Source organism: Pristiophorus japonicus, chromosome 5 (genome assembly GCF_044704955.1).
Source record: "Pristiophorus japonicus isolate sPriJap1 chromosome 5, sPriJap1.hap1, whole genome shotgun sequence".
Lineage (NCBI taxonomy): Eukaryota > Metazoa > Chordata > Chondrichthyes > Pristiophoridae > Pristiophorus > Pristiophorus japonicus.
The window spans coordinates 25038705-25160962 of NC_091981.1; the positions used below are offsets into that span (position 1 = coordinate 25038705).

General features: G+C 46.1%; 3 protein-coding genes and 2 long non-coding RNA genes across 8 annotated transcripts; 3 read left to right on the top strand and 2 right to left on the bottom strand.

The window, feature by feature from the left end:
* Positions 1 to 10189: 10189 nt before the first annotated feature.
* LOC139264265 (interferon-induced protein with tetratricopeptide repeats 5-like) lies at positions 10190 to 31152 on the top strand. 3 transcript variants are annotated; one of them, XM_070880444.1, is made up of 4 exons: positions 10190 to 10324; positions 20397 to 20573; positions 24309 to 24433; positions 28981 to 31152. In XM_070880444.1, exons 3-4 carry the CDS (start codon positions 24429 to 24431, stop codon positions 30431 to 30433), a joined length of 1458 nt encoding a protein of 485 aa, XP_070736545.1. In that variant the 5' UTR covers positions 10190 to 10324; positions 20397 to 20573; positions 24309 to 24428; the 3' UTR covers positions 30434 to 31152. The 3 variants fall into 3 exon arrangements, with proteins under 3 accessions (XP_070736545.1, XP_070736546.1, XP_070736547.1); XM_070880445.1 differs by lacking the exon at positions 10190 to 10324 and adding an exon at positions 10661 to 10725; XM_070880446.1 differs by lacking the exon at positions 10190 to 10324 and having other exon boundaries at positions 20534 to 20573; positions 24297 to 24433.
* Positions 31153 to 41796: 10644 nt separating this feature from the next.
* LOC139264266 (interferon-induced protein with tetratricopeptide repeats 5-like) lies at positions 41797 to 48706 on the top strand. The gene is made up of 2 exons (XM_070880447.1): positions 41797 to 41989; positions 46535 to 48706. The coding sequence occupies exons 1-2, from the start codon at positions 41985 to 41987 to the stop codon at positions 47985 to 47987; spliced, it is 1458 nt and encodes a 485-aa protein (XP_070736548.1). The 5' UTR covers positions 41797 to 41984; the 3' UTR covers positions 47988 to 48706.
* Positions 46319 to 64434, bottom strand: LOC139264267 (uncharacterized). The gene is made up of 3 exons (XR_011593304.1): positions 63998 to 64434; positions 50166 to 50370; positions 46319 to 47204 (listed from the first exon to the last, which is right to left on the bottom strand). It is a non-coding gene; the product is annotated as an uncharacterized lncRNA (long non-coding RNA).
* Positions 64435 to 76528: 12094 nt separating this feature from the next.
* LOC139264268 (interferon-induced protein with tetratricopeptide repeats 5-like) lies at positions 76529 to 97434 on the top strand. 2 transcript variants are annotated; one of them, XM_070880450.1, is made up of 4 exons: positions 76529 to 76660; positions 86747 to 86923; positions 90580 to 90716; positions 95263 to 97434. In XM_070880450.1, exons 3-4 carry the CDS (start codon positions 90712 to 90714, stop codon positions 96713 to 96715), a joined length of 1458 nt encoding a protein of 485 aa, XP_070736551.1. In that variant the 5' UTR covers positions 76529 to 76660; positions 86747 to 86923; positions 90580 to 90711; the 3' UTR covers positions 96716 to 97434. The 2 variants fall into 2 exon arrangements, with proteins under 2 accessions (XP_070736551.1, XP_070736550.1); XM_070880449.1 differs by having other exon boundaries at positions 90592 to 90716.
* LOC139264269 (uncharacterized) lies at positions 95047 to 111044 on the bottom strand. Its single transcript, XR_011593305.1, has 3 exons — positions 110080 to 111044; positions 98882 to 99086; positions 95047 to 95932 (listed from the first exon to the last, which is right to left on the bottom strand). It is a non-coding gene; the product is annotated as an uncharacterized lncRNA (long non-coding RNA).
* Between the last annotated feature and the right edge of the window lie 11214 nt (positions 111045 to 122258).

Genomic DNA, 122258 nt, shown 5'->3' on the forward strand with positions numbered 1-122258 from the left:
CATATTAGCTGATATCGTTAAATCTCCTTAGGTACTGTCCCCCACCCCTTCAAATCTGCTGTCATCACACCTCTCCTCGAAAAAATCATCCCCAACTCCTCTGTCCTTGCAAACCATAGACCCATCTCCAAACTCCTTTGCTCTCCAAAATCCTTGATTGTGCCACCACCTCCCAAATCCATGCTGATCTTTCCCGATCTCAGCCCTCCCAATTCCCTACTTCAATCCAACAGCTCACCTCCACCTTCCTTCACTATCACAGGCTTGACTGCATCTTAGATAAGCCTACAGCTTCTCTCTGTGCCTTGCTTGTTGTAAAGTCCTGTCCCCTCAGTACAGATTCACACGAGTCATGTAGTTAAGCCAAGGTTTATTTCACAGCTCTGGAATGCTGCACTTGCCTGAGACCTGTCCTTATATACCTGTCTCTTGCAAGTGCACCCCTGGTGGTAAGGTATGCTGGTGGTTACAGGTCTTATCTTATTACAGTCATGTATAGCATGTTAGGATACAGTTATATATAATAATGTAAGATACATGACATCACCCTCCCCCAAGGTCTTATTGTCTTTATAGGTTCAGTCTTTCAGGTGGTCGACGCTCTCGCGTGGAGCGTCTGAGGTGTGGTTCAGTTGTTTGCCTTGGTGTCTGTTTTTCTTTGGGTGTGGTTGCTGGTATCTTGCCTGGGCTGTCTGTTTCAATTGGTGTGATTGTTGTTGACTCGCCTGGGCTGTCTGTTGGGATTGCCCTTTCCTCAGGTTGTTCCCTCTGTCTGTCCACCAGGTGTGGTGTGAGTTCCACATTGTAGTCTGCCTCTGGTTCTACAGTGTTGTTGGTAAATCTGCTTTTGACTTGGTCAACATGCCTCCGGCAGTTTTGGCCATTGTCCATTTGTACTACCAGTAGCCTGCTTCCTTCCTTGCCCGTTACTGTCCCTGCAAGCCATTTGGGACCCCTGCCATAGTTTAGTACAAACACTTTGTCCCCTATCTCATTCCATCTCCTCCTCGAATTTCTGTCATGGTACTCAGTCAGCTTACGGCGCTTTGCCTCAACGATTTTGTGCATGTCTGGGTGGATTAATGAGAGCCTTGTTTTTAAAGTCCTTTTCATCAACAGTTGCGTGGGGGGAATCCCAGTCAATGAGTGCGGACGAGATCTGTATGCCAGCAGCAGTCGCGACAGGCGACCCTGCAGTGTGGGACCTTGGATTTTAATCATGCCTTGTTTAATGATTTGCACTGCTCTCTACGCCTGGCCGTTGGAGGCCGGCTTGAACGGTGCCATCTTGACGTGATTTATGCCGTGATCAATTATAAAATCTTGGAATTCTGCGCTGGTGAAGCACGGACCATTGTCACTGACCAATATGTCAGGGATTCTCTGCGTTGCAAACATGGTTGCGAGGCTCTCCACAGTGGTGGAGATTGTGCTCGAGTTTAAAATGGTGCATTCATCCATTTTGAAAATGCATCTACAACTACGGGGAACATTTTGCCCATGAATGGGCCTGCATAGACTATGTGCACCCACGACCATGGTTTGGTAGGCCAAGAGCTCAGGGGAGCCTTCCTGGGGCATTGCTGAGTTAGGCACAAATGGTGCACCATCGGACGCAGAGCTCCAAGTCCGCGTCAATACCAGGTCACCAGACGTGGGATCTGGCTATGGCCTTCATGAGAACGATCCCCGGGTGCTCGCGGTGGAGCTCCCGGACAAATGCCTCTCTGCCTCCCAGAGGCATGACTACTCGGCTGCCCCACATCAGGCAGTCCGCTTGTAGTAATAGCTCATGCATGCGCCTGTGAAAAGGTTTGAATTCCTCGGGGCAGGCATCGCTAGCCTCTGCCCAGTCACCGGTCAGGACACATCTTTTTACTAATGATAACGTGGGGTCGCTGGCCGTCCAGGCTCTGATTTGGCGAGCCGTCATGGGCAAACCTGTGGACTCAAAGGCATTGATTGCCATGACTATCTCACAGGCCTGTTCGTCAGACCCTTCCGTGGTCGCCAGGGGTAGCCAGCTGAGCGCATCGGCACATTTGTCTGTGCCTCGTCTGTGCCTTATGGTATAGTCGTAGGACGCCAGCATGAGTGCCCACCGTTGAATTCGCGCCGAGGCGTTGGCGTTTATTGCCTTGCTCTCGGATAGGAGGGACGTGAGGGGCTTATGGTCGGTTTCTAACGCGAACTTGGCCCTGAAAAGGTATTGGTGCATCTTTTTGACACCGTACACGCACGCAAGCGCCTCCTTCTCTACCATTCCATACCCGCACTCCGCCCACGAAGTGACCTGGAGGCATAAGCTATAGGTTATAATTTGCCCGCACTATTGACATGTTGTAAAACGCACCCGACCCCATACGCTGACACATCGCATGTGAGACCTAGCTTTTTACCTGGATCAAAGAAAGTCAAAACACTGTTGGAACACAGAAGGTTGCATGCCTTATTGAAGGCGCGTTCCTGGGCGTCCCCCCAAAACCAATCGCACCCCTTCCTGAGTAGCACATGGAGAGGCTCCAGCAGTGTGCTTAAGTTCTGCATAAAGTTCCCAAAGTAATTGAGTAGCTCGAAAAAGGCGCGCATTTCTGAGACATTCCGGGGCCTGGGTGCCAGGCGAATTGCTTCTGTTTTGGACTCTGTTGGGCGGATTCCATCAGCGGCAATCCTTCTGCCCAAAAATTCAACCTCGGGTGCGAGAAACAGGCACTTGGATTTCTTAACTCGTAGGCCTACCCAATCCAACCGCTTTAGTACTTCCTCCAAAGTACGGAGATGGGAGTCGGTGTCCCTGCCCGTGATAAGTATGTCATCTTGAAATACAACCGTCCCCGGGATGGACTTGAGCAGACTCTCCATGTTGCGCTGGAATATGGCAGCTGCCGACCTGATGCTGAATGGGCATCGATTGTACATGAAAAGGCCTCGATGTGTGTTGATGGTGGTGAGTAGCTTGGATTCCTCGGTCAATTCTTGCGTCATATACGCAGATGTGAGGTCTAATTTTGAGAAAAGTTTACCTCCAGCCAATGTGGCAAATAAGTCCTCCGCTCTGGGCAGCGGGTACTGGTCCTGTAGGGAGACTCTGTTTATGGTAGATTTGTAGTCCCCACAGATTGGTACGGATCCATCAGGCTTCATGACTGGGACGATGGGACTTGCCCAGTCGCTAAATTCCACAGGTGATATAATGCCTTCCCGCAGAAGCCTGTCTAGTTCGTGTTCAATCTTTTCCCTCATCACATAGGGTACAGCTCTGGCCTTGTGATGGACCGGTCTAGCATCCTGTGTGATGTAGATTTTGACTGTGGCCCCTTTGAAAGTGCCCATACCTGGCTGAAAGAGATGTTCAAATCACTTCATAACTGTTGAGCAGGAGGTCCGTTCCTCTAACGACATGGCATGGACATCATCCCATTTCCAGTTTAGTTTTGCCAGCCAGCTTCTCCCCAGCAGTGCTGGGGGGTCTCCGGGGACAATCCACAGGGGAAGTCGGTTCACTGTCCCTTTGTGTTTGACGGAGAGCATGGCGCTGCCGAGGACTGATACGATTTCTTTGGTATAGGTCCTTAGCTTGGTGTCGACCCTTGTGAGTTTTGGTATGTCTCTTTTATGCGGCCACAATTGTTCAAATTGTTGAGCGCCCATGAGAGATTGACTCGATCCCGTATCCAGCTCCATGTTGACAGGTATCCCGTTGAATAGGACCCTCATCATTATAGGAGGTGTCCTGTTGTAGGAGCAGCGGCCATTGATCGTGTTGACCCGCTGTACATCGGTGTCCCGGGTACTGTCCCCACCGTCTTCTGGTCCGCTTTCCGACCCATCCGATTCGTATACCAGCCGAGCTGTCGTTTTTTTGCACATGCGGGCCAAATGCCCTGTATATTCACAGTTCCTGCAAACAGCCTGCTGAAATTGACATCCCCTTGACAAGTGCCCACCCCCACACCTCCAGCACAGACCGCTTCCATTGTTTCCAAAGAATGAGCTGCGTCTGGCTGATCTCTCTTGAGCTTCTCTCAGTTTGTAGTTGATTGCTCGCATTGTGGGTTGATGAAGTGTGAACGGCCGTCCCTGTGGCCCTTGATGGCTTCTGGCACCATTGCCTGCTGTCGAGGGCCTGCTCTCCCACTTTTGTCTGTGTGTGGGGGTAATAGCTTGTTTCATGCTGTGAACTCCTTTTTCCGATATTTCGTTAGTTGTCGTACCTGCATTGTAAATCAACCTCGTTTCTTCTTCCCCTGCCAAGAATGTCTGTGCAACCAGTGCTGCTGCCTCTAAGGTCAGGTTCTTGGTCTCTATGAGCTTTCGGAATATGCCTGCGTGGCCTATTCCTTCAATGAAAAAGTCTCTCAGCATTTCTCTCCTCAGTTTCATCGGAGAACTCACATAAACTAGCCAACCTCTGAAGTTCCGCCACAAAGTCGGGTATGCTCTGGCCCACACAGCATCTGTAGTTGTAGAACCTGTGTCTGGCCATGTGTAAGCTGCTCGCTGGCTGACCTTTGAAGCATGGCATTGGTCACCTGAGTGATGCATCTGTGGACGGCTGACTGCGAGATGCTGCAAATGTCTGCTGCAGATCCCTGGAAGGAGCATGAGGTGAAGAAGTTGAGGCCCATGGTGAATTTGACAGTCACTGGTAAGGCATGTCCACTAGGTTCTCTGGGCAACAGGTCTTGTTCCAGCAAACTACAAATATCTGCGTTGAACTGACGTAATAGCCTGAGCCTCAGGTCGGTGAGGAGAGACTGCTGGTGTAGTTGCTGCAGCTGCTGGTGTGGCTGGTGTTGCTGGTGCTGAGACTCACCGTGGTCCAATTCTGAGGATGAAGGTGAGACAGCATAGTGGCACCCATGCTGATCTAATAGATGCCAGGTAACGTGGAGATCAGAAGCACAATCCTCCAGTGTACTGAGAGTGACTAGCAATGTGGTGAGAGTAGCTTCCTAGGTTGCAGAAATGACCTGTGAACTCCTGAAAGTGAAATCTCTGAACAAAATGGTGTCAGCCAGAGCCTTCCGCTTAGGCAAGGTGTGAGTATTTATGTGTTTTTTCCAGCTGTCACTTAATGGACTCGCACAATGGCCACCGAGCTCCCGCCTCCCCTGCACAGACGATGTCCCGAGGGGTATGAGTAGCTTATCAGCGGGTATAGCTTCTTGTGGGGTATTTTTCTGCAATGACAATTACAATAGAACTTAAATGCTGAGTTTTACAGAGTGCAATTTTTTAGCCAATCCAATTTTGCCAGTTCTCTGTCCGAAAACAAAGCAGCAAAGGTGGGGTGAAGGGTTGGAAATAAAGGATTAAAAACATATTTATTTTTGTGTTTAGATGACCTGCTCTGTTTGAAATGTTGACCAAGATCCTTGCTTTTGAGTTTTAAGTTTCAAAAGAACTTTTATTGGAATAAAAAATAGAAAATACTGGATCATTAAATGCAAAAGAATGGTGATTAAAGGTATGTTAGATGAACGCATTTTACTTGTTAAATCTTCTGTAACCCCACCCCCCAAAAGAAATTCAAATAAAAATATCGATTAAATGAATACAAAATGTGGTTCAGTGATTTATTGTTTTGGAATCTGTAAAGATAGATTGATCGCTTTCTGATTTAAAAGATTGAAATCTTTTTTCCTTATTTTGTATAAAGCTCTATTTGCAATGTAGACCAAAATCCCTGCTTTTGGGTTTTCAATTCCAAAAGAATTTTGCTTTTAAAAAAAAAATAGAAAATCCTGGCAATAAATAATGGTCTAGATTTACCAATTTTAGGCATAGGTATGGTGCTACAGATTTAAAAACTCTGGGCAGTTAATTAATCAGCACCTAAACACATATTATGGGCTAGAATTTCCATAAAATCCACCACCGCCGGATTGCCGTCCAAAAAAACGCTACGATTATTAAATTAATGCTGATGAAAAATTGCACAAAAGAGGAAAAATTTCTGCCTGGCGGGAAAAATGGGACTTACATGCAGATTCTGGGTGGAAAACACAATCCTGGGCAAATTGGGCGTTTCTTTATCAAATTGGTCATTACTTACTCAAATATAGTCCGAGGCTGCGGTTTGGGCCTAGGGAGGGGGGAAAACACAAAAAATATTTTTTCCAAAAAAACAAAAATCAGAAAACATTCCCAGGACCCTTTTCCACTTAATCGCTGTAAAATGAATTTTAAAACAATTTAAAAAACACTTTAACTTAACTTTTTTTGCCGGGTTTCATACCAACTGCCCTGGCTGGTTTCTCGTGGGCATTTTTTTCCTACTCACCTACGGGTCACCGCTGAGACCAAACGTGAATGGTGGGGTTTTTTTCGGCGGTGCACGCTAGCGGTCCGCTCCCCAACAGTATTTCGAGACCGCCGGCGGAACTCTTTGTGGAAATTCTCGCCGGGTGGTTTCTCGGCGAAAACGAGCATTACCACCGAAAATCCCGGTGGAAATGGTGTGGAAATTCTAGCCCAAAGACAGGTTAATTTCATCAGAATATAAAATCTAACATGGGAACAGGAGTAGGCGATTCTGCCCCTCGAGCCTCTTCCACCATTCAGTTAAATCTGTATCTGAATTCCATCTAACCACCTTGGTTCCGTAACCCTTAATACCCTTGCCTAACAAAAATCTATCAATCTCACTTGTGAAGTTTTCAATTGACCGAGTCTCAACAGCTTTGTGGGGGAAGAGAGTTCCAGGTTTCGAGTACCCTTTGAGTGAAGAAGTGCTTTCTGACTTCACCCCTGAACAGCCTCGCTCTAATTTTAAGGCAATGCCCCCTTGTGGACTCTCCCACCAGAGGAAATAGTTTCTCTCTATCTACCCTATCAAATCCTTTAATCATTTTAAACACTTCAATTAGATCACCTTAAACCTTCTATATTCAAGGGAATACGTCTAGTCCATACAGCCTGTCCTCATAATTTAACCATTTAACCGCGATATAATTCAGTAAACGTGTGCGTAACCCCCTCCAAGCCAAGATATCCTTCTTGAAGTGCAGTGCCCAGAACTGAATGCAGTGTCCAGATGGGGTCTAACCAGAGCTGTAACATAATTCCCACCCCTTTATAAGTTAAAGGCTAACATTTCATGTCTTTTTAATTATTTTGTACCTGTCCAATATCTTCTAGTGATAGGAACATAAGAAATAGGAGCAGGAGTAAGCCATTTGGCCCCTCGAGCCTGCTCCACCATTCAATAAGATCATGGCTAATCTGATCTTGGCCTCAACTCCACTTCCCTACCTGCTTCCCATAATTCTTGACTCCCTTAACATTCAAAAATCTGTCTATCTCCACCTTAAATGAATACAATGATCCAGCATCCACCACTCTCTGGGGTAGAAAATTCCAAAGTTCACCACGCTCTGAGAGAAGAAATCCCTCCTCAATTCCGTTTTAAATGGGCAAACCCTTATTCTGTAAATATTCCCCTAAGTTCTAGATTGGCCCACGAGGGGAAACATCCTCTCTGCATCTACCCTGTCAAGGCACCTCAGAATCTTATACGTTTCAATAATTCACCCCCTTAGTCTTTTAGCAGGTACTGAAAAAGATGATTTTGATTTTCCCTTCCAATACAATTGAAGAATCAGCTTGAGCAAGAGAACAGCAATTCATGATTCACAATAATGAGCCCATTCGCATGAGGGGAAATCACCGCAATATTTGCCAAAATCTTCAGCTACACAAGTGTTGGAATGCTGGGTGCACCTGCAGCTTTGACTATAACCAAGCCAGGCCCTACTGCACACTCAGTGTAACTATCTGTCACAGGTCTATATTCAAGGGGGTTACAGTTTTGGGGGCTGTGTCATTATTCTCTGTAACAAAGCCAGGCCCTACTGCAGGGGTTCTGAACGTGGCGGGACAAATCGGATTCGGAACTCAAGAGCAAAAGCACCCAACTGCAGTGGCCCAGAAATGCTGACAGATGAACTGAATATCAATCACCAAGGCAAGGTGACTGGTGCACCTGCGGATGGCAGCTTTGGTGCTTGTGATTTGAGCAGGTCCGCCTCGCTAGGTCTCTGGGTCCGCCACCCGGCTTACCGGTGACCGACCAGGCAGTTTCCGTTATCTCTGGGCACACCTTCGCCCAGGCGAGCACAGATGACGCACCCGAGTGACAGTGGGTGGGTGGGTGACGGGCCTGCAGATTTATCAGTCTGAAAGCAATCTCGTGCTTTACTGCTGTCCCTGCGTCCTGGCAAAGGTGTAGCCTCACAGGCTGGGTACTGCCCTCCCAATCTCAGCAAGCCCTCTCACTCGGCTCAGCACTGAAATCGCCATTTCACCCTCTTCCCTTGCTCGCTCGGGGCCAGTACGGCCAAACAGAACGAACACCTGGGGGCAACAGACCCCTTCAGTGACAATATTGAAATTATACTGCCACCCTCTGTCCCATCAAAGCTATTAGACCTGTCATTGACAAGTTTCCCATGAAGTAATTAAAATAAAAATAATAAATATATATGTTTAATTGTAAAATTAATTTTTATACAGAAAAAATACTTATGTTGTCTTATAGGGAGTGGGTGGAATTTTTATAGCACATGGGAGCCTCAGAAGCAGAGGATGTACCGAGCAAGGTGGATAAGGGGGAACCAGTGGATGTGGTGTATTTGGATTTCCAGAAGGCATTTGATAAGGTGCCACATAAAAGGTTACTGCACAAGATAAACGTTCACGAGGTTGGGGGTAATATATTAACATGGATAGAGGATTGGCTAACTAACAGAAATCAGAGAGTTGGGATAAATGGGTCATTTCCTGGTAGGCAAACAGTAACTAGTGGGGTGCTGCAGGGATCGGTGCTGGGTCCTCAATTATTCACAATCTATATTAATGACTTGGATGAAAGGACCGAGTGTAATGTAGCCAAGTTTGCGAATAATACAAAGATGGGTGGGAAAGCAAATTGTGAGGAGGACACAAAAAATCTGCAAAGGGACATAGACAGGCTAAGTGAGTGGGCAAAAATTTGGCAGATGGAGTATAATGTGGGAAAATGTGAGGTTATCCACTTTGGCAGAAAAAATAAAAAAGGAAATTATAATTTAAATGGAGAAAAATTGCAAAGTGCTGCAATTCAGAGGGACCTGGGAGTCCTTGTGCATGAAACACAAAAAGTTAGTATTCAGGTACAGCAAGTAATCGGGAAGGCAAATGGAATGTTGGCCTTTATTGCAAGGGGGATAGATTATAAAAGCAGAGAAGTCCTGCTACAACTGTACAGGGTATTGGTGAGGTCACACCTAGAACCCTCCATATTTAAGGAAGGATATACTTGCTTTGGAGGCTGTTCAGAGAAGGTTCACTAAGTTGATTCCAGTGATGAGGGGGTTCACTTATGAAGATAGGTTGAGTAGGTCAGCCTATACACATTGGAGTTCAGAAGAATGAGAGGTGATCTTATCGAAACAGATAACATAAAGTGGGGGCTCGACAAGGTGGATGCAGGGAGGATATTTCCACTCGTAGAGGAAACTAAAACTAGAGGATAGTCTCAAAATAAGGGGCTGCACATTTAAAACTGAAATGAGGAGGAATTTGTTCTCTCAAATGGTTGTAAATCTATGGAATTCTCTGCTCCAGAGAGCTGTGGAGGCTGGGTCATTGAATAAATTCAAGGCGGTGATCGACAGGTTTTTGAGCGATAAGGGAATAAAGAGTTATGGAGAGTGGGCGGGGAAGTGGTGCTGAGTCCATGATCTGATCAGCCACGATCTTATTAAATGGCAGAAGCGGCTCGAGGGGCCAAATGGCCTATTCCTGCTCTTATTTCTTATGTTTATATTTCTTATGTAATCCTTCTCTTCAGTTGCAAACCCTGGTCATTCGTTACTTTCTTGATGGTCTTATTATACTAAAATCCTTCTGAACATCTATGTTTTGTATTCATTTTTCTTGAAGTTTTAAATAATGGAGGACCAGAGCAAGGCAAATTACTTTTGTTCTCGTGGTCTACTCCTACCCTCCTACACACTGAGTGTAACCACCTGTCACAGGCTGGATTCAGGGGGTTACAGGTTTGGGGCTGTGCCAGCTTTTGGTAGTTTTCTAATTTTGCATGTACACTTCTCACAAGCTCTGCAAGTTTTAATTCCGCATCAACTTTAAAAAAAGAGGAAACGCCTTGTGTTCCCAGTAAGAGGACCGCCTCCGCTCTGAGGGATAACAGAGCAGTCCTGTCAATCCGGGGGTGGAGGGGCGGCTGCTCAGGATTAAAAGGCGCCACACAGGTGACGCACAGAGCAAAGTGAAGACAGTGAGAGGAAGTGTTGGATGCTGAACGACAGCAGCGCATAAGGTAAGTGTCTTTATATCTCTGCCAGGGGTTTTAGTGACACTACATTTCCGTGTCAGCGCTGCAAACCTTCGCTAACTTCATGATCAATTCCCTTTTAGTGCAGCGGATAAACACCGTCCACTCCCCCCATGTGCAATCTGTCCTTTCTCTCTTGTACTGTACTGTGAACAAGCGCTACCGGGGAGAGTGAAATACACATGGTTCCGCTTTCGGAGTTGTGATCGGGCTGTTCATTTCCGCTATGGGATAGACCAATATGTCAGAGATACCTGGACAGTAACTAAAGTCAATCCTGTGGCTGGGGGAAAACTACAGAATGATCCACTCTGGGTGGAACTCTCAAGCGTTGTATCCGAGCCAACACGAGGGTATAATACAGAAACCCAGACGAACGTAAAAAGGTCAGATTGCTCGATTAAGAAATAGGGAAGATATGCAAGAACAGGAAGGTTAATTTAATGGAAGACGTCAATCAACCAAATAGAAATACCTGAGTTCTTTCCATTCAGAGTTGGTAAATGTGCGAGCCTTGAATTGGTATTCGCACAGGATCCAGACCAGTTATAGCACACCTGGGGGCCATCACCTATAGTGGGTAAAGTTTGACATGAACTAGGAGTGAGATATATCCAAGACCAGCAGCTTGGTGTATAACTTTACGAAGGATCAATTCAATGAAATAAGGGGAAAATTACTGCCTATGGAATGGTGGAGAATGTTCAACAACATTTCAGTGGAGGACAACTGGAATACCTTTAAAGGTGTAATGCTGAAAGTGCAGGATCAAGACACACTGATCCTAAAGCTCAGGCTGAACAAACCTGTCCCAACATTGATTAACAAACAAACAGTAAGAGGACAGTCAGGGAAGAGGTATAAAACATGTAAGCAGAACCATAACGGAGGATTGTCAATATTGTGTGATTACTTCCTGCAAGTATTCCCATGGAAGGGTCTGAGAAACATGCGCACTCCAGAGTGAAGCAAAGTAACACTAACGACTCTTTGATATGAATGAGATGAAGTCCTAGACAAGCTGAAAAGGCTCCCAATGAATAACTCACTGGGGTCTATGGTATATCCCCAAAGTGCTGAAAGAGCCTGAGGAGGAGATATGAGGCACTGGCCACCATTATAAGTGATTTGCTGGACACTGGGGAGACACCAGTAGATTGAAAGCAGGTCAGTGTGGTGCCCATGTTCAGAAAAGGGGATAAAACGGACACAGGCAACTACAATCTTTATTCAGTGTAAAATACTGGAATCAAATCAGCAGGAATCAATATCTGGAGCATCTGTCTCACATTATCCGAGAGAACAGTAGGCTCCGGATTCAGAAGGGGACGATCCCACCTCAAAAAACCTATTTGTCCTCTTTGAGGATGAACCATCTCAATTGCACTTTGTAAAGTATTATGCTATGCTGTACTTAGACTTCCAAAAGGCACCTCATAAAGTCCCTCATGTAAAGTTTGTAAATCAAACTCAATGCTGTGGGAATTCATTATAAATCCTAGAAATGGATAATAAACAGGTTGATGAGTCGAAACAGCTGGAATATAATTCAAAAGCAGAGAAGTCATGTTAAATGTATATAGAACCTGGGTTAAACCAAACTTGATGTGTTTTGCACAGTTCTCGTATCCACATATATTTTTTTAAGTATAGAAAAACAGTGGAGACGGTGGGAAAAAGATTTACAAGAATGATACCAGAACTGAGTGTGCACAACTATCTGGAAAGACTGGGGCTCCTTTGTCTAGAAAATAGGAAACTGAGGGGTGACCTGACAGAAGTCTTTCAAATTATGAAGCAGTTTTATATGGTAAATGTACTGAAGATGTTTCCACTTGCGGGGAGTATAAAACTAACAGACATAATTATAAAATAGTCACTAATAAGGAATTCAGGCGTAACTTGTTTATTCAGAGTGTGGTGAGAATGTGGAACATGCTACCACAGGGAGTGGTTGAGGTGAATAGCATTCAAGGGGAAGCTTGATAATTAAATGTAAGATAAATAAGAACATAAGAATTAGGAACAGGAGTAGGCCATCGAGCCCCTCGAGCCTGCTCCGCCATTCAAAAAGATCATGGCTGATCTGGCCGTGGACTCAGCTCCACTTACCCGCCCGCTCCCCATAACCTTTAATTCCCTTATTAGTTAAAAATCTATCTATCTGTGACTTGAATACATTCAATGAGCTATCCTCAACTGCTTCCTTGGGCAGAGAATTCCACAGATTCACAACCCTCTGGGAGAAGAAATTCCTTCTCAACTCGGTTTTAAATTGGCTCCCCCGTATTTTGAGGCTGTGCCCCCTAGTTCTAGTCTCCCCGACCAGTGGAAACAACCTCTCTGCCTCTATCTTGTCTATCCCTTTCATTATTTTAAATGTTTCTATAAGATCACCCCTCATCCTTCTGAACTCCAACGAGTAAAGACCCAGTCTACTCAATCTATCATCATAAGGTAACCCCCTCATCTCCGGAATCAACCTAGTGAATCGTCTCTGTACCCCCTCCAAAGCCAGTATATCCTTCCTTAAGTAAGGCGACCAAAACTGCACGCAGTACTCCAGATGCGGCCTCACCAATACCCTATACAGTTGCAGAAGGACCTCCCTGCTTTTGTATTCCATCCCTCTCGCAATGAAGGCCAACATTCCATTCGCCTTCCTGATTACCTGCTGCACCTGCAAACTAACTTTTTGGGATTCACGCACAAGGACCCCCAGGTCCCTCTGCACCGCAGCATGTTGTAATTTCTGCCCATTCAAATAGTATTCCCTTTTTTTGTTTTTTTTCCCAAGGTGGATGACCTCACACTTTCCGACATTGTATTCCATCTGCCAAACCTTAGCCCATTCGCTTAACCTATCTAAATCTCTTTGCAGCCTCTCTGTGTCCTCTACACAACCCGCTTTCCCACTAATCTTTGTGTCATCTGCAAATTTTGTTACACTACACTCTGTCCCCTCTTCCAGGTCATCTATGTATATTGTAAACAATTGTGGTCCCAGCACCGATCCCTGTGGCACACCACTAACCACCGATTTCCAACCCGAAAAGGACCCATTTATCCCGACTCTCTGCTTTCTGTTCGCCAGCCAATTCTCTATCCATGCTAATACATTTCCACTGACCCCGCGTACCTTTATCTTCTGCAGTAACCTTTTGTGTGGCACCTTATCGAATGCCTTTTGAAAATCTAAATACACCACATCCATCGGTACACCTCTATCCACCATGCTCGTTATATCCTCAAAGAATTCCAGTAAATTAGTTAAACATGATTTCCCCTTCATGAATCCATGCTGCGTCTGCTTGATTGCACTATTCCTATCTAGATGTCCCACTATTTCTTCCTTAATGATAGTTTCAAGCATTTTCCCCACTACAGATGTTAAACTAACCGGCCTATAGTTACCTGCCTTTTGTCTGCCCCCTTTTTTAAACAGATGCGTTACATTAGCTGCTTTCCAATCCGCTGGTACCTCCCCAGAGTCCAGAGAATTTTGGTAGATTATAACGAATGCATCTGCTATAACTGCCGCCATCTCTTTTCATACCCTGGGCTGCATTTCATCAGGACCAGGGGACTTGTCTACCTTGAGTCCCATTAGCCTGTCCAGCACTACCCCCCCTAGTGATAGTGATTGTCTCCAGGTCCTCCCTTCCCACATTCCTGTGACCAGCAATTTCTGGCATGGTTTCTGTGTCTTCCACTGTGAAGACCGAAGCAAAATAATTGTTTAGGGTCTCAGCCATTTCCACATTTCCCATTATTAAATCCCCCTTCTCATCTTCTAAGGGACCAACATTTACTTTAGTCACTCTTTTCCGTTTTATATATCTGTAAAAGCTTTTACTATCCGTTTTTATGTTTTGCGCAAGTTTACCTTCGTAATCTATCTTTCCTTTCTTTATTGCTTTCTTAGTCATTCTTTGTTGTCGTTTAAAGTTTTCCCAATCTTCTATTTTCCCACTAACCTTGGCCACCTTATACGCATTGGTTTTTAATTTGATGCTCTCCTTAATTTCCCTGGTTATCCACGGCTGGTTATCCCTTCTCTTACCACCCTTCTTTTTCATTGGAATATATTTTTGTTGAGCACTATGAAAGAGCTCCTTAAAAGTCCTCCACTGTTCCTCAATTGTGCCACCGTTTAGTCTGTGTTTCCAGTCTACTTTAGCCAACTCTGCCCTCATCCCACTGTAGTCCCCTTTGTTTAAGCATAGTATGCTCGTTTGAGACACTACTTCCTCGCCCTCAATCTGTGTTACTAATTCAACCACACTGTGATCACTCATTCCGAGAGGATCTTTTACTAGGAGATCGTTTATTATTCCTGTCTCATTAAACAGGACCAGATCTAAGATAGCTTGCTCCCTTGTAGGTTCTGTAACATACTGTTCTAAGAAACAATCCCGTATGCATTCTATGAATTCCTCCTCCAGGCTACCCCGTGCGATTTGATTTGACCAATCGATATGTAGGTTAAAATCCCCCATGATTACTGCCGTTTCTTTTTCACATGCCTCCATTATTTCCTTGATTATTGCCCGCCCCACCGTGAAGTTATTATTTGGGGGCCTATAAACCAAGCCCACCAGTGACTTTTCCCCCTTACTATCTCTAATCTCCACCCACAATGATTCAACATTGTGTTCATTGGAGCCAATATCGTCTCTCACAACTGCCCTGATATCATCCTTTATTAACAGAGCTACCCCACCTCCTTTCCCTTCTTGTCTATCTTTCCGAATCGTCAGATACCCCTGTCCCAGTCTTGGCCACCCTGCAACCACGTTTCTGTAACGGCCACCAAATCATACCCATTTGTAATGATTTGTGCCGTCAACTCATTTACTTTATTTCGAATGCTGCGTGCGTTTAGGTAGAGTGTTTTAATACTAGTTTTTAATCCATGATTTTTAGTTTTGACCCCTCCTGCAGCCCCTTTACATTCAGTGGCCCTTTTTGTTTTTTGCCTTGGGTTTCTCTGCCCTCCACTTTTACTCATCTCCTTTCTGTCTTTTGCTTTTGTCTCCTTTTTGTTTCCCTCTGTCTCCCTGCATTGGTTCCCATCCCCCTGCCACATTAGTTTAACTCCTCCCCAACAGCACTAGCATATATAAACAAATAGAAGGATATATTGACGGGGTGAGATGAAGTAGGGTAGGATGAGACTCATGTGGAGCATAGACCAGTTGGTCTGAATGTCCTGTTTCTGTGCTGTAAAATTCTATGCAACACTGGTACCTCATGAATGGCACTGAAATAGCTAAGACTGATCTAAAAAGAGACCTAGATATCTTGGTAGACTCAATACTAAACATATATAAGTAATCAACAGAGCTACTAGAATGTAGAACTACATCACCAAAACAGTTGAATATAAATCAGAGGAAGTCAATGATCAAACCATAACTGCTCTGGTTAGATCACATTTCAAGTATTATGTTCAATTCTGGTCACCAAGATACAATTGAGAGCTTCTAGTGCTGGAGGCAGCAGAGAGAAGATCAATGAGACTGATCCTTGGTTGCTGTGGTCTGAGATATGAAAAAAGACCAGTCTGGAAAGGAGGAGTCTGAGAGGTAATATTACAGAGTCAAAAGAAATAGTAAATGTTGTGGAAAAGGTAAATGTGGGAGTAAAACAAGGAGACAAAGGTTCCAACTCGTAAAAGATAACTTTAGGACTGATATCAGGACGTTCTTTTTAACATAGTGAGCAACACTTGGTTTAGATTTCCAGATGGAGTCGTACAGGTGAAAACCCAGGTTGCATTTAAGAAAGAATTCTATAATGAAATGGGAGGATTGTAGAGCACCTGTGGATGGATGAACTAATGTGGGTCAAATGGTCTTCTCCTCTGGAATTATCTTGTGATCTGTCAATACATCTATCCCTATAATAGTTTGTGCACAAGGACAAATATTTGAAAGTAGTGATGGAAAGCTCATTTAAACTATCAGTGTATGTTGAGGAATATATATTTGCCTTTGTAGTTTGTTCTATGAACGCAAGGCAAAATGGCTGCTGCAAGCATTATGGGTAGGATAAAATGCAGGATAAAATGATGCAACATGGGTGAAGACAGTTAGTCTAAGAAAGTGATGCACACTTCTGCACGTAGCCTTTAGAACCCCGAGGGCTAGATTTTACACTTTTGTGCAGATCGACCAAAAATGAGTGTTATTTCTGGCATGGGTCGTAAAAATGGGTTTTCAGGTCGCCGCTTGTCGCCCATTTTCAAAGCCCTTAGTCTCCATTTTAAAAATTGGACGTTATCGCGAGCGATCTGAAATGGGCGTTAGCGTTAAATTTCTCTGACCTTCTGCTGTAAAGTGTCACCGTCCTTAGCAACGGCATGGCAACGCTCATTTCCCGTGATTCAGGAGGTCAGGGGTCATCCTTATATACGCAGAAGAGGAGACAGAGAGAGAGAGGGAGCAGAGAGGGACTGAAACCGTGAGTGGGTGTGGTGTGTGCTTGTTTAGCTGTTGTGGGAGCCACAAGGGAGATTCACCAGCAGCAAAAAGCCAACTAAGTACCAAGAACATAGCTGGCACTGAGTTTTTGTCCAACAAATAACACATAACATGGAAGGGATGGAGGAGGCCCTGGAGCTGTTAACCAGGAACACTGGTGGCAGAGGGCTCCCAGTGATCCCAGAGCGCGGCACTGCACCCCAAGATGCTGCACCCCCATTGCCATGAGAGCCAGGAGCAACATCTTGCTTCTAGCTAGGAGCACATTCCCACCTTGGGACCATCCTCTCATGTATCTGTCGAAGCAGCGGTTCGGCCGTCACCCCCCTCGCCCCAATGAAGCAGCATCTGAGGAGCTCCTCGGCCAGGCAGCTTGGAGGCAGGAGGGGAAGGGATAGAGGTGGGGAGAGAAGCAGCAGGGGCGGGGTGGGGGGGAAGGAAAGTGAGGTGCATGGCCGCAGGTGTTGTCTGGGGCATATTTTTAGGTTGCTGCTGCTATTTTGGGGGGAGGATCGGTGCAAGGGGCGAGGGGACTACCTTGTTGGTTTGCATTTGTGTTCTATATTGTGGGAAATGGGGACCATTGTAATGATGTAAATGTGACAAATTTGTTGTGGGCTGGGGCGGGGGTGGGGTGGGCTGGTTTTTACAGATATACTTATCATTTCAGACAAATGGTCAGAGTAAATGTTTTTTATTTAACATAACCTTGTTGCGCATTGGCTCAGCTAGCTGCACTGTAGACACACTGGTGATTCCTTAATATGAAAGGGTATAATTACACTTAACTTCAATCAACTTAAACTTTAACTGTCACCAAGGTAATGCACACCATGGATGTATGACCTGCACACCCAGCAGTGTTTCAGCTTTGTAAATACCACCAACGTTATTTCAAGCAAAGCGCTCATTTATGAGCTCCTGACATCAGAGTCTTGCAGCTATGATGCCACCATCTCCCTTATGAGCTGGCATATCTCACTGATAACCACTTTGTGGAAGCGCAGTCTCCTAAGGCAGGTAGTGTTGCACAAGTTGAGGTAAGACTGCTTCACCCTGTACTTGCGGGGGGTGTAACGTCTGATCCTCCTCATCAGTCTGTCACGTCTTGCATTGGCCACATGATGCTGCCGAGTGTACCTTCTGCCATCTCGCGTCTGCAGCATGTGAGTCGTCATCAAGAGAGAGTGAGAAATGGCAGGCACCATTCCAACAGCTATGTGTTTTCCACCGATTGTTCACAAAGAATAATGCCCCTACTAAGACATCTAGTAAATTCCAATCATCCACAGTATGAAAAGATGTTTGTTCAGATGTTCACAACACCTCCAAACACCTCCAGAGTACATCTGAACTCCCCCAAGGTTGAAGCAGAGCAGCCTTTTAAATGATGCGACCTGCGATTTAGAACATGGCGTCCATACCGCTGTGAGTAGTTCCGGTTAGTTCAACTTTTGACCAGCATTTTTTTCGGTGAGCGATATTATCGGTGAAATGTGTACGAGATGCAGACAGTAGGGATGGGTGATATACTGGGCGTTAGTTTTGGCAAATGTGGTCTTTATGACAAAAAACAGTGGGCGGTCAGTATTATTAAATCTCGGTGTTAATTACGTGCCGAAAGTAATGCTGGGTGATATTCTGTGCGTTGGGATCGCCCATTCTGATGATTGCGCCCCGTATTATTTTTTTCAGCGGTACGCACATGCGGAAAATAACACTCGGCGATAAGTGACCGAGAAATGGGAATCAGTTTCCATTTTGTGGCTAAGTGGGCGATATATGGGTATTGCACCTCATTCCAGCGTTAAAATTGATGTTAAGTGGGCGGTATGCATGCAAAAATAATGGAAATTCTAGCCCCTAGCCTCAAGATGACATATCTGGAGCACACCAGACAAACGCCTGTTTTACTTAGTTTCCCCTTAACCGCCGAGAAAACCGATGAGAATAATGGTGCAAGACCCATTTTCTCGCCGGGTGATTAGTTTCAATTAGTTTTAACTTAAAAGTGAAAATTTTCACCAGCATTACTTACCAAACATTAGTGTTTTTTCTGGCCGGGCAGTCGGGTGTTGAGGGGCTCTCTAGGAAAGTCTAGCCCTTAAACATTTTAAATGGCTTAATTTACCAGCTGTGCAAGACAGTATTTCAGATTAAATGAGGATAGAGACATGGATAATGGAAGGTGGCTGACTGTCAAGATGTTTTTAGACAATGAAACAGAATCTGTTAAGGATGAGGCCTGTATGGTTGTGTAAGTTCAGCAATCTGTTCGATGACCTAGAGTCATAAGCTACCTGCAGAAGTTAAACCCAACAAACTCGGTGTCACAAATTCAGCCATGATCTAATCAAATAATTAATCAGGCTTGAGGGGCTGAATGGCTCCTAGGGCTTCTGTTCCAGGGGCTGCACTAATCTTCCTGACTGGATGAGCTTTGTCAATTGCTATCTCGGCTATATCGATCCATATGTGTGAGTGTTGCAGCGTGGAAGAGCAATGAGTAGCAAAAGGCTGCCAATTATTATTAATAACTTTTATTTATATAGAGCCTTTAACATAGTAAAACATCGAAAGGTGCTTCACAGCAGTGTTACAAGACAAAACAGATACATTTGACACCGAGCCACAATAAAATATGGCAGATGACCAAAAGATTGGTTAAAGAGGCAGGTTTTAAGAAGCGTCTTAAAGGAGGAAAGAGAAGTTGAAGGAAGGAATTCCGGAGCTTAGGGCCTTAGCAGCTGAAGGCACGGCTGCCAATGGAGGAGCAATTAAAATCGGGCTGCTCAATAGGGCAGAATTGGAGGAGCGCAGATATATTGGAGGGCAGTAAGGCTGAAGAAATTTAGAAATAGGGAGGGGTGAGGTCATGGGGGGATTTGAAAAGAAGGATGAGAATTTTAAAATCAAGGTGTTGCTTAACTGGGAGCCAATGTGATGGGTGAACAGAACTTGGTGTGAGTTAAGACGTGAGCAGCAGAGTTTTGGAGACTCCAAGTTTACGAAGGGTAGAACGAGGGAGGCCGGCCAGGAGTGTGTTCGAATAGTCAAGTGTAGAAGTAACAAAGGAATGAATGAAGGTTTCAGCAGCAGGTGGGCTTAGGCAGAGGGGCAGTCAGGCGGTGTTACAGAGATGGAAATAGACAGTTTTCGTGATGCAATATATATCAGACAACTTTCTCCAGGGAGCTGTGCTGAGGCCTTACCATTTCCCTTTGTTTTATAATTTTTCCAAATATTGTACATATCTTGGTTTTGCTAGAGATGCCTTGAGACCGAAGTCTTTGTTTCACTGATGTTCATCAATCAACCGAGGTTGTTTCAGCACGTTGGTTAATGAGAAACAATAATATTTGAATCTTAGACATGTAGAGATTAAATAACTTGAGACCAATTCTACAGAGAAGATTGTAAATGTTTCACTGCAGACCAACACTCAGTTTGCGATTCTTCATAAGCCAATTTTTCTGTTCAGTTGCAAACCCTGGTAATTCATTAACTTTCTTGAGAACCTTATTGTACCAAAATCATTTTGGATATTTGTTTTATATTCATTTTTCCTGCAGTTTTAACCAATGGAGGACCTGAGCAAAGCAAATTGCCATTTCACCCTTGACCTATTCAGAAAGCTGGTTGAAAAAAATCAAGCTGGCAACATCTTTTTTTCTCCATTCAGCATCTCCAGTGCGTTGGCCATGGTTTATCTTGGAGCAAAAAATAATACTGCATCTCAAATGGCAAAGGTATGTATAAAATTACTCTGAGTAAAAGATGTAGCTGAATTTTTTTTAACTGTCTTGTGTGTGCATTTTGTTTGATAATATCAGTTTGCCAGAAGCATGGACTTATGGGCTCGACCTTCCACTTCAGATCGCTGGGCTAGTGCCCATATATCGCCCAAAATGGCAGGCTATCGCCCATTTTGATTAAAAAGTGGAAAGTTGGGCCAGAACAGCGCCGGAAAATTGCTGGCCCAACTTTCCTGTCACATCGTTGAGGTGATCGCCCGCATCGCCCAGCGCAACTTTCAGCACATCGCCCACACATCGCCCGGCTTATCGCTCACTGAAAATATCACTGGAGAAAAGCTGCTATTAACTGGCCTTCCTCACAGAACTCAACACTACGGACGCCATTTTGAACATTGGAGGAAGTGAGGAGGCAGCTTACACAAGGGGCTTATCATTTGTGAGTTATTTAAGGGTCGTTTACTGATAGATCCACTCACATTTATATTTATATTTATATGTATATTTATAATTTATATTTTATATTTTCTTTAGTATAAAGGGCATTTATAACAACAGTGATAGTGATAATAGTGATAATGATGGAGCCTGTAGCTTCTCTACCATTATTTGGTAGATTATAACGAATGCATCTGCTATAACTTCCGCCATCTCTTTTCATACCCTGGGATGCATTTCATCAGGACCAGGGGACTTGTCTACCTTGAGTCCCATTAGACTGTCCAACACTACAGCCATACACACTTACAGTGCCTCTGAGCTCCCTCTCACTCTGTCTCCTCTTCTGCACATGTCATCATGACCCTTGACCTCCTGAATCGCGGGAATCGTGCGTTGCCATGCTGTTGTTAAGGGCGGCCACACTTTACGGCAGTAGGTCAAAAAACTTTAACGCTACTGCCCATTTGATATCGCTCGCGGTAGTGCCCATTTTCAAAACTGTAAACTAGGTGTTTTGAGAAAGGGCGATGAGCCGTTGATCTGAAAACCCTTTTTTAACGCCCACGCCGGAAATAATGCCCATTTTTGGGCGATAAGCACAAAAGTGGAGGTTCTAGCCCATAAACTCATTGATAGTTTATATGCATCTAATAGTAATAGGTATCATGTCTCAATATCCTACGTGTAACTAGCAGTAATACTTTAACTCACTGATACTCACCCTGAAACCATCGCCAGAACCCCCCTGCACTGCACCAGGTGAGGTCAGTCTCTCCAGTTGATGCCACTTATAACAGGCCCGATCTCTCTCTCTATCTCCTTGGAATCTGGTTTGGACTCCGGTTCTGTGTGAAGGTGACAATTCTGAACTGCGAACCTCAGTCTGAGCTGATCTGTACTTGGTCTTCACATGTCAAACCCGGTCGGCACAGACCAACCGGAACCAAACCGAGAGATTGCGCAAAGGGCAGTGAGCTGAGTGTTTGGGGCACTTCTCACAGGTCACATTGTCCTAAACTCAGCTCAGTACCAACATTTCTAAACCGCTCCATGTGCTCGGTCTCAATAAATGAGGGATGGGAACCTATGCAGGGAGACAGAGGGAAGTAGAATAGGGGCAGAAGCAAAAGATAGAAAGAAGAAAAGTAAAAGTGAAGTGCAGAGAAACCCAAGGCAAAAATCAAAAAGGGCCACATTACAGCAAAATTCTAAAGGGGCAAAGTGTGTTAAAAAGACAAGTCTGAAGGCTCTGTGCCTCAATGCGAGGAGTTTTCGTAATAAAATGGATGAATTAACTGCTCAGGCAGCAATTAATGAATATGATATAATTGGCATCATGGAGACATGGCTCCAGGGTAACCAAGGCTGGGAACTCAACATCCAGGGGTATTCAACATTCAAGAAGGATAGACAGAAAGGAAAAGTAAGTGGGGTAGCGTTGCTGATTAAAGAGCAAATTAACACAATAGAAAGGAAGGACATTAGCTTGGATGATGTGGAATCTGTATGGGTGGAGCTGCTGAATACCAAAGGGCAGAAAACGCTAGTGGGAGTTGTGTACAGACCACCAAACAGTAGTAGTGTGGTTGGGGACAGCATCAAACAAGAAATTAGACATGCGTGCAATAAAGGTACAGCAGTTTACATGGGTGACTTTAATCTACATATAGATTGGGCTAATCTAACTGTTGCAATACGGTGGAGGAGGATTTCCTGGAGTGTATGAGGGATGGTTTTCAAGACCAATATGTCGAGGAGCCAACTAGAGGGCTGGCCATCCTAGACTGGGTGATGTGTAATGAGAAAGGACCAATTAGCAATCTTGTTGTGGGGTGCCGCAGGGCTCAGTGCTGGAACCCCAGCTCTTTACAATACACATCAATGATTTAGATGAAGGAATTGAGTGTAATATCTCTAAGTTTGCAGATGACACTAAGCTGGGTGGTGGTATGAGCTGTGAGGAGGATGCTAAGAGTCTGCAGGCTGACTTGGACAGGTTAGGTGAGTGGGCAAATGCATGGCAGATGCAGTATAATGTGGATAAATGTGAGGTTATCCACTTTGGGGGAAAAACACGAAGGCAGAATTTTATCTGAATGGCGGCAGATTAGGAAAAGTGGAGGTGCAACGAGACCTGGGTTTCATGGTACATCAGCCATTGAAAGTTGGCATGCAGGTACAGCAGGCGGTGAAGAAGGCAAATGGTATGTTGGCCGTCATAGCTAGGGGATTTGAGTATAGGAGCAGGGAGGTCTTACTGCAGCTATACAGGGCCTTGGTGAGGCCTCACCTGGACTCCCTTTCTTTCTGAGCCCCCATTCCCCCTCTCCCCTCTCCCCTCTCCCCCATTCCCCAGTCTCCCTCTCCCCCATTCCCCAGTTTCCCTCTCCCCCATTTCCCAGTCTCTCTCCCCCCGAGCCCCCATTCCCCACTCTCCCTCTCCCCAAACCCCCATTCCCCAGTCTCCCTCTCCTCCATTCCCAGTCTCCCTCTCCCTGAGCCCCCATTCCCCAGTTTCCCTCTCCCCCATTCCTAGTCTCCCTCTCTCCAAACCCCCATTCCCCACTCTCCCTCTCCCCGAGCCCCCATTCCCCACTCTCCCTCTCCCCAAGCCCCCATTCCCCACTCTCCCTCTCCCCGAGCCCCCATTCCTCAGTCTCCGTCTCCCCGAGCCCCCATTCCACAGTCTCCCTCTCCCCCATTCCCAGTCTCCCACTCTCTCACTCCCCCATTCCTCAGTCTCCGTCTCCCCGAGCCCCCATTCCCCAGTCTCCCTCTCCCCCATTCCTCAGTCTCCGTCTCCCCCCTAGCCCCCATTCCCCACTCTCCCTCTCCTCGAGCCCCCATTCTCCACTCTCACTCTCCCCGAGTCCCTATTCCCCACTCTCCCTCTCCCTCTCCCCGAGCCTCCATTCCTCAGTCTCCGTCTCCCCGAGCCCCCATTCCTCAGTCTCCGTCTGCCCGAGCCCCCATTCCCCACTCTCCCTCTCCCTGAGCCCCCATTTCCCACTCTCCCTCTCCCCGAGCCCCCATTCCTCAGTCTCCCTCTCCCGGAGCCCCCATTCACCAGTCTCCCTCCCCATGAGCCCCCATTCCTCAGTCTCCCTCTCCCCAAACCTCCACGTGGTCGCTGCTCTCGGCTGCGGTGATCAAGTGACATCACCGAGCCAGAGGTTCCACTGAGCAACAGCCGGTGAGGTCACGGAGCGGGGGAGGGGAAGGGAGGAACTAACCACTGGATGGCTAATCTCAGACTTGGTCAGTTTCACTTTCCAGTTTCACTTTCAGGAACCAATTCCTCAAAATCAGGTGATCCCAGTGGCTATAAAAATATTCAGGAAGACAAACATTGCACAGTGTTTCGGCTGATCTGCTGACTGAAGTACAAGTGAAATCCAGATCACCATCATGAGGTCAGTAATCACTTTGCTTTACACAACATTATTAGATGTACTGACATTTTAAGGAAATAACAGTGACATTGACCACGATATTAACGCAGAGACGGGATCAGAGTGCGGGTGAGGGAGGGGCGATGGCGGGCGACCAAAGCACAACATCGTGGAACGTGTGCAAATATCCTATTCAATGGGGATTCCTCTTTATCATTTTACTTCCGGCTTTCGTGTCCCTAATGCACGTGAGCGGGCGTGACACTGACCTGCATGATGCGATTTCACCTCGACCACTGACAGGGCCAGTTCACAGAGGCAGTGGAGGAGGAGGTTTGCAGTTAGCTACATTGGGCTGGAAGGAGTGCAGGCAGAGTTATGGAAGGAAGGAGGACAAAGACTGCACCCAGGTTTAATCAGGCGTCCCTGGATGTCATTGGAATCCTCATCTGATGAGGTGTGCTGAGCGGCTTGTTCCTCTTCACCTTTAGTTCTCGCTGCTGTGCTGTGTTGTGCAGAATGCAGCTCACCACGATTATGCTGGAGACCCTCATTGGTGAGCACTGAAGGGCGCCTCCAGACCTGTCCAGATACCTGAAGCGCAACTTGAGCATAGCAATGGCTTGCTCAATAACACATCAGGTTGACAAATGGCTCCTGATGTAACGCTCCTCAGAGGTATCATCAGGCAGGTTTGAGGGGGATATCCTTTGTCACCTCGCCCTTAAGGCTGGTTCCAGGTCTGAACATGTTGAGGATTCTGGGCTGCCGCAGCATGATAGCACCTCCCAGGGAATCTGGCGCAGACCTGCATGAACCTTTTTTTGTGGTTACATACCTGCTAAACATTGATGTAATGGAATCCCTTGCGGTTGACAAATACTCCTGGTTAATCTGTGGGGTGCTCGGATTGCCACGTGTGTGCAGTCGATGCCAGCCTGCCCCTGTGGGAAGCCAGCCAAAGATGTGAATCCGAGTGCCCGCTGATTCTGGCTATTGTCATCACAGGGGAAGTTTATATGCCTCCAGCACTGACAAACAACCCATCAATCACCTGCCTGATGCATTTACTTGCAGCCGACTGCGAGATCCCATGCATGTTGGGTTAGGGCTACGTTTCACGTATTTGACTGTTTGACTTCTCCGTGACCCTCTCCCAGGTGTGAGGGGTTAATATCAAAGCCATTGATTTCAAACCCACTGAAATGAGTGGAGCTGGACCTATCTGTTTATAGCTGAAACATGTTTACAGCAAGGCAGCTGCCTCAGGGCAAACTCCTTCCTAAACCTGCCTCCCTGTGACTGCTGCAATGAAAATAGAACATTTCTCACAGCAGGAGACTGGTGACGGTGGAATTACTCTCTCTCTGTCTCTCTCCACTCCCTGTATTCCCTCCCTCTCTGTGAGAGCTGGGACTGGTGCATGCAATAGGTTCCAGAGGGTGGCAGTGTAGGGTTATTAGTTGCATGCATTGCTACTGTACAAATAGATTGTGCATTTTATAAAAGACACAATCAGCAATCTCGAAGTGTGTTGCTAATGGTTACTCAAAGGATGTGCTGTTTTATAACAATAAACATGTATCATTGTCAGTGTGCCGCTGGTTTATGAAAACAGAATCAGTCAACTTTCATGTGAGTGCTCGGGGGAAGGGTTTGGGATCTGTCCCTGGGTCTGTGAGCACTCGGGGAAAGGGTTTGGGATCTGTCGCTGAATCTGAGAGCACTCGGGAAGGGTTTGGGATCTGTCCCTGGGTCTATGAGCACTCAGGGGAAGGGTTTGGACCTGCCCCAAGTTAATGTTGTCTGCTCTCTGCAGTAACAGAAAATGTGTCCAAGCAATGTCCAGAACTTTAAGTTTTTGCTGTCGATATTTTCGCTGAATCTTACACTAAGTTATGTGGCACAGTAAATAATACAGATGGGATTAGACAGTTGCAAAGGCACATTGATAAATGAAATGATTACGAAAAACTAGCAGATGGAGTTCAGTGTGGGGAAATGTGTGCTCATCCACTTTGGAGCCAAGAAATATCGGAATATTTTCCAAATGTGACAAGCCTGGAACTGCGGAGGAGCAAAGAGATTTAGGGGACCATGTACAGAAATCATTAAATCTAGTGAACAGGTACAGTAAATAATGAAAGGGGTGAATGGATTGTTTGCCTTGATCTCAATGGGGCTGGAATACAAAGGGTAGGCGTTATATTAATGTTGTATAAAGCTCTGGTTAAACTACATCTGGAGTAATGCATTGAGTTCTGGGCACCTCACCTCAGAAAGGATATATTGCTCCTGCGGCGGGTGCAGTGCAGATTCATTAGAATTTTACCAGGGCTAAAATGGTTATATCATGAGGACAGCTCACATAGACTCGGCTTGTATTCCCCCAGATATAGAAGATTAAGGGGTGACCTAATTAAGGTGTTTAAGATGATTGAAGCATTTGATTGGGTAGGTAGAGTAAAACAATTTCCTCTGATGGGGGAGACCAGAACAAGGGGGCATCAGCTTGAAGTTAGAACTCAGCCAGTCAGGGGTGATGTCAGACAACACTTCTTCACACAAAGGGTAGTGGAAATCTGGAACTCTCTCCCCCAATAAGTTGTTGCGGTTAGGCCAATTAAATATGTCAAAACTGTGATGATAGAATTTTGTTAGGGCAAGGGTATTAAGAGTTACAGAACCAGGGTGGGTAGATGGAGTTGTGATACAGATCAGCCATGATAAAGTGAATGGTGGAACATGTTCCTATGTTCCGACCTATGTTCATATTAAGGGATAATCGTGGATTTCTGCTGACACTCATGAGCCAATTGTTCATTTTATGTTGCCTCCAGGACCCTTACGGGATTTCTAGAGGTTTCCCCCAAACTGAGCGAAACCAGGCAGTCAGGCTGCAGGGAGGTGTTCTGTGCCCACGTGCACTGACCTGCACATCTGTTCTGCTATTGTGACTTTACCAGCATTGCTACATTGATTATATATGAGCTATAAATGTAAGTTAGATACACATAGCGGATGCATTGACAGTCATTTTCCAACATTCCACAGATTCTGGATCAGTTCCTATGGAGTGGAGGGTAGCCAATGTAACCCCACTTTTTAAAAAAGGAGGGAGAGAGAAAACAGGGAATTATAGACTGGTCAGCCTGACCTCAGTAGTGGGTAAAATGATGGAATCAATTATTAAGGATGTCATAGCAGCGCATTTGGAAAGAGGTGACATGATAGGTCCAAGTCAGCATGGATTTGTGAAAGGGAAATCATGCTTGACAAATCTTCTGGAATTTTTTGAGGTTGTTTCCAGTAGAGTGGACAAAGGAGAACCACTTGATGTGGTGTATTTGGACTTCCAGAAGGCTTTCGACAAGGTTCCACACAAGAGATTAATGTGCAAAGTTAAAGCACATGGGATTGGGGGTAGTGTGGACGTGGATTGAGAACTGGTTGTCAGACAGGAAGCAAAGAGTAGGAGTAAATGGGTACTTTTCAGAATGGCAGGCAGTGACTAATGGGGTACCGCAAGGTTCTGTGCTGGTGCCCCAGCTGTTTACATTGTACATTAATGATTTAGACGAGGGGATTAAATGTAGTATCTCCAAATTTGTGGATGACACTAAGTTGGATGGCAGTGTGAGCGCGAGGCGAATGCTATGAGGCTGCAGAGTGACTTGGATAGGTTAGGTGAGTGGGCAAATGCATGGCAGATGAAGTATAATGTGGATAAATGTGAGGTTGTCCACTTTGGTGGTAAAAACAGAGAGACAGACTATTATTTGAATGGTGACAGATTAGGAAAAGGGGAGGTGCAATGAGACCTGGGTGTCATGGTACATCAGTCATTGAAGGTTGGCATGCAGGTACATCAGGCGGTTAAGAAAGCAAATGGCATGTTGGCCTTCATAGCGAGGGGATTTGAGTACAGGGGCAGAGAGGTGTTACTACAGTTGTACAGGGCCTTGGTGAGGCCAGACCTGGAGTGTTGTGTACAGTTTTGGTCTCCTAACTTGAGGAAGGACATTCTTGCTATTGAGGGAGTGCAGCGAAGGTTCACCAGACTGATTCCCGGGAAGGCGGGACTGACATATCAAGAAAGACTGCATCAACTGGGCTTGTATTCACTGGAGTTCAGAAAAATGAGAGGGGATCTCATAGAAACGTTTAAAATTCTGACGGATTTCGACAGGTTAGATGCAGGAAGAATGTTCCCAATGTTGGGGAAGTCCAGAACAGGGGTCACAGTCTAAGGATAAGCGGTAAGCCATTTAGGACCGAGATGAGGAGAAACTTCTTCACCCAGAGAGTGGTGAACCTGTGGAATTCTCTACCACAGAAAGTTGTTGAGGCCAATTCACTAAATATATTCAAAAAGGAGTTAGATGTAGTCCTTACTACTAGGGGGATCAAGGGGTATGGCAAGAAAGCAGGGATGGGGTACTGAAGTTGCATGTTTAGCCATGAACTCATTGAATGGCAGTGCAGGCTCGAAGGGCCGAATGGCCTACTCCTGCACCTAATTTCTATGTTTCTATAAGATGGGCTTTGATTATTTTGTTCTCTTACAGCAACACACTGAACGATTGTTTGAAAGCGAAACTCGGCGAGCTTCAATGTCAATTCACGTGGGCCCCACAGAAAGACAGTATTGACTTGGAGGACATGAAGTATAGATTACACAATTTAATACAGGCTGGTGTGAAATATCAGGCCATGTCTTACAACCACCTCGCTTTTGTAAACTGTCTGCAAGGCAACTGTGAAGAGGCAATTCAAAACTTAAATGAAGCTGAAAAAATTCTGAGGGAAAATCATGAACATGAATTTAAAAGAAGAAGCATCATCACCTATGGAAACTATGCCTGGGTATATTATCACATGGGCCAACTGACAGAGGCCCAGTCCTACCTCGACAAGCTGGAGAGGATCTGTAAACAATTGACTGATGGCTCTCGGTATACAGCGCTGATACCTGAAGTATACGGGGAGAAGGGTTGGTCACTGTTGAGTTCTGCTGCTCAATACTATGAAGAGGCAAAGGAATGTTTTGAGAAAGCTCTGGAGGAAGATCCTGATGATACTGAATGGAATGTTGGCTATGCGACTGTTCTGTTTCGTCTGGAAGGAGGTCCTGGTATCTCAGAGAATGGTGAACCCAGTCAATCAGTGAAGCAGTTGCGACGTGTGCTGGAACTTGATCCAGATGACTCTGTCGCCATGGTGCTGTTGGCTCTAAAACTGCAAGAGTCCAAACAAAAGGAGAAAGCACTGCAATTAGTTGAACAAGCATTGCAGAAGTCCCCTGATCTTCCATATGTAACTCGTTATGCAGCAAGATTTCTGAGAAAAGAAGGAGATGTGGAAAAAGCTATGGAGCTGTTGAAGAAAGCATTAAAAATTATCCCACACTCTTCCTTCTTACACCACCAAGCAGGTCTGTGTTACAGAAACAAAGTATATCAGTTGATCAAACATCCAGGCAGCAAAGACCCTCGCAATCCTGCTTTTCAACAGAAAGCTGAATTGATCAATCAATGCAAGTACCATTTTGAAAAGGCATTTGAGCAGAAGCCATCATTTATTTTTGCACGATTAGATTTTGCAAAAATCTGTTCATTAAATGGGGAATATCTCAAAGCAGAGAAGATCTACAGCGATTTCCTGCAATTAGAAGATAATCATCCTGATAAGCAGTCCGTATATTTGCAGATTGGGTTATTTGAACTGCACCAGAAAAGATCGGAATCAAATGCCATCAACTATTTTCTGGAAGGACTTAAATTTCAACGTGACACAAAAGCTTGGCAATTGTGTCATGAAAACTTGAGAAAGATTGCAACAAAACAAATTGACAGGAATCCCAGAAACAGCAAGGCCTTTGGTGTTCTTGGGTTACTGCACCAGCAGGATGGGAAGAAGTGCAAAGCTATTGAATGCTTTGAAAAGGCCTTGGAGTTTGATTGTGGCAATGAAGAATATCTAAGTGCTCTTTGTAAATTACGCCTTTCTATCAGTCAATGATGACTAACCCAGCTAAAACTAAACACATTGGGTGGAGTTTCTGCTTTGGCGCAATTGGGAACTTAGTTGTAAATTACGCTACATAGGTTACAGTTCAAGTTTCCGCTAGAATGCATTTGCATACTCACAGACATAAAATCTGTAATGAACCAGCCTTTCACCTGCGGGAAACCTGATTTTAAATGACTGAAAATGACTTAAAGGTAGATATACTGAACCATTTATTAGTTTCATTGTTGTACACTAGTCAGTTTGTAAGTAAATTAAATATAATAATTTGTAAAACTTTTAAATCATGCCTACTAGTGCCCAGGGGCCTAAGAAAATGAGCTCAATTTGAAAACCCTCCTCAAACGGGCGCAATTGGCAGAAACTCGCCATCCTCGTTATTTCGATCTGTGGGCGGGACCAGTTTTGTAGATTTTTAAACCAGCGTTAAAGATCACGGAATACTTGATTTACGCTTGATGTAAATCTTGCTCGAGTTCCCGTGATCTTTTGTGCTGGTTCGGCAGATTTCACCTGGATTGTACTGATAAAACGAGGGCAAATTAGCAGAGGCTCTATCCCAGTGTTTGAAAGATGCTGTGATGCTCTCTCATCTATGAACAAGTTTGGCAGGATACTCATCCAACTTATATTATTTAATATACACTGTTAATACTTTCAGTCGAAGCGGCCTTTTGTTTGTAAATGCATCGATATTTGTGAGTACAGTCCCCACCGATTTCTCTGCTTTACACAGGATGGCCGGTATCACGCGTGAAGAAGGATTATTTTCTCTCTCTCCCTGTAACGAGCCGCCCGCAGCTCCCTGATTTCTAGCCCCTTCAATGGAAGCAGTTAATTTCCATCGGGTGACTTATGGCTAAAGGATATAATAATAGATTTAAATGGCTAAAATTAATAAAGCTTAATAGTTGCAGATATAGATTTTCCAACCAGAATTATTAATTTGCTGTAATATCAGAGACTGTGTTAAAATAACCAATAAAAAGAAACTGTACCTAAAATGATATTTGTGTTATTGATCTGTGCTAATGCTGACAGTAAGTGTCACTCATAGTCCATACTTTGTGATGGTGAACTGTACCAGCTCTGTAAGGAACATTCAGACCAGCCTTTAACACAGCTGTTGATTGTGGAGTGAAACATGGCCCTTGCACTGCTAGCTGTAGCCATAGTGCTATTAGAGAAAGGTTAGGAAGGAATGGTTGGGAAGGTCCAGAGGAATGGGACAATGGGAGAACCTAACATTGGGAGAGGCTGCAGACGCCTCACATCATATTTAGACTTATTGGTAAAGCAGCCCCTGAAGGGTTCAGCCCTTCTGTGAAGGTATTGTTTCAGCTCTGTGCAATGTTGGAAACTAATTTTTTAAGACATTGGAGATGTTACACAGACAGCTGAGGGACTAAATTGGAGAGCCCTGAAGACATAAGAACAAAAGAAATAGGAGCAGGAGTAGACCATTTGGCCCTTCGAGCCTGCTCCGCCATTCAACAAAATCATGGCTGATCTACTACCTCAACTCCACCTTCCCGCACTATCCCCATATCCCTTAATTTGCTTTGTTCCCAAAAATTTAGCTACATCTATCTTGAATATAATTAAAGATTGAGGGCTAGACTTTCCGTTATTTTTGCATGCATACCACCCACTTAACGTCCATTTTAATGCTGAAATGAGGTATAATGCCCACAATATCGGCGAGCGTGACTTTCAGCACCTTGCACACATATTGGCCAAAATCTCGCTCGCTGAAAAAATTGCTGTGAAAAAATTGAACTGACATGAAGTAATCACAGCGGTAAGGACCCCATTTTGTAAATCACAGGTCGCTCCATTTAAAAGGCTGCTTCAACTTCTGGGGAGTTTGGATGTACTCTGGAGTTCTTTTAATTTATATGAACATCTAAACAAACATCTTATCATACTGTGGATGATTGGAATCTACTTTAGGTGTCTTATTGCTTGTGAACAATCGGTATTATACTGATAGTTACTGGAATGGGGTCAGCCATTTCTCAGCTTGTCTTGATGACACCGCAGATGCTGCAGGCTAGAAATGGCAGAAGGTATATTCGATAGCATTATATGCCCAATGTAAGACTGATGAGGAAGACAAGATCATACACTCACCACACTTACAGGGAGAAGAGGTCTTACCTCAACTTATCCGAGAACACCTGCCTTCGGAGACTGCGCTTCCACAAAGAGGTTATCAGTGAAATATGTCTGCTCATCAGGGGAGATCTGCAGCCTTCCAGCACCATCAGGACCGCACTGTCCTTCAAGGTCAAGGTGACCGTGGTACTGTCGTTCTACGCGTCGGGTTCCTTTCAGGCCTCCGCTGTCGACATTTGCGCTGTATCTTAGCAAGCCACACATTGCTGCATTAGACAGGTCACTGAAATGCTGTAGGCATGCAGGATGGACATTATCAGCTTCCCTATGACCACGGAGGCTCAGACTGAGAGGGCTCTAGGATTCTACCGAATTACTAAATTCCCCAAGGTGTAGGGAGCAATAGACTGTACACACATCGCCATGCGGGCACCTTTTCAGGATATAGAGGTTTTTCAGAACCAAAAAGGATTTCACTCCCTGAAGGCGCAATTCGTTGTCGACCACAACCAGATAATTATGGCAGTGAATGCCAAATTTCCAGGCAGCATCCATGATGCTCACATCCTGAATGAGAGCGCTGTATCTGACATGTTTACCAGTCAGCCACAAGGTCAATGCTGCATGCTTGGTGACAAAGGATATGGCCTCGCCACCTGGCTGTTGATCCCCCTGCATGACACCCACACAGAAGCCGAGAAGCGGTACAATTAGAGCCACAGAGCCACATGCAATATTGTCGAGAAAACCATTGGTGTGCTCAAGCAGCGCTTTAGATGCCTGGACCACTCAGGAGGTGAGCTACAATACCACCCTGAGCAGGCAGCTCAATTCATGATCGTGTGCTCCATGCTGCACAACTTGGCTATCAGGAGGGGACAAGAATTGCCAAAAGGGACTGACGGTCCACCTCAGGAGAGGAGGTGGACGCTGACCTCGGGCCAGACAATCAGGCTGACGATGCAACTGTGCTCACGCCCCCCTCCAGAGCGCAGGAAAGGGCCTATGGTGGCTAAAATAGCTGCAAGATTCTTACGTCAGCAGCTTATAAATGAGTGCTTTGCCTGACAGAATGTTGCAATTATTTACAAAGCTGACACACTACTGTGTGTGCAGCTCAGACATCAATGGTGGACATCACCTAGGTGCCAGTTAAAGTTTAAGTTGATTCAAGTTAAATTTAATTATACCCTTTCATGTTAAGGAATCACCAGTGTGTAACAGTGCAGCTATCTGAGACAATGCGCAACAAGGTTATGTTGAATAAAAAACATTTAATCTGACCATTTGTGTGAAATCATAAGTATAACTGTCAAAACTACACTCCACCCCCACCTCATCCCACAACACATTTATAACATTGACATCAATAAAATGGTCAACATTTCCAGCAACACAGAACACAAATGCATGCCCTTGTTTTTAATTGGATACCGTCCTTTATTTAATTAGTTAGTCATGGATGGCTATCTTTTCTTTTACACCCTTTTCTCCTCACTGGAATATATTTTTCTTAATAGTTGTGAAATATCTCCTTAAATGTAATCCATTGTTGATCAACCGTTCTACACTTTAATCTATTTTCCCAGTCCACTTTAGCCAACTCTGCCCTCATAACTTCATCGTCTCCGATATTTAAGCTTAGTACGCTGGTTTGAGATCCAACTTTCTCACTCTCCATCAGAATTTGAAATTCAACCATGCTATGATCACTCATTCCAAGTGGTTCCTTTACTAGGAGATTGTTTATTAATCTTGTCTCATTACACAGGACCAGATCCAAGAGAGCCTGCCCATTGGCTGGTTCCATTACATACTGGTCAAGGAACCCTTATGCACTCTATGAAAGATGAGGTGCTGTTCCTCAAACTTGCATTGAGCTTCACTGGAACAGTGTAGGAGACCGAGCACGGAGAGGTCAGAGTGGGAATGGAGTGGGGAATTAAAGTGACAGGCGCTTAGTAGCTCAGGGTCACCCTTGCGGACTGAACGGAGGTGTTCCGCAAAGTGTTCACCCAATCGACGCTTGGTCTCCCCACTGTAGAGCAGACCACATTGTGAGCAGCAAATACAGTATACTACATTGAAAGAAGTATAAGTAAATCGCTGTTTCATCTGGAAGGAATATTTGGGACCCTGGATAGTGGGAAGGGAAGAGGTAAAAGGTCAGGCGTTGCATCTCCTCTGCTTGCACGGAAAGGTACCGTGGGAAGGGGAGGGGGTGCTGCGGTTGACTGCAGAATGGACCAGAGTGCCGCGGGCGGAGCGGTCACTTCGGAATGCTGAGACGGGAGTGGAGGGGAAGATGTGATTGGTGGTGGGATCACACTGGAGGTGGCAGAAATGCCAGAGGATGATCTGTTGAACATGAAGGCTGGTGAGGTGAAAGATGAGGACAAGGGAACCCTGTCATGGTTCTGAGAGGGAGGGGAATGGGTGAGATCAGAGGTGTGCGAAATGGAACAGACACGGTCGAGGGCCATGTTAACCACGGTGGGGGGGAAAATCCTCTGTTGAGGAAAAAGGAAGACATGTCAGAGGCACTAGTGTGAAAGGTGGCGTCATCAGAGCAGATACGATGGAGACGGAGAAACTGGGAGAATGAAATGGAGTCCTTACAGGATGCAGGGTGGGAGGAAGTGTGGTCCAGGTAGTTTAACATTAGTATAGGCAAGATGCGTGAAAGAATCATAAGTGATGCAATATATCAATACTTGGATAGAGAGGGACATATTAGGAACACCCAACATGGCTTCATAAAAAAGAGGTCATGTCTCACAAATCTAATTGTAATTTTTGAAAAAGTTACGAAGTTGGTGGAGGAGGGAAGCCCAGTAGACATTGTCTACTTAGCTTTTGACAAGGTACCGCATAAGAGGCTTCTCTATAAGTTCGGAGCCTCTGGTATTAGTGGAAATATATTGAGTTGAATTCAGAACTGACTGGCAGGACGCAGGCAAATAATAGTTATAGATGGATTTGGATTTGTTTGGAGGCCGGTCACCAATGGTGTCCCGCAAGGATTGGTGTTGGGACCGTTGCTTTTTACTATTTTTATGAATGATCTGGATTCAGCGGTTGGCGACACAATTTACATACTTGCAGATGATACCAAGATCTGTGTGACTGCTAGAACTGTAGAAGAGGCTCGTCTGATTCAGGCAGATCTTAATGTGTTGGAAGATTGGGCTCAAGACTGGAAAATGTTGCCTTAGATAAGTGCAGTGTTATGCATGTGGGCAGGGCAAATGCTCAACATTCATACACTCTCCAGGGAAAGATATTAAAGATGGTGGAGATGAAAGAGATTTGGGCATTCTCGTGCATACATCCTTAAAGGTACACGAGCAATGCCGTGCAGTGATAACTGGAGCAAATAGGATGTTGGGGTGTATCCATATGACGATTGAGTGTAAGACGAGGCGTACTGTTTTGTCTTTGTACAAGACCTTCATCAGGTTGCGCTTGGAATACTGTGTCCAGTTTTGGTCCTCAATTGGTGGGTGATATTGATAAGGCACTGGAAAGGTGCAGAAGAGGGCCATTGGACTAATTCCAAGTCTAATGCATCTTAGTTATTAAGATAGGCTAAAAGAGTTGGGACTCTATATCTTGGAGCAGCATAGATTTAGAGGGGGTATGATTGAGGTTAATAAGATAATGAAGGGAATAGAGAGTGTTCCAGTGGACAGTTTATTTCCATTAAATAGGTTAGGCAGGACCAGGGGGCACAAATTTAAGTTGTATAAGGCTAGATCTAGGTTAGATGTCAGGAGATGGTTCTTTTCCCAGAGAATAGTAGATCTCTGGAACAAGCTGCCGTTTCACGTGGTGCATGCAGACTCACTGAATTCCTTCAAGTGAAAGCTGGATTTGTTTCTGGCTGCGGCGGAGTTGAACTCTTACAGAAGATAGATACTGCAGGGAATTTAATGGCCAGAGTGATCTCCTGGACTAGTTTTGATTGCCTAGATGAGTCAGAGAGGAAATTCCCAGATTTTGTTTCCCAAATTGACCTGGGTTTTTAATGTTTTTTTGCCTCTCCCAGGAGATCACATGGTTTTGGGTGAGGTGGAATGTATATGTTGGCTTGATGGACCAGTCCGTCATTGTTCGTATGTTCATATCTTCATATTCTAACCCTCCAGAATTGTCTTGGAGTCTCCATATATTGATGATTAATCTCCAACACACTCCTGTGAGCAACTGAGGAGAACATTCACGGGGACATGAAATAAATTGAGTGTTCTTAAAATTTTCTTTGAATCCTTTTGTTTATTAGTAATATAAGTATTGGAGGTGGGGAAAAAGGCTGTTTGACTAACAGTTAAGAATCATCCAATCAGGTACTGAAGAGTCTGTTTGCTTTCCAATTGGTGCGGGGAGGCGGGGCGACGCGATGATGTGCGTATCTGGTGATCAATTGCGGGAGCTCGGGGGTGGGGCTATTGGAGGTGAGAGTTCATGTGACAAAACCTCCAGGAATACACCCAAACAGAGTTGGCAACACTACTTCAACCATCCCAGCAGTTTTTTTCATAATATCTTTGTTGTATCATTATGTCTTCCTGAGCTGGGTTTTCCTCCAGGAAGGGTTCATGTCAGAGGTGGGTCAAGCGGGACTTCTACTGAACACTCTGACCCACGTGAATGGACCCATTTTCCCAGGTTAGAGCTCATTAGACCTGCAGGGCAGGCTCCCAGCGGGATCTCCGTTACACTTCAAGGAGCCACCGCTGATAGCCAGGGAATGGTGGCATCGCACAGCAACACCAGAAAGAGGAAGATCCACCATTAACTGGGACAGAAACACTCCAAAGATTAGCAGCACAATTTTACTTACCGCTTGTGAATCAGCTGGCGTTTGTATAAACTTAGTGACTGTGGACAGAAGAGAGGGAGAGGTGCCCACTGTTGGGCACTGTTGCCCACTGTCCATAAGGGCGTTCTGCTACTTCCCTTGTTGGCCACGGTTGAGCCACCTTCCCCATTTTATTTTTACGCCAAACAGGGATGTACAATTGTTGAAGTTCTTGCATATCGTGGCTGTCGGCCAGTTGTTGTATCTCTTGTGTTTTCTCCATCCACCACCTGTTCTTTAGCTCTGGGGTTTTTTGTTGGACCTCTGCCTTGAGCCCTCTATAACGCTGCTTTGCTGCCCCCGAGTTGGGTTGTTGCTTGAGGCTCAGAAATGCTCTGCGCTTGCGATCTATTAGTCCTTGGATCTCCTGATCATTTTCATCAAACCAGTTCTGGTGTTCTCTGGTTAAGTGACCAATTATCTCTTCACAGGCACTGGTTATAGAGGCCTGGAGGGTACACCAAGCGCTGTGGGCATTCAGCATCTCAGGGTCTTCAAGGCACGCCAGATTACTTGTGAGGCGCTGGCTGTATAGGGCACTTTTAGCTGGGTCTTTAAGTGCCCCGGCATTAACATTTTTGCGGCACTGCTTCTGCTGCCCTTCTGCTTTGGGGCTATGTTAATGTCGATGATGGATTGGATCAGACGGTGGTCCGTCCAGCAGTCGTCAGCTGCTGTCATGGTGATCCCTGGCTCAGACGATGACATAGTCGAGCAGGTGCCCGGGTTTGGAGCAAGGGTGTTGCCACGATGCCTTGTATTTATCCCTCTAGCAGAACAGGCTGTTGGTGATGAGGAGTTCATGTTGCAGACATTTTTTCAGGAGTAGGGTACCGCTGGAGTTGGCTTTCCCTAACCCCTCTCTGCCAATCGCACCTCCCCAGAAGGCTGCGTCTGCTGACTCTGGCATTAAAGTCACCTAGGAGAATCAATTTGTCGCCCATGGGGACGCGGGACATGGATGTCTTGAGCTTGGAATAAAAACCCTCTTTAACCTCATCCGTGTTTGGGCGTATGCACTGTGGCACATTGGTTCCGGGATAGGGTAAGACTAAGAGTCATGAGGCGTTCGTTAACCTCGCAGGGGGAGTCTTTGAGGCGGTCAACCAGCTCATTTTTGATGGCGAAGCTGACTCCATGAAGGCGGCGTTCTTCCTCTGGTTTTCCTTTCCAGAAAAAGGTGTAACCTCCACCATGTTCCTTGAGCTGGCCTTCCCCTGCCCGCGGGTCTCGCTTAGGGCGGCGATGTCGAAGTTAAAACTTCTAAGTTCCCGGGCAACTAATGGCGGTGCGGCATTCCAGCCTGTTGCTGTTGGAGTTGTCCATGAGGATCCTGACATTCCAGGTCCCGAACTTCATATTAACGAAGTGGAAGATGCCTGTGCATGAGTTGTTTTAATGTGGTGTGGCAGCTGCACACCGGCAACCATACAGGCTTAGCTGAGCAAGGTCTTGGTCCAGTGGCAAGGGGGTCCAAGACAACTGGAGACCAGGAACTGCTGTATGAGCCTAATTGCCTACGGTGAGGTGTTGGCCGCAAGCTTGGCGCTGAGTAGCGTCATTGATGGTAGGTGACCCGAGGCTTGTTTGGGGGGGCAGGCCTTAGGAAGGTCAGCTGTCCGCTGGGGTTCCGAGGGATGTTTTAAAAAGTTTCTTCCAAGTTTTCCAAAGTTATTTAAAAGTTTCTCCAAAGGTTTCCAAGTTGATTAAAAGTTGAAAAGTTTTAAAGTATTTCCAAATTGTTTAAAAAGTTACTCCGGTTGATTAAAAGTTTAAAAAATAGATTAAGAGTTGATTAAAAGTTGATTAAAAAGTCTAAAATGTAACTCAGTAGTAGATTATAAAAGTTTTCCCAAATTGTTTATAAGTTTAAAAGTTGATTAAAAGTTTAAAAATTGATTAAAAGTTGATTAAAAATTTAAGATGTCAGTCAGTAGTAGGAATTCTGGCCCCTCGAAGAAATTACGACAGCTTGGTCACTTCGGCCGGTTCAGCGCAGGTACCGGACTCTCTTCGATCGGTTCGACGCCGACTCCAGAGTCCCTTCGGCAGGTTTTAAAAAGTCTTGGATGATGTCCCGTGAAGGCTGCAAGCCCCGAGCAGGAGCCACAGGCCGGTGCAGGGGTCGCTCCGGCCTGGGATAGAAGCGGACCGGTGCAGGGGTCCCTCCGGCCTGGGATAGAAGCGGACCGATGCAGGCGTCCCTCCGGCCTGGGGTAGAAGCGGACCGATGCAGGGGTCCTTTCGGCACAGGATAGAAACAGGCCGGTGCGGGGTCCCTTCGGCGGGGTCCTAGGAGGTTATCCACATGTCTTGTTCAACTGGCGGCAACACCGGAGTAGGCTGTACGTGCAGATCAAAGGCATGTAATGGAAAAAGCACCTCAGCTCACCTACATATCAAATGAAGGGATGGGGGGGGGGAACCTTTCTGGTGGCGCTCTGAGGAGTGAGGTTCTGAAGTTCGCCTTCCCTACCCGATTTTCCTCCCAATCCGATTTTAGATGGTATAGCAGAAGTTAATCCAGACCCTTGTTGCTCACTCAGTGGTGGATGTGTGAGTTGACTGCCATTTCATTGTTAATTCTATAGTCACCATTTCTAATTCTACCAATCGGGAGATCACTGCGAGAAATGTTATTAATTTGCGGAAAAACAAAATATAAAGGTCGAGAAATTTGTTAGCCCCCGATAACAGGTACGGAAATCGCGATGTGCGATCAACCCACGCCAGTTGAGGGGAATGCAGGCAGAAAAGAACTTCATACTGCCTGCTCATTTCCATGATTATGGCATTCAGCCCAGTGCCGAATGAGCTGCTGAGTGGCTGAATGCTCAGCAGGGGTCTCAAGTTCGTGCGAAGCTAGTACCACATAAAGCTACTTATGAGGGATGGTTTTCAAGACCAATATGTCGAGGAGCCAACTAGAGGGCTGGCCATCCTAGACTGGGTGATGTGTAATGAGAAAGGACCAATTAGCAATCTTGTTGTGGGGTGCCGCAGGGCTCAGTGCTGGAACCCCAGCTCTTTACAATACACATCAATGATTTAGATGAAGGAATTGAGTGTAATATCTCTAAGTTTGCAGATGACACTAAGCTGGGTGGTGGTATGAGCTGTGAGGAGGATGCTAAGAGTCTGCAGGCTGACTTGGACAGGTTAGGTGAGTGGGCAAATGCATGGCAGATGCAGTATAATGTGGATAAATGTGAGGTTATCCACTTTGGGGGAAAAACACGAAGGCAGAATTTTATCTGAATGGCGGCAGATTAGGAAAAGTGGAGGTGCAACGAGACCTGGGTTTCATGGTACATCAGCCATTGAAAGTTGGCATGCAGGTACAGCAGGCGGTGAAGAAGGCAAATGGTATGTTGGCCGTCATAGCTAGGGGATTTGAGTATAGGAGCAGGGAGGTCTTACTGCAGCTATACAGGGCCTTGGTGAGGCCTCACCTGGACTCCCTTTCTTTCTGAGCCCCCATTCCCCCTCTCCCCTCTCCCCCATTCCCCAGTCTCCCTCTCCCCCATTCCCCAGTTTCCCTCTCCCCCATTTCCCAGTCTCTCTCCCCCCGAGCCCCCATTCCCCACTCTCCCTCTCCCCAAACCCCCATTCCCCAGTCTCCCTCTCCTCCATTCCCAGTCTCCCTCTCCCTGAGCCCCCATTCCCCAGTTTCCCTCTCCCCCATTCCTAGTCTCCCTCTCTCCAAACCCCCATTCCCCACTCTCCCTCTCCCCGAGCCCCCATTCCCCACTCTCCCTCTCCCCAAGCCCCCATTCCCCACTCTCCCTCTCCCCGAGCCCCCATTCCTCAGTCTCCGTCTCCCCGAGCCCCCATTCCACAGTCTCCCTCTCCCCCATTCCCAGTCTCCCACTCTCTCACTCCCCCATTCCTCAGTCTCCGTCTCCCCGAGCCCCCATTCCCCAGTCTCCCTCTCCCCCATTCCTCAGTCTCCGTCTCCCCCCTAGCCCCCATTCCCCACTCTCCCTCTCCTCGAGCCCCCATTCTCCACTCTCACTCTCCCCGAGTCCCTATTCCCCACTCTCCCTCTCCCTCTCCCCGAGCCTCCATTCCTCAGTCTCCGTCTCCCCGAGCCCCCATTCCTCAGTCTCCGTCTGCCCGAGCCCCCATTCCCCACTCTCCCTCTCCCTGAGCCCCCATTTCCCACTCTCCCTCTCCCCGAGCCCCCATTCCTCAGTCTCCCTCTCCCGGAGCCCCCATTCACCAGTCTCCCTCCCCATGAGCCCCCATTCCTCAGTCTCCCTCTCCCCAAACCTCCACGTGGTCGCTGCTCTCGGCTGCGGTGATCAAGTGACATCACCGAGCCAGAGGTTCCACTGAGCAACAGCCGGTGAGGTCACGGAGCGGGGGAGGGGAAGGGAGGAACTAACCACTGGATGGCTAATCTCAGACTTGGTCAGTTTCACTTTCCAGTTTCACTTTCAGGAACCAATTCCTCAAAATCAGGTGATCCCAGTGGCTATAAAAATATTCAGGAAGACAAACATTGCACAGTGTTTCGGCTGATCTGCTGACTGAAGTACAAGTGAAATCCAGATCACCATCATGAGGTCAGTAATCACTTTGCTTTACACAACATTATTAGATGTACTGACATTTTAAGGAAATAACAGTGACATTGACCACGATATTAACGCAGAGACGGGATCAGAGTGCGGGTGAGGGAGGGGCGATGGCGGGCGACCAAAGCACAACATCGTGGAACGTGTGCAAATATCCTATTCAATGGGGATTCCTCTTTATCATTTTACTTCCGGCTTTCGTGTCCCTAATGCACGTGAGCGGGCGTGACACTGACCTGCATGATGCGATTTCACCTCGACCACTGACAGGGCCAGTTCACAGAGGCAGTGGAGGAGGAGGTTTGCAGTTAGCTACATTGGGCTGGAAGGAGTGCAGGCAGAGTTATGGAAGGAAGGAGGACAAAGACTGCACCCAGGTTTAATCAGGCGTCCCTGGATGTCATTGGAATCCTCATCTGATGAGGTGTGCTGAGCGGCTTGTTCCTCTTCACCTTTAGTTCTCGCTGCTGTGCTGTGTTGTGCAGAATGCAGCTCACCACGATTATGCTGGAGACCCTCATTGGTGAGCACTGAAGGGCGCCTCCAGACCTGTCCAGATACCTGAAGCGCAACTTGAGCATAGCAATGGCTTGCTCAATAACACATCAGGTTGACAAATGGCTCCTGATGTAACGCTCCTCAGAGGTATCATCAGGCAGGTTTGAGGGGGATATCCTTTGTCACCTCGCCCTTAAGGCTGGTTCCAGGTCTGAACATGTTGAGGATTCTGGGCTGCCGCAGCATGATAGCACCTCCCAGGGAATCTGGCGCAGACCTGCATGAACCTTTTTTTGTGGTTACATACCTGCTAAACATTGATGTAATGGAATCCCTTGCGGTTGACAAATACTCCTGGTTAATCTGTGGGGTGCTCGGATTGCCACGTGTGTGCAGTCGATGCCAGCCTGCCCCTGTGGGAAGCCAGCCAAAGATGTGAATCCGAGTGCCCGCTGATTCTGGCTATTGTCATCACAGGGGAAGTTTATATGCCTCCAGCACTGACAAACAACCCATCAATCACCTGCCTGATGCATTTACTTGCAGCCGACTGCGAGATCCCATGCATGTTGGGTTAGGGCTACGTTTCACGTATTTGACTGTTTGACTTCTCCGTGACCCTCTCCCAGGTGTGAGGGGTTAATATCAAAGCCATTGATTTCAAACCCACTGAAATGAGTGGAGCTGGACCTATCTGTTTATAGCTGAAACATGTTTACAGCAAGGCAGCTGCCTCAGGGCAAACTCCTTCCTAAACCTGCCTCCCTGTGACTGCTGCAATGAAAATAGAACATTTCTCACAGCAGGAGACTGGTGACGGTGGAATTACTCTCTCTCTGTCTCTCTCCACTCCCTGTATTCCCTCCCTCTCTGTGAGAGCTGGGACTGGTGCATGCAATAGGTTCCAGAGGGTGGCAGTGTAGGGTTATTAGTTGCATGCATTGCTACTGTACAAATAGATTGTGCATTTTATAAAAGACACAATCAGCAATCTCGAAGTGTGTTGCTAATGGTTACTCAAAGGATGTGCTGTTTTATAACAATAAACATGTATCATTGTCAGTGTGCCGCTGGTTTATGAAAACAGAATCAGTCAACTTTCATGTGAGTGCTCGGGGGAAGGGTTTGGGATCTGTCCCTGGGTCTGTGAGCACTCGGGGAAAGGGTTTGGGATCTGTCGCTGAATCTGAGAGCACTCGGGAAGGGTTTGGGATCTGTCCCTGGGTCTATGAGCACTCAGGGGAAGGGTTTGGACCTGCCCCAAGTTAATGTTGTCTGCTCTCTGCAGTAACAGAAAATGTGTCCAAGCAATGTCCAGAACTTTAAGTTTTTGCTGTCGATATTTTCGCTGAATCTTACACTAAGTTATGTGGCACAGTAAATAATACAGATGGGATTAGACAGTTGCAAAGGCACATTGATAAATGAAATGATTACGAAAAACTAGCAGATGGAGTTCAGTGTGGGGAAATGTGTGCTCATCCACTTTGGAGCCAAGAAATATCGGAATATTTTCCAAATGTGACAAGCCTGGAACTGCGGAGGAGCAAAGAGATTTAGGGGACCATGTACAGAAATCATTAAATCTAGTGAACAGGTACAGTAAATAATGAAAGGGGTGAATGGATTGTTTGCCTTGATCTCAATGGGGCTGGAATACAAAGGGTAGGCGTTATATTAATGTTGTATAAAGCTCTGGTTAAACTACATCTGGAGTAATGCATTGAGTTCTGGGCACCTCACCTCAGAAAGGATATATTGCTCCTGCGGCGGGTGTAGTGCAGATTCATTAGAATTTTACCAGGGCTAAAATGGTTATATCATGAGGACAGCTCACATAGACTCGGCTTGTATTCCCCCAGATATAGAAGATTAAGGGGTGACCTAATTAAGGTGTTTAAGATGATTGAAGCATTTGATTGGGTAGGTAGAGTAAAACAATTTCCTCTGATGGGGGAGACCAGAACAAGGGGGCATCAGCTTGAAGTTAGAACTCAGCCAGTCAGGGGTGATGTCAGACAACACTTCTTCACACAAAGGGTAGTGGAAATCTGGAACTCTCTCCCCCAATAAGTTGTTGCGGTTAGGCCAATTAAATATGTCAAAACTGTGATGATAGAATTTTGTTAGGCAAGGGTATTAAGAGTTACAGAACCAGGGTGGGTAGATGGAGTTGTGATACAGATCAGCCATGATAAAGTGAATGGTGGAACATGTTCCTATGTTCCGACCTATGTTCATATTAAGGGATAATCGTGGATTTCTGCTGGCACTCATGAGCCAATTGTTCATTTTATGTTGCCTCCAGGACCCTTACGGGATTTCTAGAGGTTTCCCCCAAACTGAGCGAAACCAGGCAGTCAGGCTGCAGGGAGGTGTTCTGTGCCCACGTGCACTGACCTGCACATCTGTTCTGCTATTGTGACTTTACCAGCATTGCTACATTGATTATATATGAGCTATAAATGTAAGTTAGATACACATAGCGGATGCATTGACAGTCATTTTCCAACATTCCACAGATTCTGGATCAGTTCCTATGGAGTGGAGGGTAGCCAATGTAACCCCACTTTTTAAAAAAGGAGGGAGAGAGAAAACAGGGAATTATAGACTGGTCAGCCTGACCTCAGTAGTGGGTAAAATGATGGAATCAATTATTAAGGATGTCATAGCAGCGCATTTGGAAAGAGGTGACATGATAGGTCCAAGTCAGCATGGATTTGTGAAAGGGAAATCATGCTTGACAAATCTTCTGGAATTTTTTGAGGTTGTTTCCAGTAGAGTGGACAAAGGAGAACCACTTGATGTGGTGTATTTGGACTTCCAGAAGGCTTTCGACAAGGTCCCACACAAGAGATTAATGTGCAAAGTTAAAGCACATGGGATTGGGGGTAGTGTGGACGTGGATTGAGAACTGGTTGTCAGACAGGAAGCAAAGAGTAGGAGTAAATGGGTACTTTTCAGAATGGCAGGCAGTGACTAATGGGGTACCGCAAGGTTCTGTGCTGGTGCCCCAGCTGTTTACATTGTACATTAATGATTTAGACGAGGGGATTAAATGTAGTATCTCCAAATTTGTGGATGACACTAAGTTGGATGGCAGTGTGAGCGCGAGGCGAATGCTATGAGGCTGCAGAGTGACTTGGATAGGTTAGGTGAGTGGGCAAATGCATGGCAGATGAAGTATAATGTGGATAAATGTGAGGTTGTCCACTTTGGTGGTAAAAACAGAGAGACAGACTATTATCTGAATGGTGACAGATTAGGAAAAGGGGAGGTGCAATGAGACCTGGGTGTCATGGTACATCAGTCATTGAAGGTTGGCATGCAGGTACATCAGGCGGTTAAGAAAGCAAATGGCATGTTGGCCTTCATAGCGAGGGGATTTGAGTACAGGGGCAGAGAGGTGTTACTACAGTTGTACAGGGCCTTGGTGAGGCCAGACCTGGAGTGTTGTGTACAGTTTTGGTCTCCTAACTTGAGGAAGGACATTCTTGCTATTGAGGGAGTGCAGCGAAGGTTCACCAGACTGATTCCCGGGAAGGCGGGACTGACATATCAAGAAAGACTGCATCAACTGGGCTTGTATTCACTGGAGTTCAGAAAAATGAGAGGGGATCTCATAGAAACGTTTAAAATTCTGACGGATTTCGACAGGTTAGATGCAGGAAGAATGTTCCCAATGTTGGGGAAGTCCAGAACAGGGACACAGTCTAAGGATAAGCGGTAAGCCATTTAGGACCGAGATGAGGAGAAACTTCTTCACCCAGAGAGTGGTGAACCTGTGGAATTCTCTACCATAGAAAGTTGTTGAGGCCAATTCACTAAATATATTCAAAAAGGAGTTAGATGTAGTCCTTACTACTAGGGGGATCAAGGGGTATGGCAAGAAAGCAGGGATGGGGTACTGAAGTTGCATGTTTAGCCATGAACTCATTGAATGGCAGTGCAGGCTCGAAGGGCCGAATGGCCTACTCCTGCACCTAATTTCTATGTTTCTATAAGATGGGCTTTGATTATTTTGTTCTCTTACAGCAACACACTGAACGATTGTTTGAAAGCGAAACTCGGCGAGCTTCAATGTCAATTCACGTGGGCCCCACAGAAAGACAGTATTGACTTGGAGGACATGAAGTATAGATTACACAATTTAATACAGGCTGGTGTGAAATATCAGGCCATGTCTTACAACCACCTCGCTTTTGTAAACTGTCTGCAAGGCAACTGTGAAGAGGCAATTCAAAACTTAAATGAAGCTGAAAAAATTCTGAGGGAAAATCATGAACATGAATTTAAAAGAAGAAGCATCATCACCTATGGAAACTATGCCTGGGTATATTATCACATGGGCCAACTGACAGAGGCCCAGTCCTACCTCGACAAGCTGGAGAGGATCTGTAAACAATTGACTGATGGCTCTCGGTATACAGCGCTGATACCTGAAGTATACGGGGAGAAGGGTTGGTCACTGTTGAGTTCTGCTGCTCAATACTATGAAGAGGCAAAGGAATGTTTTGAGAAAGCTCTGGAGGAAGATCCTGATGATACTGAATGGAATGTTGGCTATGCGACTGTTCTGTTTCGTCTGGAAGGAGGTCCTGGTATCTCAGAGAATGGTGAACCCAGTCAATCAGTGAAGCAGTTGCGACGTGTGCTGGAACTTGATCCAGATGACTCTGTCGCCATGGTGCTGTTGGCTCTAAAACTGCAAGAGTCCAAACAAAAGGAGAAAGCACTGCAATTAGTTGAACAAGCATTGCAGAAGTCCCCTGATCTTCCATATGTAACTCGTTATGCAGCAAGATTTCTGAGAAAAGAAGGAGATGTGGAAAAAGCTATGGAGCTGTTGAAGAAAGCATTAAAAATTATCCCACACTCTTCCTTCTTACACCACCAAGTAGGTCTGTGTTACAGAAACAAAGTATATCAGTTGATCAAACATCCAGGCAGCAAAGACCCTCGCAATCCTGCTTTTCAACAGAAAGCTGAATTGATCAATCAATGCAAGTACCATTTTGAAAAGGCATTTGAGCAGAAGCCATCATTTATTTTTGCACGATTAGATTTTGCAAAAATCTGTTCATTAAATGGGGAATATCTCAAAGCAGAGAAGATCTACAGCGATTTCCTGCAATTAGAAGATAATCATCCTGATAAGCAGTCAGTATATTTGCAGATTGGGTTATTTGAACTGCACCAGAAAAGATCGGAATCAAATGCCATCAACTATTTTCTGGAAGGACTTAAATTTCAACGTGACACAAAAGCTTGGCAATTGTGTCATGAAAACTTGAGAAAGATTGCAACAAAACAAATTGACAGGAATCCCAGAAACAGCAAGGCCTTTGGTGTTCTTGGGTTACTGCACCAGCAGGATGGGAAGAAGTGCAAAGCTATTGAATGCTTTGAAAAGGCCTTGGAGTTTGATTGTGGCAATGAAGAATATCTAAGTGCTCTTTGTAAATTACGCCTTTCTATCAGTCAATGATGACTAACCCAGCTAAAACTAAACACATTGGGTGGAGTTTCTGCTTTGGCGCAATTGGGAACTTAGTTGTAAATTACGCTACATAGGTTACAGTTCAAGTTTCCGCTAGAATGCATTTGCATACTCACAGACATAAAATCTTTAATGAACCAGCCTTTCACCTGCGGGAAACCTGATTTTAAATGACTGAAAATGACTTAAAGGTAGATATACAGAACCATTTATTAGTTTCATTGTTGTACACTAGTCAGTTTGTAAGTAAATTAAATATAATAATTTGTAAAACTTTTAAATCATGCCTACTAGTGCCCAGGGGCCTAAGAAAATGAGCTCAATTTGAAAACCCTCCTCAAACGGGCGCAATTGGCAGAAACTCGCCATCCTCGTTATTTCGATCTGTGGGCGGGGCCAGTTTTGTAGATTTTTAAACCAGCGTTAAAGATCACGGAATACTTGATTTACGCTTGATGTAAATCTTGCTCGAGTTCCCGTGATCTTTTGTGCTGGTTCGGCAGATTTCACCTGGATTGTACTGATAAAACGAGGGCAAATTAGCAGAGGCTCTATCCCAGTGTTTGAAAGATGCTGTGATGCTCTCTCATCTATGAACAAGTTTGGCAGGATACTCATCCAACTTATATTATTTAATATACACTGTTAATACTTTCAGTCGAAGCGGCCTTTTGTTTGTAAATGCATCGATATTTGTGAGTACAGTCCCCACCGATTTCTCTGCTTTACACAGGATGGCCGGTATCACGCGTGAAGAAGGATTATTTTCTCTCTCTCCCTGTAACGAGCCGCCCGCAGCTCCCTGATTTCTAGCCCCTTCAATGGAAGCAGTTAATTTCCATCGGGTGACTTATGGCTAAAGGATATAATAATAGATTTAAATGGCTAAAATCAATAAAGCTTAATAGTTGCAGATATAGATTTTCCAACCAGAATTATTAATTTGCTGTAATATCAGAGACTGTGTTAAAATAACCAATAAAAAGAAACTGTACCTAAAATGATATTTGTGTTATTGATCTGTGCTAATGCTGACAGTAAGTGTCACTCATAGTCCATACTTTGTGATGGTGAACTGTACCAGCTCTGTAAGGAACATTCAGACCAGCCTTTAACACAGCTGTTGATTGTGGAGTGAAACATGGCCCTTGCACTGCTAGCTGTAGCCATAGTGCTATTAGAGAAAGGTTAGGAAGGAATGGTTGGGAAGGTCCAGAGGAATGGGACAATGGGAGAACCTAACATTGGGAGAGGCTGCAGACGCCTCACATCATATTTAGACTTATTGGTAAAGCAGCCCCTGAAGGGTTCAGCCCTTCTGTGAAGGTATTGTTTCAGCTCTGTGCAATGTTGGAAACTAATTTTTTAAGACATTGGAGATGTTACACAGACAGCTGAGGGACTAAATTGGAGAGCCCTGAAGACATAAGAACAAAAGAAATAGGAGCAGGAGTAGACCATTTGGCCCTTCGAGCCTGCTCCGCCATTCAACAAAATCATGGCTGATCTACTACCTCAACTCCACCTTCCCGCACTATCCCCATATCCCTTAATTTGCTTTGTTCCCAAAAATTTAGCTATATCTATCTTGAATATAATTAAAGATTGAGGGCTAGACTTTCCGTTATTTTTGCATGCATACCACCCACTTAACGTCCATTTTAATGCTGAAATGAGGTATAATGCCCACAATATCGGCGAGCGTGACTTTCAGCACCTTGCACACATATTGGCCAAAATCTCGCTCGCTGAAAAAATTGCTGTGAAAAAATTGAACTGACATGAAGTAATCACAGCGGTAAGGACCCCATTTTGTAAATCACAGGTCGCTCCATTTAAAAGGCTGCTTCAACTTCTGGGGAGTTTGGATGTACTCTGGAGTTCTTTTAATTTATATGAACATCTAAACAAACATCTTATCATACTGTGGATGATTGGAATCTACTTTAGGTGTCTTATTGCTTGTGAACAATCGGTATTATACTGATAGTTACTGGAATGGGGTCAGCCATTTCTCAGCTTGTCTTGATGACACCGCAGATGCTGCAGGCTAGAAATGGCAGAAGGTATATTCGATAGCATTATATGCCCAATGTAAGACGTGCCAGACTGATGAGGAAGACAAGATCATACACTCACCACACTTACAGGGAGAAGAGGTCTTACCTCAACTTATCCGAGAACACCTGCCTTCGGAGACTGCGCTTCCACAAAGAGGTTATCAGTGAAATATGTCTGCTCATCAGGGGAGATCTGCAGCCTTCCAGCACCATCAGGACCGCACTGTCCTTCAAGGTCAAGGTGACCGTGGTACTGTCGTTCTACGCGTCGGGTTCCTTTCAGGCCTCCGCTGTCGACATTTGCGCTGTATCTTAGCAAGCCACACATTGCTGCATTAGACAGGTCACTGAAATGCTGTAGGCATGCAGGATGGACATTATCAGCTTCCCTATGACCACGGAGGCTCAGACTGAGAGGGCTCTAGGATTCTACTGAATTACTAAATTCCCCAAGGTGTAGGGAGCAATAGACTGTACACACATCGCCATGCGGGCACCTTTTCAGGATATAGAGGTTTTTCAGAACCAAAAAGGATTTCACTCCCTGAAGGCGCAATTCGTTGTCGACCACAACCAGATAATTATGGCAGTGAATGCCAAATTTCCAGGCAGCATCCATGATGCTCACATCCTGAATGAGAGCGCTGTATCTGACATGTTTACCAGTCAGCCACAAGGTCAATGCTGCATGCTTGGTGACAAAGGATATGGCCTCGCCACCTGGCTGTTGATCCCCCTGCATGACACCCACACAGAAGCCGAGAAGCGGTACAATTAGAGCCACAGAGCCACATGCAATATTGTCGAGAAAACCATTGGTGTGCTCAAGCAGCGCTTTAGATGCCTGGACCACTCAGGAGGTGAGCTACAATACCACCCTGAGCAGGCAGCTCAATTCATGATCGTGTGCTCCATGCTGCACAACTTGGCTATCAGGAGGGGACAAGAATTGCCAAAAGGGACTGACGGTCCACCTCAGGAGAGGAGGTGGACGCTGACCTCGGGCCAGACAATCAGGCTGACGATGCAACTGTGCTCACGCCCCCCTCCAGAGCGCAGGAAAGGGCCTATGGTGGCTAAAATAGCTGCAAGATTCTTACGTCAGCAGCTTATAAATGAGTGCTTTGCCTGACAGAATGTTGCAATTATTTACAAAGCTGACACACTACTGTGTATGCAGCTCAGACATCAATGGTGGACATCACCTAGGTGCCAGTTAAAGTTTAAGTTGATTCAAGTTAAATTTAATTATACCCTTTCATGTTAAGGAATCACCAGTGTGTAACAGTGCAGCTATCTGAGACAATGCGCAACAAGGTTATGTTGAATAAAAAACATTTAATCTGACCATTTGTGTGAAGTCTTAAGTATAACTGTCAAAACTACACTCCACCCCCACCTCATCCCACAACACATTTATAACATTGACATCAATAAAATGGTCAACATTTCCAGCAACACAGAACACAAATGCATGCCCTTGTTTTTAATTGGATACCGTCCTTTATTTAATTAGTTAGTCATGGATGGCTATCTTTTCTTTTACACCCTTTTCTCCTCACTGGAATATATTTTTCTTAATAGTTGTGAAATATCTCCTTAAATGTAATCCATTGTTGATCAACCGTCCTACACTTTAATCTATTTTCCCAGTCCACTTTAGCCAACTCTGCCCTCATAACTTCATCGTCTCCTATATTTAAGCTTAGTACGCTGGTTTGAGATCCAACTTTCTCACTCTCCATCAGAATTTGAAATTCAACCATGCTATGATCACTCATTCCAAGTGGTTCCTTTACTAGGAGATTGTTTATTAATCCTGTCTCATTACACAGGACCAGATCCAAGAGAGCCTGCCCATTGGCTGGTTCCATTACATACTGGTCAAGGAACCCTTATGCACTCTATGAAAGATGAGGTGCTGTTCCTCAAACTTGCATTGAGCTTCACTGGAACATTGTAGGAGACCGAGCACGGAGAGGTCAGAGTGGGAATGGAGTGGGGAATTAAAGTGACAGGCGCTTAGAAGCTCAGGGTCACCCTTGCGGACTGAACGGAGGTGTTCCGCAAAGTGTTCACCCAATCGACGCTTGGTCTCCCCAATGTAGAGCAGACCACATTGTGAGCAGCAAATACAGTATACTACATTGAAAGAAGTATAAGTAAATCGCTGTTTCATCTGGAAGGAGTATTTGGGACCCTGGATAGTGGGAAGGGAAGAGGTAAAAGGTCAGGCGTTGCATCTCCTCTGCTTGCACGGAAAGGTACCGTGGGAAGGGGAGGGGGTGCTGCGGTTGACTGCAGAATGGACCAGAGTGGCCGCGGGCGGAGCGGTCACTTCGGAATGCTGAGACGGGAGTGGAGGGGAAGATGTGATTGGTGGTGGGATCACGCTGGAGGTGGCAGAAATGCCAGAGGATGATCTGTTGAACATGAAGGCTGGTGAGGTGAAAGATGAGGACAAGGGAACCCTGTCATGGTTCTGAGAGGGAGGGGAATGGGTGAGATCAGAGGTGTGCGAAATGGAACAGACACGGTCGAGGGCCATGTTAACCACGGTGTGGGGGGAAATCCTCTGTTGAGGAAAAAGGAAGACATGTCAGAGGCACTAGTGTGAAAGGTGGCGTCGTCAGAGCAGATGCGATGGAGACGGAGAAACTGGGAGAATGAAATGGAGTCCTTACAGGATGCAGGGTGGGAGGAAGTGTGGTCCAGGTAGTTTAACATTAGTATAGGCAAGATGCGTGAAAGAATCATAAGTGATGCAATATATCAATACTTGGATAGAGAGGGACATATTAGGAACACCCAACATGGCTTCATAAAAAAGAGGTCATGTCTCACAAATCTAATTGTAATTTTTGAAAAAGTTACGAAGTTGGTGGAGGAGGGAAGCCCAGTAGACATTGTCTACTTAGATTTCCAAAAAGCTACCGCACAAGGTACCGCATAAGAGGCTTCTCTATAAGTTCGGAGCCTCTGGTATTAGTGGAAATATATTGAGTTGAATTCAGAACTGACTGGCAGGACGCAGGCAAATAATAGTTATAGATGGATTTGGATTTGTTTGGAGGCCGGTCACCAATGGTGTCCCGCAAGGATCGGTGTTGGGACCGTTGCTTTTTACTATTTTTATGAATGATCTGGATTCAGCGGTTGGCGACACAATTTACATACTTGCAGATGATACCAAGATCTGTGTGACTGCTAGAACTGTAGAAGAGGCTCGTCTGATTCAGGCAGATCTTAATGTGTTGGAAGATTGGGCTCAAGACTGGAAAATGTTGCCTTAGATAAGTGCAGTGTTATGCATGTGGGCAGGGCAAATGCTCAACATTCATACACTCTCCAGGGAAAGATATTAAAGATGGTGGAGATAGAAAGAGATTTGGGCATTCTCGTGCATACATCCTTAAAGGTACACGAGCAATGCCGTGCAGTGATAACTGCAGCAAATAGGATGTTGGGGTGTATCCATATGACGATTGAGTGTAAGACGAGGCGTACTGTTTTGTCTTTGTACAAGACCTTCATCAGGTTGCGCTTGGAATACTGTGTCCAGTTTTGGTCCTCAATTGGTGGGTGATATTGATAAGGCACTGGAAAGGTGCAGAAGAGGGCCATTGGACTAATTCCAAGTCTAATGCATCTTAGTTATTAAGATAGGCTAAAAGAGTTGGGACTCTATATCTTGGAGCAGCATAGATTTAGAGGGGGTATGATTGAGGTTAATAAGATAATGAAGGGAATAGAGAGTGTTCCAGTGGACAGTTTATTTCCATTAAATAGGTTAGGCAGGACCAGGGGGCACAAATTTAAGTTGTATAAGGCTAGATCTAGGTTAGATGTCAGGAGATGGTTCTTTTCCCAGAGAATAGTAGATCTCTGGAACAAGCTGCCGTTTCACGTGATGCATGCAGACTCACTGAATTCCTTCAAGTGAAAGCTGGATTTGTTTCTGGCTGCGGCGGAGTTGAACTCTTACAGAAGATAGATACTGCAGGGAATTTAATGGCCAGAGTGATCTCCTGGACTAGTTTTGATTGCCTAGATGAGTCAGAGAGGAAATTCCCAGATTTTGTTTCCCAAATTGACCTGGGTTTTTAATGTTTTTTTGCCTCTCCCAGGAGATCACATGGTTTTGGGTGAGGTGGAATGTATATGTTGGCTTGATGGACCAGTCCGTCATTGTTCGTATGTTCATATCTTCATATTCTAACCCTCCAGAATTGTCTTGGAGTCTCCATATATTGATGATTAATCTCCAACACACTCCTGTGAGCAACTGAGGAGAACATTCACGAGGACATGAAATAAATTGAGTGTTCTTAAAATTTTCTTTGAATCCTTTTGTTTATTAGTAATATAAGTATTGGAGGTGGGGAAAAAGGCTGTTTGACTAACAGTTAAGAATCATCCAATCAGGTACTGAAGAGTCTGTTTGCTTTCCAATTGGTGCGGGAAGGCGGGGCGACGCGATGATGTGCGTATCTGGTGATCAATTGCGGGAGCTCGGGGGTGGGGCTATTGGAGGTGAGAGTTCATGTGACAAAACCTCCAGGAATACGCCCAAACAGAGTTGGCAACACTACTTCAACCATCCCAGCAGTTTTTTTCATAATATCTTTGTTGTATCATTATGTCTTCCTGAGCTGGGTTTTCCTCCAGGAAGGGTTCATGTCAGAGGTGGGTCAAGCGGGACTTCTACTGAACACTCTGACCCACGTGAACGGACCCATTTTCCCAGGTTAGAGCTCATTAGACCTGCAGGGCAGGCTCCCAGCAGGATCTCCGTTACACTTCAAGGAGCCACCGCTGATAGCCAGGGAATGGTGGCATCGCACAGCAACACCAGAAAGAGGAAGATCCGCCATTAACTGGGACAGAAACACTCCAAAGATTAGCAGCACAATTTTACTTACCGCTTGTGAATCAGCTGGCGTTTGTATAAACTTAGTGACTGTGGACAGAAGAGAGGGAGAGGTGCCCACTGTTGGGCACTGTTGCCCACTGTCCATAAGGGCGTTCTGCTACTTCCCTTGTTGGCCACGGTTGAGCCACCTTCCCCATTTTATTTTTACGCCAAACAGGGATGTACAATTGTTGAAGTTCTTGCATATCGTGGCTGTCGGCCAGTTGTTGTATCTCTTGTGTTTTCTCCATCCACCACCTGTTCTTTAGCTCTGGGGTTTTTTGTTGGACCTCTGCCTTGAGCCCTCTATAACGCTGCTTTGCTGCCCCCGAGTTGGGTTGTTGCTTGAGGCTCAGAAATGCTCTGCGCTTGCGATCTATTAGTCCTTGGATCTCCTGATCATTTTCATCAAACCAGTTCTGGTGTTCTCTGGTTAAGTGACCAATTATCTCTTCACAGGCACTGGTTATAGAGGCCTGGAGGGTACACCAAGCGCTGTGGGCATTCAGCATCTCAGGGTCTTCAAGGCACGCCAGATTACTTGTGAGGCGCTGGCTGTATAGGGCACTTTTAGCTGGGTCTTTAAGTGCCCTGGCATTAACATTTTTGCGGCACTGCTTCTGCTAGCCTTCTGCTTTGGGGCTATGTTAATGTCGATGATGGATTGGATCAGACGGTGGTCCGTCCAGCAGTCGTCAGCTGCTGTCATGGTGATCCCTGGCTCAGACGATGACATAGTCGAGCAGGTGCCCGGGTTTGGAGCAAGGGTGTTGCCACGATGCCTTGTATTTATCCCTCTAGCAGAACAGGCTGTTGGTGATGAGGAGTTCATGTTGCAGACATTTTTTCAGGAGTAGGGTACCGCTGGAGTTGGCTTTCCCTAACCCCTCTCTGCCAATCGCACCTCCCCAGAAGGCTGCGTCTGCTGACTCTGGCATTAAAGTCACCTAGGAGAATCAATTTGTCGCCCATGGGGACGCGGGACATGGATGTCTTGAGCTTGGAATAAAAACCCTCTTTAACCTCATCCGTGTTTGGGCGTATGCACTGTGGCACATTGGTTCCGGGATAGGGTAAGACTAAGAGTCATGAGGCGTTCGTTAACCTCGCAGGGGGAGTCTTTGAGGCGGTCAACCAGCTAATTTTTGATGGCGAAGCTGACTCCATGAAGGCGGCGTTCTTCCTCTGGTTTTCCTTTCCAGAAAAATGTGTAACCTCCACCATGTTCCTTGAGCTGGCCTTCCCCTGCCCGCGGGTCTCGCTTAGGGCGGCGATGTCGAAGTTAAAACTTCTAAGTTCCCGGGCAACTAATGGCGGTGCGGCATTCCAGCCTGTTGCTGTTGGAGTTGTCCATGAGGATCCTGACATTCCAGGTCCCGAACTTCATATTAACGAAGTGGAAGATGCCTGTGCATGAGTTGTTTTAATGTGGTGTGGCAGCTGCACACCGGCAACCATACAGGCTTAGCTGAGCAAGGTCTTGGTCCAGTGGCAAGGGGGTCCAAGACAACTGGAGACCAGGAACTGCTGTATGAGCCTAATTGCCTACGGTGAGGTGTTGGCCGCAAGCTTGGCGCTGAGTAGCGTCATTGATGGTAGGTGACCCGAGGCTTGTTTGGGGGGGCAGGCCTTAGGAAGGTCAGCTGTCCGCTGGGGTTCCGAGGGATGTTTTAAAAAGTTTCTTCCAAGTTTTCCAAAGTTATTTAAAAGTTTCTCCAAAGGTTTCCAAGTTGATTAAAAGTTGAAAAGTTTTAAAGTATTTCCAAATTGTTTAAAAAGTTACTCCGGTTGATTAAAAGTTTAAAAAATAGATTAAGAGTTGATTAAAAGTTGATTAAAAAGTCTAAAATGTAACTCAGTAGTAGATTATAAAAGTTTTCCCAAATTGTTTATAAGTTTAAAAGTTGATTAAAAGTTTAAAAATTGATTAAAAGTTGATTAAAAATTTAAGATGTCAGTCAGTAGTAGGAATTCTGGCCCCTCGAAGAAATTACGACAGCTTGGTCACTTCGGCCGGTTCAGCGCAGGTACCGGACTCTCTTCGATCGGTTCGACGCCGACTCCAGAGTCCCTTCGGCAGGTTTTAAAAAGTCTTGGATGATGTCCCGTGAAGGCTGCAAGCCCCGAGCAGGAGCCACAGGCCGGTGCAGGGGTCGCTCCGGCCTGGGGTAGAAGCGGACCGGTGCAGGGGTCCCTCCGGCCTGGGGTAGAAGCGGACCGGTGCAGGGGTCCCTCCGGCTTGGGGTAGAAGCGGACCGATGCAGGGGTCCTTTCGGCACAGGATAGAAACAGGCCGGTGCGGGGTCCCTTCGGCGGGGTCCTAGGAGGTTATCCACGTGTCTTGTTCAACTGGCGGCAACACCGGAGTAGGCTGTACGTGCAGATCAAAGGCATGTAATGGAAAAAGCACCTCAGCTCACCTACATATCAAATGAAGGGATGGGGGGGGGGAACTTTCTGGTGGCGCTCTGAGGAGTGAGGTTCTGAAGTTCACCTTCCCTACCCGATTTTCCTCCCAACCCGATTTTAGATGGTATAGCAGAAGTAAATCCAGACCCTTGTTGCTCACTCAGTGGTGGATGTGTGAGTTGACTGCCATTTCATTGTTAATTCTATAGTCACCATTTCTAATTCTACCAATCGGGAGATCACTGCGAGTAATGTTATTAATTTGCGGAAAAACAAAATATAAAGGTCTAGAAATTTGTTAGCCCCCGATAACAGGTACGGAAATCGCGATATGCGATCAACCCACGCCAGTTGAGGGGAATGCAGGCAGAAAAGAACTTCATACTGCCTGCTCATTTCCATGATTATGGCATTCAGCCCAGTGCCGAATGAGCTGCTGAGTGGCTGAATGCTCAGCAGGGGACCCAAGTTCGTGCGAAGCTAGTACCACATAAAGCTACTTAAAGGCAGTCTATATTTCTGAAAGGGGACGCGTATTCTGTCTGCAGCAGCTTACTGAACTGGCTGGGGATGACAAACCACATGGCTGATCACTACAGAATGGAGCAGGGGATGCAGGACAAAGTAGTTGGTAATCTTCGGCTGGGTAGCCAAGTACCAAAAAGGGGAACTGAAGTGGGGCTTTTGCGCTCTGTTATAATGAAAGGGTTAAGAATGGGTCTCGGGACTTAAATAAGCTAATAGGCTTTTGCAATGGTCAACTTGTTAGGTAGCTTAATGGGCAGTTGAGATAACATTAGGAATAACATGTTGACTTTGCAATGACCAACGGATGTAAGCTGTGTGACTTGGAGACTGAACCACAGGGGCCGAGGAGGGCAAGACAGCAGAACAATGGGGCAGAAGTAAAATGTTAACAGGATACTATCTGGCCTGAGCAAAGGTCATAGTAGCAGATTGTGGTCACATCAGTCTTATATTTCTTCGGTAATGGAGGTATACCTTATGTTACGCGAGCTAGGCATAAAACATAGGCGAGTGATTATGTGACGTGGAAGGCAAGTAACCAATCAGGCACTGTGCACGCGGGCTTTAGGCTAATCAAACTGTGCCAAAGGATTGTGCACGAGGCTGAATATTTATGATTAAGTGTATAAAAGGTTGTCTGAAACTACATATCGTTGGACGGTGACCTGGCTAGACCTATAGCAGGTCACCTCCCCACCGGTGCGAATAAAGACTGCTTGAATCTTCGATCCCACACCTGGAGTTGAGTGCTTATTTCAAATACTCCACTATAGTCTCAACTCAGCTTTCTCCCTCACCCATGAGTTCACTGCCCTCCTATCCTCCCTTAATCTCTCCCTCCATATAAACTCCCCTACCCATATTCACAGCCCCTGTCCCAACCTTGCCAGCTCACTTGGCCTCGCTGCTCCCACCATGTCAGTCGCAGATAAGGCCATCTCTGATCACTTCCATGTATTGCTCATCACACACTTCCACCTTTCCCCTCCCGACACCACATACTTCTGTGTTCACCCCTGGAAAAAAACTCTCCCCAAGTCACTTGCAATTTCAAATTCTCAGTTGTCTAGCCTTTGGTCCTCCATTCACCACGACAGTTGTGCAGCTACTGATCTGCTAAATCACACCCTTAGCTTTATATTTGATGCTCATGTCCCCAATATAAACAATTCTCTATTTCTCCCTTGTTATTCTCCCTGATATAGCATTCATCGCTGGTCCTTTAAGTCCAAGGGACACAGACTTTTGACATTTTATGGCAGACAAATCGTTTCACTATTCATCGCCAGATCTGACTGGACCATATCAAGCATTATCAGACACTCTCTCCTCGGTCAAAAAATGTTCAATTTTCCAAAATCATCCTGGAACCCAATGATAAACCCTGGCTTCTATTCTCCTTGACAATCTCCTTCAATCCCTCTCCCTGTCTCTTCCACCCTCATCTCCAATAACAACTGCGAGGAAGTCATGGACTACTTGGTCACGAACATTGAGACCATCTGTTCAGCTGCGTCTGCTACTTACGTCCTTTGATCTAGCCCACCAGGACAAACTTCACCTCTGGTTTCCTTTTGCCAAAGCCCTGAACTTGCAGCTTTCTCTAGTTTCTCTCCAATCACGCCTCATGCCTACTCCATGCTCACCTTGTTCAATGGATCCACCTCCTGCTCACTCGAACTCTATTTTCACCAAATTGACAACCACCCAACTTCCTTTCCTGGCCCCCATATTAGATGATATTGTTAAATCTTCTCAGGTACTGTCCCCCTCCCTTTCACATCTGCTGTCATCACCTCTCTCCTCAAAACAATCATCCCTTACACCTCTTTCCCTGAAAATCACAGACCAATCTCCAAACTCCTTTTCACTCCAAAGTCCTTGAATGTGCCATTGCCTCCCAAATCCATGCCGATCTTTCCCGCAGTTCCATTTTTGAAACCCTGATATCAGTTTTCCTCCGCTGCTACAGTACTGAAACAGCCCTTATCAAAGTCACAAATGACATCCTGTGTGACTGTGACTGTGGTAAACTATCCCTCTTCATAGTTCTCGACCTATCTGCAGCCTTTGACACGGTTGACCACAACACCACTTGCAACGCCTCTCCTCCCTCCTCCAGCTGGGAGGGACTGCACTCGCCTGGTTCCATTCTTATCTATCCAGTCACAGTCAGACAATCACCTGCAATGGATTCTCTTCCCGCAGCATTACCTCTGGAGACCCCCATGGATCTATCCCTGGCCCCCTTCTTTTCTCTTCGTCATGCTGTCCCTCGGCGACATCATCCCACAACACAGATTCAGGTTCCATATCTATGCTGACAACAGCCAGCTCTACCTCACTACCACCTCCCTCAACCCCTTCACAGTTTCTAATTGTTCACATTGTCCACCTCGGTAACGTCACACAACTGCACTCCTGCCTCAGCTCAGCTGCTGCTGAAACCCTCATCCATGCCTTTGTTAGCTCTGGCCTTGACTATTCCAGCGCTCTGCTGGCCGGCTGCCCATCTGCCACCCTCCATAAACTTGAATTCATCCAAAACTGCTGCCCGTATCCTAACTCACACCAAGTCACATTCACACATCACCCCTTTGCTCACTGACATACATTGGCTCCCAGCCTGGCAATGCCTCAATTTTAAAATTCTCATATGGTGAGAAGGCAGATTATAAAACAGTAACAGTTAATTTTGTTTACCAGGTTCAGTTTCTACTTTCACATTCAAGAAACAAATAATCAGGAAATGACAACACACCGCGTACTGTGCTCGGTCAACTCTCCACTGGAGGTAAAGTTGATGAAGGAATTTGTCGATTTTTTTATACAAACACTATTATGAGATTTAGATCATTGTAATTCCTTCTGTATTTAAATTTGCATTTAGATTATTGAACATGGATTGCTTTTCCAGAAATAAAACAGCATTTGCAGCAATTCAGTTGCCAGCTCTGTTACCCCTTTGTAACTGACTTTGTGGTCCCGATTTTAACTCCCCATACTTGGCGGAAACCAGCATGCAGGCAGTTAAAATGGAGTGGGGTATTTGCTATGTAACCAGGCCTATGGAACTTGAGTTCCCCTGTGTCCATTCGCGTGAGCATTTTGTCTGCCGCTCCGGATCTGAACCCATCACATCTACTTGCCCTTTTTACTACCACAATTTTTTCTTTGCTATTTATACCTCCTATATTCAAAAGGGAATTAGATGTGGCCCTTACAGCTAATGGGATCAAGGAGTATGGAGAGAAAGCAGGAATGGGGTACTAAAGTTGCATGATCAGCCATGATCATATTGAATGGTGGTGCAGGCTCGAAGGGCCGAATGGCCAACTCCTGCACCTATTTTCTATGTTTCTAGACCCACCCCTTTCTTTTGTTATAAGAGCATAACATAAGAACTGAAGAAATAGGAGCAGGAGTAGACAATTTGGCCTCTAGAGCCTGCTCTGCCATTCAATAAGATCATGGCTGATCTGATCTTGGCCTCAACTCCACTTCCCTGTCCGCTGCCCATAACCCTTGACTCCCTTATCATTCAAAAATCTGTCTCTCTCTATCTTAAATATATTCAGTGACCCAGCCTCCACAGCTCTCTGGGATACAAAATTCCACAGATTCACGACCCTCTGAGAAAAAATTCCTCCTCATCTCTGTTTTAAATGGCGAGCCCTTATTCTGAAACTTTGCCTCCTAGTTCTAGATTCCCCCATGAGGGGAAACATCCTCTCTGCATCTACCCTATTAAGCCCCCTTGTAATCTTACACATTTTAATATAATCACCTCCATTTTTATAAACACCAATGAGTATGGACCAAACCTGCTCAACCTTTCTTTATAAGACAACCGCTTCATCTCAGGAATCAACCTAGTAAATCTTCTCTGAACTGCCTCCAATGCAAGTACATCCCTCTTTAAAACTGTATGCAGCACTCCAGGTGTGGTCCCACCAACGCCCTGTACAGTTGTAGCAAGATCTCCCTACTTTTATTCTCCATCCACCTTGCAATAAACGCCAACATTCCATTTGCCTTCCTAATTACTTGCTGTCGACGTGTCTCCTATCATTTCTCCCCTCTCGGGTACTCGGCCCTCCCAATTCCCTACTCCAATCCGACAGCTCACCTCCACCTTCCTACACTCATGCCACCATCAGAAGCTTGATCTTAGATAAGACTATAGCTTCCCTCTGTGCCTTGCTTGGCATTCTCTGAAGAGCCCAACAAGACACTCAATATCCTCTCCTTATGTGCAGCAACTCAAACTATCTCATCCTATTCTTTCGCCAGCCTTACTGCTCAGTGCGAGAGCTGGGCACTAACCTTTCCAATTTCCATCCCGTCCCACTCACCCCGCCCAATGCTAACCCTGTGGATGATTGCTACGACATCATGGCCTTGATGGAAACCAGGCTGATGATTGAAGGCGCCTTCCCCCTAAATGAATCTTCCCTGCCTGGCTATACCTTTTATCACTGGCCTCACCCAAACAATTGCTGACGCGGTGTGGCATTTATCACCAAATCACACCGTGGTTCGTCTCCGTACTCCTCTGGCACCTTCTCCTCCTTTGAACATCTCACCCTGTTCGACCTCTTTCGTATCCCATTTAAAATCCTTGTTCTCCACGTCCAGCCAAATACCAAGCCAACTTTCCCACCGCGATATCTTCACTGCCCTCCTCCCTTAACCACTGCATTGAGTGATTTCTCATCTACAGTGATTTCAAGTACATCTCAACTCAGCATTCTCGCCCAGCTCTGAGTTCACTCCACTCCTATCCTCCCTTAATCTCTCCCTCCATATAAACTCCCTTACCCATACTCACGGCCACCCCCTCGATCTTGCGGCACCTCAGCTGTTCTCGCTGCTCCCACCGTTTCAATCACAGATCAGGCCATCTCTGATCACATCCTTGTATTGCACACCACCCACTTCCCCCTTTCCCCTCCAAACTCCCCTCAAATTCTCAGCTGTCCCTCCATTCATCACAACATTTCTACAGCTACGTGTTATGTATTGATGTGTGTATCGTCCTGGTATCTTAAATGTAATGTAAGCACAATGGTATACCACAGAGGGCACTGTGGTGGGAAACCTGAAAGTACCTGCAACAGGCAATATAAAAGGCTGACCACCACACCTGAGCGGCACTCTGGAGCTGAACAATAAAGGACGAAGGTCACAGCAGTTAGATTTACACCAGACCGTGTGGAGTCAGTGATTTGTGTGCTACATACACCACATTGGCGAACAAGGAAGCGAACGAACTCCACGCAACCATGGCTACTCTGGGCTCGCTAAAGGATTTTACCGTGGGCAATGATTGGGAGGCCTTTACGGAAAGGCTCGAGTACTACTTCACAGCAAACGACCTGACGGAGGACACGGACGCAATGAGAGATAAGCGTAAGGCGATATTGCTCTCCAGTTGTGGAGATGAGGTTTACTGTCTCGTCAGGGATTTGCTGGCACCCGGGAGCGCCAGGGACAAGTCATACGAGGAGCTGACTGAACTCATTCGTGACCAGTTGAAACCGAAGGAGAGCATCCTCACAGCCAGATACAAATTTTACCATCACTGCAGACCTGAGGGCCAGGATGTCACCAAATATGCTGCAGACCTCAGGAGACTCGCGGCGCCGTGTGATTTTGGCGCACAACTTGACGAGGCGTTACGGGACGTTTTCGCTATGGGGATTGGCCACGAGGGCCTCCTTCACAAGCTGTTAGCCACGGAACCCACAGTCACTCTGACAAAGGCCATCACCATCAGCCGGGCACATATGACCTCGACTTGCAGCACTAAGCAAATAATCCACACAGTCTCAAACCCGGCAGGCACTGTCCACAGGATAGTGCCCACCGCGGACAAAACTGCAGAACGTGGCTCTGCCCGGGGTAGAGACCACGGACCATAGGGTCCTGGAACTCAGTGTCCGCCGAGGGGGGTAAATCAAGCAGCACCATGCTGGCGTTGTGGAGGAAGCCATGGGGCTCACCGGTGCAGGTTTGCGGAGTACACGTGCAATACCTGCCACACGAAAGGCCACCTTCAGCGTATGTGTAAAAGAAATCGGACTCACCATGTAGCTGAGGAGATGGGGGATGATCCACCATCCAGCGAAGAGCAGGCAGAAGATGATGAGGTGTTGGGACTGTACACGTGTACCGACGATTCGCCCCCAGTGATAAGGGAAGTAAAAATCAACGGAGTCCCTGTGAGTATGGAAGTGGACACGGGCTCGGGTCCATCGTTGATGAGTCGGAGAACTTTTGATAAACTGTGGATTAACCCAGCTGCACGACCCAAGCTGGTCCCGGTCACGGTGAAGCTGCGTACCTACACCAGGGAACTAATACCTGTTCTTGGCAGAGCGATGGTGCAGGTATCCCACGGGGACGAGACGCACGGTTTACCTTTGTGGGTCGTTGCAGGCGATGGGCCGACACTCCTCGGCCGGAGGTGGATGGGGACGGTCCGTGGGAGCTGGGAAGACTTCACCACTCCACAGGCTGCTGCTCCCCGGGGTGCTGCCGTGCCCAGGGTCCCCAGAGAGCAGCGCCAACCGAGCTGGAGCTGCAGCCTCAATCGACCCACAGGCATGTCCCAGCCCCGGACCTCACACAGAGATCCTGCAGCCTCAGCCCCCACAGGCAAGTCCCAGCCCCGGACCTCAAGCCACAGAGATCCTGCAGCCTCAGCCCCCACAGGCAAGCAGCGCTGCAGAGAGGGGCCTAGTGGGGGGTGGGGGGGTGAGCCGGCGGGGCGCTGCGGGTGGGGTGCGAGGGATCCAGGATGGCCGGCGGATCGGAGGGGCCAATGCAGAGGGAGAGTCGGGCGGCGGCAGCAGCTGGAGGTCGGCGGCCACGGCGGACGCAGGAGAGGCCGCTATGGAGGCCACGGGGGGAGGCGGCAAGTGCGGCCGCTGAAGAGGCCACGACAGCCGCAGGGGAGGCGGCTACGGTGGCCGCCGGAGAAGCGACCACGACAGCCGCAGGAGAGGCGGCAAGTCAGGTGGCAGCGGAGGGATGGTGGAGGCTGCGGCGGCGGAGGAATTCTGGAGCGGCGGAAAGCAAGATGGCGGTGGCCTCATGTCCAGAGCAGCAGAGTATCAAAGATGTCAGCGCCCAAGGCGAAGCCTCGTGGAATCCTCCTGCATCAAAGATGGCGCCTTAAAAAGGAAATGCACTCGGGAGTCTTAAAGGGGCCTTACCATGTGGTGGTCCCCACAAAGGACTCCTGTAAGGCAGAGCGAGTCTAAAATGAGTTATGTTAATGTGAGATGGCGGATTTATAATAATTAATATTTTAATGCTGAATGGCCACTGTATTTGTGTAAAATAATGAATATGAAGCACAATTAATGATAAGAGCTAACAAGGAAATCAGGGATCCGTTACCAGTCAATAACTAGTTTATGTACCAGATAACATGTACCATACTAACGCACTGCCTATGCCTACCTGCCTTCCGTTGGACAAATGTGATGTTATGTATTGATGTGTGTATCGTCATCCTGCGTCCTGGTGGGGGGGAAGTGTGATGTTATGTATTGATATGTGTATTGTCCTGGTACCTTAAATGTAATGTAAGCACAATGGTACACCACAGAGGACGCTGTGGTGGGAAACCTGGAAGTACCTGCAACAGGCAATATAAAAGGCTGACCACCACACCGGTGAGACACTCTGGAGCTGAACAATAAAGGACGAAGGTCACAGCAGTTAGATCAACACCAGACCGTGTGGAGTCAGTGATTTGTGTGCTACATACACCACACTACTTATCTGCTCAATCACACCCTCACCTCCACCTTTGATGTTCTTGTCCCCATTTAAACCATTACTGCATTACTGTCTTTCACCCTGGTTATTCTTCCTGGTATGGTCCTAACCATTGCTCCATTAAGTCCAAGGGATGCAGACTTGAACTTTTATGGAGGACAAATGGTTTTGCTATTCATTGTCAGATCTGACTGCAATGCATAAAGCATTATCGCACCCTTCTCTTCTCTGCCAAAAATGCTCACTTTTCCAGGATCATCCTGGATTGCAATGATAACCCCTGGCTTCTATTTTCCATGACAAATAGTCTCCTTAAATCCCTCTCCCTGCCTCTTCCACCCTCATCTCCAGTACCAAGTGCGAGGACATCATGGACTTCTCGGTCATGAAAATTGAGACGATCCATTCAGCCGCGTCTGCCGCTTCCGTCCCTTCACCTAGCTCACCAGGACAAACTTCACCTATGGGTTCCCACTGACCTAACCCTGAATATGCAACTTTCTCTCTATTGACTCCAATGTCTCTTCATGCCCCCACCAAGCTCACCTTGTCCTTGAGACCCAAATCCTACTCACTCGAGCCCTATTTTCACCAAGTTGATGACCACACAACTTTCTTCCTGGCCCCCATATTAGCTGATATCGTTAAATCTCCTTAGGTACTGTCCCCCACCCCTTCAAATCTGCTGTCATCACACCTCTCCTCGAAAAAATCATCCCCAACTCCTCTGTCCTTGCAAACCATAGACCCATCTCCAAACTCCTTTGCTCTCCAAAATCCTTGATTGTGCCACCACCTCCCAAATCCATGCTGATCTTTCCCGATCTCAGCCCTCCCAATTCCCTACTTCAATCCAACAGCTCACCTCCACCTTCCTTCACTATCACAGGCTTGACTGCATCTTAGATAAGCCTACAGCTTCTCTCTGTGCCTTGCTTGTTGTAAAGTCCTGTCCCCTCAGTACAGATTCACACGAATCATGTAGTGAAGCCAAGGTTTATTTCACAGTTCTGGAATGCTGCACTTGCCTGAGACCTGTCCTTATATACCTGTCTCTTGCAAGTGCACCCCTGATGGTAAGGTATGCTGGTGGTTACAGGTCTTATCTTATTACAGTCATGTATAGCATGTTAGGATACAGTTATATATAATAATGTAAGATACATGACATCACCCTCCCCCAAGGTCTTATTGTCTTTATAGGTTCAGTCTTTCAGGTGGTCTACGCTCTCGCGTGGAGCGTCTGAGGTGTGGTTCAGTTGTTTGCCTTGGTGTCTGTTTTTCTTTGGGTGTGGTTGCTGGTATCTTGCCTGGGCTGTCTGTTTCAATTGGTGTGATTGTTGTTGACTCGCCTGGGCTGTCTGTTGGGATTGCCCTTTCCTCAGGTTGTTCCCTCTGTCTGTCCACCAGGTGTGGTGTGAGTTCCACATTGTAGTCTGCCTCTGGTTCTACAGTGTTGTTGGTAAATCTGCTTTTGACTTGGTCAACATGCCTCCGGCAGGTTTGGCCATTGTCCATTTGTACTACCAGTAGCCTGCTTCCTTCCTTGCCCGTTAATGTCCCTGCAAGCCATTTGGGACCCCTGCCATAGTTTAGTACAAACACTTTGTCCCCTATCTCATTCCATCTCCTCCTCGAATTTCTGTCATGGTACTCAGTCAGCTTACGGCGCTTTGCCTCAACGATTTTGTGCATGTCTGGGTGGATTAATGAGAGCCTTGTTTTTAAAGTCCTTTTCATCAACAGTTGCATGGGGGGAATCCCAGTCAATGAGTGCGGACGAGATCTGTATGCCAGCAGCAGTCGCGACAGGCGACCCTGCAGTGTGGGACCTTGGATTTTAATCATGCCTTGTTTAATGATTTGCACTGCTCTCTACGCCTGGCCGTTGGAGGCCGGCTTGAACGGTGCCATCTTGACGTAATTTATGCCGTGATCAATTATAAAATCTTGGAATTCTGCGCTGGTGAAGCACGGACCATTGTCACTGACCAATATGTCAGGGATTCCGTGCGTTGCAAACATGGTTGCGAGGCTATTCTCAGTGGTGGAGATTGTGCTCGAGTTTAAAATGGTGCATTCATCCATTTTGAAAATGCATCTACAACTACGGGGAACATTTTGCCCATGAATGGGCCTGCATAGACTATGTGCACCCACGACCATGGTTTGGTAGGCCAAGGGCTCAGGGGAGCCTTCCTGGGGCATTGCTGAGTTAGGCACAAATGGTGCACCATCGGACGCAGAGCTCCAAGTCCGCGTCAATACCAGGTCACCAGACGTGGGATCTGGCTATGGCCTTCATGAGAACGATCCCCGGGTGCTCGCGGTGGAGCTCCCGGACAAATGCCTCTCTGCCTCCCAGAGGCATGACTACTCGGCTGCCCCACATCAGGCAGTCCGCTTGTAGTAATAGCTCATGCATGCGCCTGTGAAAAGGTTTGAATTCCTCGGGGCAGGCATCGCTAGCCTCTGCCCAGTCACCGGTCAGGACACATCTTTTTACTAATGATAACGTGGGGTCGCTGGCTGTCCAGGCTCTGATTTGGCGAGCCGTCATGGGCGAACCTGTGGACTCAAAGGCATTGATTGCCATGACTATCTCACAGTCCTGTTGTCAGACCCTTCCGTGGTCGCCAGGGGTAGCCTGCTAAGCGCGTCGGCACATTTGTCTGTGCCTCGTCTGTGCCTTATGGTATAGTCGTAGGACGCCAGCATGAGTGCCCGCCGTTGAATTCGCGCCGAGGCGTTGGCGTTTATTGCCTTGCTCTCGGATAGGAGGGACGTGAGGGGCTTATGGTCGGTTTCTAACGCGAACTTGGCCCTGAAAAGGTATTGGTGCATCTTTTTGACACCGTACACGCACGCGAGCGCCTCCTTCTCTGCCATTCCATATCCGCACTCCGCCCACGAAGTGACCTGGAGGTATAAGCTATGGGTTGTAATTTGCCCGCACTATTGACATGTTGTAAAACGCACCCGACCCCATACGCTGACACATCGCATGTGATAACTAGCTTTTTACCTGGATCAAAGAAAGTCAAAACACTGTTAGAACACAGAAGGTTGCATGCCTTATTGAAGGCGCGTTCCTGGGCGTCCCCCCAAAACCAATCGCACCCCTTCCTGAGTAGCACATGGAGAGGCTCCAGCAGCGTGCTTAAGTTCTGCATAAAGTTCCCAAAGTAATTGAGTAGCTCGAAAAAGGCGCGCATTTCTGAGACATTCCGGGGCCTGGGTGCCAGGCGAATTGCTCCTGTTTTGGACTCTGTTGGGCGGATTCCATCAGCGGCAATCCTTCTGCCCAAAAATTCAACCTCGGGTGCGAGAAACAGGCACTTGGATTTCTTAACTTGTAGGCCTACCCAATCCAACCGCTTTAGTATTTCCTCCAAAGTACGGAGATGGGAGTCGGTGTCCCTGCCCGTGATAAGTATGTCATCTTGAAATACAACCGTCCCCGGGATGGACTTGAGCAGACTCTCCATGTTGCGCTGGAATATGGCAGCTGCCGACCTGATGCTGAATGGGCATCGATTGTACATGAAAAGGCCTCGATGTGTGTTGATGGTGGTGAGTAGCTTGGATTCCTCGGTCAATTCTTGCGTCATATACGCAGATGTGAGGTCTAATTTTGAGAAAAGTTTACCTCCAGCCAATGTGGCAAATAAGTCCTCCGCTCTGGGCAGCGGGTACTGGTCCTGTAGGGAGACTCTGTTTATGGTAGATTTGTAGAACTCACAGATTGATACGGATCCATCAGGCTTCATGACTGGGACGATGGGACTTGCCCAGTCGCTAAATTCCACAGGTGATATAATGCCTTCCCGCAGAAGCCTGTCTAGTTCGTGTTCAATCTTTTCCCTCATCACATAGGGTACAGCTCTGGCCTTGTGATGGACCGGTCTAGCATCCTGTGAGTTGTAGATTTTGACTTTGGCCCCTTTGAAAGTGCCCATACCTGGCTGAAAGAGATGTTCAAATCACTTCATAACTGTTGAGCAGGAGGTCCGTTCCTCTAACGACATGGCATGGACATCATCCCATTTCCAGTTTAGTTTTGCCAGCCAGCTTCTCCCCAGCAGTGCTGGGGGGTCTCCGGGGACAATCCACAGGGGAAGTTGGTTCACTGTCCCTTTGTGTTTGACGGAGAGCATGGCGCTGCCGAGGACTGATACGATTTCTTTGGTATAGGTCCTTAGCTTGGTGTCGACCCTTGTGAGTTTTGGTATGTCTCTTTTATGCGGCCACAATTGTTCAAATTGTTGAGCGCCCATGAGAGATTGACTCGATCCCGTATCCAGCTCCATGTTGACAGGTATCCCGTTGAATAGGACCCTCATCATTATAGGAGGTGTCCTGTTGTAGGAGCAGCGGCCATTGATCGTGTTGACCCGCTGTACATCGGTGTCCCGGGTACTGTCCCCACCGTCTTCTGGTCCGCTTTCCGACCCATCCGATTCGTATACCAGCCGAGCTGTCGTTTTTTTGCACATGCGGGCCAAATGCCTGTATATTCACAGTTCCTGCAAACAGCCTGCTGAAATTGACATCCCCTTGACAAGTGCCCACGCCCACACCTCCAGCACAGACCGCTTCCATTGTTTCCAAAGAATGAGCTGCGTCTGGCTGATCGCTCTTGAGCTTCTCTCAGTTTGTAGTTGATTGCTCGCATTGTGGGTTGATGAAGTGTGAACGGCCGTCCCTGTGGCCCTTGATGGCTTCTGGCACCATTGCCTGCTGTCGAGGGCCTGCTCTCCCACTTTTGTCTGTGTGTGGGGGTAATAGCTTGTTTCACGCTGTGAACTCCTTTTTCCGATATTTCGTTAGTTGTCGTACCTGCATTGTAAATCAACCTCGTTTCTTCTTCCCCTGCCAAGAATGTCTGTGCAACCAGTGCTGCTGCCTCTAAGGTCAGGTTCTTGGTCTCTATGAGCTTTCGGAATATGCCTGCGTGGCCTATTCCTTCAATGAAAAAGTCTCTCAGCATTTCTCTCCTCAGTTTCATCGGAGAACTCACATAAACTAGCCAACCTCTGAAGTTGCGCCACAAAGTCAGGTATGCTCTGGCCCACACAGCATCTGTAGTTGTAGAACCTGTGTCTGGCCATGTGTAAGCTGCTCGCTGGCTGACCTTTGAAGCATGGCATTGGTCACCTGAGTGATGCATCTGTGGACGGCTGACTGCGAGATGCTGCAAATGTCTGCTGCAGAACCCTGGAAGGAGCCTGAGGTGAAGAAGTTGAGGCCCATGGTGAATGTGACAGTCACTGGTAAGGCATGTCCACTAGGTTCTCTGGGCAACAGGTCTTGTTCCAGCAAGCTACAAATATCTGCGTTGAACTGGCACAATAGCCTGAGCCTCAGGTCGGTGAGGAGAGACTGCTGGTGTAGTTGCTGCAGCTGCTGGTGTGGCTGGTGTTGCTGGTGCTGAGACTCACCGTGGTCCAATTCTGAGGATGAAGGTGAGACAGCATAGTGGCACCCATGCTGATCTAATAGATGCCAGGTAACGTGGAGATCAGAGGCACAATCCTCCAGTGTACTGAGAGTGACTAGCAATGTGGTGAGAGTAGCTTCCTAGGTTGCAGAAATGACCTGTGAACTCCTGAAAGTGAAATCTCTGAACAAAATGGTGTCAGCCAGAGCCTTCCGCTTAGGCAAGGTGTGAGTATTTATGTGTTTTTTCCAGCTGTCACTTAATGGACTCGCACAATGGCCACCGAGCTCCCGCCTCCCCTGCACAGACGATGTCCCGAGGGGTATGAGCAGCTTATCAGCGGGTATAGCTTCTTGTGGGGTATTTTTCTGCAATGACAATTACAATAGAACTTAAATGCTGAGTTTTACAGAGTGCAATTTTTTAGCCAATCCAATTTTGCCAGTTCTCTGTCCGAAAACAAAGCAGCAAAGGTGGGGTGAAGGGTTGGAAATAAAGGATTAAAAACATATTTATTTTTGTGTTTAGATGACCTGCTCTGTTTGAAACGTTGACCAAGATCCTTGCTTTTGAGTTTTAAGTTTCAAAAGAACTTTTATTGGAATAAAAAATAGAAAATACTGGATCATTAAATGCAAAAGAATGGTGATTAAAGGTATGTTAGATGAACGCATTTTACTTGTTAAATCTTCTGTAACCCCACCCCCCAAAAGAAATTCAAATAAAAATATCGATTAAATGAATACAAAATGTGATTCAGTGATTTATTCTTTTGGAATCTGTAAAGATAGATTGATCGCTTTCTGATATAAAAGATTGAAATCTTTTTTCCTTATTTTGTATAAAGCTCTATTTACAATGTAGACCAAAATCCCTGCTTTTGGGTTTTTAATTCCAAAAGAATTTTGCTTTTAAAAAATAAATAGAAAATCCTGGCAATAAATAATAGTCCAGATTTACCAATTTTAGGCATAGGTATGGTGCTACAGATTTAAAAACTCTGGGCAGTTAATTAATCAGCACCTAAACACATATTATGGGCTAGAATTTCCATAAAATCCACCACCGCCGGATTGCCGTCCAAAAAAACGCTACGATTATTAAATTAATGCTGATGAAAAATTGCACAAAAGAGGAAAAAATTCTGCCTGGCGGGAAAAATGGGACTTACATGCAGATTCTGGGTGGAAAACACAATCCTGGGCAAATTGGGCGGTTCTTTATCAAATTGGTCGTTAATTACTCAAATATAGTCCGAGGCTGCGGTTTGGGCCGAGGGAGGGGGGAAAACACAAAAAATATTTTTTCCAAAAAAACAAAAATCAGAAAACATTCCCAGGACCCTTTTCCACTTAATCGCTGTAAAATGAATTTTAAAACAATTTAAAAAACACTTTAACTTAACTTTTTTTGCCGGGTTTCATACCAACTGCCCTGGCTGGTTTCTCGTGGGCATTTTTTTCCTACTCACCTACGGGTCACCGCTGAGACCAAACGTGAATGGTGGGGGTTTTTTCGGCGGTGCACGCTAGCGGTCCGCTCCCCAACAGTATTTCGAGACCGCCGGCGGAACTCTTTGTGGAAATTCTCGCCGGGTGGTTTCTCGGCGAAAACGAGCATTACCACCGAAAATCCCGGTGGAAATGGTGTGGAAATTCTAGCCCAAAGACAGGTTAATTTCATCAGAATATAAAATCTAACATGGGAACAGGAGTAGTCGATTCTGCCCCTCGAGCCTCTTCCACCATTCAGTTAAATCTGTATCTGAATTCCATCTAACCACCTTGGTTCCGTAACCCTTAATACCCTTGCCTAACAAAAATCTATCAATCTCACTTGTGAAGTTTTCAATTGACCGAGTCTCAACAGCTTTGTGGGGGAAGAGAGTTCCAGGTTTAGAGTACCCTTTGAGTGAAGAAGTGCTTTCTGACTTCACCCCTGAACAGCCTAGCTCTAATTTTAAGGCAATGCCCCCTTGTGGACTCTCCCACCAGAGGAAATAGTTTCTCTCTATCTACCCTATCAAATCCTTTAATCATTTTAAACACTTCAATTAGATCACCCTAAACCTTCTATATTCAAGGGAATACGTCTAGTCCATACAGCCTGTCCTCATAATTTAACCATTTAACCGCGATATAATTCAGTAAACGTGTGCGTAACCCCCTCCAAGCCAAGATATCCTTCTTGAAGTGCAGTGCCCAGAACTGAATGCAGTGTCCAGATGGGGTCTAACCAGAGCTGTAACATAATTCCCACCCCTTTATAAGTTAAAGGCTAACATTTCATGTCTTTTTAATTATTTTGTACCTGTCCAATATCTTCTAGTGATAGGAACATAAGAAATAGGAGCAGGAGTAAGCCATTTGGCCTCTCGAGCCTGCTCCACCATTCAATAAGATCATGGCTAATCTGATCTTGGCCTCAACTCCACTTCCCTACCTGCTTCCCATAATTCTTGACTCCCTTAACATTCAAAAATCTGTCTATCTCCACCTTAAATGAATACAATGATCCAGCATCCACCACTCTCTGGGGTAGAAAATTCCAAAGTTCACCACGCTCTGAGAGAAGAAATCCCTCCTCAATTCCATTTTAAATGGGCAAACCCTTATTCTGTAAATATTCCCCTAAGTTCTAGATTGGCCCACGAGGGGAAACATCCTCTCTGCATCTACCCTGTCAAGGCACCTCAGAATCTTATACGTTTCAATAATTCACCCCCTTAGTCTTTTAGCAGGTACTGAAAAAGATGATTTTGATTTTCCCTTCCAATACAATTGAAGAATCAGCTTGAGCAAGAGAACAGCAATTCATGATTCACAATAATGAGCCCATTCGCATGAGGGGAAATCACCGCAATATTTGCCAAAATCTTCAGCTACACAAGTGTTGGAATGCTGGGTGCACCTGCAGCTTTGGCTATAACCAAGCCAGGCCCTACTGCACACTCAGTGTAACTATCTGTCACAGGTCTATATTCAAGGGGGTTACAGTTTTGGGGGCTGTGTCATTATTCTCTGTAACAAAGCCAGGCCCTACTGCAGGGGTTCTGAACGTGGCGGGACAAATCGGATTCGGAACTCAAGAGCAAAAGCACCCAACTGCAGTGGCCCAGAAATGCTGACAGATGAACTGAATATCAATCACCAAGGCAAGGTGACTGGTGCACCTGCGGATGGCAGCTTTGGTGCTTGTGATTTGAGCAGGTCCGCCTCGCTAGGTCTCTGGGTCCGCCACCCGGCTTCCCGGTGACCGACCAGGCAGTTTCCGTTATCTCTGGGCACACCTTCGCCCAGGCGAGCACAGATGACGCACCCGAGTGACAGTGGGTGGGTGGGTGACGGGCCTGCAGATTTATTAGTCTGAAAGCAATCTCGTGCTTTACTGCTGTCCCTGCGTCCTGGCAAAGGTGTAGCCTCACAGGCTGGGTACTGCCCTCCCAATCTCAGCAAGCCCTCTCACTCGGCTCAGCACTGAAATCGCCATTTCACCCTCTTCCCTTGCTCGCTCGGGGCCAGTACGGCCAAACAGAACGAACACCTGGGGGCAACAGACCCCTTCAGTGACAATATTGAAATTATACTGCCACCCTCTGTCCCATCAAAGCTATTAGACCTGTCATTGACAAGTTTCCCATGAAGTAATTAAAATAAAAATAATAAATATATATGTTTAATTGTAAAATTAATTTTTATACAGAAAAAAGACTTATGTTGTCTTATAGGGAGTGGGTGGGATTTTTATAGCACATGGGAGCCTCAGAAGCAGAAAGGTTCTTTGAGGATGTACCGAGCAAGGTGGATAAGGGGGAACCAGTGGATGTGGTGTATTTGGATTTCCAGAAGGCATTTGATAAGGTGCCACATAAAAGGTTACTGCACAAGATAAACGTTCACGAGGTTGGGGGTAATATATTAACATGGATAGAGGATTGGCTAACTAACAGAAATCAGAGAGTTGGGATAAATGGGTCATTTCCTGGTAGGCAAACAGTAACTAGTGAGGTGCTGCAGGGATCGGTGCTGGGTCCTCAATTATTCACAATCTATATTAATGACTTGGATGAAAGGACCGAGTGTAATGTAGCCAAGTTTGCTAATAATACAAAGATGGGTGGGAAAGCAAATTGTGAGGAGGACACAAAAAATCTGCAAAGGGACATAGACAGGCTAAGTGAGTGGGCAAAAATTTGGCAGATGGAGTATAATGTGGGAAAATGTGAGGTTATCCACTTTGGCAGAAAAAATAAAAAAGGAAATTATAATTTAAATGGAGAAAAATTGCAAAGTGCTGCAATTCAGAGGGACCTGGGAGTCCTTGTGCATGAAACACAAAAAGTTAGTATTCAGGTACAGCAAGTAATCGGGAAGGCAAATGGAATGTTGGCCTTTATTGCAAGGGGGATAGAGTATAAAAGCAGAGAAGTCCTGCTACAACTGTACAGGATATTGGTGAGGTCACACCTAGAACCCTCCATATTTAAGGAAGGATATACTTGCTTTGGAGGCTGTTCAGAGAAGGTTCACTAAGTTGATTCCAGTGATGAGGGGGTTCACTTATGAAGATAGGTTGAGTAGGTCAGCCTATACACATTGGAGTTCAGAAGAATGAGAGGTGATCTTATCGAAACAGATAACATAAAGTGGGGGCTCGACAAGGTGGATGCAGGGAGGATATTTCCACTCATAGAGGAAACTAAAACTAGAGGATAGTCTCAAAATAAGGGGCTGCACATTTAAAACTGAAATGAGGAGGAATTTGTTCTCTCAAATGGTTGTAAATCTATGGAATTCTCTGCTCCAGAGAGCTGTGGAGGCTGGGTCATTGAATAAATTCAAGGCGGTGATCGACAGATTTTTGAGCGATAAGGGAATAAAGAGTTATGGAGAGTGGGCGGGGAAGTGGTGCTGAGTCCATGATCTGATCAGCCACGATCTTATTAAATGGCAGAAGCGGCTCGAGGGGCCAAATGGCCTATTCCTGCTCTTATTTCTTATGTTTATATTTCTTATGTAATCCTTCTCTTCAGTTGCAAACCCTGGTCATTCGTTACTTTCTTGATGGTCTTATTATACTAAAATCCTTCTGAACATCTATGTTTTGTATTCATTTTTCTTGAAGTTTTAAATAATGGAGGACCAGAGCAAGGCAAATTACTTTTGTTCTCGTGGTCTACTCCTACCCTACTACACACTGAGTGTAACCACCTGTCACAGGCTGGATTCAGGGGGTTACAGGTTTGGGGCTGTGCCAGCTTTTGGTAGTTTTCTAATTTTGCATGTACACTTCTCACAAGCTCTGCAAGTTTTAATTCCGCATCAACTTTAAAAAAAGAGGAAACGCCTTGTGTTCCCAGTAAGAGGACCGCCTCCGCTCTGATGGATAACAGAGCAGTCCTGTCAATCCGGGGGTGGAGGGGCGGCTGCTCAGGATTAAAAGGCGCCACACAGGTGACGCACAGAGCAAAGTGAAGACAGTGAGAGGAAGTGTTGGATGCTGAACGATAGCAGCGCATAAGGTAAGTGTCTTTATATCTCTGCCAGGGGTTTTAGTGACACGACATTTCCGTGTCAGCGCTGCAAACCTTCGCTAACTTCATGATCAATTCCCTTTTAGTGCAGCGGATAAACACCGTCCACTCCCCCACGTGTAATCTGTCCTTTCTCTCTTGTACTGTACTGTGAACAAGCGCTACCGGGGAGAGTGAAATACACACAGTTCCGCTTTCAGAGTTGTGATCGGGCTGTTCATTTCCGCTATGGGATAGACCAATATGTCAGAGATACCTGGACAGTAACTAAAGTCAATCCTGTGGCTGGGGGAAAACTACAGAATGATCCACTCTGGGTGGAGCTCTCAAGCGTTGTATCCGAGCCAACACGAGGGTATAATACAGAAACCCAGACGAACGTAGAAAGGTCAGATTGCTCGATTAAGAAATAGGGAAGATATGCAAGAACAGGAAGGCTAATTTAATGGAAGACGTCAATCAACCAAATAGAAATACCTGAGTTCTTTCCATTCAGAGTTGGTAAATGTGCGAGCCTTGAATTGGTATTCGCACAGGATCCAGACCAGTTATAGCACACCTGGGGGCCATCACCTATAGTGGGTAAAGTTTGACATGAACTCGGAGTGAGATATATCCAAGACCAGCAGCTTGGTGTATAACTTTACGAAGGATCAATTCAATGAAATAAGGGGAAAATTACTGCCTATGGAATGGTGGAGAATGTTCAACAACATTTCAGTGGAGGACAACTGGAATACCTTTAAAGGTGTAATGCTGAAAGTGCAGGATCAAGACACACTGATCCTAAAGCTCAGGCTGAACAAACCTGTCCCAACATTGATTAACAAACAAACAGTAAGAGGACAGTCAGGGAAGAGGTATAAAACATGTAAGCAGAACCATAACGGAGGATTGTCAATATTGTGTGATTACTTCCTGCAAGTATTCCCATGGGAGGGTCTGAGAAACATGCGCACTCCAGAGTGAAGCAAAGTAACACTAACGACTCTTTGATATGAATGAGATGAAGTCCTAGACAAGCTGAAAAGGCTCCCAATGAATAACTCACTGGGGTCTATGGTATATCCCCAAAGTGCTGAAAGAGCCTGAGGAGGAGATATGAGGCACCGGCCACCATTATAAGTGATTTGCTGGACACTGGGGAGACACCAGTAGATTGAAAGCAGGTCAGTGTGGTGCCCATGTTCAGAAAAGGGGATAAAACGGACACAGGCAACTACAATCTTTATTCAGTGTAAAATACTGGAATCAAATCAGCAGGAATCAATATCTGGAGCATCTGTCTCACATTATCCGAGAGAACAGTAGGCTCCGGATTCAGAAGGGGACGATCCCACCTCAAAAAACCTATTTGTCCTCTTTGAGGATGAACCATCTCAATTGCACTTTGTAAAGTATTATGCTATGCTGTACTTAGACTTCCAAAAGGCACCTCATAAAGTCCCTCATGTAAAGTTTGTAAATCAAACTCAATGCTGTGGGAATTCATTATAAATCCTAGAAATGGATAATAAACAGGTTGATGAGTCGAAACAGCTGGAATATAATTCAAAAGCAGAGAAGTCATGTTAAATGTATATATAACCTGGGTTAAACCAAACTTGATGTGTTTTGCACAGTTCTCGTATCCACATATATTTTTTTAAGTATAGAAAAACAGTGGAGACGGTGGGAAAAAGATTTACAAGAATGATACCAGAACTGAGTGTGCACAACTATCTGGAAAGACTGGGGCTCCTTTGTCTAGAAAATAGGAAACTGAGGGGTGACCTGACAGAAGTCTTTCAAATTATGAAGCAGTTTTATATGGTAAATGTACTGAAGATGTTTCCACTTGCGGGGAGTATAAAACTAACAGACATAATTATAAAATAGTCACTAATAAGGAATTCAGGCGTAACTTGTTTATTCAGAGTGTGGTGAGAATGTGGAACATGCTACCACAGGGAGTGGTTGAGGTGAATAGCATTCAAGGGGAAGCTTGATAATTAAATGTAAGATAAATAAGAACATAAGAACATAAGAATTAGGAACAGGAGTAGGCCATCGAGCCCCTCGAGCCTGCTCCGCCATTCAAAAAGATCATGGCTGATCTGGCCGTGGACTCAGCTCCACTTACCCGCCCGCTCCCCATAACCCTTAATTCCCTTATTAGTTAAAAATCTATCTATCTGTGACTTGAATACATTCAATGAGCTAGTCTCAACTGCTTCCTTGGGCAGAGAATTCCACAGATTCACAACCCTCTGGGAGAAGAAATTCCTTCTCAACTCGGTTTTAAATTGGCTCCCCCGTATTTTGAGGCTGTGCCCCCTAGTTCTAGTCTCCCCGACCAGTGGAAACAACCTCTCTGCCTCTATCTTGTCTATCCCTTTCATTATTTTAAATGTTTCTATAAGATCACCCCTCATCCTTCTGAACTCCAACGAGTAAAGACCCAGTCTACTCAATCTATCATCAGAAGGTAACCCCCTCATCTCCGGAATCAACCTAGTGAATCGTCTCTGTACCCCCTCCAAAGCCAGTATATCCTTCCTTAAGTAAGGCGACCAAAACTGCACGCAGTACTCCAGATGCGGCCTCACCAATACCCTATACAGTTGCAGAAGGACCTCCCTGCTTTTGTATTCCATCCCTCTCGCAATGAAGGCCAACATTCCATTCGCCTTCCTGATTACCTGCTGCACCTGCAAACTAACTTTTTGGGATTCACGCACAAGGACCCCCAGGTCCCTCTGCACCGCAGCATGTTGTAATTTCTGCCCATTCAAATAGTATTCCCTTTTTTTGTTTTTTTTCCCAAGGTGGATGACCTCACACTTTCCGACATTGTATTCCATCTGCCAAACCTTAGCCCATTCGCTTAACCTATCTAAATCTCTTTGCAGCCTCTCTGTGTCCTCTACACAACCCGCTTTCCCACTAATCTTTGTTTCATCTGCAAATTTTGTTACACTACACTCTGTCCCCTCTTCCAGGTCATCTATGTATATTGTAAACAATTGTGGTCCCAGCACCGATCCCTGTGGCACACCACTAACCACCGATTTCCAACCCGAAAAGGACCCATTTATCCCGACTCTCTGCTTTCTGATCGCCAGCCAATTCTCTATCCATGCTAATACATTTCCACTGACCCCGCGTACCTTTATCTTCTGCAGTAACCTTTTGTGTGGCACCTTATCGAATGCCTTTTGAAAATCTAAATACACCACATCCATCGGTACACCTCTATCCACCATGCTCGTTATATCCTCAAAGAATTCCAGTAAATTAGTTAAACATGATTTCCCCTTCATGAATCCATGCTGCGTCTGCTTGATTGCACTATTCCTATCTAGATGTCCCACTATTTCTTCCTTAATGATAGTTTCAAGCATTTTCCCCACTACAGATGTTAAACTAACCGGCCTATAGTTACCTGCCTTTTGTCTGCCCCCTTTTTTAAACAGATGCGTTACATTAGCTGCTTTCCAATCCGCTGGTACCTCCCCAGAGTCCAGAGAATTTTGGTAGATTATAACGAATGCATCTGCTATAATTTCCGCCATCTCTTTTCATACCCTGGGCTGCATTTCATCAGGACCAGGGGACTTGTCTACCTTGAGTCCCATTAGTCTGTCCAGCACTACCCCCCCTAGTGATAGTGATTGTCTCCAGGTCCTCCCTTCCCACATTCCTGTGACCAGCAATTTCTGGCATGGTTTCTGTGTCTTCCACTGTGAAGACCGAAGCAAAATAATTGTTTAGGGTCTCAGCCATTTCCACATTTCCCATTATTAAATCCCCCTTCTCATCTTCTAAGGGACCAACATTTACTTTAGTCACTCTTTTCCGTTTTATATATCTGTAAAAGCTTTTACTATCCGTTTTTATGTTTTGCGCAAGTTTACCTTCGTAATCTATCTTTCCTTTCTTTATTGCTTTCTTAGTCATTCTTTGTTGTCGTTTAAAGTTTTCCCAATCTTCTATTTTCCCACTAACCTTGGCCACCTTATACGCATTGGTTTTTAATTTGATGCTCTCCTTAATTTCCCTGGTTATCCACGGCTGGTTATCCCTTCTCTTACCGCCCTTCTTTTTCATTGGAATATATTTTTGTTGAGCACTATGAAAGAGCTCCTTAAAAGTCCTCCACTGTTCCTCAATTGTGCCACCGTTTAGTCTGTGTTTCCAGTCTACTTTAGCCAACTCTGCCCTCATCCCACTGTAGTCCCCTTTGTTTAAGCATAGTATGCTCGTTTGAGACACTACTTCCTCACCCTCAATCTGTGTTACTAATTCAACCACACTGTGATCACTCATTCCGAGAGGATCTTTTACTAGGAGATCGTTTATTATTCCTGTCTCATTAAACAGGACCAGATCTAAGATAGCTTGCTCCCTTGTAGGTTCTGTAACATACTGTTCTAAGAAACAATCCCGTATGCATTCTATGAATTCCTCCTCCAGGCTACCCCGTGCGATTTGATTTGACCAATCGATATGTAGGTTAAAATCCCCCATAATTACTGCCGTTTCTTTTTCACATGCCTCCATTATTTCCTTGATTATTGCCCGCCCCACCGTGAAGTTATTATTTGGGGGCCTATAAACCAAGCCCACCAGTGACTTTTCCCCCTTACTATCTCTAATCTCCACCCACAATGATTCAACATTGTGTTCATTAGAGCCAATATCGTCTCTCACAACTGCCCTGATATCATCCTTTATTAACAGAGCTACCCCACCTCCTTTCCCTTCTTGTCTATCTTTCCGAATCGTCAGATACCCCTGTCCCAGTCTTGGCCACCCTGCAACCACGTTTCTGTAATGGCCACCAAATCATACCCATTTGTAATGATTTGTGCCGTCAACTCATTTACTTTATTTCGAATGCTGCGTGCGTTTAGGTAGAGTGTTTTAATACTAGTTTTTAATCCATGATTTTTAGTTTTGACCCCTCCTGCAGCCCCTTTACATTCAGTGGCCCTTTTTGTTTTTTGCCTTGGGTTTCTCTGCCCTCCACTTTTACTCATCTCCTTTCTGTCTTTTGCTTTTGTCTCCTTTTTGTTTCCCTCTGTCTCCCTGCATTGGTTCCCATCCCCCTGCCACATTAGTTTAACTCCTCCCCAACAGCACTAGCATATATAAACAAATAGAAGGATATATTGACGGGGTGAGATGAAGTAGGGTAGGATGAGACTCATGTGGAGCATAGACCAGTTGGTCTGAATGTCCTGTTTCTATGCTGTAAAATTCTATGCAACACTGGTACCTCATGAATGGCACTGAAATAGCTAAGACTGATGTAAAAAGAGACCGAGATATCTTGGTAGACTCAATACTAAACATATATAAGTAATCAACAGAGCTACTAGAATGTAGAACTACATCACCAAAACAGTTGAATATAAATCAGAGGAAGTCAATGATCAAACCATAACTGCTCTGGTTAGATCACATTTCAAGTATTATGTTCAATTCTGGTCACCAAGATACAATTGAGAGCTTCTAGTGCTGGAGGCAGCAGAGAGAAGATCAATGAGACTGATCCTTGGTTGCTGTGGTCTGAGATATGAAAAAAGACCAGTCTGGAAAGGAGGAGTCTGAGAGGTAATATTACAGAGTCAAAAGAAATAGTAAATGTTGTGGAAAAGGTAAATGTGGGAGTAAAACAAGGAGACAAAGGTTCCAACTCGTAAAAGATAACTTTAGGACTGATATCAGGACGTTCTTTTTAACATAGTGAGCAACACTTGGTTTAGATTTCCAGATGGAGTCGTACAGGTGAAAACCCAGGTTGCATTTAAGAAAGAATTCTATAATGAAATGGGAGGATTGTAGAGCACCTGTGGATGGATGAACTAATGTGGGTCAAATGGTCTTCTCATCCGGAATTATCTTGTGATCTGTCAATACATCTATCCCTATAATAGTTTGTGCACAAGGACAAATATTTGAAAGTAGTGATGGAAAGCTCATTTAAACTATCAGTGTATGTTGAGGAATATATATTTGCCTTTGTAGTTTGTTCTATGAACGCAAGGCAAAATGGCTGCTGCAAGCATTATGGGTAGGATAAAATGCAGGATAAAATGATGCAACATGGGTGAAGACAGTTAGCCTAAGAAAGTGATGCACACTTCTGCACGTAGCCTTTAGAACCCCGAGGGCTAGATTTTACACTTTTGTGCAGATCGACCAAAAATGAGTGTTATTTCTGGCATGGGTCGTAAAAATGGGTTTTCAGGTCGCCGCTTGTCGTCCATTTTCAAAGCCCTTAGTCTCCATTTAAAAAATTGGACGTTATCGCGAGCGATCTGAAATGGGCGTTAGCGTTAAATTTCTCTGACCTTCTGCTGTAAAGTGTCACCGTCCTTAGCAACGGCATGGCAACGCTCATTTCCCGTGATTCAGGAGGTCAGGGGTCATCCTTACATACGCAGAAGAGGAGACAGAGAGAGAGAGGGAGCAGAGAGGGACTGAAACCGTGAGTGGGTGTGGTGTGTGCTTGTTTAGCTGTTGTGGGATCCACAAGGGAGATTCACCAGCAGCAAAAAGCCAACTAAGTACCAAGAACATAGCTGGCACTGAGTTTTTGTCCAACAAATAACACATAACATGGAAGGGATGGAGGAGGCCCTGGAGCTGTTAACCAGGAACACTGGTGGCAGAGGGCTCCCAGTGATCCCAGAGCGCGGCACTTTACCCCAAGATGCTGCACCCCCATTGCCATGAGAGCCAGGAGCAACATCTTGCTTCTAGCTAGGAGCACATTCCCACCTTGGGACCATCCTCTCATGTATCTGTCGAAGCAGCGGTTCGGCCGTCATCCCCCTCGCCCCAATGAAGCAGCATCTGAGGAGCTCCTCGGCCAGGCAGCTTGGAGGCAGGAGGGGAAGGGATAGAGGTGGGGAGAGAAGCAGCAGGGGCGGGGTGGGGGGGAAGGAAAGTGAGGTGCATGGCCGCAGGTGTTGTCTGGGGCATATTTTTAGGTTGCTGCTGCTATTTTGGGGGGAGGATCGGTGCAAGGGGCGAGGGGACTACCTTGTTGGTTTGCATTTGTGTTCTATATTGTGGGAAATGGGGACCATTGTAATGATGTAAATGTGACAAATTTGTTGTGGGCTGGGGCGGGGGTGGGGTGGGCTGGTTTTTACAGATATACTTATCATTTCAGACAAATGGTCAGAGTAAATGTTTTTTATTTAACATAACCTTGTTGCGCATTGGCTCAGCTAGCTGCACTGTAGACACACTGGTGATTCCTTAATATGAAAGGGTATAATTACACTTAACTTCAATCAACTTAAACTTTAACTGTCACCAAGGTAATGCACACCATGGATGTATGACCTGCACACCCAGCAGTGTTTCAGCTTTGTAAATACCACCAACGTTATTTCAAGCAAAGCGCTCATTTATGAGCTCCTGACATCAGAGTCTTGCAGCTATGATGCCACCATCTCCCTTATGAGCTGGCATACCTCAGTGATAACCACTTTGTGGAAGCGCAGTCTCCTAAGGCAGGTAGTGTTGCACAAGTTGAGGTAAGACTGCTTCACCCTGTACTTGCGGGGGGTGTAACGTCTGATCCTCCTCATCGGTCTGTCACGTCTTGCATTGGCCACATGATGCTGCCGAGTGTACCTTCTGCCATCTCGCGTCTGCAGCATGTGAGTCGTCATCAAGAGAGAGTGAGAAATGGCAGGCACCATTCCAACAGCTATGTGTTTTCCACCGATTGTTCACAAAGAATAATGCCCCTACTAAGACACCTAGTAAATTCCAATCATCCACAGTATGAAAAGATGTTTGTTCAGATGTTCACAACACCTCCAAACACCTCCAGAATACATCTGAACTCCCCCAAGGTTGAAGCAGAGCAGCCTTTTAAATGATGCGACCTGCGATTTAGAACATGGCGTCCATACCGCTGTGAGTAGTTCCGGTTAGTTCAACTTTTGACCAGCATTTTTTTCGGTGAGCGATATTATCGGTGAAATGTGTACGAGATGCAGACAGTAGGGATGGGCGATATACTGGGCGTTAGTTTTGGCAAATGTGGTCTTTATGACAAAAAACAGTGGGCGGTCAGTATTATTAAATCTCGGTGTTAATTACGTGCCGAAAGTAATGCTGGGTGATATTCTGTGCGTTGGGATCGCCCATTCTGATGATTGTGCCCCGTATTATTTTTTTCAGCGGTACGCACATGCGGAAAATAACACTCGGCGATAAGTGACCGAGAAATGGGCATCGGTTTCCATTTTGTGGCTAAGTGGGCGATATATGGGTATTGCACCTCATTCCAGCGTTAAAATTGATGTTAAGTGGGCGGTATGCATGCAAAAATAATGGAAATTCTAGCCCCTAGCCTCAAGATGACATATCTGGAGCACACCAGACAAACGCCCGTTTTACTTAGTTTCCCCTTAACCGCCGAGAAAACCGATGAGAATAATGGTGCAAGACCCATTTTCTCGCCGGGTGATTAGTTTCAATTAGTTTTAACTTAAAAGTGAAAATTTTCACCAGTATTACTTACCAAACATTAGTGGTTTTTCTGGCCGGACAGTCGGGTGTTGAGGGGCTCTCTGGGAAAGTCTAGCCCTTAAACATTTTAAATGGCTTAATTTACCAGCTGTGCAAGACAGTATTTCAGATTAAATGAGGATAGAGACATGGATAATGGAAGGTGGCTGACTGTCAAGATGTTTTTAGACAATGAAACAGAATCTGTTAAGGATGAGGCCTGTATGGTTGTGTAAGTTCAGCAATCTGTTCGATGACCTAGAGTCATAAGCTACCTGCAGAAGTTAAACCCAACAAACTCGGTGTCACAAATTCAGCCATGATCTAATCAAATAATTAATCAGGCTTGAGGGGCTGAATGGCTCCTAGGGCTTCTGTTCCAGGGGCTGCACTAATCTTCCTGACTGGATGAGCTTTGTCAATTGCTATCTCGGCTATATCGATCCATATGTGTGAGTGTTGCAGCGTGGAAGAGCAATGAGTAGCAAAAGGCTGCCAATTATTATTAATAACTTTTATTTATATAGAGCCTTTAACATAGTAAAACATCGAAAGGTGCTTCACAGCAGTGTTACAAGACAAAACAGATACATTTGACACCGAGCCACAATAAAATATGGCAGATGACCAAAAGATTGGTTAAAGAGGCAGGTTTTAAGAAGCGTCTTAAAGGAGGAAAGAGAAGTTGAAGGAAGGAATTCCGGAGCTTAGGGCCTTAGCAGCTGAAGGCACGGCTGCCAATGGAGGAGCAATTAAAATCGGGCTGCTCAATAGGGCAGAATTGGAGGAGCGCAGATATATTGGAGGGCAGTAAGGCTGAAGAAATTTAGAAATAGGGAGGGGTGAGGTCATGGGGGGATTTGAAAAGAAGGATGAGAATTTTAAAATCAAGGTGTTGCTTAACTGGGAGCCAATGTGATGGGTGAACAGAGAACAGAACTTGGTGTGAGTTAAGACGTGAGCAGCAGAGTTTTGGAGACTCCAAGTTTACGAAGGGTAGAACGAGGGAGGCCGGCCAGGAGTGTGTTCGAATAGTCAAGTGTAGAAGTAACAAAGGAATGAATGAAGGTTTCAGCAGCAGGTGGGCTTAGGCAGAGGGGCAGTCAGGCGGTGTTACAGAGATGGAAATAGACAGTTTTCGTGATGCAATATATATCAGACAACTTTCTCCAGGGAGCTGTGCTGAGGCCTTACCATTTCCCTTTGTTTTATAATTTTTCCAAATATTGTACATATCTTGGTTTTGCTAGAGATGCCTTGAGACCGAAGTCTTTGTTTCACTGATGTTCATCAATCAACCGAGGTTGTTTCAGCACGTTGGTTAATGAGAAACAATAATATTTGAATCTTAGACATGTAGAGATTAAATAACTTGAGACCAATTCTACAGAGAAAATTGTAAATGTTTCACTGCAGACCAACACTCAGTTTGCGATTCTTCATAAGCCAATTTCTCTGTTCAGTTGCAAACCCTGGTAATTCATTAACTTTCTTGAGAACCTTATTGTACCAAAATCATTTTGGATATTTGTTTTATATTCATTTTTCCTGCAGTTTTAACCAATGGAGGACCTGAGCAAAGCAAATTGCCATTTCACCCTTGACCTATTCAGAAAGCTGGTTGAAAAAAATCAAGCTGGCAACATCTTTTTTTCTCCATTCAGCATCTCCAGTGCGTTGGCCATGGTTTATCTTGGAGCAAAAAATAATACTGCATCTCAAATGGCAAAGGTATGTATAAAATTACTCTGAGTAAAAGATGTAGCTGAATTTTTTTTAACTGTCTTGTGTGTGCATTTTGTTTGATAATATCAGTTTGCCAGAAGCATGGACTTATGGGCTCGACCTTCCACTTCAGATCGCTGGGCTAGTGCCCATATATCGCCCAAAATGGCAGGCTATCGCCCATTTTGATTAAAAAGTGGAAAGTTGGGCCAGAACAGCGCCGGAAAATTGCTGGTCCAACTTTCCTGTCACATCGTTGAGGTGATCGCCCGCATCGCCCAGCGCAACTTTCAGCACATCGCCCACACATCGCCCGGCTTATCGCTCACTGAAAATATCACTGGAGAAAAGCTGCTATTAACTGGCCTTCCTCACAGAACTCAACACTACGGACGCCATTTTGAACATTGGAGGAAGTGAGGAGGCAGCTTACACAAGGGGCTTATCATTTGTGAGTTATTTAAGGGTCGTTTACTGATAGATCCACTCACATTTATATTTATATTTATATGTATATTTATAATTTATATTTTATATTTTCTTTAGTATAAAGGGCATTTATAACAACAGTGATAGTGATAATAGTGATAATGATGGAGCCTGTAGCTTCTCTACCATTATTTGGTAGATTATAACGAATGCATCTGCTATAACTTCCGCCATCTCTTTTCATACCCTGGGATGCATTTCATCAGGACCAGGGGACTTGTCTACCTTGAGTCCCATTAGACTGTCCAACACTACAGCCATACACACTTACAGTGCCTCTGAGCTCCCTCTCACTCTGTCTCCTCTTCTGCACATGTCATCATGACCCTTGACCTCCTGAATCGCGGGAATCGTGCGTTGCCATGCTGTTGTTAAGGGCGGCCACACTTTACGGCAGTAGGTCAAAAAACTTTAACGCTACTGCCCATTTGATATCGCTCGCGGTAGTGCCCATTTTCAAAACTGTAAACTAGGTGTTTTGAGAAAGGGCGATGAGCCGTTGATCTGAAAACCCTTTTTTAACGCCCACGCCGGAAATAATGCCCATTTTTGGGCGATAAGCACAAAAGTGGAGGTTCTAGCCCATAAACTCATTGATAGTTTATATGCATCTAATAGTAATAGGTATCATGTCTCAATATCCTACGTGTAACTAGCAGTAATACTTTAACTCACTGATACTCACCCTGAAACCATCGCCAGAACCCCCCTGCACTGCACCAGGTGAGGTCAGTCTCTCCAGTTGATGCCACTTATAACAGGCCCGATCTCTCTCTCTATCTCCTTGGAATCTGGTTTGGACTCCGGTTCTGTGTGAAGGTGACAATTCTGAACTGCGAACCTCAGTCTGAGCTGATCTGTACTTGGTCTTCACATGTCAAACCCGGTCGGCACAGACCAACCGGAACCAAACCGAGAGATTGCGCAAAGGGCAGTGAGCTGAGTGTTTGGGGCACTTCTCACAGGTCACATTGTCCTAAACTCAGCTCAGTACCAACATTTCTAAACCGCTCCATGTGCTCGGTCTCAATAAATGAGGGATGGGAACCTATGCAGGGAGACAGAGGGAAGTAGAATAGGGGCAGAAGCAAAAGATAGAAAGAAGAAAAGTAAAAGTGAAGTGCAGAGAAACCCAAGGCAAAAATCAAAAAGGGCCACATTACAGCAAAATTCTAAAGGGGCAAAGTGTGTTAAAAAGACAAGTCTGAAGGCTCTGTGCCTCAATGCGAGGAGTTTTCGTAATAAAATGGATGAATTAACTGCTCAGGCAGCAATTAATGAATATGATATAATTGGCATCATGGAGACATGGCTCCAGGGTAACCAAGGCTGGGAACTCAACATCCAGGGGTATTCAACATTCAAGAAGGATAGACAGAAAGGAAAAGTAAGTGGGGTAGCGTTGCTGATTAAAGAGCAAATTAACACAATAGAAAGGAAGGACATTAGCTTGGATGATGTGGAATCTGTATGGGTGGAGCTGCTGAATACCAAAGGGCAGAAAACGCTAGTGGGAGTTGTGTACAGACCACCAAACAGTAGTAGTGTGGTTGGGGACAGCATCAAACAAGAAATTAGACATGCGTGCAATAAAGGTACAGCAGTTTACATGGGTGACTTTAATCTACATATAGATTGGGCTAATCTAACTGTTGCAATACGGTGGAGGAGGATTTCCTGGAGTGTATGAGGGATGGTTTTCAAGACCAATATGTCGAGGAGCCAACTAGAGGGCTGGCCATCCTAGACTGGGTGATGTGTAATGAGAAAGGACCAATTAGCAATCTTGTTGTGGGGTGCCGCAGGGCTCAGTGCTGGAACCCCAGCTCTTTACAATACACATCAATGATTTAGATGAAGGAATTGAGTGTAATATCTCTAAGTTTGCAGATGACACTAAGCTGGGTGGTGGTATGAGCTGTGAGGAGGATGCTAAGAGTCTGCAGGCTGACTTGGACAGGTTAGGTGAGTGGGCAAATGCATGGCAGATGCAGTATAATGTGGATAAATGTGAGGTTATCCACTTTGGGGGAAAAACACGAAGGCAGAATTTTATCTGAATGGCGGCAGATTAGGAAAAGTGGAGGTGCAACGAGACCTGGGTTTCATGGTACATCAGCCATTGAAAGTTGGCATGCAGGTACAGCAGGCGGTGAAGAAGGCAAATGGTATGTTGGCCGTCATAGCTAGGGGATTTGAGTATAGGAGCAGGGAGGTCTTACTGCAGCTATACAGGGCCTTGGTGAGGCCTCACCTGGACTCCCTTTCTTTCTGAGCCCCCATTCCCCCTCTCCCCTCTCCCCCATTCCCCAGTCTCCCTCTCCCCCATTCCCCAGTTTCCCTCTCCCCCATTTCCCAGTCTCTCTCCCCCCGAGCCCCCATTCCCCACTCTCCCTCTCCCCAAACCCCCATTCCCCAGTCTCCCTCTCCTCCATTCCCAGTCTCCCTCTCCCCGAGCCCCCATTCCCCAGTTTCCCTCTCCCCCATTCCTAGTCTCCCTCTCCCCAAGCCCCCATTCCCCACTCTCCCTCTCCCCGAGCCCCCATTCCTCAGTCTCCGTCTCCCCGAGCCCCCATTCCACAGTCTCCCTCTCCCCCATTCCCAGTCTCCCACTCTCTCACTCCCCCATTCCTCAGTCTCCGTCTCCCCGAGCCCCCATTCCCCAGTCTCCCTCTCCCCCATTCCTCAGTCTCCGTCTCCCCCCTAGCCCCCATTCCCCACTCTCCCTCTCCTCGAGCCCCCATTCTCCACTCTCACTCTCCCCGAGTCCCTATTCCCCACTCTCCCTCTCCCTCTCCCCGAGCCTCCATTCCTCAGTCTCCGTCTCCCCGAGCCCCCATTCCTCAGTCTCCGTCTGCCCGAGCCCCCATTCCCCACTCTCCCTCTCCCTGAGCCCCCATTTCCCACTCTCCCTCTCCCCGAGCCCCCATTCCTCAGTCTCCCTCTCCCGGAGCCCCCATTCACCAGTCTCCCTCACCCTGAGCCCCCATTCCTCAGTCTCCCTCTCCCCAAACCTCCACGTGGTCGCTGCTCTCGGCTGCGGTGATCAAGTGACATCACCGAGCCAGAGGTTCCACTGAGCAACAGCCGGTGAGGTCACGGAGCGGGGGAGGGGAAGGGAGGAACTAACCACTGGATGGCTAATCTCAGACTTGGTCAGTTTCACTTTCCAGTTTCACTTTCAGGAACCAATTCCTCAAAATCAGGTGATCCCAGTGGCTATAAAAATATTCAGGAAGACAAACATTGCACAGTGTTTCGGCTGATCTGCTGACTGAAGTACAAGTGAAATCCAGATCACCATCATGAGGTCAGTAATCACTTTGCTTTACACAACATTATTAGATGTACTGACATTTTAAGGAAATAACAGTGACATTGACCACGATATTAACGCAGAGACGGGATCAGAGTGCGGGTGAGGGAGGGGCGATGGCGGGCGACCAAAGCACAACATCGTGGAACGTGTGCAAATATCCTATTCAATGGGGATTCCTCTTTATCATTTTACTTCCGGCTTTCGTGTCCCTAATGCACGTGAGCGGGCGTGACACTGACCTGCATGATGCGATTTCACCTCGACCACTGACAGGGCCAGTTCACAGAGGCAGTGGAGGAGGAGGTTTGCAGTTAGCTACATTGGGCTGGAAGGAGTGCAGGCAGAGTTATGGAAGGAAGGAGGACAAAGACTGCACCCAGGTTTAATCAGGCGTCCCTGGATGTCATTGGAATCCTCATCTGATGAGGTGTGCTGAGCGGCTTGTTCCTCTTCACCTTTAGTTCTCGCTGCTGTGCTGTGTTGTGCAGAATGCAGCTCACCACGATTATGCTGGAGACCCTCATTGGTGAGTACTGAAGGGCGCCTCCAGACCTGTCCAGATACCTGAAGCGCAACTTGAGCATAGCAATGGCTTGCTCAATAACACATCAGGTTGACAAATGGCTCCTGATGTAACGCTCCTCAGAGGTATCATCAGGCAGGTTTGAGGGGGATATCCTTTGTCACCTCGCCCTTAAGGCTGGTTCCAGGTCTGAACATGTTGAGGATTCTGGGCTGCCGCAGCATGATAGCACCTCCCAGGGAATCTGGCGCAGACCTGCATGAACCTTTTTTTGTGGTTACATACCTGCTAAACATTGATGTAATGGAATCCCTTGCGGTTGACAAATACTCCTGGTTAATCTGTGGGGTGCTCGGATTGCCACGTGTGTGCAGTCGATGCCAGCCTGCCCCTGTGGGAAGCCAGCCAAAGATGTGAATCCGAGTGCCCGCTGATTCTGGCTATTGTCATCACAGGGGAAGTTTATATGCCTCCAGCACTGACAAACAACCCATCAATCACCTGCCTGATGCATTTACTTGCAGCCGACTGCGAGATCCCATGCATGTTGGGTTAGGGCTACGTTTCACGTATTTGACTGTTTGACTTCTCCGTGACCCTCTCCCAGGTGTGAGGGGTTAATATCAAAGCCATTGATTTCAAACCCACTGAAATGAGTGGAGCTGGACCTATCTGTTTATAGCTGAAACATGTTTACAGCAAGGCAGCTGCCTCAGGGCAAACTCCTTCCTAAACCTGCCTCCCTGTGACTGCTGCAATGAAAATAGAACATTTCTCACAGCAGGAGACTGGTGACGGTGGAATTACTCTCTCTCTGTCTCTCTCCACTCCCTGTATTCCCTCCCTCTCTGTGAGAGCTGGGACTGGTGCATGCAATAGGTTCCAGAGGGTGGCAGTGTAGGGTTATTAGTTGCATGCATTGCTACTGTACAAATAGATTGTGCATTTTATAAAAGACACAATCAGCAATCTCGAAGTGTGTTGCTAATGGTTACTCAAAGGATGTGCTGTTTTATAACAATAAACATGTATCATTGTCAGTGTGCCGCTGGTTTATGAAAACAGAATCAGTCAACTTTCATGTGAGTGCTCGGGGGAAGGGTTTGGGATCTGTCCCTGGGTCTGTGAGCACTCGGGGAAAGGGTTTGGGATCTGTCGCTGAATCTGAGAGCACTCGGGAAGGGTTTGGGATCTGTCCCTGGGTCTATGAGCACTCAGGGGAAGGGTTTGGACCTGCCCCAAGTTAATGTTGTCTGCTCTCTGCAGTAACAGAAAATGTGTCCAAGCAATGTCCAGAACTTTAAGTTTTTGCTGTCGATATTTTCGCTGAATCTTACACTAAGTTATGTGGCACAGTAAATAATACAGATGGGATTAGACAGTTGCAAAGGCACATTGATAAATGAAATGATTACGAAAAACTAGCAGATGGAGTTCAGTGTGGGGAAATGTGTGCTCATCCACTTTGGAGCCAAGAAATATCGGAATATTTTCCAAATGTGACAAGCCTGGAACTGCGGAGGAGCAAAGAGATTTAGGGGACCATGTACAGAAATCATTAAATCTAGTGAACAGGTACAGTAAATAATGAAAGGGGTGAATGGATTGTTTGTCTTGATCTCAATGGGGCTGGAATACAAAGGGTAGGCGTTATGTTAATGTTGTATAAAGCTCTGGTTAAACTACATCTGGAGTAATGCATTGAGTTCTGGGCACCTCACCTCAGAAAGGATATATTGCTCCTGCAGCGGGTGTAGTGCAGATTCATTAGAATTTTACCAGGGCTAAAATGGTTATATCATGAGGACAGCTCACATAGACTCGGCTTGTATTCCCCCAGATATAGAAGATTAAGGGGTGACCTAATTAAGGTGTTTAAGATGATTGAAGCATTTGATTGGGTAGGTAGAGTAAAACAATTTCCTCTGATGGGGGAGACCAGAACAAGGGGGCATCAGCTTGAAGTTAGAACTCAGCCAGTCAGGGGTGATGTCAGACAACACTTCTTCACACAAAGGGTAGTGGAAATCTGGAACTCTCTCCCCCAATAAGTTGTTGCGGTTAGGCCAATTAAATATGTCAAAACTGTGATGATAGAATTTTGTTAGGCAAGGGTATTAAGAGTTACAGAACCAGGGTGGGTAGATGGAGTTGTGATACAGATCAGCCATGATAAAGTGAATGGTGGAACATGTTCCTATGTTCCGACCTATGTTCATATTAAGGGATAATCGTGGATTTCTGCTGGCACTCATGAGCCAATTGTTCATTTTATGTTGCCTCCAGGACCCTTACGGGATTTCTAGAGGTTTCCCCCAAACTGAGCGAAACCAGGCAGTCAGGCTGCAGGGAGGTGTTCTGTGCCCACGTGCACTGACCTGCACATCTGTTCTGCTATTGTGACTTTACCAGCATTGCTACATTGATTATATATGAGCTATAAATGTAAGTTAGATACACATAGCGGATGCATTGACAGTCATTTTCCAACATTCCACAGATTCTGGATCAGTTCCTATGGAGTGGAGGGTAGCCAATGTAACCCCACTTTTTAAAAAAGGAGGGAGAGAGAAAACAGGGAATTATAGACTGGTCAGCCTGACCTCAGTAGTGGGTAAAATGATGGAATCAATTATTAAGGATGTCATAGCAGCGCATTTGGAAAGAGGTGACATGATAGGTCCAAGTCAGCATGGATTTGTGAAAGGGAAATCATGCTTGACAAATCTTCTGGAATTTTTTGAGGTTGTTTCCAGTAGAGTGGACAAAGGAGAACCACTTGATGTGGTGTATTTGGACTTCCAGAAGGCTTTCGACAAGGTTCCACACAAGAGATTAATGTGCAAAGTTAAAGCACATGGGATTGGGGGTAGTGTGGACATGGATTGAGAACTGGTTGTCAGACAGGAAGCAAAGAGTAGGAGTAAATGGGTACTTTTCAGAATGGCAGGCAGTGACTAATGGGGTACCGCAAGGTTCTGTGCTGGTGCCCCAGCTGTTTACATTGTACATTAATGATTTAGACGAGGGGATTAAATGTAGTATCTCCAAATTTGTGGATGACACTAAGTTGGATGGCAGTGTGAGCGCGAGGCGAATGCTATGAGGCTGCAGAGTGACTTGGATAGGTTAGGTGAGTGGGCAAATGCATGGCAGATGAAGTATAATGTGGATAAATGTGAGGTTGTCCACTTTGGTGGTAAAAACAGAGAGACAGACTATTATTTGAATGGTGACAGATTAGGAAAAGGGGAGGTGCAATGAGACCTGGGTGTCATGGTACATCAGTCATTGAAGGTTGGCATGCAGGTACATCAGGCGGTTAAGAAAGCAAATGGCATGTTGGCCTTCATAGCGAGGGGATTTGAGTACAGGGGCAGAGAGGTGTTACTACAGTTGTACAGGGCCTTGGTGAGGCCAGACCTGGAGTGTTGTGTACAGTTTTGGTCTCCTAACTTGAGGAAGGACATTCTTGCTATTGAGGGAGTGCAGCGAAGGTTCACCAGACTGATTCCCGGGAAGGCGGGACTGACATATCAAGAAAGACTGCATCAACTGGGCTTGTATTCACTGGAGTTCAGAAAAATGAGAGGGGATCTCATAGAAACGTTTAAAATTCTGACGGATTTCGACAGGTTAGATGCAGGAAGAATGTTCCCAATGTTGGGGAAGTCCAGAACAGGGGTCACAGTCTAAGGATAAGCGGTAAGCCATTTAGGACCGAGATGAGGAGAAACTTCTTCACCCAGAGAGTGGTGAACCTGTGGAATTCTCTACCACAGAAAGTTGTTGAGGCCAATTCACTAAATATATTCAAAAAGGAGTTAGATGTAGTCCTTACTACTAGGGGGATCAAGGGGTATGGCAAGAAAGCAGGGATGGGGTACTGAAGTTGCATGTTTAGCCATGAACTCATTGAATGGCAGTGCAGGCTCGAAGGGCCGAATGGCCTACTCCTGCACCTAATTTCTATGTTTCTATAAGATGGGCTTTGATTATTTTGTTCTCTTACAGCAACACACTGAACGATTGTTTGAAAGCGAAACTCGGCGAGCTTCAATGTCAATTCACGTGGGCCCCACAGAAAGACAGTATTGACTTGGAGGACATGAAGTATAGATTACACAATTTAATACAGGCTGGTGTGAAATATCAGGCCATGTCTTACAACCACCTCGCTTTTGTAAACTGTCTGCAAGGCAACTGTGAAGAGGCAATTCAAAACTTAAATGAAGCTGAAAAAATTCTGAGGGAAAATCATGAACATGAATTTAAAAGAAGAAGCATCATCACCTATGGAAACTATGCCTGGGTATATTATCACATGGGCCAACTGACAGAGGCCCAGTCCTACCTCGACAAGCTGGAGAGGATCTGTAAACAATTGACTGATGGCTCTCGGTATACAGCGCTGATACCTGAAGTATACGGGGAGAAGGGTTGGTCACTGTTGAGTTCTGCTGCTCAATACTATGAGGAGGCAAAGGAATGTTTTGAGAAAGCTCTGGAGGAAGATCCTGATGATACTGAATGGAATGTTGGCTATGCGACTGTTCTGTTTCGTCTGGAAGGAGGTCCTGGTATCTCAGAGAATGGTGAACCCAGTCAATCAGTGAAGCAGTTGCGACGTGTGCTGGAACTTGATCCAGATGACTCTGTCGCCATGGTGCTGTTGGCTCTAAAACTGCAAGAGTCCAAACAAAAGGAGAAAGCACTGCAATTAGTTGAACAAGCATTGCAGAAGTCCCCTGATCTTCCATATGTAACTCGTTATGCAGCAAGATTTCTGAGAAAAGAAGGAGATGTGGAAAAAGCTATGGAGCTGTTGAAGAAAGCATTAAAAATTATCCCACACTCTTCCTTCTTACACCACCAAGTAGGTCTGTGTTACAGAAACAAAGTATATCAGTTGATCAAACATCCAGGCAGCAAAGACCCTCGCAATCCTGCTTTTCAACAGAAAGCTGAATTGATCAATCAATGCAAGTACCATTTTGAAAAGGCATTTGAGCAGAAGCCATCATTTATTTTTGCACGATTAGATTTTGCAAAAATCTGTTCATTAAATGGGGAATATCTCAAAGCAGAGAAGATCTACAGCGATTTCCTGCAATTAGAAGATAATCATCCTGATAAGCAGTCCGTATATTTGCAGATTGGGTTATTTGAACTGCACCAGAAAAGATCGGAATCAAATGCCATCAACTATTTTCTGGAAGGACTTAAATTTCAACGTGACACAAAAGCTTGGCAATTGTGTCATGAAAACTTGAGAAAGATTGCAACAAAACAAATTGACAGGAATCCCAGAAACAGCAAGGCCTTTGGTGTTCTTGGGTTACTGCACCAGCAGGATGGGAAGAAGTGCAAAGCTATTGAATGCTTTGAAAAGGCCTTGGAGTTTGATTGTGGCAATGAAGAATATCTAAGTGCTCTTTGTAAATTACGCCTTTCTATCAGTCAATGATGACTAACCCAGCTAAAACTAAACACATTGGGTGGAGTTTCTGCTTTGGCGCAATTGGGAACTTAGTTGTAAATTACGCTACATAGGTTACAGTTCAAGTTTCCGCTAGAATGCATTTGCATACTCACAGACATAAAATCTTTAATGAACCAGCCTTTCACCTGCGGGAAACCTGATTTTAAATGACTGAAAATGACTTAAAGGTAGATATACTGAACCATTTATTAGTTTCATTGTTGTACACTAGTCAGTTTGTAAGTAAATTAAATATAATAATTTGTAAAACTTTTAAATCATGCCTACTAGTGCCCAGGGGCCTAAGAAAATGAGCTCAATTTGAAAACCCTCCTCAAACGGGCGCAATTGGCAGAAACTCGCCATCCTCGTTATTTCGATCTGTGGGCGGGGCCAGTTTTGTAGATTTTTAAACCAGCGTTAAAGATCACGGAATACTTGATTTACGCTTGATGTAAATCTTGCTCGAGTTCCCGTGATCTTTTGTGCTGGTTCGGCAGATTTCACCTGGATTGTACTGATAAAACGAGGGCAAATTAGCAGAGGCTCTATCCCAGTGTTTGAAAGATGCTGTGATGCTCTCTCATCTATGAACAAGTTTGGCAGGATACTCATCCAACTTATATTATTTAATATACACTGTTAATACTTTCAGTCGAAGCGGCCTTTTGTTTGTAAATGCATCGATATTTGTGAGTACAGTCCCCACTTTACACAGGATGGCCGGTATCACGCGTGAAGAAGGATTATTTTCTCTCTCTCCCTGTAACGAGCCGCCCGCAGCTCCCTGATTTCTAGCCCCTTCAATGGAAGCAGTTAATTTCCATCGGGTGACTTATGGCTAAAGGATATAATAATAGATTTAAATGGCTAAAATTAATAAAGCTTAATAGTTGCAGATATAGATTTTCCAACCAGAATTATTAATTTGCTGTAATATCAGAGACTGTGTTAAAATAAACAATAAAAAGAAACTGTAACTAAAATGATATTTGTGTTATTGATCTGTGCTAATGCTGACAGTAAGTGTCACTCATAGTCCATACTTTGTGATGGTGAACTGTACCAGCTCTGTAAGGAACATTCAGACCAGCCTTTAACACAGCTGTTGATTGTGGAGTGAAACATGGCCCTTGCACTGCTAGCTGTAGCCATAGTGCTATTAGAGAAAGGTTAGGAAGAAATGGTTGGGAAGGTCCAGAGGAATGGGACAATGGGAGAACCTAACATTGGGAGAGGCTGCAGACGCCTCACATCATATTTAGACTTATTGGTAAAGCAGCCCCTGAAGGGTTCAGCCCTTCTGTGAAGGTATTGTTTCAGCTCTGTGCAATGTTGGAAACTAATTTTTTAAGACATTGGAGATGTTACACAGACAGCTGAGGGACTAAATTGGAGAGCCCTGAAGACATAAGAACAAAAGAAATAGGAGCAGGAGTAGACCATTTGGCCCTTCGAGCCTGCTCCGCCATTCAACAAAATCATGGCTGATCTACTACCTCAACTCCACCTTCCCGCACTATCCCCATATCCCTTAATTTGCTTTGTTCCCAAAAATTTAGCTACATCTATTTTGAATATAATTAAAGATTGAGGGCTAGACTTTCCGTTATTTTTGCATGCATACCACCCACTTAACGTCCATTTTAATGCTGAAATGAGGTATAATGCCCACAATATCGGCGAGCGTGACTTTCAGCACCTTGCACACATATTGGCCAAAATCTCGCTCGCTGAAAAAATTGCTGTGAAAAAATTGAACTGACATGAAGTAATCACAGCGGTAAGGACCCCATTTTGTAAATCACAGGTCGCTCCATTTAAAAGGCTGCTTCAACTTCTGGGGAGTTTGGATGTACTCTGGAGTTCTTTTAATTTATATGAACATCTAAACAAACATCTTATCATACTGTGGATGATTGGAATCTACTTTAGGTGTCTTATTGCTTGTGAACAATCGGTATTATACTAATAGTTACTGGAATGGGGTCAGCCATTTCTCAGCTTGTCTTGATGACACCGCAGATGCTGCAGGCTAGAAATGGCAGAAGGTATATTCGATAGCATTATATGCCCAATGTAAGACGTGCCAGACTGATGAGGAAGACAAGATCATACACTCACCACACTTACAGGGAGAAGAGGTCTTACCTCAACTTATCCGAGAACACCTGCCTTCGGAGACTGCGCTTCCACAAAGAGGTTATCAGTGAAATATGTCTGCTCATCAGGGGAGATCTGCAGCCTTCCAGCACCATCAGGACCGCACTGTCCTTCAAGGTCAAGGTGACCGTGGTACTGTCGTTCTACGCGTCGGGTTCCTTTCAGGCCTCCGCTGTCGACATTTGCGCTGTATCTTAGCAAGCCACACATTGCTGCATTAGACAGGTCACTGAAATGCTGTAGGCATGCAGGATGGACATTATCAGCTTCCCTATGACCACGGAGGCTCAGACTGAGAGGGCTCTAGGATTCTACCGAATTACTAAATTCCCCAAGGTGTAGGGAGCAATAGACTGTACACACATCGCCATGCGGGCACCTTTTCAGGATATAGAGGTTTTTCAGAACCAAAAAGGATTTCACTCCCTGAAGGCGCAATTCGTTGTCGACCACAACCAGATAATTATGGCAGTGAATGCCAAATTTCCAGGCAGCATCCATGATGCTCACATCCTGAATGAGAGCTCTGTATCTGACATGTTTACCAGTCAGCCACAAGGTCAATGCTGCATGCTTGGTGACAAAGGATATGGCCTCGCCACCTGGCTGTTGATCCCCCTGCATGACACCCACACAGAAGCCGAGAAGCGGTACAATTAGAGCCACAGAGCCACATGCAATATTGTCGAGAAAACCATTGGTGTGCTCAAGCAGCGCTTTAGATGCCTGGACCACTCAGGAGGTGAGCTACAATACCACCCTGAGCAGGCAGCTCAATTCATGATCGTGTGCTCCATGCTGCACAACTTGGCTATCAGGAGGGGACAAGAATTGCCAAAAGGGACTGACGGTCCACCTCAGGAGAGGAGGTGGACGCTGACCTCGGGCCAGACAATCAGGCTGACGATGCAACTGTGCTCACGCCCCCCTCCAGAGCGCAGGAAAGGGCCTATGGTGGCTAAAATAGCTGCAAGATTCTTACGTCAGCAGCTTATAAATGAGTGCTTTGCCTGACAGAATGTTGCAATTATTTACAAAGCTGACACACTACTGTGTGTGCAGCTCAGACATCACTGGTGGACATCACCTAGGTGCCAGTTAAAGTTTAAGTTGATTCAAGTTAAATTTAATTATACCCTTTCATGTTAAGGAATCACCAGTGTGTAACAGTGCAGCTATCTGAGACAATGCGCAACAAGGTTATGTTGAATAAAAAACATTTAATCTGACCATTTGTGTGAAATCATAAGTATAACTGTCAAAACTACACTCCACCCCCACCTCATCCCACAACACATTTATAACATTGACATCAATAAAATGGTCAACATTTCCAGCAACACAGAACACAAATGCATGCCCTTGTTTTTAATTGGATACCGTCCTTTATTTAATTAGTTAGTCATGGATGGCTATCTTTTCTTTTACACCCTTTTCTCCTCACTGGAATATATTTTTCTTAATAGTTGTGAAATATCTCCTTAAATGTAATCCATTGTTGATCAACCGTCCTACACTTTAATCTATTTTCCCAGTCCACTTTAGCCAACTCTGCCCTCATAACTTCATCGTCTCCTATATTTAAGCTTAGTACGCTGGTTTGAGATCCAACTTTCTCACTCTCCATCAGAATTTGAAATTCAACCATGCTATGATCACTCATTCCAAGTGGTTCCTTTACTAGGAGATTGTTTATTAATCCTGTCTCATTACACAGGACCAGATCCAAGAGAGCCTGCCCATTGGCTGGTTCCATTACATACTGGTCAAGGAACCCTTATGCACTCTATGAAAGATGAGGTGCTGTTCCTCAAACTTGCATTGAGCTTCACTGGAACAGTGTAGGAGACCGAGCACGGAGAGGTCAGAGTGGGAATGGAGTGGGGAATTAAAGTGACAGGCGCTTAGAAGCTCAGGGTCACCCTTGCGGACTGAACGGAGGTGTTCCGCAAAGTGTTCACCCAATCGACGCTTGGTCTCCCCAATGTAGAGCAGACCACATTGTGAGCAGTGAATACAGTATACTACATTGAAAGAAGTATAAGTAAATCGCTGTTTCATCTGGAAGGAGTATTTGGGACCCTGGATAGTGGGAAGGGAAGAGGTAAAAGGTCAGGCGTTGCATCTCCTCTGCTTGCACGGAAAGGTACCGTGGGAAGGGGAGGGGGTGCTGCGGTTGACTGCAGAATGGACCAGAGTGGCCGCGGGCGGAGCGGTCACTTCGGAATGCTGAGACGGGAGTGGAGGGGAAGATGTGATTGGTGGTGGGATCACGCTGGAGGTGGCAGAAATGCCAGAGGATGATCTGTTGAACATGAAGGCTGGTGAGGTGAAAGATGAGGACAAGGGAACCCTGTCATGGTTCTGAGAGGGAGGGGAATGGGTGAGATCAGAGGTGTGCGAAATGGAACAGACACGGTCGAGGGCCATGTTAACCACGGTGGGGGGGAAAATCCTCTGTTGAGGAAAAAGGAAGACATGTCAGAGGCACTAGTGTGAAAGGTGGCGTCGTCAGAGCAGATGCGATGGAGACGGAGAAACTGGGAGAATGAAATGGAGTCCTTACAGGATGCAGGGTGGGAGGAAGTGTGGTCCAGGTAGTTTAACATTAGTATAGGCAAGATGCGTGAAAGAATCATAAGTGATGCAATATATCAATACTTGGATAGAGAGGGACATATTAGGAACACCCAACATGGCTTCATAAAAAAGAGGTCATGTCTCACAAATCTAATTGTAATTTTTGAAAAAGTTACGAAGTTGGTGGAGGAGGGAAGCCCAGTAGACATTGTCTACTTAGATTTCCAAAAAGCTACCGCACAAGGTACCGCATAAGAGGCTTCTCTATAAGTTCGGAGCCTCTGGTATTAATGGAAATATATTGAGTTGAATTCAGAACTGACTGGCAGGACGCAGGCAAATAATAGTTATAGATGGATTTGGATTTGTTTGGAGGCCGGTCACCAATGGTGTCCCGCAAGGATCGGTGTTGGGACCGTTGCTTTTTACTATTTTTATGAATGATCTGGATTCAGCGGTTGGCGACACAATTTACATACTTGCAGATGATACCAAGATCTGTGTGACTGCTAGAACTGTAGAAGAGGCTCGTCTGATTCAGGCAGATCTTAATGTGTTGGAAGATTGGGCTCAAGACTGGAAAATGTTGCCTTAGATAAGTGCAGTGTTATGCATGTGGGCAGGGCAAATGCTCAACATTCATACACTCTCCAGGGAAAGATATTAAAGATGGTGGAGATGAAAGAGATTTGGGCATTCTCGTGCATACATCCTTAAAGGTACACGAGCAATGCCGTGCAGTGATAACTGGAGCAAATAGGATGTTGGGGTGTATCCATATGACGATTGAGTGTAAGACGAGGCATACTGTTTTGTCCTTGTACAAGACCTTCATCAGGTTGCGCTTGGAATACTGTGTCCAGTTTTGGTCCTCAATTGGTGGGTGATATTGATAAGGCACTGGAAAGGTGCAGAAGAGGGCCATTGGACTAATTCCAAGTCTAATGCATCTTAGTTATTAAGATAGGCTAAAAGAGTTGGGACTCTATATCTTGGAGCAGCATAGATTTAGAGGGGGTATGATTGAGGTTAATAAGATAATGAAGGGAATAGAGAGCATTCCAGTGGACAGTTTATTTCCATTAAATAGGTTAGGCAGGACCAGGGGGCACAAATTTAAGTTGTATAGGGCTAGATCTAGGTTAGATGTCAGGAGATGGTTCTTTTCCCAGAGAATAGTAGATCTCTGGAACAAGCTGCCGTTTCACGTGATGCATGCAGACTCACTGAATTCCTTCAAGTGAAAGCTGGATTTATTTCTGGCTGCGGCGGAGTTGAACTCTTACAGAAGATAGATACTGCAGGGAATTTAATGGCCAGAGTGATCTCCTGGACTAGTTTTGATTGCCTAGATGAGTCAGAGAGGAAATTCCCAGATTTTGTTTCCAAAATTGACCTGGGTTTTTAATGTTTTTTTGCCTCTCCCAGGAGATCACATGGTTTTGGGTGAGGTGGAATGTATATGTTGGCTTGATGGACCAGTCCGTCATTGTTCGTATGTTCATATCTTCATATTCTAACCCTCCAGAATTGTCTTGGAGTCTCCATATATTGATGATTAATCTCCAACACACTCCTGTGAGTAACTGAGGAGAACATTCACGAGGACATGAAATAAATTGAGTGTTCTTAAAATTTTCTTTGAATCCTTTTGTTTATTAGTAATATAAGTATTGGAGGTGGGGAAAAAGGCTGTTTGACTAACAGTTAAGAATCATCCAATCAGGTACTGAAGAGTCTGTTTGCTTTCCAATTGGTGCAGGAAGGCGGGGCGACGCGATGATGTGCGTATCTGGTGATCAATTGCGGGAGCTCGGGGGTGGGGCTATTGGAGGTGAGAGTTCATGTGACAAAACCTCCAGGAATACGCCCAAACAGAGTTGGCAACACTACTTCAACCATCCCAGCAGTTTTTTTCATAATATCTTTGTTGTATCATTATGTCTTCCTGAGCTGGGTTTTCCTCCAGGAAGGGTTCATGTCAGAGGTGGGTCAAGCGGGACTTCTACTGAACACTCTGACCCATGTGAACGGACCCATTTTCCCAGGTTAGAGCTCATTAGACCTGCAGGGCAGGCTCCCAGCAGGATCTCCGTTACACTTCAAGGAGCCACCGCTGATAGCCAGGGAATAGTGGCATCGCACAGCAACACCAGAAAGAGGAAGATCCGCCATTAACTGGGACAGAAACACTCCAAAGATTAGCAGCACAATTTTACTTACCGCTTGTGAATCAGCTGGCGTTTGTATAAACTTAGTGACTGTGGACAGAAGAGAGGGAGAGGTGCCCACTGTTGGGCACTGTTGCCCACTGTCCATAAGGGCGTTCTGCTACTTCCCTTGTTGGCCACGGTTGAGCCACCTTCCCCATTTTATTTTTACGCCAAACAGGGATGTACAATTGTTGAAGTTCTTGCATATCGTGGCTGTCGGCCAGTTGTTGTATCTCTTATGTTTTCTCCATCCACCACCTGTTCTTTAGCTCTGGGGTTTTTTGTTGGACCTCTGCCTTGAGCCCTCTATAACGCTGCTTTGCTGCCCCCGAGTTAGGTTGTTGCTTGAGGCTCAGAAATGCTCTGCACTTGCGATCTATTAGTCCTTGGATCTCCTGATCATTTTCATCAAACCAGTTCTGGTGTTCTCTGGTTAAGTGACCAATTATCTCTTCAGAGGCACTGGTTATATAGGCCTGGAGGGTACACCAAGCGCTGTGGGCATTCAGCATCTCAGGGTCTTCAAGGCACGTCAGATTACTTGTGAGGCGCTGGCTGTATAGGGCACTTTTAGCTGGGTCTTTAAGTGCCCCTTAATTAACATTTTTGCGGCACTGCTTCTGCTGCCCTTCTGCTTTGGGGCTATGTTAATGTCGATGATGGATTGGATCAGACGGTGGTCCGTCCAGCAGTCGTCAGCTGCTGTCATGGTGATCCCTGGCTCAGACGATGACATAGTCGAGCAGGTGCCCGGGTTTGGAGCAAGGGTGTTGCCACGATGCCTTGTATTTATCCCTCTAGCAGAACAGGCTGTTGGTGATGAGGAGTTCATGTTGCAGACATTTTTTCAGGAGTAGGGTACCGCTGGAGTTGGCTTTCCCTAACCCCTCTCTGCCAATCGCACCTCCCCAGAAGGCTGCGTCTGCTGACTCTGGCATTAAAGTCACCTAGGAGAATCAATTTGTCGCCCATGGGGACGCGGGACATGGATGTCTTGAGCTTGGAATAAAAACCCTCTTTAACCTCATCCGTGTTTGGGCGTATGCACTGTGGCACATTGGTTCCGGGATAGGGTAAGACTAAGAGTCATGAGGCGTTCGTTAACCTCGCAGGGGGAGTCTTTGAGGCGGTCAACCAGCTCATTTTTGATGGCGAAGCTGACTCCATGAAGGCGGCGTTCTTCCTCTGGTTTTCCTTTCCAGAAAAAGGTGTAACCTCCACCATGTTCCTTGAGCTGGCCTTCCCCTGCCCGCGGGTCTCGCTTAGGGCGGCGATGTCGAAGTTAAAACTTCTAAGTTCCCGGGCAACTAATGGCGGTGCGGCATTCCAGCCTGTTGCTGTTGGAGCTGTCCATGAGGATCCTGACATTCCAGGTCCCGAACTTCATATTAACGAAGTGGAAGACACGACAGTTGTGCAGCTACTGATCTGCTAAATCACATCCTTAGCTTTATCTTTGATGCTCTTGTCCCCAATATAAACAATTCTCTATTTCTCCCTTGTTATTCTCCCTGATATAGCATTCATCGCTGGTCCTTTAAGTCCAAGGGACACAGACTTTTGACATTTTATGGCAGACAAATCGTTTCACTATTCATCGCCAGATCTGACTGGACCATATCAAGCATTATCAGACACTCTCTCCTCGGTCAAAAAATGTTCAATTTTCCAAGATCATCCTGGAACCCAATGATAAACCCTGGCTTCTATTCTCCTTGACAATCTCCTTCAATCCCTCTCCCTGTCTCTTCCACCCTCATCTCCAATAACAACTGCGAGGAAGTCATGGACTACTTGGTCACGAACATTGAGACCATCTGTTCAGCTGCGTCTGCTACTTACATCCTTTGATCTAGCCCACCAGGACAAACTTCACCTCTGGTTTCCTTTTGCCAAAGCCCTGAACTTGCAGCTTTCCCTAGTTTCTCTCCAATCACGCCTCATGCCTACTCCATGCTCACCTTGTTCAATGGATCCACCTCCTGCTCACTCGAACTCTATTTTCACCAAATTGACAACCACCCAACTTCCTTTCCTGGCCCCCATATTAGCTGATATTGTTAAATCTTCTCAGGTACTGTCCCCCTCCCTTTCACATCTGCTGTCATCACCTCGCTCCTAAAAACAATCATCCCTTACACCTCTTTCCCTGAAAATCACAGACCAATCTCCAAACTCCTTTTCACTCTAAAGTCCTTGAATGTGCCATTGCCTCCCAAATCCATGCCGATCTTTCCCGCAGTTCCATTTTTGAAACCCTGATATCAGTTTTCCTCCGCTGCTACAGTACTGAAACAGCCCTTATCAAAGTCACAAATGACATCCTGTGTGACTGTGACTGTGGTAAACTATCCCTCTTCATAGTTCTCGACCTATCTGCAGCCTTTGACACAGTTGACCACAACACCACTTGCAACGCCTCTCCTCCCTCCTCCAGCTGGGAGGGACTGCACTCGCCTGGTTCCATTCTTATCTATCCAGTCATAGTCAGACAATCACCTGCAATGGATTCTTTTCCTGCAGCATTACCTCTGGAGACCCCCATGGATCTATCCCTGGCCCCCTTCTTTTCTCTTCGTCATGCTGTCCCTCGGCGACATCATCCCACAACACAGATTCAGGTTCCATATCTATGCTGACAACAGCCAGCTCTACCTCACTACCACCTCCCTCAACCCCTTCACAGTTTCTAATTGTTCACATTGTCCACCTCGGTAACGTCACACAACTGCACTCCTGCCTCAGCTCAGCTGCTGCTGAAACCCTCATCCATGCCTTTGTTAGCTCTGGCCTTGACTATTCCAGCGCTCTGCTGGCCGGCTGCCCATCTGCCACCCTCCATAAACTTGAATTCATCCAAAACTGCTGCCCGTATCCTAACTCACACCAAGTCACATTCACACATCACCCCTTTGCTCACTGACATACATTGGCTCCCAGCCTGGCAACGCCTCAATTTTAAAATTCTCATATGGTGAGAAGGCAGATTATAAAACAGTAACAGTTAATTTTGTTTACCAGGTTCAGTTTCTACTTTCACATTCAAGAAACCAATAATCAGGAAATGACAACACACCGCGTACTGTGCTCGGTCAACTCACCACTGGAGGTAAAGTTGATGAAGGAATTTGTCGATTTTTTTATACAAACACTATTATGAGATTTAGATCATTGTAATTCCTTCTGTATTTAAATTTGCATTTAGATTATTGAACATGGATTGCTTTTCCAGAAATAAAACAGCATTTGCAGCAATTCAGTTGCCAGCTCTGTTACCCCTTTGTAACTGACTTTGTGGTCCCGATTTTAACTCCCCATACTTGGCGGAAACCAGCAGGCAGGCAGTTAAAATGGAGTGGGGTATTTGCTATGTAACCAGGCCTATGGAACTTGAGTTCCCCTGTGTCCATTCGCGTGAGCATTTTGTCTGCCGCTCCGGATCTGAACCCATCACATCTACTTGCCCTTTTTACTACCACAATTTTTTCTTTGCTATTTATACCTCCTATATTCAAAAGGGAATTAGATGTGGCCCTTACAGCTAATGGGATCAAGGAGTATGGAGAGAAAGCAGGAATGGGGTACTAAAGTTGCATGATCAGCCATGATCATATTGAATGGTGGTGCAGGCTCGAAGGGCCGAATGGCCAACTCCTGCACCTATTTTCTATGTTTCTAGACCCACCCCTTTCTTTTGTTATAAGAGCATAACATAAGAACTCAAGAAATAGGAGCAGGAGTAGACAATTTGGCCTCTAGAGCCTGCTCTGCCATTCAATAAGATCATGGCTGATCTGATCTTGGCCTCAACTCCACTTCCCTGTCCGCTGCCCATAATCCTTGACTCCCTTATCATTCAAAAATCTGCCTCTCTCTATCTTAAATATATTCAGTGACCCAGCCTCCACAGCTCTCTGGGATACAAAATTCCACAGATTCACGACCCTCTGAGAAAAAATTCCTCCTCATCTCTGTTTTAAATGGCGAGCCCTTATTCTGAAACTTTGCCTCCTAGTTCTAGATTCCCCCATGAGGGGAAACATCCTCTCTGCATCTACCCTATTAAGCCCCCTTATAATCTTACACATTTTAATATAATCACCTCTCATTTTTATAAACACCAATGAGTATGGACCCAACCTGCTCAACCTTTCTTTATAAGACAACCGCTTCATCTCAGGAATCAACCTAGTAAATCTTCTCTGAACTGCCTCCAATGCAAGTACATCCCTCTTTAAAACTGTATGCAGCACTCCAGGTGTGGTCCCACCAACGCCCTGTACAGTTGTAGCAAGATCTCCCTACTTTTATTCTCCATCCGCCTTGCAATAAACGCCAACATTCCATTTGCCTTCCTAATTACTTGCTGTCGACGTGTCTCCTATCATTTCTCCCCTCTCGGGTACTCGGCCCTCCCAATTCCCTACTCCAATCCGACAGCTCACCTCCACCTTCCTACACTCATGCCACCATCAGAAGCTTGATCTTAGATAAGACTATAGCTTCCCTCTGTGCCTTGCTTGGCATTCTCTGAAGAGCCCAACAAGACACTCAATATCCTCTCCTTATGTGCAGCAACTCAAACTATCTCATCCTATTCTTTCGCCAGCCTTACTGCTCAGTGCGAGAGCTGGGCACTAACCTTTCCAATTTCCATCCCGTCCCACTCACCCCGCCCAATGCTAACCCTGTGGATGATTGCTGCGACATCATGGCCTTGACGGAAACCAGGCTGATGATTGAAGGCGCCTTCCCCCTAAATGAATCTTCCCTGCCTGGCTATACCTTTTATCACTGGCCTCACCCAAACAATTGCTGACGCGGTGTGGCATTTATCACCAAATCACACCGTGGTTCGTCTCCGTACTCCTCTGGCACCTTCTCCTCCTTTGAACATCTCACCCTGTTCGACCTCTTTCGTATCCCATTTAAAATCCTTGTTCTCCACGTCCAGCCAAATACCAAGCCAACTTTCCCACCGCGATATCTTCACTGCCCTCCTCCCTTAACCACTGCATTGAGTGATTTCTCATCGACAGTGATTTCAAGTACATCTCAACTCAGCATTCTCGCCCAGCTCTGAGTTCACTCCACTCCTATCCTCCCTTAATCTCTCCCTCCATATAAACTCCCTTACCCATACTCACGGCCACCCCCTCGATCTTGCGGCACCTCAGCTGTTCTCGCTGCTCCCACCGTTTCAATCACAGATCAGGCCATCTCTGATCACATCCTTGTATTGCACACCACCCACTTCCCCCTTTCCCCTCCAAACTCCCCTCAAATTCTCAGCTGTCCCTCCATTCATCACAACATTTCTACAGCTACGTGTTATGTATTGATGTGTGTATCGTCCTGGTATCTTAAATGTAATGTAAGCACAATGGTATACCACTGAGGGCACTGTGGTGGGAAACCTGAAAGTACCTGCAACAGGCAATATAAAAGGCTGACCACCACACCTGAGCGGCACTCTGGAGCTGAACAATAAAGGACGAAGGTCACAGCAGTTAGATTTACACCAGACCGTGTGGAGTCAGTGATTTGTGTGCTACATACACCACATTGGCGAACGAACTCCACGCAACCATGGCTACTCTGGGCTCGCTAAAGGATTTTACCGTGGGCAATGATTGGGAGGCCTTTACGGAAAGGCTCGAGTACTACTTCACAGCAAACGACCTGACGTAGGACACGGACGCAATGAGAGATAAGCGTAAGGCGATATTGCTCTCCAGTTGTGGAGATGAGGTTTACTGTCTCGTCAGGGATTTGCTGGCACCCGGGAGCGCCAGGGACAAGTCATACGAGGAGCTGACTGAACTCATTCGTGACCAGTTGAAACCGAAGGAGAGCATCCTCATGGCCAGATACAAATTTTACCATCACTGCAGACCTGAGGGCCAGGATGTCACCAAATATGCTGCGGACCTCAGGAGACTCGCGGCGCCGTGTGATTTTGGCGCACACCTTGACGAGGCTTTGCGGGACGTTTTCGTTATGGGGATTGGCCACGAGGGCCTCCTTCACAAGCTGTTAGCCACGGAACCCACAGTCACTCTGACAAAGGCCATCACCATCAGCCGGGCACATATGACCTCGACTTGCAGCACTAAGCAAATAATCCACACAGTCTCAAACCCGGCAGGCACTGTCCACAGGATAGTGCCCACCGCGGACAAAACTGCAGAACGTGGCTCTGCCTGGGGTAGAGACCACGGACCATAGGGTCCTGGAACTCAGTGTCCGCCGAGGGGGGTAAATCAAGCAGCACCATGCTGGCGTTGTGGAGGAAGCCATGGGGCTCACCGGTGCAGGTTTGCGGAGTACACGTGCAATACCTGCCACACGAAAGGCCACCTTCAGCGTATGTGTAAAAGAAATCGGACTCACCATGTAGCTGAGGAGATGGGGGATGATCCACCATCCAGCGAAGAGCAGGCAGAAGATGATGAGGTGTTGGGACTGTACACGTGTACCGACGATTCGCCCCCAGTGATAAGGGAAGTAAAAATCAACGGAGTCCCTGTGAGTATGGAAGTGGACACGGGCTCGGGTCCATCGTTGATGAGTCGGAGAACTTTTGATAAACTGTGGATTAACCCAGCTGCACGACCCAAGCTGGTCCCGGTCACGGTGAAGCTGCGTACCTACACCAGGGAATTAATACCTGTTCTTGGCAGAGCGATGGTGCAGGTATCCCACGGGGACGAGACGCACGGTTTACCTTTGTGGGTCGTTGCAGGCGATGGGCCGACACTCCTCGGCCGGAGGTGGATGGGGACGGTCCGTGGGAGCTGTGAAGACTTCACCACTCCACAGGCTGCTGCTCCCCGGGGTGCTGCCGTGCCCCGGGTCCCCAGAGAGCAGCGCCAACCGAGCTGGAGCTGCAGCCTCAATCGACCCACAGGCAAGTCCCAGCCCCGGACCTCACACAGAGATCCTGCAGCCTCAGCCCCCACAGGCAAGCAGCGCTGCAGAGAGGGGCCTAGTGGGGGGTGGGGGGGTGAGCCGGCAGGGCGCTGCGGGTGAGGTGCGAGGGATCCAGGATGGCCGGCGGATCGGAGGGGCCAATGCAGAGGGAGAGTCGGGCAGTGGCCATGAGTCGGGCGGCGGCAGCAGCTAGAGGTCGGCGGCCACGGCGGCCGCAGGGGAGGCCGCTACGGAGGCCACGGGGGGAGGCGGCAAGTGCGACCGCTGAAGAGGCCACGACAGCCGCAGGGGAGGCGGCTACGGTGGCCGCCGGAGAAGCGACCACGACAGCCGCAGGAGAGGCGGCAAGTCAGGTGGCAGCGGAGGGATGGTGGAGGCTGCGGCGGCGGAGGAATTCTGGAGCGGCGGAAAGCAAGATGGCGGTGGCCTCATGTCCAGAGCAGCAGAGTATCAAAGATGTCAGCGCCCAAGGCGAAGCCTCGTGGAATCCTCCTGCATCAAAGATGGCGCCTTAAAAAGGAAATGCACCCGGGAGTCTTAAAGGGGCCTTACCATGTGGTGGTCCCCACAAAGGACTCCTGTAAGGCAGAGCGAGTCTAAAATGAGTTATGTTAATGTGAGATGGCGGATTTATAATAAGAATTAATATTTTAATGCTGAATGGCCACTGTATTTGTGTAAAATAATGAATATGAAGCACAATTAATGATAAGAGCTAACAAGGAAATCAGGGATCCGTTACCAGTCAATAACTAGTTTATGTACCAGATAACATGTACCATACTAACGCACTGTCTATGCCTACCTGCCTTCCGTTGGACAAATGTGATGTTATGTATTGATGTGTGTATCGTCATCCTGCGTCCTGGTGGGGGGGAAGTGTGATGTTATGTATTAATGTGTGTATTGTCCTGGTACCTTAAATGTAATGTAAGCACAATGGTACACCACAGAGGACGCTGTGGTGGGAAACCTGGAAGTACCTGCAACAGGCAATATAAAAGGCTGACCACCACACCTGAGAGGCACTCTGGAGCTGAACAATAAAGGACGAAGGTCACAGCAGTTAGATCAACACCAGACCGTGTGGAGTCAGTGATTTGTGTGCTACATACACCACACTACTTATCTGCTCAATCACACCCTCACCTCCACCTTTGATGTTCTTGTCCACATTTAAACCATTACTGCATTACTGTCTTTCACCCTGGTTATTCTTCCTGGTATGGTCCTAACCATTGCTCCATTAAGTCCAAGGGACGCAGACTTGAACTTTTATGGAGGACAAATGGTTTTGCTATTCATTGTCAGATCTGACTGCAATGCATAAAACATTATCGCACCCTTCTCTTCTCTGCCAAAAATGCTCACTTTTCCAGGATCATCCTGGATTGCAATGATAACCCCTGGCTTCTATTTTCCATGACAAATAGTCTTCTTAAATCCCTCTCCCTGCCTCTTCCACCCTCATCTCCAGTACCAAGTGCGAGGACATCATGGACTTCTCGGTCATGAAAATTGAGACGATCCATTCAGCCGCGTCTGCCGCTTCCGTCCCTTCACCTAGCTCACCAGGACAAACTTCACCTATGGGTTCCCACTGACCTAACCCTGAATATGCAACTTTCTCTCTATTGACTCCAATGTCTCTTCATGCCCCCACCAAGCTCACCTTGTCCTTGAGACCCAAATCCTACTCACTCGAGCCCTATTTTCACCAAGTTGATGACCACACAACTTTCTTCCTGGCCCCCATATTAGCTGATATCGTTAAATCTCCTTAGGTACTGTCCCCCATCCCTTCAAATCTGCTGTCATCACATCTCTCCTCGAAAAAATCATTCCCAACTCCTCTGTCCTTGCAAACCATAGACCCATCTCCAAACTCCTTTGCTCTCCAAAATCCTTGATTGTGCCACCATCTCCCAAATCCATGCTGATCTTTCCCGATCTCAGCCCTCCCAATTCCCTACTTCAATCCAACAGCTCACCTCCACCTTCCTTCACTATCACAGGCTTGACTGCATCTTAGATAAGCCTACAGCTTCTCTCTGTGCCTTGCTTGTTGTAAAGTCCTGTCCCCTCAGTACAGATTCACACGAGTCATGTAGTGAAGCCAAGGTTTATTTCACAGCTCTGTAATGCTGCACTTGCCTGAGACCTGTCCTTATATACCTGTCTCTTGCAAGTGCACCCCTGGTGGTAAGGTATGCTGGTGGTTACAGGTCTTATCTTATTACAGTCATGTATAGCATGTTAGGATACAGTTATATATAATAATGTAAGATACATGACATCACCCTCCCCCAAGGTCTTATTGTCTTTATAGGTTCAGTCTTTCAGATGGTCGACGCTCTCGCGTGGAGCGTCTGAGGTGTGGTTCAGTTGTTTGCCTTGGTGTCTGTTTTTCTTTGGGTGTGGTTGCTGGTATCTTGCCTGGGCTGTCTGTATCAATTGGTGTGATTGTTGTTGACTCGCCTGGGCTGTCTGTTGGGATTGCCCTTTCCTCAGGTTGTTCCCTCTGTCTGTCCACCAGGTGTGGTGTGAGTTCCACATTGTAGTCTGCCTCTGGTTCTACAGTGTTGTTGGTAAATCTGCTTTTGACTTGGTCAACATGCCTCCGGCAGTTTTGGCCATTGTCCATTTGTACTACCAGTAGCCTGCTTCCTTCCTTGCCCGTTACTGTCCCTGCAAGCCATTTGGGACCCCTGCCATAGTTTAGTACAAACACTTTGTCCCCTATCTCATTCCATCTCCTCCTCGAATTTCTGTCATGGTACTCAGTCAGCTTACGGCGCTTTGCCTCAACGATTTTGTGCATGTCTGGGTGGATTAATGAGAGCCTTGTTTTTAAAGTCCTTTTCATCAACAGTTGCGTGGGGGGAATCCCAGTCAATGAGTGCGGACGAGATCTGTATGCCAGCAGCAGTCGCGACAGGCGACCCTGCAGTGTGGGACCTTGGATTTTAATCATGCCTTGTTTAATGATTTGCACTGCTCTCTACGCCTGGCCGTTGGAGGCCGGCTTGAACGGTGCCATCTTGACGTGATTTATGCCGTGATCAATTATAAAATCTTGGAATTCTGCGCTGGTGAAGCACGGACCATTGTCACTGACCAATATGTCAGGGATTCTCTGCGTTGCAAACATGGTTGCGAGGCTCTCCACAGTGGTGGAGATTGTGCTCGAGTTTAAAATGGTGCATTCATCCATTTTGAAAATGCATCTACAACTACGAGGAACATTTTGCCCATGAATGGGCCTGCATAGACTATGTGCACCCACGACCATGGTTTGGTAGGCCAAGGGCTCAGGGGAGCCTTCCTGGGGCATTGCTGAGTTAGGCACAAATGGTGCACCATCGGACGCAGAGCTCCAAGTCCGCGTCAATACCAGGTCACCAGACGTGGGATCTGGCTATGGCCTTCATGAGAACGATCCCCGGGTGCTCGCGGTGGAGCTCCCGGACAAATGCCTCTCTGCCTCCCAGAGGCATGACTACTCGGCTGCCCCACATCAGGCAGTCCGCTTGTAGTAATAGCTCATGCATGTGCCTGTGAAAAGGTTTGAATTCCTCGGGGCAGGCATCGTGAGCCTCTGCCCAGTCACCGGTCAGGACACATCTTTTTACTAATGATAACGTGGGGTCGCTGGCCGTCCAGGCTCTGATTTGGCGAGCCGTCATGGGCGAACCTGTGGACTCAAAGGCATTGATTGCCATGACTATCTCACAGGCCTGTTCGTCAGACCCTTCCGTGGTCGCCAGGGGTAGCCTGCTGAGCGCGTCGGCACATTTGTCTGTGCCTCGTCTGTGCCTTATGGTATAGTCGTAGGACGCCAGCATGAGTGCCCACCGTTGAATTCGCGCCGAGGCGTTGGCGTTTATTGCCTTGCTCTCGGATAGGAGGGACGTGAGGGGCTTATGGTCGGTTTCTAACGCGAACTTGGCCCTGAAAAGGTATCGGTGCATCTTTTTGACACCGTACACGCACGCAAGCGCCTCCTTCTCTACCATTCCATACCCGCACTTCGCCCACGAAGTGACCTGGAGGCATAAGCTATGGGTTATAATTTGCCCGCACTATTGACATGTTGTAAAACGCACCCGACCCCATACGCTGACACATCGCATGTGAGAACTAGCTTTTTACCTGGATCAAAGAAAGTCAAAACATTGTTGGAACACAGAAGGTTGCATGCCTTATTGAAGTGCGTTCCTGGGCGTCCCCCCAAAATCAATCGCACCCCTTCCTGAGTAGCACGTGGAGAGGCTCCAGCAGCGTGCTTAAGTTCTGCATAAGGTTCCCAAAGTATTTGAGCAGCTCGAAAAAGGCGCGCATTTCTGAGACATTCCGGGGCCTGGGTGCCAGGCGAATTGCTTCTGTTTTGGACTCTGTTGGGCGGATTCCATCAGCGGCAATCCTTCTGCCCAAAAATTCAACCTCGGGTGCGAGAAACAGGCACTTGGATTTCTTAACTCGTAGGCCTACCCAATCCAACCGCTTTAGTACTTCCTCCAAAGTACGGAGATGGGAGTCGGTGTCCCTGCCCGTGATAAGTATGTCATCTTGAAATACAACCGTCCCCGGGATGGACTTGAGCAGACTCTCCATATTGCGCTGGAATATGGCAGCTGCCGACCTGATGCTGAATGGGCATCGATTGTACATGAAAAGGCCTCGATGTGTGTTGATGGTGGTGAGTAGCTTGGATTCCTCGGTCAATTCTTGCGTCATATACGCAGATGTGAGGTCTAATTTTGAGAAAAGTTTACCTCCAGCCAATGTGGCAAATAAGTCCTCCGCTCTGGGCAGCGGGTACTGGTCCTGTAGGGAGACTCTGTTTATGGTAGATTTGTAGAACTCACAGATTGATACGGATCCATCAGGCTTCATGACTGGGACGATGGGACTTGCCCAGTCGCTAAATTCCACAGGTGATATAATGCCTTCCCGCAGAAGCCTGTCTAGTTCGTGTTCAATCTTTTCCCTCATCACATAGGGTACAGCTCTGGCCTTGTGATGGACCGGTCTAGCATCCTGTGTGATGTAGATTTTGACTTTGGCCCCTTTGAAAGTGCCCATACCTGGCTGAAAGAGATGTTCAAATCACTTCATAACTGTTGAGCAGGAGGTCCGTTCCTCTAACGACATGGCATGGACATCATCCCATTTCCAGTTTAGTTTTGCCCGCCAGCTTCTCCCCAGCAGTGCTGGGGGGTCTCCGGGGACAATCCACAGGGGAAGTCGGTTCACTGTCCCTTTGTGTTTGACGGAGAGCATGGCGCTGCCGAGGACTGATACGATTTCTTTGGTATAGGTCCTTAGCTTGGTGTCGACCCTTGTGAGTTTTGGTATGTCTCTTTTATGCGGCCACAATTGTTCAAATTGTTGAGCGCCCATGAGAGATTGACTCGATCCCGTATCCAGCTCCATGTTGACAGGTATCCCGTTGAATAGGACCCTCATCATTATAGGAGGTGTCCTGTTGTAGGAGCAGCGGCCATTGATCGTGTTGACCCGCTGTACATCGGTGTCCTGGGTACTGTCCCCACCGTCTTCTGGTCCGCTTTCCGACCCATCCGATTCGTATACCAGCCGAGCTGTCGTTTTTTTGAACATGCGGGCCAAATGCCCTGTATATTCACAGTTCCTGCAAACAGCCTGCTGAAATTGACATCCCCTTGACAAGTGCCCACCCCCACACCTCCAGCACAGACCGCTTCCATTGTTTCCAAAGAATGAGCTGCGTCTGGCTGATCTCTCTTGAGCTTCTCTCAGTTTGTAGTTGATTGCTCGCATTGTGGGTTGATGAAGTGTGAACGGCCGTCCCTGTGGCCCTTGATGGCTTCTGGCGCCATTGCCTGCTGTCGAGGGCCTGCTCTCCCACTTTTGTCTGTGTGTGGGGGTAGCAGCTTGTTTCATGCTGTGAACTCCTTTTTCCGATATTTCGTTAGTTGTCGTACCTGCATTGTAAATCAACCTCATTTCTTCTTCCCCTGTCAAGAATGTCTGTGCAACCAGTGCTGCTGCCTCTAAGGTCAGGTTCTTGGTCTCTATGAGCTTTCGGAATATGCCTGCGTGGCCTATTCCTTCAATGAAAAAGTCTCTCAGCATTTCTCTCCTCAGTTTCATCGGAGAACTCACATAAACTAGCCAACCTCTGAAGTTCCGCCACAAAGTCGGGTATGCTCTGGCCCACACAGCACCTGTAGTTGTAGAACCTGTGTCTGGCCATGTGTAAGCTGCTCGCTGGCTGACCTTTGAAGCATGGCATTGGTCACCTGAGTGATGCATCTGTGGACGGCCGACTGCGAGATGCTGCAAATGTCTGCTGCAGATCCCTGGAAGGAGCATGAGGTGAAGAAGTTGAGGCCCATGGTGAATTTGACAGTCACTGGTAAGGCATGTCCACTAGGTTCTCTGGGCAACAGGTCTTGTTCCAGCAAGCTACAAATATCTGCGTTGAACTGACGTAATAGCCTGAGCCTCAGGTCGGTGAGGAGAGACTGCTGGTGTAGTTGCTGCAGCTGCTGGTGTTGCTGGTGTTGCTGGTGCTGAGATTCACCGTGGTCCAATTCTGAGGATCAAGGTGAGACAGCATAGTGGCACCCATGCTGATCTAATAGATGCCAGGTAACATGGAGATCAGAGGCACAATCCTCCAGTGTACTGAGAGTGACTAGCAATGTGGTGAGAGTAGCTTCCTAGGTTGCAGAAATGACCTGTGAACTCCTGAAAGTGAAATCTCTGAACAAAATGGTGTCAGCCAGAGCCTTCCGCTTAGGCAAGGTGTGAGTATTTATGTGTTTTTTCCAGCTGTCACTTAATGGACTCGCACAATGGCCACCGAGCTCCCGCCTCCCCTGCACAGACGATGTCCCGAGGGGTATGAGTAGCTTATCAGCGGGTATAGCTTCTTGTGGGGTATTTTTCTGCAATGACAATTACAATAGAACTTAAATGCTGAGTTTTACAGAGTGCAATTTTTTAGCCAATCCAATTTTGCCAGTTCTCTGTCCGAAAACAAAGCAGCAAAGGTGGGGTGAAGGGTTGGAAATAAAGGATTAAAAACATATTTATTTTTGTGTTTAGATGACCTGCTCTGTTTGAAATGTTGACCAAGATCCTTGCTTTTGAGTTTTAAGTTTTAAAAGAACTTTTATTGGAATAAAAAATAGAAAATACTGGATCATTAAATGCAAAAGAATGGTGATTAAAGGTATGTTAGATGAACGCATTTTACTTGTTAAATCTTCTGTAACCCCCTCCCCAAAAGAAATTCAAATAAAAATATCGATTAAATGAATACAAAATGTGGTTCAGTGATTTATTGTTTTGGAATCTGTAAAGATAGATTGATCGCTTTCTGATTTAAAAGATTGAAATCTTTCTTCCTTATTTTGTATAAAGCTCTATTTGCAATGTAGACCAAAATCCCTGCTTTTGGGTTTTCAATTCCAAAAGAATTTTGCTTTTAAAAAAAAAATAGAAAATCCTGGCAATAAATAATAGTCTAGATTTACCAATTTTAGGCATAGGTATGGTGCTACAGATTTAAAAACTCTGGGCAGTTAATTAATCAGCACCTAAACACATATTCTGGGCTAGAATATCCATAAAATCCACCACCGCCGAATTGCCGTCCAAAAAAACGCTACGATTATTAAATTAATGCTGATGAAAAATTGCACAAAAGAGGAAAAAATTCTGCCTGGCAGGAAAAATGGGACTTACATGCAGATTCTTGGTGGAAAACACGATCCTGGGCAAATTGGGCGGTTCTTTATCAAATTGGTCGTTACTTACTCAAATATAGTCCGAGGCTGCGGTTTGGGCCTAGGGAGGGGGGAAAACACAAAAAATATTTTTTCCAAAAAAACAAAAATCAGAAAACATTCCCAGGACCCTTTTCCACTTAATCGCTGTAAAATGAATTTTAAAACAATTTAAAAAACACTTTAACTTAACTTTTTTTGCCGGGTTTCATACCAACTGCCCTGGCTGGTTTCTCGTGGGCATTTTTTTCCTACTCACCTACGGGTCACCGCTGAGACCAAACGTGAATGGTGGGGGTTTTTTTCGGCGGTGCACGCTAGCGGTCCGCTCCCCAACAGTATTTCGAGACCGCCGGCGGAACTCTTTGTGGAAATTCTCGCCGGGTGGTTTCTCGGCGAAAACGAGCACTACCACCGAAAATCCCGGTGGAAATGGTGTGGAAATTCTAGCCCAAAGACAGGTTAATTTCATCAGAATATAAAATCTAACATGGGAACAGGAGTAGGCGATTCTGCCCCTCGAGCCTCTTCCACCATTCAGTTAAATCTGTATCTGAATTCCATCTAACCACCTTGGTTCCGTAACCCTTAATACCCTTGCCTAACAAAAATCTATCAATCTCACTTGTGAAGTTTTCAATTGACCGAGTCTCAACAGCTTTGTGGGGGAAGAGAGTTCCAGGTTTAGAGTACCCTTTGAGTGAAGAAGTGCTTTCTGACTTCACCCCTGAACAGCCTAGCTCTAATTTTAAGGCAATGCCCCCTTGTGGACTCTCCCACCAGAGGAAATAGTTTCTCTCTATCTACCCTATCAAATCCTTTAATCATTTTAAACACTTCAATTAGATCACCCTAAACCTTCTATATTCAAGGGAATACGTCTAGTCCATACAGCCTGTCCTCATAATTTAACCATTTAACCGCGATATAATTCAGTAAACGTGTGCGTAACCCCCTCCAAGCCAAGATATCCTTCTTGAAGTGCAGTGCCCAGAACTGAATGCAGTGTCCAGATGGGGTCTAACCAGAGCTGTAACATAATTCCCACCCCTTTATAAGTTAAAGGCTAACATTTCATGTCTTTTTAATTATTTTGTACCTGTCCAATATCTTCTAGTGATAGGAACATAAGAAATAGGAGCAGGAGTAAGCCATTTGGCCCCTCGAGCCTGCTCCACCATTCAATAAGATCATGGCTAATCTGATCTTGGCCTCAACTCCACTTCCCTACCTGCTTCCCATAATTCTTGACTCCCTTAACATTCAAAAATCTGTCTATCTCCACCTTAAATGAATACAATGATCCAGCATCCACCACTCTCTGGGGTAGAAAATTCCAAAGTTCACCACGCTCTGAGAGAAGAAATCCCTCCTCAATTCCGTTTTAAATGGGCAAACCCTTATTCTGTAAATATTCCCCTAAGTTCTAGATTGGCCCACGAGGGGAAACATCCTCTCTGCATCTACCCTGTCAAGGCACCTCAGAATCTTATACGTTTCAATAATTCACCCCCTTAGTCTTTTAGCAGGTACTGAAAAAGATGATTTTGATTTTCCCTTCCAATACAATTGAAGAATCAGCTTGAGCAAGAGAACAGCAATTCATGATTCACAATAATGAGCCCATTCGCATGAGGGGAAATCACCGCAATATTTGCCAAAATCTTCAGCTACACAAGTGTTGGAATGCTGGGTGCACCTGCAGCTTTGACTATAACCAAGCCAGGCCCTACTGCACACTCAGTGTAACTATCTGTCACAGGTCTATATTCAAGGGGGTTACAGTTCTGGGGGCTGTGTCATTATTCTCTGTAACAAAGCCAGGCCCTACTGCAGGGGTTCTGAACGTGGCGGGACAAATCGGATTCGGAACTCAAGAGCAAAAGCACCCAACTGCAGTGGCCCAGAAATGCTGACAGATGAACTGAATATCAATCACCAAGGCAAGGTGACTGGTGCACCTGCGGATGGCAGCTTTGGTGCTTGTGATTTGAGCAGGTCCGCCTCGCTAGGTCTCTGGGTCCGCCACCCGGCTTCCCGGTGACCGACCAGGCAGTTTCCGTTATCTCTGGGCACACCTTCGCCCAGGCGAGCACAGATGACGCACCCGAGTGACAGTGGGTGGGTGACGGGCCTGCAGATTTATCAGTCTGAAAGCAATCTCGTGCTTTACTGCTGTCCCTGCGTCCTGGCAAAGGTGTAGCCTCACAGGCTGGGTACTGCCCTCCCAATCTCAGCAAGCCCTCTCACTCGGCTCAGCACTGAAATCGCCATTTCACCCTCTTCCCTTGCTCGCTCGGGGCCAGTACGGCCAAACAGAACGAACACCTGGGGGCAACAGACCCCTTCAGTGACAATATTGAAATTATACTGCCACCCTCTGTCCCATCAAAGCTATTAGACCTGTCATTGACAAGTTTCCCATGAAGTAATTCAAATAAAAATAATAAATATATATGTTTAATTGTAAAATTAATTTTTATACAGAAAAAATACTTATGTTGTCTTATAGGGAGTGGGTGGGATTTTTATAGCACATGGGAGCCTCAGAAGCAGAAAGGTTCTTTGAGGATGTACCGAGCAAGGTGGATAAGGGGGAACCAGTGGATGTGGTGTATTTGGATTTCCAGAAGGCATTTGATAAGGTGCCACATAAAAGGTTACTGCACAAGATAAACGTTCACGAGGTTGGGGGTAATATATTAACATGGATAGAGGATTGGCTAACTAACAGAAATCAGAGAGTTGGGATAAATGGGTCATTTCCTGGTAGGCAAACAGTAACTAGTGAGGTGCTGCAGGGATCGGTGCTGGGTCCTCAATTATTCACAATCTATATTAATGACTTGGATGAAAGGACCGAGTGTAATGTAGCCAAGTTTGCTAATAATACAAAGATGGGTGGGAAAGCAAATTGTGCGGAGGACACAAAAAATCTGCAAAGGGACATAGACAGGCTAAGTGAGTGGGCAAAAATTTGGCAGATGGAGTATAATGTGGGAAAATGTGAGGTTATCCACTTTGGCAGAAAAAATAAAAAAGGAAATTATAATTTAAATGGAGAAAAATTGCAAAGTGCTGCAATTCAGAGGGACCTGGGAGTCCTTGTGCATGAAACACAAAAAGTTAGTATTCAGGTACAGCAAGTAATCGGGAAGGCAAATGGAATGTTGGCCTTTATTGCAAGGGGGATAGAGTATAAAAGCAGAGAAGTCCTGCTACAACTGTACAGGGTATTGGTGAGGTCACACCTAGAACCCTCCATATTTAAGGAAGGATATACTTGCTTTGGAGGCTGTTCAGAGAAGGTTCCAGTGATGAGGGGGTTCACTTATGAAGATAGGTTGAGTAGGTCAGCCTATACACATTGGAGTTCAGAAGAATGAGAGGTGATCTTATCGAAACAGATAACATAAAGTGGGGGTTCGACAAGGTGGATGCAGGGAGGATATTTCCACTCATAGAGGAAACTAAAACTAGAGGATAGTCTCAAAATAAGGGGCTGCACATTTAAAACTGAAATGAGGAGGAATTTGTTCTCTCAAATGGTTGTAAATCTATGGAATTCTCTGCTCCAGAGAGCTGTGGAGGCTGGGTCATTGAATAAATTCAAGGCGGTGATCGACAGATTTTTGAGCGATAAGGGAATAAAGAGTTATGGAGAGTGGGCGGGGAAGTGGTGCTGAGTCCATGATCTGTTCAGCCACGATCTTATTAAATGGCAGAAGCGGCTCGAGGGGCCAAATGGCCTATTCCTGCTCTTATTTCTTATGTTTATATTTCTTATGTAATCCTTCTCTTCAGTTGCAAACCCTGGTCATTCGTTACTTTCTTGATGGTCTTATTATACTAAAATCCTTC